Genomic DNA, 144,179 nt, shown 5'->3' on the forward strand with positions numbered 1-144,179 from the left:
GAGCGAGGACTTTACACAAGGAGGGAGGTGTGAAAACATCTGAATCAGCTGAGAGGTGTCTGTAATATAACCCCGAGAGAGGGAGACGACGACAGAAAGAGATGCAGAGAAATATAGAGATGGAGAGGAAAGAGTGATTCACTATTAAAAGGAAAAGGGTAGCTACTGCTAGCACAAAAAGTATAGGAAGATTGAACTAAAATGAAGATGATGTTAATTTGTTTATGTTCTTGAACATGATAATGAAATCTTATCTCAGTGACCTGAGACTGCATTGTCAACCGTGTTCCTAATTCCCAACTGCAATGTGCCTTGTATTTAGCTGGGAACATTCCAAAGGTGTCTGACATCAGTTTTCCCTTCCCTGCAGCTCTCCCAGACTCTCGGGACCATGTCTGAGCCTAGCAACACACATAGGTGGCTCAACCGGGCAAGATACAATTCACAGTTCCTTATGCTGTCAATGCCGGTCTTACAAGTATCCTGCCCCAATTTCTTGACATCATCTGGAATATCGCAGCATGTATGGCCAGCTTTAATAAGATAACTCCAAGATAATTTACAAGCAGCCTTGAATAGCCTTTCTTTATTGATATTAAAGTTAATACTAATGCTTTATTGATGTTGTCATCCTAATAGCAGTATTTATTGCATACTTCAGTTAAATATTCAGTGATGTCTAAAGATCTATTTAATTTTTGGCATATCACTTTTCATATGAAAAATTGGCACAATTGTAACACATAGAAAATGTCACACAACCAACAGAAAGTTAGAGGAATAGCTTGAAAGGAAGGACACTGGGCCTTATTCTGGTTCACTCTCAGAGGCAAATTCTTTCTCAAATGGACAAAACCATGTGCACTGCAGGGGGGGCAGATGTAACATGTGCAGAATTAGATTTGGGTGAGTTATTTTGTTTCTGTGCAGAGAAAATACTGACTGCTTTATTTTTACACTGCAATATAGATCTCACTTTGAAGTCAAACCCCACCCAAATCTAATTCTCTCTGCACAAGTAACATCTGCCCCACCTGCAGTGCACAAGGAATTTGCCTCTGAGAGTGAACCAGAATAAGGGCCATTGAGCACCTTCTAGAAGATAATAGATAGTATCTGATTGGTTGCTCCCATCTTAGTAAATGTTTCCTGAGAGTGATACAGTGATTTTGGCCATATACCTAATATTCCAGGGACTCAGGGTCAAAGTCAATAAGTTCCCAGGAATGCTCATATATAACGTAGCTTGCTCATCTGCTGATACTACTAAGTTTTATTTACAGCTTTATCTATTACAATATGCAATCTGTTATCGAAGATGCAGCTTCTGTATGTTTGTTCTCCTGAAATTCCTTTGTACCTCTATAAAACCCAGGTACTAATTAACAATGAGGCATTTGACACCATCCTGTAGTCGATGGGCAAGCCAGATCTGGCCGTCTATTGAGGTGACCTTCTTTATTTTCCCTATGTTGCAAACATTGAAAACAGATGTCATAAGTTCTCATTTCATGATCCTAGTTGTCACCTCTTCCTGGCCTTAGATGTTTTCTCCGGGCTGATACTGAGGTTCAGTGGCCGTAAAGTAATCTTCCAAAAAGGACTGCAAATATTCAAATGTTGGACGTTCCTCAGGGTCTCCCTTCCAGCATTGTAACAAAAGGTCATAAAGAGAGGGGGGGCAGCTCTGAGGACAAGGCATGCGGTACCCTCTTTCTAGTTGCTCCAGTACTTCTCTATTACTCATTCCTAGGATACAGAAAAAAGATAATAGGAAAATATAATTTTATATATGAAATATAAAACAACAATTTTAATCTCTGCACAGAATAAAATACAGTTCCTGTTAGGTGTCCATCTGTTTGTCCGGGCTAATATTGAGAACCACTGGGTGGATTTTGAGTTGTTTTTCACCTGTTTATAAAGTTTTCACCTAGTGACCCCCTGTATAAACCTCCTTGTTCAAATGCTGACCCTTGCAAAGTCACTTAAGCCCCGTACACATGGGGTGACACCGGCCTCAGTGCTGAGCGCCGAGCTTAAGCACAATCGCTCAGCACATCGCGCAGCACTAGCAATGCACCCCGCGATGCTGTGTCCTGAGCAATTGTGCTGAGCATGGTTTTGCCTATTGTTTATAAGGAAAATCCTGCGATCTAGCAGGAAAATCTCCGGCGGCCGATAGCAACGTGCGGGACTGTGCATCACCATCGCTGCAGGGCATACACATGGGCCTTTATTCAGATCTGATCGCAGTACATATTTGTTTGGAAAATGGGCAAAACCATCTGCACTGCAGGTGAGGCAGTGCAGGTGGTGTGTATGCCCCTTTACTCAGTTTATGTGTACTTATACTCCTTTTGTGTACCCATGTACTCAGAGTGATTGTCAGGGCTTGGGTCTCTGGTGTTCCCAGCTGTGGCAGCAGTGGGCCAGTGGTGGATGCTGGGAACTGGAACATGGGAGGCTTTAAGTATGGACAGTTCCTATGAGTATCACTGGCACTGCGGGCACAGCTAGGTAGGGGAGTTGATGAGACTCTGGTCAGAGGCGCAGAGTCTAACACCACTGATAGTTTTCACCAGGGACCCCTGCAAGGAGGTTTGAACTGCATTCGGTGGGGAGGTCGTGCCCTCTGACCTGAGTTTCCCACAGCTAACTGGCTAGTCACAGGAGATGGACTTAGAGCTTGGAACTTGGAGCTTGGTCTGCGTTGGCCTGGTGAGGCCGGAGAAATGACAGTGGCTTGGGAGCTGGAGGGAGGTCCAAGGCCTTGGAGCCAGAGAGTGTTGATGACCTGGGAGTCGACACGTACTGTAGATGGACTGGGAGCCAGAGGGATGTTGATGACCTGGGAGTTGACATAGACTGTGGACGGCCTGGGAGCTGGAGCTAAGTCAACATCCTGGGAGCCGGAGGATTGTTGACGACCTGGGAGTCAACAGGAGCTTGTTTGATGACCTGGGAGTCGACAAGGCAGTTGACGGCTTGGGAACCAACACAGGAAACTGAAGAGTTGATAGTTTATCAACTATACAGGAAACTGTAGAGTTGATGCCTGTGTCGACTTGGGAGTCGAAGATAGTATTGCCCTCTAAGGGCAGTAGCAAACTCTACTGAGGGATGCTGTAGTGCTCTGTCCTCTTCCCTTGGGAGCTGGAGATGGTAAACAGCAATGAAGGTAACCTGGCAGGTGGAGAAAGCCAGGGAGCTTTAACATCAGCAGGTAACAACAGCAGATTGCACAAGGTAACCACAGGAACTCTGGACTAGGGATGGTCATCGATGATTCAAAATCATCAATGGTTTATGGCCGATGTGAAATACTTTTGCCATACTTTTGCCAGATGGTTTCCCTACATCGCTGTCACAGCAAAACCGTTTTTTTTTTTTTTTTTTAAGTGCCATGACACGGAGCATAGCTTCGCTCCCAACACGCGCGAAGCCCCACCCAAGTGTTTTAATGGGCCCACAGGCCAATTATTCACACATAATAGATGACAATCGATATGTAAAACTATCGATGGTCACCAATTGCATAGTTTTACACTATCGATGGCCATGTGCACTTTTGCCATCGATGGCAACCATCGATGGCAAAGGCACCAATGGCGATCCCTACCCTGGACAGGAACCTGGAGCCTTGGAACGCTGAGGACTGGATACACACAGGGATCAGACAATTTGTTCAAGGCAAGGGCAATAGGCCTGAGACCTCAGCTATATCCCCCCTGCTGGCCTGTGATTGGCTGCAAGCCGCAGCAGCAATTAAGTCCAGGAAGTACCTCTGCACACCTTTGGTCACATGGGTTAGTGCAGGTCAGAGTATCAAAGTCACAGGAAAAGTATTGGACAACAGAGTCATCTGATAGCAGATGTCATGGCAGCTACCATGTGGCGTGGGCACGGCACGGGACCAGAGTGGGACACTGGCTAAAGTTCAGAGTAGTGCCACACAGATCCTGCCAGGGAGATTACCCGGGGACGGCACAGGACAGGGGCCTGCGCCGCAGGATACACCAGCAAGCGGGTAAGGACCGTGGGCGCCTGCACAGATGAACGGCGGTTTCTGACACTGATCTGGCACTCTGTCCTCAGGTGTTGTAATTGGCCCTCATAATCTTGATGACATTACGCATGCTTTGCATGAAATGCCACTTCCTGGTGGCCAGTCTTTTAATTGGTACTGCTGCTTTGGGGCCCAGGAAAAAGACTGGGGAATTGTTCTTTGTACAGTGATTTGTAGAAAGAAAGTAGACCCATTAAACACAACAAAAAGTACAGAGCTCTGTTTTTTTTTTAGGAAAAAAAAAGGTCAATCACAGTCAGGGATAATTAAAAAAACTGCAATTAATAATACACAGTTTTAAAAACATTACATGATGGTATTAATGATGTTAATGTTGTGGGGACTAACAACTTTGATAACAACGCTTTATAAAATAAATAATGATAGCATGAATTAGTGGTTGGTGGAATAGCAGACTCTCTTGTTAGAATAGCACTCAGCTGTAAATGGTGTATTAGTCAGTCCTGATGCTTTTGTGGCCTTAGATTAAGGGATCTGTGAGCTAAAGATGGATATTTCCAAAAAGCACAACACTCACAATGGCATGATTCCATAGATGCAACTCATTTGGTGTGAAATGGATGTCTCTGGAGTGGAGAATGGTAGGTGCTTTTTTAACTTTATTGGTCCCATGCAGGGCCGGATTTGTGCCTAGGCCCGTGAGGCACCGGCCTCAGGGCGGCACCATTTAAGGGCGGCAGGCAGGCTGACATTCTGTTAAATAGCAGCATGGCACAGCGGGTGGGCAGCGGCAAGTGACGAGCGCCGCCGCAGACATGAATTATCATATGTTGGCGGCAGCGCCGCTCGTCACCCGCCACTGCCCACCCACTCTGCCATGCACATTACATCACCGCTTAGTGGCTGGGTCCGACTGTCCCCCTGTGTATCTGGAAATGGCTCAGGCTCACTGCTGCCGGCGCCCGCCCATTGGCTACTCTACACACACACAGTCTATTGGCTGCATATCCAGCAGCTGAGCGGCGCGCAGATCCTCCCTGCACTCAGTCAGTCACAGTGTGAGAGAGACTGACGGAGACACTGCTAATCACTGTACTAATAAGTGCCTCCCTCCGGGTCATCTGTACAGTGAGCAGCCCAGAGTGCTTAAAAAAATATTAAGGGGGGCTAGAGTTAAATTTTAATGAAATATATAAATAACAATGTATATACATATGATTACATTAAAATAGGGGGGGGGAGGACACAAAAATGTTGTGCCTAGGGGTGGCCTGACCCCTAAATTCGCCCCTGGTCCCATGGCCTGGTTCGGGTGGATGACGTTTTTCAACTGTTGGTCCAAAATTAAGGTCCAAATAAAGGTAAAGGAGTGCACATCAACTTAATCCAAAGTCTGCTTCTGCTTCACCTTTGAAATGTGAGTTGCACCTATGGAATCCTGCCATTGTGAGTGGGAATCATTCCATTGTGAGTAGGAATCCTGCCATTGTGAGTGGTGAGACTGTGCCTTTTGGAATATCCATCTTCAGCTCACGTATCCCTTAATCTAAGGCCAGAAAAGGAACTGAACTGACTAATACATCATTTTCAGCTGAGTGCTTTTCAACAAGTGAGGAAACCGTCAAGCTTTACAGGACGGAGAAACGCGTCAGGACAGCATTCTGCATCTTTAATAACATCCACCCGATCCTTCATATCCTTGGCAATTTCACTTACCTGCACGAGATTTCAACTTTATTAAAGGAGACCTGCGGCTATTCCTAAACAGCAATAACCCAGTGACGTCCCACGGCGTCTCCCAGCGCCGGCTCCTTATCCACAGGAGTTACGCTGGTGTGAGCGGGTATGGGACCAACTTACCAGCGCCCCTTCCATCTTGAGACGTCCATCGGCAGCTCCCAGCGCCGGCTCCCTCTCCAACGGAGTCACGCTGGTGTGAGCAGCTACCATCTCCCACTGCGAGTCTGCTCCCGGCACCGGCTCCCTACCATCGGAGCAACACCGGTAGAAGCGGACGTTTCTTAACATCACGTCTCAGCACCACACCAAGCCAGCAGCCGGTAATATATTCCAATCAATTGTTTGCAGGACAGATATTCAATTATATCAGCCAAAGGCACGTTCATCTAAAACTTTGTTGCACTAACTTTGCCACATACCTGTCATTTCAAGGAAACCGATAATTATCGAGTCTGAGTTACCCAGAAGGACACAGTATATATACAAATGATTATTAAGGTGGATGTAGATGCTTCTTTTTTAAATTGATTATAACATTCAATTATCCTTTTTTAAGGTGTATTTAAATTTTGTTTTAATATTTTTATTATCATGTATGCGATTTAATTACTTATGCAAATAAATATAAATAAAAATAGAAAATTAGATCAATACAGTGCGCTCTCTGGTTGTTACCATTTTTTCTAACAAGAGAGTCTTCTATTCCATCAACCGCTAATTCATGCTATCATTATTTATTTTATCAAATTTTGTTATCAAAGTTTTCAGCAAACACAACATTAAGATCAGAAATACCATTATGTATTGTTTTTAAAATTTTGCATTATTAAATGCAATTTTTTAATCATCCCTGAGAGTGATTGACCTTTTTTGTTGTCTTTATTGTCTATTGGGATTGACTTTCCCATTTTTCACAGCTGCTTGAATTAGAGCTCATCTCAGCACCTGATAGGCTCCTAGTGTTACCCGTCAGCAGCGAGATGGTGGGCAGGATAGAAGGCGGCATCCCTTGGTGCCGTCCGCCGGCCTCCATCTGCAATCCCCAGCGAGTGGCAGTGGCGGTAGCAGGGCCTCATCTCCGTCTCCCGCCTCTGTATGCCCTGAGAAATACTTCCGCCCTCACCTCTTCCAGCTTCCAGAAGGGCGGATGACAACTTCCGCCTAGCGGTTGCTGGGTTATCCAGCGAAGCCAGCCAGGCCCAGCAGCTGCACCGTTTGGACACCTGAGCCCTTTTAAGGGATCCAGGCCAGCGCAGCCCTGCTGGTGATAGCGTCCATTTTGGGTCAGTCATCTGCCTCTCTGCTGGTTCCTGTGGTCTTGGTTCTTTCTGCCATCTGCTCCTGGGTCCAGTCGTGCTTCATTTAGGTCTGGCCATTGCCTCATCTCCTGGGTCCACTAGGTGTTCCTTCCTGTTCCAGGTCCTGTACTGTAAGTGCTCCACTTGGAGCCTTGGTTTTCTTTTCATACTTTGGCTGCTTCTGTTTTACAGAGAGTACTTGTTGTCATAACTTGGTTCCCCCTGGGCCTACCAGTAAGGTGGCACAGGTCACGCACACGTCGACCCGTACTGGGTTCATATCTGTATTTGGTACCATCTGTACCATTTTGTGTGGGTGACCTGTGCCTTTGCGTGTTGTTATATTATGTCTGTGTGGTGTTATTACTTTTATGCTTGTGACTAGGTCACCTTTTGTATGCAACGAGGTCACATTTGTTTTGGTTATCTTTTCTGCTCAGGTTGCGGGGTACTGACAGTCAGTTGCGTTAGGCAGGGCCCTGTAGTCCGTTCCTCCTCTTGGCCATCTCCTTTAAGATCTCGGAGCCTTGTACATACACAAGACCTGGTGGCACTGGAGTTGAGGCTGACTTAATCGGCCTTTTGAAACATGGCTATTATAGGTGAAGTCTTAGTTTCCACAGGTGTCTGTCATCCTCTAGGAGGGGACAACAGAGGCATAGTGGGGTGCGCTGTGGCTGTTCTAAACAGTGGTCATAACACCTAGGAGCCACCATTATTTCCAATGATGTGTCATATTGGGCAGGCGCTAGTTGAAGGGACTACAGTGTAGTCCAGTGGTTCCCAAACTGTATGCCGTGGCACCCTGGGGTGCCTTGAAACACATAAAGGGGTGCCATGGTTTGGTGGTCCAGGACCAATTACAGTTATTCATGGTCAGTGTAATACAGGCTTTCCCAACCTCGGTCCTCAAGGCACACCAACAGTGCAGGTTTTAGTGATATCCAGGCTTCAGCACAGATGGTTTAATCAGAATCACTCAGGTACTAATTAAGTCACCTGTGCTCAAGCCTGGATATCTACAAAACCTGCACTGTTGGTGTGCCTTGAGGACCGTGGTTGGGAAAGCCTGGTGTAATAGACAAAACCAATGCTAATGGCTGACATATAAACACAATCTGCCTAATTTAAGATTTATTTCTGCATTATTATTTCTTTTGAGGGGGGTCTAGGGGTGCTGTGAAAAACTTCTGAAACTCAAGGGTGCTGTAATTCAAAAATGTTTAGGAACTACTGGTGTAGTCTATCAGTGAGGACAAGCATCCCATCTGCCTACAATTACACAGTGCTGCTCTCACCAGTGCACACGTGGATTGGCAGAGTTCCACAATTAGTGCTTATTAATGTTTTTGAAAAAAACATGACATTTTTTAGCAGAACCAAAACTGATCAACACCCTCCCCATGAAAACTCCATGTATATGACCAATCCGCCCCTGTGGGAAGAATTGTTTTTATTTATAAAAATTCACTTACAACAGTAAAGATATTGCATATGTCAATATATATTTGATCTATTCATGTGAAATGTAAGTACAGCTGTGCGTTTATACATAATACTATGCTCCCCAGATTCTGTTGCCGAGCAGAATATTTGTACCTGGATACGGAACTCTTCCCTTTGTCACCAGCTCAGACACTAGGATTCCAAATGACCAGACATCAGATTTAATGGTGAATCTTCCATACAAAGCAGCCTCAGGAGCTGTCCACTTGATGGGAAATTTGGCACCTGTTTGGATGCACAGTGATTATGCTAAATATTAATCTTTACAATGAATAGGCTTTACAGGAAATGTGAAGCAGAAAACATTGTCCAAAACAAGCAAAATTAAATTGATACAGCTTTTTTGACAGATGCAAAAAATAGGTGGTGTATGCAATATATTCACCTTGTCTACTATGAGAACGTCAAGAAGCAGTAAGTGGATCACGGAAGGCAAGCAATGTGATGACAGCAAGTGTCAAATTTTATTTTAAGCATTTTTTGCATGCTGATACTGTAGGACTACTTTTACAATGGGATCCATGGCGGTAATATTCCACCCAGATTGCATTTTAAATGCGATCCTTCATAAATGGGCCCATTAGTGTTGTAACAGAGTAGGAATGCACCCTGTGACGGCGCTGCTCCCTGAGTGCACGACACTCTGCCAAAGGGGTCACTAGCACCGGGAACTATGGTACTGCCTGGAGCTTTTCAAGGCACCCCGCTAGCCAGATGCAGGGGCCGTGTGGCAACAATCATTCACACACCCACACAGAAATTAAATCTGTTCTCTTAATGGTTGTCTTGTCATTGTGAATATCTGAAAGAAAGACATTAAAGAAATGGGGAAGGAAGGATGTATGGATAAATGTACAGAGACATTCTTTGTAGCGATGTTGCGGGCAGATTATGCCGAGTCGCTGTCAGGTGTCCAGGGCATAAATAGGAGGCAGAGGATAGTGGGGGCAACCATGAATGGGGAAGTGCCTTTGTACATGAAGCGACCTCAACTGGTATGTTATCTTGGCTCCAGTTGCATCAAATTTGACCAAGCCAGTTTATTGGTTCATTTGTCCCCTTAATAGTCAGAAATGTATTTTGCCCCATAAGATGTGTATATGTGTTGTGACAAGAACACTGGAGTAGTGTTTGAGGGCAGGTATATTTCTCCCAGGTTCTTGTCCTACACCTTTTAGAAACAGGTGTTTTGCCTCACAGAGGGCTAATCAGCAAGCAAGCTGTGAAAAGGTTGCCAGAGTGAGCAGTGTCTGCAGACTGCCTGGGGAGACTGCAGAATCTCTGTGTGAGAAACAAGCTGCCTTATACAAGTGAGCCACCCAGTGTTGACTGGGAAACTTTGTGTTTTGTTTAGAGATAGTTAGGAATATCCTGTGTTTAGTTAGTGCCAGACAGGCAAGGTATTTTCTTTTGTTGTTTATTTTATTTTCTGCTGAATAAAACTGGTTGCGGCCAGTTGCACCACAAAGACTGGACTTGTATGATTTCTCAGCTGCTGCTGGCTGCCTTCTACCCCAGGAAAAGGCATCCAGTTCCCCTACAGTGTTACAGTGTTACAGTGTATATATATATATATATATATATATATATATATATATATATATATATATATATATATATATATATATATATATATATATATATATATATATATATATATATATATATATATATATAGCAGGAGCTGGTGCGGCACTCGGTATCAAATGGATGAAAAAAACTCAAGGAGCCATAAATGTGGACAACGTTTCAGTTGTATTAAACAGTGCAAAGACATATCTTTATAGTAGCATGCAAAACCATGTGAACAGTGCTGGACTTTGCACTGTTTTCATTTATGTAAGACTTGAAAAAAGTTGTTTAATACAACTGAAACGTTGTCCACATTTATGGCTCCTTGAGTTTTTTTCATCCATTTGATACCGAGTGCCGCACCAGCTCCTGCTTCATTTATCCTCATTGTGAAGGCACCGGACACTTACAGCCTATCGTTTGGTGCCTGACTAGCATTTTGTTATATTGGACCAGACACCTTTGGGTGAGGAATCCTGTCCAAGGCACCCATACCCTGTTTTCAGCTTCTTGCTTTACTGTTCCCTGCACTGTCACTTTGCACTGCCACTTTGCACTGCACCCGCACTTTGGATCACTGCAGCACTTTCTTGCACCAAGCACTTTAAAGGAACTTCAGCCATGGCGACGGAACCCGAGGACCTGTTGTCTCTATCCAGCTTCCCAGCCAGTGAGATGTTCTCATACTCAGAAACAGAAACCGATGCTATTGTATGTAATGCTGGCATTAACGACGAAAACGAGGCTTGTGCCCCTGAAGCCCTATTCCGTGATCTCATCCGGCTCAAGAAAAAAGAGACCGATCACCACCTACATCGTTTATCACTCAGTGATTACTATAAAGCGAAAAATATCCCTCGTGGATTTCGTATCCGCAACTGCCCCACCATTGGCAGATATGACCCCAAGTTCTGCCGCCGCTGAGTGGCCATTCTTAACAAATGTTCGTTCGACCTGATTCTGCTGGTGATTGACCATTCCGCCAAAGAACTAGCATCCATACAAGAGAAAATTACCATCTTTGAGGCCACCCACATGCCATCTTTGGTTGCTCACAAGGACCAAAATTGGGTGGAGAAACTACAGAATCAGATCACCCAGTATAAACGTCAACTCATTGCCTTCAAGAGGGAAAAATTACTCAAAATTACTCAAAGTTGAGACCGATTACGAGAGACATACCGTTTACCGATGGGTAACCAATCAACGCGACCCTCAAGACCGCCGCCCCTTCTTCCGCCGCAATCGTAAGCAGCAAGATCAATTCGATACAGGATCTTCACAAGACTTTTGTGTGACATCCCATTTTTTTGGGACGGTCCTGCGGGAATTAGACACTGCATGCGTCTAATGAGGCAGGCAGGGAGGCTGAGGGCATGGCCAGCAGTTCACACAGCACTGGCCATGCCCTCACAGCGACAAAACTGACTCCTTCTTGAGTTCAGTTCCCCTGGGATGTACCCGCTGTGGCTGCGTTCAGGGCCGCCGAGAGCCAGGGGGGGGCGGGTACATTTTACCTGGGCCCGGGCCTGCCAGGGGGGCCCGGGTCCGGTGGACACACACTTTAAAAAAAATATTTATTGGGCTGCGGGTGCGCCGGGATGACATGGACCCGCACGCCCATGTGTCCGGCCACCCGCCCGTCAGCTGCGGCTGCCCCTGCCTGTCCTTCCCTTGCACAGTGCACACAGAGAGACAGACGCTAGAAGTACTAGTTCACCTCTAGCGTCTGACAGGTAGCACAGCTCTACACTTCCTGGTAACGCTGCCAGGCTGTGCTCCCTGTCAGAGACGCTGGAAGTGAAAAATGACTTCTAGCGTCTGGCTCTCTGTGCGCAGGGGAAGGCAGGATAAAGCAGGGGCAGCTGCAGCTGATGGGCGGGTGGCCGGACACACGGGCACATATTAACCCCTTGGCAACGAGCTAGAACCCCTGGCAATGGAAATCCCCCTTGGCAACGAGCATTAACCCCTGGCAAAAAATATTAAACCCTTGGCAACATCCAATAACCCCTTGCAATGCATATTAACCCCTTGGCAATGAGCAAGAACCCCTGGCAATGGACAATAAACCCCCCTTGGCAACGAGCAAGAACCCCTGAAAACGGACATTAACCCCCCTGGGAACAAATATAAACCCGTTGGCAACAAGCAATAACCCCTGGCAATGCATATTAATCCCTTGGCAACGAGCAAGAACCCCTGGCAACGCACATAAACCCCCCCTTGGCAATGAGCAAAGCAATGCACATAAACCCCCCCTTGGCAACGAGCAAGAACCCCTGGCAAAGCACATTAACCCCCCCTTGGCAACGGACATTAACCCCCTCGGCAACAAGCAGGTAATTTATAATTTATTAGAAGCCTTACTGTGGGGGGCAATGTGGTGTGGCATAGTCATTGTGTATCGACTTTTGTGTGACATCCCATTTTTTTGGGACGGTCCTGCGGGAATTAGACACTGCATGCGTCTAATGAGGCAGGCAGGGAGGCTGAGGGCATGACCAGCAGTTCACACAGCACTGGCCATGCCCTCACAGCGACAAAACGGCGCCCAAAAATTTTGCCTCTGGCACGCAAATATATTCCTTTCTCCACTGCCAAAGTTGGGAGGTATGCATTAGGTGTGAGGGGCATTGCAATGTGTGGCATAATGTGTCAGGGGCATTACAGTGTGCAGAATAGTATCATAGGCATTGTGGTGAGCTGCATCATGTTTCAGAGAAATGGCGGTGTGTGGCATAATGTATCGCTCGCTCAGACACTGCCCGGCTGTTCCCGACCCGGCGTGCGGCCTGCGCTGCGTGTATTGATCATAGGTCATGCTGCGCAGGCCGCAGCACTGACCACCAGCGCCAGAACCTGCTTGCCGCCGGGCCTCCCACATCATACCCGACGCCGGAACCTGCTTGCCGCCGGCCCTCCCACATCCTACCCTACGCCGGAACCTGCTCGCCGCCGGGCCTCCCACGTCGCACATGTCTACCCGACGCCTGCCTCTGCACTGCGGCCGCCTGCCCCTCTCCGCAGCTCAGAAAAAGTAAGTCAGTGTGGGGGCACAGGGGGCAATTTTCTTTTAGGGATGCCAATCCCGGGAATGAGCATTTTTCAATCCCAGTGATATTGGTGTACCGGCCCCAAGATTTCTGTTGCCATCCCTTACATAGAAATGATCTTCTAAACCTAATTTGTCTCTGTCCCTGCGTCCCCACCATCTCTGTCCCCACCCTCTGGACCTTCATCACCACCGTCTCTGTCCCTGCATACCGCCATCCCGCTCTATGCACCTTTGTCCCCGCCATCTCTCTCCCTGCATCCCCACCATTCCTCTCACTGTCCCTGAATTTTGCCACAATCTGTGTGGCATAATATGAATTTTGGCACAATCCATGTGGAATAATTTGAATTTTGGGTACTTATGTAGTATCTGGGCGTCCGATTTAGAAATCGGATCGGATCGCATGCGACCAAATCGTATGCGATGCGATGGTCAAGATTTTTCCATAGGATTCAATGTTAAAATGGTCTGAGTCCATTTTAACATAGAATTCAATGGGAAAAAGGGGTCCTTTTCCTTTCCCCACTATCCAAGTGGGCATGGAGTTGGATATAAACCTGTGGCGAGCGTAGCGAGCCACCGAGCCCGAAGCGTGGCGAGCCGACACAGAATACTTTTTAAGAAATATGCGTCCGCTCGCCACGCTTCAGGCTCGGTGGCTCGCTGCGCTCGCCACGCTATATAAAATCAACTCTATGCCCACTTGGATAGTGGGGAAATGAACAAGACCTTCTTAACATTGAATCCTATGCAAAATCGCATCAAATCGCATCGCATCGCATCTGATTGTATGCCTTAAGGTAAGGCATACAATCACAAAATCGGACGCCCAGATACTACATAAGTACCGAATTTTGTGTCATTCCATGTGGCATAATGTGAATTTTAAGACATTCCATGTGAATTTTGGCTCATTCTGTGTAGCATAATGTGTAAGGGGCAAGTATAAGGAGTCTACTATTGTGTTGCATAAAGGGTATATGGTGTGGTACACACCCCTATATCCTTTTAATGGCCACACCTCTTTTCTGTCGCTCGCCACTCCAGGGGGGCCCCGTGACACTGTTGTACCGGGGCCCAGGATTTCTCTTGGCAGCCCTGGCTGCGTTACCTGCCAATTCATGCTGGCAGGCAAATCATTCCCACATCCTCACACAGGGAAAAACATCCCCATTAAACATCAGGTCAATTGTGACACCTCCTACGTGGTATACCAGATCTTATGCCCATGCGGTTTATCCTACATTGGGAAAACCGAATGTAAATTTAAAGATTGGATGGCAGCCCATCGCTCTGCCATCCGTAAAGCTTTAATCTCTGGCTCAAGTGAGCAACCAGTGGCTCGCCACTTTGTTAGCGCAAAACATCCTTTATCGTCATTGCGCTATCGCATTATCGATACCATCCCATGGTCCATCAGAGGTGGCAACCGCTCCCTCAAACTTATACAGTGTGAAGCCAGATGGATTCATGACCTAGATGTGATAGCACCCAAAGGTTTAAATGAAATGATTTCTTATGCATGCTTCCGTTAAACCTTGCCTTCACCCCGTCATTTGACCAGACTAATGCATTGCATTGGCTCCATGTGCTGTATTTTGTGTAATTTTTTGTTACATGTTGTTTCCTTTTTTAGTAACTGTATGTATGCATTTATTGCGTTTTCATTGCATATGCAGCCATGTATCTTACACCTTATTTCCCTTATGCATTGCTCCTGGTCCTGACCATCTGTTGTTGTTTTTCCGTGCCTGACAGTTTCTATGGTGACAGGGTACACAGCATTGACGTGCGTGACGCTGATGCGCCATGACGTCATCTCCAGTGGCGGCTTCCGGATTGACGTAGTGTCCTGCCCGGCGCCGTCCAGCACTGTTCATATGGTTTTGCATGCTACTATAAAAGGTATGTCTTTGCACTGTTTTCATTTATGTAAGACTTGAAAAAAGTAGTTTAATACAACTGAAACGTTGTCCACATTTATGGCTCCTTGAGTTTTTTTCATCCATTTGATACCGAGTGCCGCACCAGCTACTGCTTCATTTATCCTCATTGTGAAGGCACCGGACACTTACAGCCTATCGTTTGGAGTGCCTGACTAGCATTTTGTTATATATATATATATATATATACGATACCGTTTCGGTGTACAGGGCACCTTCATCCTGGACTGCCATGTACACCGAAACGGTATCGTTGACTGTTATGCTGTTTGTCCCCATTTATACAAGGGGAATTGTTTGATGGATACTTCTGGCTGATGTTGCATTAAAAAGCCACAGAAACTTACTTGGCGTTGCTGGCCCACTTCCTTTGTGACTTTGCTGTTTACGGCTTTGCTACAGACATTTGGAGAAGAAAAAAGATAACTCTTTTTTTGGGGGCACTAACTTAGATTGTTATTATTTAACTATCATAACATATACGGGATGATCCAAAACATCAGACAATGATTATCCTGGGATAATCATTGTCTGATGTTTTGGATCATCCCGTATATGTTATGATAGTTAAATAATAACAATCTAAGTTAGTGCCCCCAAAAAAAGAGTTATCTTTTTTCTTCTCCAAATGTATGGTTATCCATAACTCTGGGGAGCACCACCAACTAATATATGGTTTTGTATTTATATTCCTAATTGCACAAAAGTTGGTTCTAAATTATGGTAGCGATTAAAGAGTCAGTGCAAGTCAAAACCTCTTGTTCTTGGCTTTGCTACAGAGAAAGAATTTGTTTATTTATTTTTTGCCTGGCACCCTGCATTATATTTCAATGAGTGCACACAGAAAGCGAGTGCCGACTGTTCGCAACATATATATATATATATATATATACACTTAACATCGGCACTCACCTTTCCTAGTTTTGGGGTGCCCTATGGCTTGTGACCACATTGTTTAAACAGACATTGGATGGGCTCTGCACACACTAAATTAACTGATAATAAATAGTGGAGATTTGGTTCATGAATTGATCAATGCATTTAAGCCTGCAGCCCCCGTCAAGGGACCCCACTGTTCTGCAGGTCCTACCACTATCGCTGAAAATGGCTGCAATACACATAGCTATCACATCAATGTTTGATACCAGGCATGCTATCAGGTCTGAAGCTCACAGCAGACTTAGCTTTTATAGGTGAGCAGCTACCAACACACCTGTCACTAATCATCTAGGGAAATGGCTAACACAAGCTATGGAATCTTAGTTAAAAACAGGGTGCATGAGAGAATGTGACCACAATAAGACTAATTAAAAAATTAAAAAATTAATCTAATAAACAATATATACACTTAACATCGGCACTCACCTTTCCAAAACTAGGAAAGGTGAGTGCCGATGTTAAGTGTATATATTGTTTATTAGATTAATTTTTTAATTTTTTAATTAGTCTTATTGTGGTCACATTCTCTCATGCACCCTGTTTTTAACTAAGATTCCATAGCTTGTGTTAGCCATTTCCCTAGATGATTAGTGACAGGTGTGTTGGTAGCTGCTCACCTATAAAAGCAAAGTCTGCTGTGAGCTTCAGACCTGATAGCATGCCTGGTATCAAACATTGATGTGATAGCTATGTGTATTGCAGCCATTTTCAGCGATAGTGGTAGGACCTGCAGAACAGTGGGGTCCCTTGACGGGGGCTGCAGGCTTAAATGCATTGATCAATTCATGAACCAAATCTCCACTATTTATTATCAGTTAATTTAGTGTGTGCAGAGCCCATCCAATGTCTGTTTAAACAATGTGGTCACAAGCCATAGGGCACCCCAAAACTAGGAAAGGTGAGTGCCGATGTTAAGTGTATATATTGTTTATTAGATTAATTTTTTAATTTTTTAATTAGTCTTATTGTGGTCACATTCTCTCATGCACCCTGTTTTTAACTAAGATTCCATAGCTTGTGTTAGCCATTTCCCTAGATGATTAGTGACAGGTGTGTTGGTAGCTGCTCACCTATAAAAGCTAAGTCTGCTGTGAGCTTCAGACCTGATAGCATGCCTGGTATCAAACATTGATGTGATAGCTATGTGTATTGCAGCCATTTTCAGCGATAGTGGTAGGACCTGCAGAACAGTGGGGTCCCTTGACGGGGGCTGCAGGCTTAAATGCATTGATCAATTCATGAACCAAATCTCCACTATTTATTATCAGTTAATTTAGTGTGTGCAGAGCCCATCCAATGTCTGTTTAAACAATGTGGTCACAAGCCATAGGGCACCCCAAAACTAGGAAAGGTGAGTGCCGATGTTAAGTGTATATATTGTTTATTAGATTAATTTTTTAATTTTTTAATTAGTCTTATTGTGGTCACATTCTCTCATGCACCCTGTTTTTAACTAAGATTCCATAGCTTGTGTTAGCCATTTCCCTAGATGATTAGTGACAGGTGTGTTGGTAGCTGCTCACCTATAAAAGCAAAGTCTGCTGTGAGCTTCAGACCTGATAGCATGCCTGGTATCAAACATTGACGTGATAGCTATGTGTATTGCAGCCATTTTCAGCGATAGTGGTAGGACCTGCAGAACAGTGGGGTCCCTTGACGGGGGCTGCAGGCTTAAATGCATTGATCAATTCATGAACCAAATCTCCACTATTTATTATCAGTTAATTTAGTGTGTGCAGAGCCCATCCAATGTCTGTTTAAACAATGTGGTCACAAGCCATAGGGCACCCCAAAACTAGGAAAGGTGAGTGCCGATGTTAAGTGTATATATTGTTTATTAGATTAATTTTTTAATTTTTTAATTAGTCTTATTGTGGTCACATTCTCTCATGCACCCTGTTTTTAACTAAGATTCCATAGCTTGTGTTAGCCATTTCCCTAGATGATTAGTGACAGGTGTGTTGGTAGCTGCCCACCTATAAAAGCTAAGTCTGCTGTGAGCTTCAGACCTGATAGCATGCCTGGTATCAAACATTGATGTGATGGCTATGTGTATTGCAGCCATTTTCAGCGATAGTGGTAGGACCTGCAGAACAGTGGGGTCCCTTGACGGGGGCTGCAGGCTTAAATGCATTGATCAATTCATGAACCAAATCTCCACTATTTATTATCAGTTAATTTAGTGTGTGCAGAGCCCATCCAATGTCTGTTTAAACAATGTGGTCACAAGCCATAGGGCACCCCAAAACTAGGAAAGGTGAGTGCCGATGTTAAGTGTATATATTGTTTATTAGATTAATTTTTTAATTTTTTAATTAGTCTTATTGTGGTCACATTCTCTCATGCACCCTGTTTTTAACTAAGATTCCATAGCTTGTGTTAGCCATTTCCCTAGATGATTAGTGACAGGTGTGTTGGTAGCTGCTCACCTATAAAAGCAAAGTCTGCTGTGAGCTTCAGACCTGATAGCATGCCTGGTATCAAACATTGATGTGATAGCTATGTGTATTGCAGCCATTTTCAGCGATAGTGGTAGGACCTGCAGAACAGTGGGGTCCCTTGACGGGGGCTGCAGGCTTAAATGCATTGATCAATTCATGAACCAAATCTCCACTATTTATTATCAGTTAATTTAGTGTGTGCAGAGCCCATCCAATGTCTATATATATATATATATATATATATATATATATATATATATATATATATATATATATATATATATAATTTTTGGTTCAGTAAATTATTTTACTCATCTAATAAAATAAAACACTAATGATGTTGTCACATTGGCAAAGGTATACATGTCAGAGCTAAAACAATTAACTTCCACATTCTGTGAAAAACGAGAGCTGCCCTGACAGAAGCTTGCTGCTGGCAGCCTGTAATGAGCTGGGTAACAGTTATCACCACAGAGGGCCAGATTCTCTAAGCTTCAAAAGTGATAAAATGGAGAGTGATAAACAGCCAGCCAATCAGCTCCTACCTGCCATGTCACAGACTGTGTTTGAAAAATGTGAGGTAGGAGCTGATTGCTTGGTTATCACTTTTGAAGCTTAGAGAATCTGGCCCAGAGTGTGCAGTGCAGGAGTGTCAACCACTGGGCAATTACTCGGTTGCTGCAAAAGTGAAAAGGTGTGCGGATCCTGGTGCACTTGATAAAACATAGTAACAGGAGCATTCTTGTTCCAGATCCCACCCTGCCCCTGTATGGCCACACAACCCCCAGCACCCCTGCAGTTTTGCCTCTTAGCCAATGAGGTACAGAGTGCCCTGCATACCTTTAATACATCTGGTGGTTTAAAAACTGGCATATAAAGATATCCGTTTGACAAAACCCTCTTTTAATAAATCCTAAGCCTCCCCTCTTTAGCAATGTCACTAAAGTGGCATATTGTTTTTTTTTATTTATTTATTTAAATTACACAATGTAGGGCTGACATAATTATGGATGTCTGGAAATGATGAGGAAATGGCCATGGCTTGCATTGGGAGATTAAGAAAGAGCATGCCACTTTGCCCAGAGATGGCCCTAGATCTGAAGATCTAATACCCTTTTCACATAGCAACTAATTACCAGGTACAAGCCGGTTTCTTCCCGGCTCGACCCGGTAATTAGTGTGATGTGAAAGGGGTTACCGGGTGCCGCAAATGGGTAGCAACATGGCAATAAAAAACGGAAAGAAAGCAGAGTTCTTACCGGTTCGTTGCCATCGACCCATTTCCCATTCACACTATGGAGGAGGCAGCGCTTGGAGCAGCGCCAGCTCTAAGCGCTGCCTCCTCCCCACCCCCACCACGCCCACCTCATGACGTCAGCGAACCGGCAATATTGCCGGTTTGCTGTTTGCAATGTGAACAGACTGCACATGCAGGGTCGCCCCGGTTAAAAGTGGTTAAAAGTCCTGGTGCAAACCTGCATTTGCGATCTGAAAGCAGTATAAGTCATAAGCTCCTGTCATTTTTCAAACACAGCCCGTAGCATAGCAGTTAAGAGCTGATTGGCTGGTACTTTATTGCTCTTCTTTTTATCTCTTTGAAAGCTTTGATAAATCTCCACATAAGTAACTTCAATGCTTATGTATATGCACAAACTATTAGGTACATAACCTACAATCACACTTGCCTGAAATTGTGAAAAAACTCCCACTTTATTACATACATGTTATAATTAAATGCTACTGTTAATTTACATGGATATTTGAAAATTGCTGAGGGTTGGTCCTATCGCTAGCTACTTTTTTTTAAACAATTACCATGGTATGGAAAACGAAATACATTTACCTTGTCGAGCTGTGTACTCGTTGTCTTCTATGAGGCGAGCAAGTCCAAAGTCTGCAATCTTACAAATCAAATTGTCCCCCACAAGAATATTGGCAGCTCTGAGATCACGGTGGATATAATTCATTCGTTCAATATATGCCATGCCAGTTGCTATCTAAAGGAACCAAATAATAATTGTTGAGGTAAACATAACAGTATGGTGCTATCCTGTTTGTAATGTCACTATTCAAATATGTATGTGAGAAAAAAAAAGGAAAAAAGGTAGAAAGGTAGACGTATAAAATGAGGTTTATTTAAAGGTCAAAATGAGGATAATTTCTAAGCAAGTAACTAAAATTGTGGTATCCTTAATGAGTGCTTAATGCCAGACTCTGGAATGGTCTTTACCCTAATGGTAAAAAGAGGGGGGGCGGGGGTTTGTATACCTCTGTGGGTATTTACTTGGTGTTTTAATTACACCTCTGTGGGGTCCCCCAAGTGGGGTTTCCTGTGGCAAGTGTCACCAGGAGAGTGTTCCCAAACGGGTGTTCCAGATAGTCTGTACTAGACTTCTTTAGCTACCGTAGGCCCTACACCAGAGCCTACGGTCTCTCCTAGTGATTTGTCCCAGGAATGGAGTCTGGGTGATATGGTGGGGATGTCTGTGTTTCTCGCAGGGAGGTGCCTTATGGGCTTCGGGCGATTCCAAGGGAACCCCCTTACAATCTCATAGGTTGGTGACCTATGCCCTCTCTGCTGAACACTGTCCAAAACAAATTGTCAATGTCTCGAAAAACTTTTCAAAATCTCAGTAATGTCTGCTGCTAGCGGCGTCCCGCATCGCAGCCTGTTAGTATGTGTGACTCACGGTTCCTTGGTAGAAGTTCTTAGCGGGGATGCAGCAGTATCCGACAGCGTGTGGCTTACTCTCTGGAACTTCCCCTCCTTCTCCGTGTGGATGCGTGTCACTATGTTCCTCCGGCCGGAGGAACATAGTGACACGCATCCACACGGAGAAGGAGGGGAAGTTCCAGAGAGTAAGCCACACGCTGTCGGATACTGCTGCATCCCCGCTAAGAACTTCTACCAAGGAACCGTGAGTCACACATACTAACAGGCTGCGATGCGGGACGCCGCTAGCAGCAGACATTACTGAGATTTTGAAAAGTTTTTCGAGACATTGACAATTTGTTTTGGACAGTGTTCAGCAGAGAGGGCATAGGTCACCAACCTATGAGATTGTAAGGGGGTTCCCTTGGAATCGCCCGAAGCCCATAAGGCACCTCCCTGCGAGAAACACAGACATCCCCACCATATCACCCAGACTCCATTCCTGGGACAAATCACTAGGAGAGACCGTAGGCTCTGGTGTAGGGCCTACAGTAGCTAAAGAAGTCTAGTACAGACTATCTGGAACACCCGTTTGGGAACACTCTCCTGGTGACACTTGCCACAGGAAACCCCACTTGGGGGACCCCACAGAGGTGTAATTAAAACACCAAGTAAATACCCACAGAGGTATACAAACCCCCGCCCCCCCTCTTTTTACCATTAGGGTAAAGACCATTCCAGAGTCTGGCATTAAGCACTCATTAAGGATACCACAATTTTAGTTACTTGCTAGAAATTATCCTCATTTTGACCTTTAAATAAACCTCATTTTATACGTCTACCTTTCTACCTTTTTTCCTTTTTTTTTCTCACATACATATTTGAATAGTGACATTACAAACAGGATAGCGCTGTCTCAACCCCAATTATCTTTGAATCCAATCAAAAGGGACTGGGATACCCTTCACGAGACCAGCAGCACCTGGACCTAGTTTAGAGCACACACAAGCTGAGCGCAGTTGTGTTAATCTATCCTCTATATAACAGTATGGTGGATAGATGACCTGACATTATAAAGTAACATGGTTAGATAGGCAACAGAGGTGTAGTGGAGGAAACTGCACCTAGTGGAGGGAGAATAGGTAGTAAAGAAGATCACTCATAAAGAAGTTTTCCAAGTGTGAAAGTGACCAAAAGCAAAAGGTATTACGGCCATTAGGTAATCCCATATTAGGTCGACATGCATTGGGTGGACCATTGAAGGTCAACATGGCTTAAATCGAAACAGGAATTGGGTCAACTTGGCTAAGATCGACAGGGTTGGACGATCGACACAAACATTTGGTCGACGTTGGGAAGGTTGATGTTACGATCCGCTTCCAGCGGATCGGTGTTATGTACCATTCACATTTTCTGTGTGTTCTCCCTGGGTTTATCTCAGCCTGTGTGTGTGTGTACTCGCTAGTGGCATCCAGTGGTCAGCCTGGGCCATTGCAGGTTACTTTCAGTACTGTGTGTTCTGGACTCAGGTGTCTTGATTAGGCTCCTAGCCTGCAGTGCACACCTTCAGGCTATGTGTAATCAGCACCACATTGTGCTCTCTATATAAACCCTCTGGTTGTTCAGTCCCATGCCGGTTATAGCTTTTGCACCTCAGGGTCTCAAGTGTTCCTGGTTCCTGCTTACCCACATCTCCTGGTTCCTGTGTCCAGTCATCCTGCATCCTGTCATTGATTCCCAGCTGTGTCCTCCATCCAGTCTCCTGTCCTCCCGGTGTCCGTGTGTCGTCCTTTATCCGTCTCCCGGTCCCTGCAGCTCCTGTTGGTCTTTGTGGGATTCCTTCTCCAGATATTGATATCCCTCGGTTCCAGATAAGTTGGGAAGATTCCCCCTCTTTGTCTCCGTACTAATCATTTGCTTATTGTGTCAGCGTATAGTGTATTGTTACACCTGTCAGCGGTTCTTAGTGTGTCAGCATATCGTGTATTGTTACACCCGTCAGCAGTTCTTAGTGTGTCAGCATATCGTGTATTGTTACACCCGTCAGCAGTTCTTAGTGTGTCAGCATACTGTGTATGGTTACACCTGTTAAGCATTAGCACAGCGGGTTCCTGTTTAGAGTGCTATCCACTGGCACCCCTCTCCGCAGGGCAGGGTGGTCCTCGCCTCTTTGTTTGTAGATAGGTTTCCCCTTGTTCATCACTGGCCTTGGCGTGTGTGTTGTCCTAACATAAGACCAGGTGGCATCGAGGTGGGAGCCTGACTAACGGGCTCCCACGAACGCGGCTATTATTGGTGAAGCCTAGCACCCCGCACACACACGTCAACTCCATCTGGGTACAACGGAGTCAGGTTGGCGAGGCTGCCCTGGTCCTGTCTCTATCTCCTTCCAGCCAGTGTCACGTGGTGTCTCGCCAGACAGCGTGGCACAGGAGATCGCCCTGGTCCTGTCACTATCTCCTTCCAGCCAGTGTCACGTGGTGTCTCGCCAGACAGCGTGGCACAGGAGATCCTAACAGTTGACAGTCACAGGGTCAACATTTTTCCCAAATTTTTTTTTGAGCCAACATGTGAGACAGGTGGTATTTAATGCCCTACCATCCACTAGGGCATGGAGGGAGAATGGAATAGTGTGCCAATCGCAATGAGATACACTCCTGGAAGCTTGGCAAACGCAGCGAGCAGGGCCGGCGCCACCACTAGGCAGGTCTAGGCATTTGCCTAGGGCGCCGGCCACTGGAGGGTGGCAGTTCGCCCCTCGCCCCCCGTGCAAAGGGGGTACCTGCTGCGCCCGCTCTGGGGAGCGGGCAGGGGGGTCCATGCCGGCTTCTGACAGGAGCCTGCAATGTTGTCCTTGCCGCACAGGTACCTGCGGCGCTGTGTATAAAGCTGGCGGTGGTGGGGGGTCCCTGCAGTGAATAAGAAATAACTAGCGCTATCCGCCGGGCTATGCGGCGGCGCGGGAAGTGCTTCTGGGTTTGAAATCACTGGCCGCACGCTGATTGGCTGAGATTCACCCAATCAGCGTGTGGCCAGTGTTTTCAAAACAGAAGCACTTCCCGCGCCGCCGCATAGCCTGGCGGATAGCGCTAGCAACCTCAATTGACCACACACGGATAACCCTGGTCAATTGACCCAGATGCCCCCCCCCCCCCCCCCACTCTTCGGTGACTCACCTCTGCTCCGCACCACACTCCCAATGACTACTTATTGCTGGGTCGCTGTGGGAGCTTCATCTCACAAATGCCAGGTCGCTCACCTGATGGACCCATGTCCAAATCCAGGGTGCTACCCGGCATTTGCAATGTGAAAGGGGTAACAATTTTAACCTGTTGGTTTCAGCTCTGTACAGCAATCAAGGCCTTTATCCTGAACAACAACCATAGTCTTAGCCCATAGGGTAACCCCCCCTCACACACACACACACACACACACACACACACACACACACACACACACACACACACACACACACACACACACACACACACACACAACATCCCCCTCCCCCTGTATGGTTGGGATGTAGACATAGCACCTATGTGATAATGCCCCATTGAAACTCAAATGTGTATAACAGTGCATAATAGGCAAATGCCCCCCCTCCTCTTAGCAAGTGGCTTGAATTATGGCAACATTAACAATTGTATTTAATATGATTATTAAAGCTGTGACCACAGCATCCAGTTTAAGGGAGCTGCTGCACATGCTCAGTGGTAGCAGCGGTACTCTTTACCTAGCACGGCGCCCACGATTTTGATCGTGGGCATCGTAGGTAAAAAAAATCGCGGGCATCGAGCCACCGAGCCCGAAGCGTGGTGAGCGGACGCGGATACCTTCACAGGTAAACGCGTCCCTTCGCGGGCTTCACAGGTATCCTCGTCCCCTCGCGGGGCTCGCTGCGCTCGCCACGCTTCGGGCTCGGTGGCTCGTTGCGCTCGCCACACTATTCTATTCTCAACTCCACGCCGACGTGGATAGTGGGGGTATAAAAAGGTCGTAGGACGCGTACCGCCGCCCCTCGCGAACTCACTGCGCTCGCCACGCTTCGGGTTGACGTTGATCGTGGGGTGGCGTTAACAATTGTGGGGGCCATTTCACACTTCAGGGTGGCTATTTGGCCTCTGTGGGCCATTTAACATTGATTCCTATGGAAAAATCGTGTCAATTGAGGCATTGAACAGTAAAATCGGGTCAATTGAGAAATTTAACATTGGTCCCTATGGGAAATCGCGGGCACCGCGTCGGTCGCGTCGCACCCGATTTTTTAGTGCATTCAATGCCCGCGATGACCGCGATGGGCGTCGTGCTAGGTAAAGAGTACCGTAGCAGCTTTTTCTACCAAGTTTGCTGTGTGTGTGGGATCAGACCAGAGATAGGAGATTGTTAGCTTAGAAAGTACAGTACTGGTTCTATCAGGGGCGTAACTAGATGTTTGGAGGCCCCATTGCAAAAGTTTGTAAGGGCCACTTTGTACCTCCCAATGGTGAAAAATGCATATAGCACATGTTATTTTGTCAGGTAATGTGGGCCTCTCTCAGCTGTGGGCCCCATAGCAGTTGCACTTCCTTCACCTATAATAGTTATGCCCTGAGTTCTATTATGTTTGCATATTTATTTGTTATTTTGTCAGGTAATGTGGGCCTCTCTCAGCTGTGGGCCCCATAGCAGTTGCACTTCCTTCACCTATAATAGTTATGCCCTGAGTTCTATTATGTTTGCATATTTATTTGTTATGGTATGTTTAACCTTTTCCTAAATTATCTTATGTAAACATATGATACTGCCTATACTATAGAAAATATATAGTGTTAAATATTAATACTGTATTCCATACAGTATCCAGTGTATAAAGACATTAATGTCCAGGGTCGTTACTAGGTTATTCTACTGCTCCCCCAGACTCCCACTCTTGCTACAAAGTTCAGCAGAGTGGGAGATCGTGGACTGCATTTGGAAACTCCTGTCTATAAATTCTGTATTTTCCAGTGGTGCATTGCCTGCAGTGAAAACACACCCAAAATGAGCATACAACTGTACATTCAATGGGCAAATAGTGTCTTCACAATGTGCCTTCAGGCAACATGTAATTCCACTTCAATCATGCCTGCTTTTCATGTCATGTGGGTCACATTATTTTCTGTATGTGTATAGTGCCAGCATATTACACAGTGCTAGACAATCAGAGCAAATTTATTTTTATGAGTATCTTCCTAAATGGAATTTGAAATCATATTTTCTTAGCACCAGATCCCACATTGAAACCAATTAAGCAGTAAGTTTGCTATCTTGGCAGGAAAAACAGAGCACCCAGATGAAACCAAGCCCTAATGTTTCAAGACAGTAATGCTAATCACGGTACTTGTGTATTATCACGGCGCCCAAGTTTCTTACGTACAGCACCGCAGGAAAATCGCATCACATGGGCCACTGCAACGGCCGTGCGATGCAACGCAATGCGATGTCCCTATGTATTTTATTCACTGCTCTCTTAGCCCCGGAGAATCGTATCGCATCACATTGCATTGCATCGCACCTGTACAATGCCATTAGGTGTACAATGCCATTAGGTATACAATAATGACATACAATGAAGTTATAGGAACCCCCCCCCCACTATCCACGCCACCCCGAAGTGTAATCCGCGTGCGCTCGCCACGCTTTGGGCTCGGTGGCTCGCTGCGCTCGCCACACTATATAAATTCAACTCCACACCGGCGTGGATAGTGGGGGTATGAAAAGGTCGTAGGACGCGTTCCGCTGCCCCTCGTGGGGCTCGCTGTGCTCGCCACGCTTCGGGGTGGCGTGGATAGTGGGGGGGGGGGGTGCCTAAAACCTCATTGTATGTCATTATTATATACCTAATGGCATTGTACACCCTATACAATATAAATAAAAGAGCACTGAATACATTACATAGGAAAATCGGATTGCATCGCATCTCATCGCATCGGCACTTACAATGGCCCATGCGATGCGATGCGATGCGATTTTCCTAGACAGAATAGCCCACTAAGCAAATAGCTTAGTTCGCGCCGTGATAATACACAAGTACCTTAATCACTGTGCCACTATAACATACCTCCCAACATTGAAGAGAGGCAAAAAGGGCCACTGTGCATGCCCATGATTTTGTGGCCATGCCCCCAGCCCCTCTGGCTGCAGGAATTGTATTGGGCCGGACTGAGGCGGAGCCCCTCTTGACAGGGGATGGAAGGAGCGTTAGGATGACGAGGTGGGGGTGGGGCTTAACAGGGTGGTGGGGTGTTATATATTGAGGGGTCACGTAGCCCTGGTCAGACATTTTGTCTGGGATCGAAAGCTTGAACGATCCTGTGACCTCGCAGACACCTGTCTGGCCTAGCATGGCAAGTATTGATGCAGCGCTGGCCTCCTTGAGAGAGGCGGCCGGTACGCAGGGAGCGGCCTGGTTACAGGAGCAGGTAGCAGGCCTCATACGGGGGGTTGGGAGCAGATGCACACACGTCTGCCCCATCTGGCGCCCGGCCTCGGAGGTCCCGGCCTCCGGAGCGCCTTAGCCCTTCCTTCACCCCCAGAACCCGGCGCCGGTCAAGGAGCCCCATTCGGGACCCTCCAGGCTGTTCCGCGGGACGGACACCTTCCTCCCGGCAGGTTTGGTCTGGGAGGAATCCGTCAGGACGGCGGGGTTCTCAGCGTGGGAGGGGTCGCTTCCCCGTGCAAGAAGAAGCAGCGGGAGTGATGTCGGGTCCCGGCGCGGCGGAGGATGTCGGCCACGGGGAGCGAGCGGCAGCCGGCTGGCTTGGACAGCGCTGAGGAGCCGATACACAGTGCGACACCTGCGGGATCCCTTGCGGGTGTGCGTGCGGCGTCCAGACCTACTGGAGCGGAAGAGGTGCCCGGGTCGTCTGGAGAAATGGGAGCACGTCAGGAAGCAGGAGCTGCGGCTGCTGGGTTCACTGCCCCCAGGCAGCCTGGTGAGTCTACATTTATGTCTTCTGCGCCCCTGTCAGTAAGTCAGGGGGGGGGGGGGCGGGGGTAGGTCAGCAGAGTGATGCTAGTAGGGGAGTTATGGAGTTGGTTACTGGATTTGCAGAGTGGTTTTCTAGGGTACGGCAAGGGGCAGGACAGTCGCCAGGGAGCGCGTGGGTTTCGCCAGGGCACAGTGCCGTGGGCAATGGTAGTGGGGGTACTGCACAGGCTAGTGGGGAAACGGAGGTGGAAACAGTGCGGGTTAGTGACTCTGCTAAGGGCGAGGTATATGTCTGCTTTGAGGGGCCGTTGGGGGCCCACCTGAAGCAGGAGGTAAAAGAGAAGATTTGGAAAGGGGAGTATGTGGACATCTTTTCCTTGCTCCCATTGGAGCGCTTCAATTTAGACAGGCCGCGTAAGGAAGAGAAGAAGGAGGAGGAGGAACGTCGGAGGTATCGGTTGATACCAAGGACGTTTTCCAATTGGCTGCAGGCTTTTGCTATTCTTGCGAGTGTGATTGGGGAGAAAGCGCCAGAGAATTGCTCACCCCTTTTTTGCTATATGGATGCGATTGCGGAGGCGGAGAGGGTTTATGGGGGTCAGGCTTGGCTGCGTTATGATGAGCAGTTTAGGCAACGGAAGGCGGTGCGACCTAATATCAGGTGGGATCATAAGGATATTGGGCTGTGGCTAAAAGTAACAGCGCCTAATCGGTTGGGGCAGCCCTTTCGGGGGGATAGGGGGGGAGCAAGAGAAGGGGTCAACAACACGGCCGTGAAAAAGGGCCTGTGTTTCGCATTCAATGAAGGATCGTGTCGCTTTGGAGCAAAGTGCAAGTTTAAGCATGTGTTCATCCTGCGGGGGTACCCATGGGGCAAGCAAGTGTTTTAGGGGAAAATCGCGGGAGTCCACTTCAAAAGGGGGTGACTCCAATACGCCTGGAAAGGATGCTGGGGTATCTGCATAGATACCCAAACAGACAGGCGGCGGCGCTTTTGGAGGAGGGATTTCGGGATGGGTTTAAAATCCCTTCGGAGGTTGAGGCTACCTGGGCTTTTAGGGGGAATTTGAAATCGGCCAGAGAGCACCCAGAGGTCGTGGGGGAAAAATTAGCAAAAGAGGTGCAGTTGGGGCGAATGTCGGGTCCTTTTTCATCGCCGCCAATGGCGGATTTGGTTGTTTCACCGTTGGGGGTAGTTCCCAAAAAGGAGGTGAATAAGTTTCGCCTCATACATCACTTGTCATTTCCAAAGGGGGCATCGGTCAATGATGGTATTGACCCTGACATTTGTTCAGTGGTTTATACATCATTTGATGCGGCGGTGCAGTGGGTGAAGCGTTTCGGAAAAGGGGCCCTTTTGGCAAAGACTGATATAGAAGCGGCTTTTAGGTTGTTGCCGGTTCACCCGTCGAGTGTTCATTTGTTAGGTTGTTTTTGGGATGGGGGGTACTTTGTTGACCGTTGCCTTCCGATGGGGTGCTCCCTGTCGTGTGCCTATTTTGAGGCGTTCAGTTCTTTTTTGGAATGGGTAGTTAGGGACGTGTCTGGGTGTGGTTCGATTATCCACTATTTGGATGATTTTTTGTGCATTGGCCCAGGGGACGGTAAAGTCTGCACATTGTTGCTGTGCACTGTGGAACGGGTGGCAGCAGATTTTGGGGTGCCTTTGGCTCCTGAGAAAACCGAGGGGCCTGCATCAGTGATTAGCTTTCTGGGAATTACTATTGACACTGTGTTGATGGAGTGTCGCTTACCTGCGGACAAATTAGCGTCGCTGAAGGCGGAGGTTGGGAGGGTGGTGAGATTAAAGAAGATTAAGCTGAAGGAATTACAGTCTTTGTTAGGCAAGTTGAACTTTGCCTGTCGTATTATCCCAATGGGCCGGATTTTCAGTAGACGTTTGGCGGGGGCGACTGCCGGAATTACTTCTCCTCATCATTTCATTAGGTTGGGGAGGGAGTTGCGCGGTGACTTGAAGGTGTGGGCGGAATTTTTGGAGTCATTCAATGGCAGGGCCATGTGGATGTCAGACGCGGTGGTGGCATTTGACATGGATTTGTTTATTGACGCGGCCGGGAGCGTTGGGTACGGGGCTTATTGTCAGGGTCACTGGAGTGCAGGAAAATGGCCGGAGTCATGGGTCCGTCGGGGCTGGGTTCGTAATCTGGCGTTGTTGGAATTGTTTCCCATACTGGTATCGGTTGTGATTTGGGGGCCATTGTTTCAGAACAAGAAAATCTGTTTCCATTGCGATAATATGAGTGTAGTTGAGGCAGTTAATCATTTGTCGGCATCATCTCCTCCTGTGGTTAAGTTATTGCAACGGTTGGTGCTAGAATGTTTGGCCTTGAATGCTTGGGTGGTGGCACGGCATGTTCCGGGGGTTTCTAACTGTATAGCGGATTCTTTGTCTCGTTGGCAGTGGGATCGCTTCAGGGAGCTGGCGCCGGGAGCGGACCAGAGTGGGGTCGATTGCCCGAGTCACCTTTGGGAGCTGCTGGAAGAGTAGTGGATCAGCTCATCAGGGATTCCCTTGCCCCCGGCACGTGGTCGGCGTACTGCCAGGAGTGGCAGCACTGGAATGATTGGTGTAGATTAGTTTGCCTGCCGGAGGGAGAGGATGAGATGAGGGTGTTGCTATACATTGGCCATTGTAAAGAGTTGGGGTGGTCAGTATCAAAAATTGGGCGGTGCATGGCGGGCTTGGCGTTTGGTTTTCGGGCCTGTGCAAAGCCAGATGTCACGAAGAGTTTCCTGGTATCACGGGCGCTGAAGGGATGGAGAAGGGGTCATGCAGTGCTGGATAAGAGGAGGCCGGTTTCTTTCAAACTATTGCAGGAGTTGGGGGACAAGTTGGGGTTGGTCTGCCGGTCGGGTTATGAAATTAAGCTGTTCAAACTGGCCTTTTCTCTAGCATTCTTTGGGGCATTGCGTTTGGGGGAATTGGTGAGTCCGAGTGTTGCGGTACCGGGGGGCCTGAGATATGAGGAGGTTGGTTTATTTTCGGATAGGGTGGAGTTTGTTTTGAGTCGTTCAAAAACAGACCAATTGGGTAGGGGAAAACGGGTGGTTTTGTTTGAGGTACGGGGTTCTTCTATGTGCCTGGTGGAACGCCTTAGAGTTTTTAGAGAGTGTAGGTTTTCCGGGGGGCAGCTGAGGGACCCGTTGTCGGTACACGCGGATGGTTCAGTTTTGTCCCGTTTTCAGTTTGTTAGTGTGTTTAGGAAGGGGCTGCGGGTGCTGGGGTTGCGAGAGGAGGAGTACGCAGGGCACTCTTTTAGGATTGGGGCAGCGACAGAGGCGGCACGCTTGGGTTTTGGGGAGGACTTAATTAAGAAGATTGGGAGGTGGGAGTCGGCTCGGTTCAAATCTTATGTGAGGTTGGAGAAGTGTCTTTTGTGATCTGCTGACCGGGGGTTTTCGTGTTTTTTGTTTCTTTGTTTGTTTAGGGCAGCCTTCGTGCCTCATCTGGATTATGGGACATTCGTATGTTTTTTGGGGCGCCATTCGAGCCGGAATGAGACCGAACGGAAGACGGTTGGGGTTGGACGGACGGGAATTTGAAGTCCGCTGGCTGGGAAGGCGTGGTATGGTGTGGAGCGGGGTGTTGCCGGAGTTTCATCGCTTTGTTCGGCTGGATAGGCCTCCTGATATTTTAGTTTTGCATATAGGGGGTAATGACTTGGGGGCGAGGCCTTTCCGTGAGTTGATTCGCGACATTAAGTTTGATTTATTACACCTTTGGGCGTTATTTCCAGAGGTTATTACGGTTTGGTCTAATATAGTGCCCCGGCAATTTTGGAGGGATGCGCGTTCAGTGGAAAGGATCAATAAAGCTAGGATAAAGGTTAACAGAGCTGTTGGAAAATTTGTGGCTAGGAATGGTGGAGTTATGGTGCGTCATTTGGAGCTGGAGTCTGGTACTGGCGCATTTTGGAGGGGAGATGGGGTCCACCTGAACGCGGTGGGCATGGATTTATGGTCTCTGGCGATACAAGACGGGGTAGAAGTTGCTGTAGCTTTGTGGCGGGGACGCAGGGGGTTAAGGGGTTAACCCCATGCGTTGTGGCGGAGGGGATCCTCGAGGTTGGTGGTCATGGAGGCATGGCTTTGTGGCGGGGAGGGCCCCATGGCGGGGGCTGGACTCCTCGGGGTGAGGCTATATATATATAGATAATGAGCACTGGGTTTATGCATATCGGTGCCCTCGAGCCAGTGTCATCGGCTGGGGGTAAAGCGTGAGGGAGAGTGCTCGGATATGTATACTGGTTTGGAGTTTTGGGCCTCGAGGATCACCTTTGTCAGATAATGTGGGGATTATTGCTGTAAAAACTGTTATTGTTTAATAAAGATGGCTGCTGTGGCCAATTTCATCCAACATGGAGGAGTTGTGTTTTATTTGAAGGAAAGGGGGGTGGGGGAGAATGGTCACAGCGAGTTGACAATACCCTGTCAAGTTTATTAACGGATTACAGGGGGGGGGGGGGGGGGAATTCTAACTGTCCCCGGCCACGGGACACTGACGGCCCCAGGCAGGATGCAGGAAAGTCCCAAAAAAGGGATGTTCCAGTGACATGGGGGACAGTTGGGAGGTATAAAGTTAGATTATAATAGTGGGGAAATGCAGCAAGCCAAGTGAGGGGAAGCAGAACAATTATATGGTGTCCGTGTCGGCAGATTTTGACATGTGTTGACCATTTTAAAGTAGACATTTTGCTTGTGTGGACCTTTTGTCAATGTTGACCTAAAGCCTGTCAACCTTTTTCATGTGTCGACTTATTGCATGTCTACCTAATGATCCACACCCCTATAAATATATTTGGCAAATCTTTGTCATACAACAAGCATATGACGTTTACAGTTTAGAGATGTACGCTCTAAAAAGTTCCTTTCTTTTTCTGTTCGTTTATCCACATAAAAGTTTCCTTTAGAACTGATATATCAGCTCCTGCTAGGTCTTAACAAAAAACATAAGTAGTTTGAGCTAAGTTCCCACTTTAGCCTGGATAACCCCAGGGGCTCCATAATTGAGGTTTACCCAGATGCGGAAGTCCAAGAGTCTGCATCTATGGCAGCCCTGATCGAGTGGCTAGGAACAGCATGAAATGTTTCCTGGCTATGTCCCTGGAACTCTGGAAGTGACAGCCTGGCAGCTGTTACAATGTACAGAGATGCATGCAGCTGACATAATGAATGTCTGTATGTCCATGGCGGCTCCAAGAGAAGCACATGCTCGTCCTCTATACATTTCTGTTGGGAGGTTATTTTTAAAGTGGTAAAAACACAGCTAACAGAATGAAGCTTAGCAGTACCCGGAGCTTGTAAATTATATCTATATAGAAAGCTGATAGAAAGATCTATTGGAAATCAACCTAACCCTTTCCTCATCTTACCACTGTGTAAATTATGCTACTTATGAATTTAAATGTAATAGTTAGATTTTTTGCATTTAAGGTAGATTGAGCCCCTTGGTGTTGGGTGTGGTAATGTAATTGATAGGCGGGTTTGAGTGTTCAAAAAAGTTTTACTTGCTGGTTATTACAGAATAATTGCTGGGTATTACAGAATATTTGATTTATTGCATGTTTATTGCATGTTTCCTACTTATGGTTCCCATATACTTATGATGTCCCATCGCATCCGATCGCATCTTGTGGTGCCCAGTGTGTTTTTTTCCAGCACCCAACGTTGCATGTCATCTGCGATGCCACATCGGGTGCTGGAAGTGGGCTGGCGGCGGGTGGTGGTGGTGAAACGGGGACCAGAGTGCTGGTGGTGGTGGTGGAGCAGGGACCGAAGCGGTGGAGCGTATCGCTTTGAAGGAGTTCTGGTGGTGGCAGAATTTTAAAAATTATTCAAAACACTGGGCGGCCCTCTGATTGGCTGAGAGAGATATGGTTGAAATCGAAGGATCGTAAGTATATTGGCTACATTAGTTATGGTGGCCGATGTGACAGCAACAACTAATTTAAAGGGCTGTGAGAAAGTGAAGTAAATAATTGTGATATAACTGGCTCATGGCGGGAGCGCCATCCTCACAAGCTTACAATCTATTCTCCCTTCTATGGGTTGTGGACCCCCAGAAGGGAGAATAGATCCCAATTGTCGAGCAGTCGTGATTTCGATGACGGGATCCCGACCAGTACCACAAAGGTTTACTAAAACATTGGATACATCGAATTTGAGATTAGCTGACTATAGAGTTATACAGTTATTTGGTCTAGGGGGAGATGTATAAAGCCTTGGAGAGAGATAAACTGGACACATTGCCAAAAGCAACAAATCAGCTTCTGACATTTATTTGGTACATTCTATGAAATGACAAAGGCTAATAGGTTACTTTGGATGTGGTCTACAGTTTATCTCCCCTTGTACAGGAGAGAAACAGAGAGTACATCCTCACTCACCTGTGCTGACATGTCCACTAATTGTGGTAACTTCACGTATCGCCCATCCTTGTCTTTCAGATAATCCAGCAAGCTTCCTGGGAAACATAAAATACAGGTAGAGCACGGGTAAGTTACAAAATTGTCCAATAGGAGAAGATAACTGATCGATAAGATTAGTAACCAGTGTCAGACTGGCCCCCAGGGGTACAGAGAAAATCCTGGGTGGACCCCACTGTCTAAGGGTCCCACCCCTTCCTCAAATATCAGACCCCAGTCAGTGCACTCAAACTATACATTGTTACCTTATTAGAGGGTGAGATACATGGCCTCTAATGGCTATCCAAGCCTCAGTGTGGTCTGGTATTGCCCCATGGTAACTGGCCACACATTAAGCACGGCATTGTATTCCCCTGTTCGGCCCTTCATGCCCCAGTCTGACACTGTCAGTAACCACGCTTATCCAGAGGTCTATTAACTTACCTTGTGTCATAAACTCAGTGACAATATAAATGGGCTCTTCAGACACCACTGCATATAACTGGACCAATTTATCATGGCGAAGCTTCTTCATGATCTGAGCCTCCTCCAAAAATGCTTCTGGGGACATAGTGCCAGGTTTGAGGGTCTTCACTGCAACTTTAGTGGTCCCACTCCATGTACCTTGACATTGTAGAAAGGAAAAAGAATTGCAAAAAAAAAAAGGATTATAACAAAGTTATTCTGAAAACAAGAGAAGAGGATCAGTTAAGAGGTTAATACTAAACAATTATCTCAATGGCCCTGGCATATTTGAATACCTGAGAATGATGGAATAAGAACGGTTTGTATTGTTGGCTATGTGTAGCACTGCAAAGCACTTTATTTACCTCTGTTATGGGGCCTACACACGGGGATATTTCAGGGCAATTTCTAAGCGATCTGACTTAATTTGGCTAGATGGCTTAGGCTTATATTGCTCCATGTGTAGGGGCCATAGTGATAGCGATGTACGGCCTTGCACATTGCTATCACATTGATATCACATGCTGGATAAAGCTAGTTAGATCGCAGGTCAGGGCTTGTGCCCTCACCAGAGAACACTGGGCCCTGCCAGTGCTGTGTGCTGAGCGATCTTGCTGAGCGATTTATCTCAGCAGAATCTCTCTGTGTAGGCCCCATAACATTGTCATTTAATGTATTGTTTAGGTATCTATGCAAAGCAACACATACTCAATAATTAGCAATAATTATCAAACTGTTTTTTTATTCAAGTGTGTATATATGGTACAGTTTTGGCAGATTAAAGCCAGATACACTCTATACAATGATAAGGCTGATAAGCTATTAATTGTATACCCCCTAACTGTCCCAATTTTTGAGAGACAGTTCCGTTTTTTGGGCCAGCAGTGTCCCATGGTGGGTGGGGGGGGGGGGCAGTTAAGAGTCCTCCCTGCTACCCACTGCTGTGATTAGCAGTCTATTCACGGCAAGCAAGGGTACAGGGAGCTTGGCCAGCAGCTCACAGAGCTCTGGCCATGCCCCAAGGCGCCAAAAGGGGACATGGCCTAGAGAGAGTTACCCAGTAAATCCACGACCCCATTCATACAGGCCACACCCACTCATTCGGAGCACGACCGCTTCGTGGCACCTGAAGTCCGCTATGAATTGGCTGACCAGCCCAATAACTGCATAGTGTATGTAGAAGAGTTAAGCTGGAAAAGCATGACTGCAAGTCATCCCGACTGATCATACGTGCAGCACTTATGATCAGTTGAGCAACCTCTCGACCCATGGGACCGTGCACCATCCTGATATACCTCACAATGTGCACACAATCGATTGCACAAACCATTGAAATTGTTAATTTGGACCTGATATTTTTCTAATTTTTCAGCTTTAAAATGTTTGAAGCTGATAAACAACAATGACCAGATCAGAAGGACAATGTACCGTGTACTGCACACTCTATAATGTTCCCAACTTCCCAATCCTGTTGTAGTGACCAAAAGAAAGTACACACTGAGAAATTGCTCAGTGTGTATGGGTTTCCACCAATTGGATTGGTGCCTTTATCAGATCGCTACACTTTATGGGTATTATGTAACCATCTTTATCATTATATGTGTGGGATCAAAATCAGTTTAAATTGTATATTTTCTCTTAAGCTCATAGTATATAACACAAGTTGCCCAATGGTTGCCATAAGATCTTTGTGAATTATTAAGGGTTTGAAAATAGATTCTTACCTTTCCAGACATCTCCGAAGCAGCCCTGTCCCAATTTTTGGTCTAGGGTGATGGACTCTCTCGCTATTTCCCAGGCATCTTTTGCAAGTCCCAAAGTTTGAGGTTTCATGTTGACACAAGACTTCGTTAACAAATGGGTTAGACCATCATTGAATTCTACAAAAAATGACAATGACATTATGTAATAACCAAAGAATGATGCAATATTTTCATATTAGAATTTTATTATTTTTTTAAACAGTTATGGAGAGGATAGTATCCTTATATGAAAACCACATCAATGACTCATAAAGAAGCTACCTAAGATTCAAAAGTAAACTAGGCTCTCCTTTCCGGAATCTTTATCAAGGACCAGAATAACATTTTAATCTGGACCTTGATAAAGAATCCGGGAAGGATTCAAATTGAGTTGGTCAGTCGGGGAGATATCCGAAGAAAGTAGCACCAGCATCCACAGACGGCTTCATTTGGAACCATGGGACCTTGCACCAGTACATGCCCGGGACATTTGCTTGTGCCTATTAAGAACTGCCTGTCAGTTCCATGTTAGCTGGTACTAGTTTAGTTTTTAGGATCCCCACCAGTCTGCTTTGTCTTTACTGTGTGTGTGAATCCCATGGATTTTATATTTGTTATGTGTTATATATATAATTAAACTGTACTTCACCGTGTTATAAACATAATCTATCTTTTGCATGTGTAACTATCGGATGAGCCCATATTGGAAAAATCCAGACACTTTAGCACTGGTTAAGTTGAGTGCATATTATTTTAATCCATTTTCATGTGCCTGCCTTCGGCCTGTCAACTAAAAGTTGTCGACTTTTTGACTGTCGACTGTAGACACAGTTAACCTAATAATCCATAAACCTTTTGCTGCCCGCCTCCCTCACCAATATGGCTGTGTGAAGTTGTGGATGGAGGGGCCAGGCAGAGACCGCATGAAGGTTTTTCTTCATGGCAGGAGTCAGACAAGGAAGCGTGATGTAATGTCGGTGTCACACTTCCTCCTCCTCTCCTCCTGTACATTGGCGCCTCTCTCATGTTTGGGGAGGGGGAAAGTTGGTCCCTTTCCCCCTATCCCTTCACCACTTCCCCAATGTACCATGGAGGAGCCTAAGCAGATATCTTATTATAATTATGACACCTTCAATTCTGTCAGCAGTCCCAACATCCCAATGTTTATATGGGGGCTATGAAGTGGTCAGATTTTGCCCCAGAAACTAATAATACCTAAATATGGTGTTAGCTCATTGTAGCCTATGGGATATACTTCACAAGAATTAGTGGGAACTGGTTTGGAACCCTCCATGCAATGGCCGTGCATGCTTTGGAGTCCAGCTAGAGAAGTGAAGTCACTATTGTGGTCACTTCACATTGAATACAATGCAGGGAACACGTGGCCTGATTCTGGTTCACTGTCTAATGGACAAAACCATGTGCAGATGGGGCTGTTGTAACATGTGCAGAGAGAGAGAGATAGATATTTGGGTGTTGTTTTGTTTCTGTGCAGGGTAAATACTGGCTGCTTTATTTTTACACTGCAATATAGATATCTGTTTGAAGTACAATCCCCACCCAAATCTGATCTCTCATGCAGTGCACATGGTTTTGTCCATTATAGAGAGAATTTGCTTTTGCGAGTGAACCAGAATCAGGCACATGATGTTTACAATTAACTTTTTTGCCATTTAGAGAATGTATGAAGTGTTCGTTAACAATCACATGTCACCTGCAGAGGCGCAACTACCATTGGTGCAGCAGGTGCAGTGCAGAGAGGGGTTGATAATGAATTATCAACACGTGGTCGGGGCGCAGGGTATATGAGATGCCTTGTCAAGCTGCAGTGTGGGTGAGGGGTAGTCAGCCCCTTGTAGATAGCTAAAGGAAGAAGCGGGATCCCAGGATTTAAGACTAATATATTTGATATTTGAATTCCAGGATTAATAGAGACATGCTTATGGGGGGGGGGGGATCTTAGAATGCACACCCGATTTACATGAGGTGCTATCATGCTGGGACTTGTAGTTCTGCAAAGAAAGACATGTGGTGCAGATGCACACTCCATATTATTAAATCAATAATAGAGGCTCTTGGTATATTAATTGGCCAAGAAATATTTGCCCACCAACCAGCTTCACGGTGGCCTCATTTCTGGTGGGTCCCTAATACTAAGAATCTGGGGCGCGGAACCCCAAAAAGGCCAGCATAAGCCAGTCACCCCAGGGCAGCACACAAGTGAAAAACTAAGTCATAAATGTGTGTTAATAAGAAAGAAGCAGGAGCTAGAGGTTAAAAAGTGTAGTGCTAGGAAGTATAATATTAGTGAAAATAAATAGTGCTAAATAAATGTTAGGGTGTGCCACCCAGAAAGCAACTCGGTTACACCAACCCAAGGGGAGCCGCGCCCCAAATCCATCTCCAAGACTAGCAATTAGTGTACATTTTTAGGTCTTACCTTCATTGTGCCCTCAGTTTGCAGTCTGTGGCTACCAGGGACCAAACTGGTGAACTAATGTTCAGATCAGGTGGGCGGGGTGCTACTCTAAGTTGAAGGAGTCCCAACCTTAATAGGGACCCACCAGAAATGAGGCCACCGTGAAGCTGGTTGGTGGGCAAATATTTCTTGGCCAATTAATATACCAAGAGCCTCTATTATTGATTTAATAATATGGAGTGTGCATCTGCACCACATGTCTTTCTTAATAGAGACATGCGCAATTTAATGTTGATGGGCACTTGTCCAGATGACAGGGAGTGCCACACAATTTTCCCGGCCATTCCAGTACAGTAAGCAAGTGTGATTTACACTGGGTACAACAGGAAAGACCCAAGAACATATAGGGCCTGTTTCGCTGATGGATGTTAATGCTGCTGCATTGTTTTTGGAGTCACAGTGGTAATAGTATGAGATGCTAGTTTCAGCCTTCCTCTTGTTTATTAATAGGAGCCATATTATGTACATGATGAGAATACAGCCACGTCCACTGATACTCCAATACCATGATACCATGAAATTCCAAGTATGTTTAAATTGATGGGAGGCTATTGCACCTATCCACTACTCTTTCTGTAAAGTAATTTTCCCCTTTAGCCTTTAGGTTTTTGAGACCCAAGTTCCTGATTTTGCAGGTTTATTGTTAACAAACTGCAGTTCTCACATTCTTGACCATTTCTCTACCTAGATTTCACTCCAGGGGTTTCACTCCAGGCAGGGCCGGCACTACCCACTCAGCAGCTCCTGCAAAGCAGGGAGGCGCCATGCTGAAAAGGCGCTGTCTCCCTCCCTGCTCTGCTAAAGCTGCCTCAGCTCTCACTGTCACTGCCTCCTGTACGCCGCCCGCAGCGCCTGTTTGACAGCAGGCGGCAGAATGGAGAGGCTGAGCAGCTCCCTGCACCGAGCACACACTGTCCTCCTCATGCGACCTGCCCCCTCTTCCTCACAGACACTTGCGCTGAGGCATGTAGCCCTGTCTGTGAATGCCTGGATGACATGTCATGTCCGGATCCACCCACCCATTGCTCCCTGCTCCTGTCAGCTATCAATCAAATGACGAACAGGCAGCAGCGCCACCTCCCCTTCCTTCCCTCTTCTCAGTGTGCTGTGCCACTGCCGCTGCCAGTTCTCAACACTCCGCCCCCTATATCTCCTCCCCTCTTCTTCCATCTCCTCCTTTTCCCCCCTCCTTTCCCCCTCAATCACGAGAGGGGTGTAATGGCGTCCTCCGCATCCTGCCTACGCAGATAGAAGAGGAGTGATTGCAGAAGAGTTAAACAGCAAAAGAACAATGAGTCTTTTATTATACAGGTTTATAATATTAATTTAGACACTTTTAAAATAATGGGCTGGTTTATGTGCCTAAAGGTGGCCATACAGGATGTGCATCCTGCGGGCATCGCACAGTACAAAAAGTATGTGCTGCACATACTTTTTGTACTGCTTTCGGATCGCATCGCACACACATTGCATGCGTGCCGTGCAATGCGATTTAGCCCATAACGTATGCGATTCTCGCAGCATGCATGGGCACCTTTAGTGCCTGCAACATTTTGCGGACACAGCACTGAGATGGTGTATGCATACATGTACATGCACCCGAAATTCTCCATAGGATCGCATGTTGCAGACGTTCCCACAATCGGGCTGCAGCTTGTTGCAATGGCAATGTGAAAGGGCGCAAAATGTATGGTTTGCAGGAGGGCGCCGGACACCCTAGCACCGGCCCTGACTCCAGGGGTGTCTACCCTGTTACATATGTTTGTGTCCTCTGCGAAATGGCATTGTTTCCTTGTGATCCTTGTCCATTTGCAATGTCACCAACAAAGATACTAAAAAGCACTTGCCCTAATACAGATCCCTGGGGTACTCCACTGGTGCCTCCTGTGAATGCACTCCATTTACTACACCTCACTGTTTCCTATCCTACAAGATCTAATCCATACAATCGAAGGAAAGGGTCCTCTGGTTGGATGGCAGAAGAGAGGGAGGGCTCTCCATTCAATTAGGCCTATTTATTTTGGGCTATTAGCCTCAGAGAAGACCAATTAGGGCTTTCAGCTATTTAGTTCTGTTAAAAAGCTGGGTACTTCTTTACTTTCACGGCGCCAGCATGGCGCCGCGCGTCAGAGTCCCCTTGCGGGGCTCGCTTCGCTCGCCCACGCTGCGGGCTCGGTGGCTCGCTACGCTCGCCACGCTAATTAAAATCAACTCCATGCCAACATGGATAGTGGAGGTATGAACTATCCATGTTGGCATGGCGTTAACTTTGTTTATTTTACTTAGTTTGTGGCGAGCGTAACCCGGAAGTAGCGCGGCGCCATGCTGGCGCCGTGAAAGTAAAGAAGTACCAAAAGCTGTAACCCTGATCAATTCAATACTCTCTCACACTGCTTGAGAAGAAGAGACTATGGAGTCTCTAAGAAAGATACCTGCATGGATATCCATTGAGCGGAGCCTGATAACAAAAACTGCTTGTATTGTTTTCTTAGGGAGTTAGGAGATTCCTGTGTATAGTTAGTGCCAGGCATCAAGGAATTAATTTTGTTATTTATTTTCTCTCTCTGCATCATAAAACTATCTGAGGACAGTTGCATCAAAAACACTGACTTGCGTGATGTCTCAGCTGCTGCAAACTGCCATATATCCTACAAGATGGTGCATGTTCCCTTGTCACTGTTAAAGTACGATTACTATAACCACATGCATGATAACTATATCATTGGCGGTATTTTCATGCATATTGTTTAGTATGTATGCATCAATGATACGTGCTCCCATGGTATATCGACCCCTCTGTCATCTGTACATGCGTAAAATCCTGACTATATTGTGAATGACAGCAGATTCTTGGATGTGGCCACTGAAATATATCACTAATGATATTGTTTATTGTGTTTGCACTATATCATTCACCCAGGGAAATTGTTAATAATATCATTGATGGATGATATTGGCCATACCTCCCAACTGTCACGATTTTAGAGGGACAGTCACGATTTTCGGGTCCTGTCCTGCTGTCCCACCCGCGGCAGGCATTGTCCCGCTGCGGGGGGGTGACAGTTGGGAGACCCCCAATCTAGTAGAATAGACGCTGTGCGCATGCGCACAGCGTCTATTCTCGTATGAAAATGAGGTCGCGGCTAATTAGCATAAGCCGAGCCCTCATTTGCATACGCCACGCCCCCTTTTCGGACGCTCGCGAGTGTCCCTATTTCATACGGACAAAAGTTGGGAGGTATGTCTACACAACCTACACATACCTCCCAACTTTTCATGTGAAGAAAGAAAAGGGGGCGTGGCGTATGCAAATGAGGGCGCGGCTTATGCTAATTAGTCGCGACCTCATTTTCATACGAGAATAGACGCTGTGCGCATGTGCACAGCGTCTATTCTACTACATTGGGGGGTCTCCCAACTGCCACCCCCCCGCAGCGGGACAATGCCTGCCGCGGGTGGGACGTCGGGACAGGACCCGAAAATCGGGACTGTCCCGACGGAATCGTGACAGTTGGGAGGTATGGTGTAGTCACTGTTAGTTATGAGTAATCAGGTGTCCATTTTACCAAAATACCATTTTATATTCACAATTGATGCTAAAGAAAAATGTGAATTCTGCATGAGTATAATAGGTTGGTAAGTTATTGGCCAACAACATTACAAGTATTCTGTGTTAGTCACAGTTAATGTGGCACTGTGTAATTGGTGTGTATTGGGAGGGGTTGCACTGGGCAGAGGCTCCCAACTGATTGTGTACAGTAGCCATTACCATAGGAATTCTGTGTATTGAATATTATTTATTTTGTGTTGGTGAATATACAGTTTTTGTATGGTTGTAAACTGTGTAGCTCTTGTCCCCATAAGACTCTGATAATATGCAGGGCCTGTTTTGTCAGGCTATGTACTTTGCCGAATCGGCTTATGATGCGGCTTATATGCACCTTAGCTCCACTCTTTAGTTTATTTCCTTAGTTTTGACCCAACTTGTCAAATAAATATAGGTAAATATGGTAGTCGGTGCCTCATTGTCCATTGCTTATATTTGTGTTGTACGTGTATGTGCTATGTGTACTCGGTTTTGTTTCTGTTACTTGGTTATATTTATTGTCTGTTGTCAAATACTACTTTAAAATTCAATAAAATAAATAAAGAAATTAAGAAGGTTTGCTGAGCTTGGGGTCAACAAATGCCCAGTTTCCAACTCTGTGTTAGGCCCATAATATACACATAATATGTACATGTTGTATGAAATGGAATTTTTTTTATTCTTAGTACAGCAAGAAAACAGTACATTGAGGATCCTGAATCTGTAATGAAATGGAGAAGCGAAATCATTGTGCCCCTGTGGTGTTTTGTTTCTTGAGCATGTCCTTAAATTTATCTGAAGTAACAATAATTTATTGTAGCTACAATGCCTAGTATTGCCACATGATGGCACCATCATCCCATGTTTTATGCTTTACTGTATGTGAGAATAGATAGCCTATTGTAATCTGCAAATGGCAGCAAATTCAGTAGTCTGCCACACCTTCCAGGAGAGCAGACAAGTATGCTCTGATCTACACCCCGCCACGTAAAGTGGGGAAATCTAAAATATGCCAAAGCAAATAATGGAAAAGGTTATTATTAGCATTTATTTATACCTTACCAATGTATTGTGCTGCTATAGCTCTTCCTACTTCACCTCTTATAAAGAATCAGTAGCAATACTACTCTGGTTATCCCTTCCAGACCCACAGCGCATTAGCCTAATACTGATGTGTGACAAATTGCCTCCCAACCAACTCCACTGTGAATGCACGAGGACGCACAAACATTGCAAGCTCTCCCAGGACGAAACTAGAAGGTCGGTAATGGGTGGTCCCAGTTCTAAATCTCAGATTTGCAGTGAGGCCAGGGGTGTGGTCTTACAGGAAGAGATTACCTTATACTCCATACATTGGCCAACACATGAAAATGGGCAGGAGTCACAGGACTTTATCTTTCTGCGCCAAAGGAGCAAGCCCTCCTGCACAAGTGGGCATGGCCAGTAAAAAAAAGGGCATGGCCTAATAGGGAATGCAGTGTTCATTTGACAGGGACAGGGTGATGCCTTGGACAGAGGGTGACAGGAGAGTCGAGATATGGTGATGAGAGATAGTGAAGGAGGGGAGATGCAGTGGGTGACAGGGAGAGGATGACTCCAGGAAGAAGGTGAGAGCAGTGGGGTTACAGGAAGAGGGTGACATCAGGGAGAGGGTGATACCATGGAGAGAGTGACAGCAGTGGAAAATAGGAAAAGGGTAGGGTGACAGCAGTAGGTAACAGGGAGAGGGTAAAACCAGTGAGGAGGAAACAGAAAGAGGGTGACACCATAGAAAGAGTAACAGAAGTGGGTCGACAAGAAGAGAGTGACAGCAATGAGTGACAGTAAAAGGGTAACATCATGGAGAAAGTGATAACAGTGGCAAACAGGGACAGGGTGACACCAGCAAGAAGGTAACAGCAGTGGGTGATGGTGACAGCAGTGGGTGAAAGGGAGAGGGTGACACAATGGAGAAAGTGATAGCAGTGGATAATGGAGAGGGTAACACCATGGAGAGGGTGACAGACGGGAGAGGTTGACAGCATGGGGTGACAGGGAGAGGGTGACAGAAGTGGGTGACTGGGAGAGGGTGACACTATGGAGAGGGTGACTCCATTAGGTGATAGTGAGAGGGTGACAGCAGTGGGTGACATGGAGAGATGCAAGGAGCAATTGAAGTTGGTCGAGCTGTGTGTATGTATAATTGGACAGCATAGCATATAGTCAGCAGTATAGTACACAATACTGTACGCTGTAAAGGCTGGGATCCCTGGGTGAGCGTTGCCCTTGTCCTAACACAGCACCTGCCACCACTTTCGGCAGCCAATCCCAGCCAGTTCCTTCTCAGCTGCAGCGCGCCACTGCAGCCGTGACAAAGAAAATAGCAAACCTACTCCCAGCGGGTCTTTCATCATTTCCTAGCTTTGGTGTTCCACCTTTACAAGGTCTGAAGGAAGGTTTTCAAGTTTGGTGATAGCTGGAAGAGGGGTCGGAGCAGTTAGGTGAGGAGAGGGGAGTGCAGCCTCTCCTCCACATCCGGTTGGGAAACTCAATGTAAAAGGCATTGTAAAAAAAATTGTATTTTGGGCAAATGGGTGGTCTGATGCACCCCCACACCACCCCCCCAGTTTTGTCTATGCACCCCATGTAGAACTGAACCCCCTGTAGCTACTGCAGATTATCACTGTAATAACTGATAAGCCACAAAAGTGTGCTTATTGTTAAATACATCAGAAGAGTTTTGTCTGTTATCTGCTTCTATACTTGGAGAAAGCACTGGTTAAAGTACATTTGGCACTTACCAACACTTCTATTACCTCTCCCAAAGTATTTCTTAGCACAGTGCTTCCTAACTATTGCTATGTACATCAGAAATTCCAAATTGTTATAAGTACTGTATTACAGAAACAAATAAATGGGGACTGTACATAGCCCAGCACATTCCCATGATACCACCATTGAGTATTGCTCTTATTTTGCCACATTTCTTCTATATAAATATTTCTTTCTTTTTGTAATGTATTTACATATACCTTTGTAATGTTGTACCAGCTCTTGTACAGTGTCAAACTGAGCCCGTGTTGTGATGTAATAACCTCCATTGTCAATCTTTCGGACCTTGTAATGTTTGACATGATCACCTTTTACACTATCACAGTCGCGGATAGAAAGGGAGAAACCACCTAGAGTAGGAATGGAAGAGATAACAAAATGTGTGTTACAAGGAAAAACAGAACAAAAATAATCATAATAACTAGGGTTCAGTTATTATGCCAAGTGAGCATCTTCAGATATTACGCCAAGTGGGCTAGCTTCAATATTCGTTATTATGCCAAGTGGGCTATCTTCAGTTATTACACCAAGTGGACTGTCTTCATTTTCATGTTGCACCCAGTGGGCCATATTCAGTTGCCAGATAGGCATTCATAGTTGCTATAATCACCTCTTGAACCAGTAAGAGAGCAGCATCTCCTCTGTTAAAACCACAGTATATGCTGCCCTCTGGGACCTCCAAGGTAATTCACTGACCTGCTGAGCAGACACTGCGAAGCCCAAGTCTCCAGTGGTGAAAATCGATGCTCTGTTAAACTCTGTGCCTCCATCTGGAAGTTAAGCACCTTGGGCTCTGTGGGTCCCTGCACCCGCCTAACAATGACTTCTTTACAGTGAAGATTGAACAAAAGTTTGACTATCAGTGAACTCCTATTGGAAGTCCTACCTGTCAGTCACACACGGTTTCCTCCCTCTGGGACTGCTGCCAGTTCAGACTGATTAGCAGAAAGCCAGCTTACTGTGCGATGCATAGAAGCTGGGTTTTGCGTATGCACATTCAAGTCACTGCTTGTGCTCATGCGCCGGTTCCATGGCTACATTACGCAGATAAGCAGTCATTAGATTTACAATGTCTAGGTCGACAGTGGTCATAAGGTCGACCATTTTAGGTTGACAGTCAAAAGGACAACAGTGTCAAAAGGTCGACTTGGTCAAAAGGTTGACAGTCAAATGGTCAAATGGTCAAAAGGTCGACATTCAAAAAGGTTGACATGAGGTTTTTGTTTAAAGAATATTTTGCTGACGTGTTGACAGGCAGTATTTCATACCCTACAATCCACTACAACATGGAGGGAGAATATAATAGTGTACCGAGCATAGCAAGCCTCTGTGCCCCAAGCATGGCGAGCATAGCGAGTGTCCATACCGACCTGTGTCGACATAGACACCAAAAAGGCATGAAAAACTCATGTTGCCCTTTTCCATGTCTGACCTTCTGACCATGTCAACCTTATGACTGTCGACCTTTTGACCCTGTCGACCAATAGTGGCCAACCTTATGACTATAGACCAAGACATTGTAGATCTAATATACCATAACGCAGGGGTGACCAAAGCGTCGATCGCGATCGACTGGTGGACCGCAGGCCTGTCCCCAGTCGATCGCGATGCCGAGCAGGCAGCTGTCGGGAGGCTGAAGCGCAGGTGTCCTTCCCCATGTCATGTAGGAGGATCCATACTATAATAAATACACTGACACTGGCAGGATCGAGTGCCAAATCATCACAGAACTACTGAATACTATCTATTTTAACCTGTTCATGTTGGTGCTCGTCCTCCCGGTGAGTGTGACTGGTGCTCTCTGCTCTCACAGGCTCTCTGCAGCACGTACGGAGAGATGAAGCCGGCACAGGAGACACACTGCACCGGAGCTGAAGCGCAGGTGTCAGACCCCTGTGTCAGATGCTGCGGCTTGCTGCAAATACAGAGGGACGAGGCACAGGAGACACACTGCACCGGGGACACACAGCCAAAAGGGGTCTGACACACTGCACCGGAGCTGAAGCGCAGGTGTCAGACCCCTGTGTCAGATGCTGCGGCTTGCTGCACATACGGAGAGATGAAGCCGGCACAGGAGACACACTGCACCGGAGCTGAAGCGCAGGTGTCAGACCCCTGTGTCAGATGCTGCGGCTTGCTAAACGTACAGAGGGACGAGGCCGGCACAGGAGACACACTGCACCGGGGACACACAGCCAAAAGGGGTCTGACACCTGCGCTTCAGCTCCGGTGCAGTGTGTCTCCTGTGCCGGCCTCATCTCTCCGTACGTGCTGCAGAGAGCCTGTGAGAGCAGAGAGCACCAGTCACACTCACCGGGAGGACGAGCACCAACATGAACAGGTGAAAATAGATAGTATTCAGTAGTTCTGTGATGATTTGGCACTCGATCCTGCCAGTGTCAGTGTATTTATTATAGTATGGATCCTCCTACATGTGCGGTTTCAGTGCTTCAGCGGCGCTTAGCTCATCACTAACAGGGGAAGGACACCTGCGCCCCAACCCAAAATTGCCTACTCTCCCATAAAAATAAAGTACCTTTTAATAGTGGAGGGGTCAGCTATGTTGGCGACAGGATTAGGATTAAAGGGGTTAACTGTGTCTTTGACAGCACTGGTAGGAGAGGGGTTAACAGTGTCGGGATACAAGAACCAATCAGACGCTGTGGTCTCTCCTGCCCTGTAAAAGCTTTGTTCTGGGGAAATGGGGAGGGGCCATTCAGTTCCACTCTGCACTAAACGGGCTGTGATTGGTTCACAGCCTGCCTGTAAGGGAGGGAGACATTCTATTGGTTGGGCTAGGAAGCAACTGTACCTCCGTCACCCTTACTGCCCGCCATTTGCTGTGAACACTGACACACAGCAGTCGTGTTAAGTGAGCTCTCTGTGCAGTGTAGGAATATATCTAAAATAGTGAGAAAATCTGGGCGTCCTAAGTATTCTGAGCCTGTTCGCTTTCATTATCTGAAAAATCCATCCAGGGATCTGGGTGCGTCCTAAGTATTCTGAGCCTGTTAGCTGGCATTATCTGAAAAATCCATCCAGGGATCTGGGTGCGTCCTAAGTATTCTGGGCCTGTTAGCTGGCGTTATCTGAAAAATCCATCCAGGGATCTGGGTGCGTCCTAAGTATTCTGGGCCTGTTAACTAGCGTTATCTGAAAAATCCATCCAGGGATCTGGGTGCGTCCTAAGTATTCTGGGCCTGTTAGCTGGCGTTATCTGAAAAATCCATCCAGGGATCTGGGTGCGTCCCAATTATTCTCTGCCTGCTAGCTTGCGTTATCTGAAAAATCCATAAAATACTGCCTTCATATGTGCCTAACTAGCTTGGAACCGTCGTTTAGGGAGTTAACACAAGACATGCAGCCTCATGCAACAACTTCACATTGCCAATAATTTTATGTGTAAAACACCCTTTCATTAGAGCCTAAAATGAATGTTTTGTTTGTTTATGTATCGCATTATGATTGTTTACTATGGTAGATCCCAAAAGATTTTTTACATTTACAGTAGATCCCCAAGTCCGAAAGTGTGGGACCCAGCAGCAGCAACTGGGGCTATACCCCTCCGGCGGACCAGGAAGCATGGCAGCAGCATTCCCCACTCAGCATAGGTAGGAGCCACCGCTGGTCCCAACACTGGACAGAGAAACAAGAAGTTGCCCTACTACCTCCTTATGGAGACCCCTCTATCCCAGAGCACAGTGTCAGGTTCTTGTGCACTTGTATTAGACAGCATGGCTGCTACAGTCCATTACTGTGGTTCTCCTTCATTGTCAAGCTGCTTCCTTTCCTTTGGTGACAATTCTGCTGGATCCTCAAGCTATCTCCTTTAGGACCTTTTGTTCTGTGAATACTTTGCAGGATTCTCAAGCTCCCTTTTTCTTGCAGCATTCTCTCTCCAACCATTTCTTATAGAGACATACACTCCAACATGACCCATTCCATTAGGTACAAAATGCCCTGCTTCCGGACTTCTTCCTTAATTTAGGATTGCCTTCACCTTTGCTGGAACACCGTTATCGTCACTGAACTAGTTCAACACAGGTGATTGCAATTATCAATTAAGAAAGAAGTCCAGAAACAGTGCATTTTGTACCTAATGGAACAGGTCATGTTGGAGCCAGGGTGCGTAGAGCTACTGTACCCTGGCTACATATAATACTCACTTCCCTTGGACGCTTCATTTTTTTGTACTTCCTAGTGTTGTTTCCTGTATCTACTAGATTCCCTGTTAGCAGCACCTGAGAAAATCAAGGGAATTTGACACCATCTTAAATTGGAATCATAGGTGCTGATTCTGTGGGTGCTCAAGGGCCCGAGCACCCATGGAAATTGATGAGCACCCACGGGCCCGAGTCCCGCTGCTGGGCCGCCATATTAACTTGCTAATTTGCGGCTACAGCACCCACATCGCCTGACCCGCCCCCTGGGAAACAGTATGCCGGGAAGAGTGTATTCTGTCCGCGGAGTACCTGCACTGTGAGGGCATTTATGTACCTGCACTGTGGGGGCATTTATGTATGTGGAACTCTGTTGTCGTAATTTGAATATTAGAGACAACTGTGCTCCTTAATATAAATTGCTATTATTTTGTGGCCACACCCCTTCCCCATGAAGCCACTCCTCTATATTTTTGGCTTGAGCAACCACCAGAAAAAAACATAAATCGGCACCTATGATTGGAAGACCTGGGATTGTTCCTAGTATGTGACAACATCAAATCCTATTAACACTATTGAATCCTGACATTTCTATTATTGGCGGGACCACAAAGAAAGCACTAGTAACAGCACTTATACACCTTAACAGTTGCTAGGTGTAGATTCTGAAACTATAAATGATGTATACAATCTATAGACATGACTCAGCATAGAGCGCAACACTAGCTACATGCTCACATCACAGCCACAGGACATTTTGTTTATGGGCAAACATCCACTTGTCCAGTATTGCCCATTCAGCCATCATTGAGGAGCCACTGAGATGTGTATGATTCAGAATGGTATATGATGTCTGAGCGATATTGCTAGATACATCCACATTCAGCCTTGCTTGTGACTCAGACTCATGTGCCCTCAATCTGCGGCATCGCATCAGTTTAGCAGCTGGTACCCAACAAGGCACTGCGGCCCACAGGTGGGACAATGTCCAATCAGCGGCCCTGTCCCCCTATAATCAGGACAGTTGTATATACAATGTGAACTATCATTGAACACTAATACACAGCCTGGCTCTCACCATGTGTAGTTTCACTTTCTCTGATTAGGAAGCTTCCTGGCAGGTTTCCTTCACCCATGAGCTGGCGCTCAGCATCCTTCCTGCCAAGTTTACCAAAATACCACCTACAGAATGCAAACCATACATTCCGGTTAGACTTCATACAGGCATGTTAGGGCAATGTCTTAAAAACAAGATATATAAACTGGTGCATATGAGAGCAGGTGGGAATGTCACTGGCATATCACATTCTGATAATCTTTTGGCAAAGTTAAGAAAATGCAAGCAACATACTAATGGTTGCATAAGCACTCTATCCGTGACACCACTTTTCATAAATTCCTCCAAAACGGTTCTACCATTGAGGAGTTGAGGGCAGCCTGGGGATGGAATGATTGGGTATGGGTCATTGAGTGGACCAACTTTAGGTAGACATGCATTGGGTCGACCACTGAAGGTCAACAGGCATTAGAGCGACACCTGAAATAGGTCGACATGGTAAGGTGGACAGGGTCTGAAGGTCGGCACAAGAATTAGGTCAACAATGGGATAGGCAACAGTCAAAAGGTTGACATGGGTTTGTCACTTTTTCCCCCAAATGTCGACACCGTCAATCGACATGGACACCGTCTTGCTGCACTCGCCATGCTTTGGGTATGAGGCCTCGCTACGCTCAGCACACTATTTTATTCTCCCACTACGCTGTAGTGGATGGAAGGGCATGAAATACCACCTGCCGGCACATGTTGCCAAAAAAAAGAAGTGAAAAACTCATGTTGGCCACATCAAGGGGGGGGATGTGTGTTTCTGGGGACATTTATTTCTTATATAGCGCACCATATTCCGTTGCGCTTTGCAATTCTGCATTACACAGCTAGCGATAATATACATCATCCTGCATGTACAGTAGACAGAGGTTGTCACAAATGGGAGCAAGCATTGTCAGTGACATAGGGGGTTATTTTGGTTCACTCTTTCTGACAAATTCCTTCTTATATGGAGAAAACCATGTGCACTGCAGGGGGCAGATGTAAAATGTGCAGAGAGAATTAGATTTTGGTGAGATATTTTGTTTCTGTGCAGGGAAAATACTGGCTACTTTATTTTTACACTGCAATATAGATCTCACTTTGAAGTAAAACCCCACCCAAATCTAACTCTCTGCACAAGTTACATCTGCCCCACCTGCAGTGCACATAGTTTTGTCCCTCTAAGAAGGAATTTGTCAGAAAGAGTGAACCAAAATAACCCCCATAGTGCACAGACACTGGACGACATTCTGATTTAGTAATTTCAACCCATCAGAATCCACAAAATCATTATGGATCTCGTTCAGTGAGCAGGGCCGGTGCTAGGCACCGGAGTGCCCCAGGCGGGGGGTGCCCCGGCGCTCAATCGCTCATCCGGGGGGGCTTGCCGGGTGATGCAGTGTGGATCGCCGCGACACTCCCCAGGGGGGCGGGGGTGATGCAGTCATTTTACTCACTGGCCACCAGTCATTGCCCTCACCCCAGGAGTGTCATCCTGGCCAATGGGTAGATATGACTCTGGCAACAAATCACACTAATTTACACATTACTGGACTTCACACAAATCAGCAAAACAATTATCTCAGTGTTTGCTATCATGTACAGCACACAAATATTTAATTGATATTTGAAATACTTTTGATTTATTTGTATTTTGTTTGTTGTTTACCATGTCAGGCATTAAGTGTCTTCTTGCAGTATAAATAATTGTACTCACTCTTCTGCTTGGATAGAATTCACTGGAGCCACATAGTTACTCGGAACGAATCCTGTGGCCCCAGAGCGCAGCGATCTTGCCTCCCACCAGTCCCCTTCACTGCAAAGGACAAACATTCTGAAAATGGCATATTGACTTACACTCTATATTTATACAGTATATGTAATCTGGGCTTTTTACAAACAGACCTCATATTGCAGGCTCCTAATATCAGACAAGAGTAGTTTTTAAAAACATTATAACAATCTATCCATTCAAATTCATACCTTCTGGTGTAAAATGTGGCCACAAGTACAATGCACAAATATTGTTATAAAAATAAAACCTTTTGGTTCCAGTTACCTAATATACCCACATGTAATAGTAGTTATTTTAAGGAATATTGGGGGTAGGAAAAAGAAAAACATAGATAAAGATACAATGCAAACTCCATATAAAACCGCACTAAGGGGTCCATTCTGGTTCACTCGCAGTGAACCGATATCGGCCCCTGCCCTGATGGTCGGGCTTTGCGCATGCACAAACCCTGACTGCGAACTGCCACTGGGAGTGGGGGTGGGAAGGGGGCTGTGGCAGCGCCCCTACACTGACTTATATTTGCGAAGGAACGAGAAATCATTCAATGGACGGCGGCCATCGAATGATTTCTCCTGCTGCGAGCACATGTGAGGAGATGTGTTTTCATAACTTTTTACATATGGTAATGTGCGTTTTTTTTCTCATAATTAAAAAAATTGCCTGCACTCGTTGAGCTGGTCCTGGTTCCAAAATATGGGGGACAAAAAAGGGTAGGGGTTCCCGTATTTCTGAAACCCGGGTCTTGGACCTGTCTTGGTTCCAAAAATAATGTGGGCAAAAACCTGGGGATCTCTATTTTGGATCCAGCACCGAGCTCCAACAGCCAGAGGTGTCATGCCAAAGCCAGGGAACACTTCTAATGCTGGCCACACATCAGACCAACTGGTTGGTTGGAATAAAAACCTGGAACTGGATAGGAGCAAATGTAATTTGTAATTAAGTCATTTGTTTCCCAAATCTGAAAATGGACAACAACTGTAACTCAGACAATGTACTGTAGTTGGACCGATTTGATTTAAACAATTTCACTGAATGTTTTTGTCCATTCTCCTGAGTTTATGAGCAAATTGCTTATTGGCATTTGCCCCCAACAGCACCAGATTTTCAGTCCAACCAACAAACTAGTTGGATGGTTGGAGGAAAGTTGGTCTGATGTGTGGCCAGCATTATACAAGATCCCCAGGCTGTACCATAAGCACCGTGGCTGGTCAGCCCTGAACAGAGTCCTGAGGGAGTCAGGGGGGTTCCCTGTCCAGGGCTGAAGTCCGGTGCTGTCCCCAGCGTCCCAGGATGGTTGACGCCAGACTGATCTGTGTAAAAAAATAGAAAAATAACATTGCTTCATACGGGTGAACTACAAGACCCAGCATGTGGGGCATTAATATGCCTGCTGGGTCTCGTAGTTTACTTGTAAAAAAAAGAGTGTAAATAACAGCACACACACCCAGACATGTAGAACTATAATAGACACCTCTTTTACACACATACTCAAACAGAAAATTGAATGCCTTCACTATGTGAAGCTGGTCAAGTGTGATACACTGGCTATAGTATATTTTGTCATTAGGAGAATGCTAACATGCAACATGTCGATACTCATCTTGTCGACACTGGTGAAATGCCAATATGATCAGAATGTCTACAAAATGTTTCTGGTGCTAGGGGTGACATACATGGCACAGCAATTCTGGTGGCTTTAGCAGTGCCTTTTGTCATTGTTACTGCTGGAACCAAAAGGCACTGCTGAAGCCACCAGAATTGCTGTGCCATGTATGTCACCTCTAGCACCAGAAACATTTTGTAGACATTCTGATCATATTGGCATTTCACCAGTGTCGACAAGATGAGTATCGACATGTTGCATGTTAGCATTCTCCTATGACAACATATACTATAGCCAGTGTATCACACTTGACCAGCTTCACATAGTGAAGGCATTCAATTTGCTGTTTGAATGACTAAATCTGTCCAATTGTTTACACATCCTGATAGCAATATGCATGACCAGCATTAATGTACCCTTAATTAATTAACCCACTGGGGTAAATAACAGAAATTGTTCTAAAAGGCTTGCAGGTTACGTACGCATTATTTATTATGTGGAGTTTGTCTCCCTTCACAAAACTCAGGTCATCTTCAGTTCGAGCTTCATAGTCATACAGAGCGATGAAGGTGGTTGCTCCTCCTAACCAGAGGGAGACAGAACAGAAAGTAACTCAGTGCACAATACATGGGGAAACCACATACAATTGTACAGGTCTACAACATTGTTCTTTTTTCATTACTAATATGCTACTATCTATGCATTGCCAACAGTAAAGCCAATTAATATCCATGACAGAATTAGGATGGGCTAATTATTAAACTGCTGTTCATTGGATGGAAATGATTATTTACATGACTTTACACTGATTTGCCTGTTTTTTTGCTTCTAATATGATAAACCATGAGAAAACTTCAACTTGTGAAGACAATGTGTTTTCAAACTCTTAAATAGGAAGTAAGATGACATGTGACCACGTGCCATTTTTCAAGACTCTGTTCTTTGTATCATCCACTTGCATGGGTACTTTTTCAGAAGTAAAAACGGACAAACTTCTCTATTGGAGCAACCCTCCCCGATAACTTCCTGTGCTTAGTAATAAAGTTTACACTTGCTTTAGGTTAATTGTGTCACACGCAGCCGCGGCGGTGCGCGGCGGGCTTACTACTCACCCGTTCGCGCCCGCCGTCGGCTAGCGTGTAGTGGTCTCCAGGTCAGCGGCAGCAGGCAGCGGCAGTCTGGTGGGCAGCAGGCAGCGTGGGATGCCAGCAAGTGTAGCGGTATGTGCTGTAGGGGCACCGGGAGGCCGGCGTCGCCATCTTGATTAAGGGCAAATAGCAGATTGGTCCTTGTCTGAGGTTTCCGCCCATACTGACCTGACAGCCAATGGCAGCCGCCCTCTAGGGATATAGGGGATCTGCCTAGGCCTGTTCAGTGTCAGTACAAAGAGTCTCCAGAGGCGTTCACAGCTCCCAGCTGACTCCGGCTCTCTGACTCACCTCTCCTGACTTGGTGCCTTGCTTCAGTGCTCTGTGTTGGTCTCGATTCAGCTTAACCCCATCGCTGCCAGATCTCTCCACAGTCTGGTCTCTGCCTGCATCCCTGAGCTTCCTGGCCTAAGTTCTTCAAGTCGTCTGCTTCCAAGCAACTTCCCATTCTTCTGTCATCATCCATCTTCTTTCAGTCTTCAAGGATCCCTCATTACCATCAAGTACATTCTCTTTCCGGATTTCTCCATTTCCCAAGACCCCAGCCTGCAGTCCGCAGTGCCTGAACTGTCGTTGTTTAAATGAACTTTTTCTTCTTTACAAAGTGCCGTGCCGGCTCAATTCTTATTACTGCTGAACTGCCACTTAACAAGTATTCAAGCGTGTATTATTCTATTTATGAATTCTATTATTAAACCTGCACGATTTAATCCTTCCTCCTCTGGTCCGTCTCCGGTTGCTACACACCACACGACTTCATCCAGCCCTTCAGTCGTGACAGTTTGTACTGACCCGATGGAGTCGGGTGAAGAACAGGCTTCCATGGCGGACGCACTTCACAGCATCATGGCTCGTCTGGAGCAAGTGGAGGCTACCCAACGTCAAGTGGCCCAATTCCTTCAGGTCTTGGCTCCGCCCCAGGCGGCTCCCTCAGTTTCTGTGGCTCCAGCTCCAGAGGTTCCAGTCCCTGTTCCTACACCTGGACCAATAGTTCCTCATTACATGCAATTACCAACCCCCAGCAAATATGATGGTTCTCCGAAAGGATGCCGTGGGTTTCTGAACCAATGCGATGTGCATTTCACCTTACAGTCTTCTCACTTTCCTACTTCCAAGGCAAAGGTGGCTTATATTGTGTCTCTCCTAGCAGGGTCAGCTTTGGACTGGGTGTCCCCTCTCTGGGAACGTGCTGATCCCCTGCTCAATGACTATGAAGCTTTTATTACCTCTTTCCGTCACATCTTCGACGAACCTGGCAGAGTGTCGGCTGCCGCTACTGAGATCCTGAGAATTCGCCAGGGTAGTCGCTCAGTGGGACAATATGCTGTGCAGTTCCAGACTCTGGCTTCGGAACTAAAGTGGAACGAAGAGGCTCTCGTCTCCGCCTTCTGGAATGGGCTGGCAGGTCGTATCAAGGACGAGTTAACTACCCGTGACTCTCCTGCTACTTTGGCTGAACTCATCTCCTTGTGCAACAAAGTAGATCTACGGATGCAGGAGCGTCAACTAGAGAGAAATCGCTCCGACCGTCTCCGCCCTCGTCTCACCACCAACGCTGTTCCTGTTCCTAGACCTGGGTCCTCCACAACCACACCACCAGACGAACCCATGCAGATCAACCGCTCTCGGCTTTCCTCTGAAGAAAAATCCCGTAGACGTCGTGAGAATCTTTGCATGTACTGCGGTTCTTCCGTTCATCTGTTGTCTTCCTGCCCACTGCGCCCGGGAAACGACCGCTCCTAACCTCCCCGAGGGAGGCCAGGTTAGGAGTTCTGCTTTCATCTCCCTCTTCAACTGTGCCCACCATTCCCGTTACTCTTGTGTGCCCTCAGGGAGAAATCAAGGTCCAGGCTCTACTAGATTCCGGAGCAGCCGGGAACTTCCTTTCTTCCTCTTTCATTCTTCAACATTCCTTGACGGTGCAACCTTTGGCCCATCCGTTGGCTCTCACTGCAGTAGATGGGAGTCGCATCAGCAGCGGGCAAATCACCCTTCAAACCGATCCAGTGACAGTTCTCGTCGGTGCCTTACATCAAGAGACTCTAGAATTTTTTGTCCTTCCTCAGTCCTCACACCAGGTAGTCCTGGGCCTACCATGGCTTACTAAGCACAACCCTCATATTGATTGGACCAGTATGGAGATCACAGCCTGGGGTACGAACTGCCTAACTACTTGCATGCCTCGTGTCATTCCACTCCATCAAACTAATCCTCAAGAAGTAGGAGGTTCCAGTCTTTCGTCTTCACCAGCTCCACCCTTGTCGTTACCCACACCATATCTTTCTTTTTCTGACGTCTTCAGCAAAGGAGGTGCCGATACCCTGCCGCCTCATCGTTCCTGGGACTGTCCGATAGAGTTGATACCTGGGAGGTTCCCACCACGGGGTCGCATCTACCCCTTGTCTTTGCCAGAGACCAAAGTCATGTCTGACTACATTCGAGAGAACTTGGATAAGGGGTTCATTCGCCCGTCCACTTCGCCAGCCGGAGCGGGGTTTTTCTTTGTGAAAAAAAAGGATGGAACCCTCCGCCCGTGTATCGACTACAGGGGCCTGAACGATATCACGATCAAGAACCGCTATCCTTTGCCTCTGATCACTGAATTATTCGACAAAATCCGAGGGGCTTCCATATTTACTAAACTAGATTTAAGAGGGGCGTACAACTTGATCCGTATACGATCTGGAGATGAGTGGAAGACGGCGTTCAACACCCGAGACGGCCACTATGAATACCTGGTGATGCCCTTTGGTCTTTGCAACGCTCCAGCCGTCTTCCAACAATTTGTAAATGACATATTTCGAGATTTATTGTATCATTCCATTGTGGTGTACCTCGATGACATTCTCATCTTCTCATCGAACCTCCATCTCCATCGGCAAACAGTAGCTGAGGTCTTGCGGCGCCTTCGCCAAAATAAATTATTCTGCAAGCTAGACAAGTGCGTCTTTGAGGTTACCTCCATTCCATTCCTTGGCCACATCCTCTCCAGCACTGGGATAGAGATGGATCCAGAGAAAGTAAGAGCCATCTTAGACTGGACAGCGCCCACCACGCTCAAAGGCATCCAGAGGTTCCTGGGCTTTTCAAATTACTATCGTCGTTTCATCCGGAACTTCTCTACCCTTGCTGCACCTCTTACTGCTCTAACCCGTAAGGGTTCTGATCCAAGTCAGTGGTCACCTGAAGCCTCTCAAGCCTTCCAACAACTAAAGGATGCTTTTGTCTCCGCCCCAATCCTTCTCCAGCCAAACCTCGACAAACCCTTTATTCTTGAGGTGGACGCATCCTCAGAGGGGGTAGGGGCAATCTTGTCGCAGAGAGGGGAGGACCAGGTGCTTCATCCCTGTGCCTTCTTTTCCAAGAAGTTTCTTCCAGCGGAGAAGAATTACCCCATTGGAGAGCAGGAGTTACTGGCAGTCAAATCAGCGTTGGAGGAGTGGCGGTACCTCCTGGAGGGGGCACGACATAAAATTACGGTGTACTCCGACCATAAGAACCTCTCATTCCTCAAGCAGGCCCAATGTCTTACAGCTCGTCAAGCCCGCTGGGCCATGTTCTTCGAACGCTTCGATTTTCAAATCAAATTCAGACCCGGGACGATGAATGCCAAGGCCGATGCCCTTTCACGCTCTTTTGAAACTTCCGCTGATCTTGAGACTCCTCCTCGACCCATCCTCGATCCTCTGGTCTTTGCTCAAGTAACAGTCCAGCCTTCACCTCCACCAGGCAAGACCTTCGTTCCTCTCAATCTCCGGAAGAGAGTGCTGTCCTGGGCACACGCTTCCCGTTTCGCAGGGCATACCGGGGCACAGAAGACCTTAATGTTCCTGTTGCGGTCATACTGGTGGCCTACCATCCGTCGCGATGTAAACTCCTTTGTCGCTTCCTGTGTAAAGTGCGCTCAGCATAAGTCCTCCAGAACGTCTCCTGTCGGTCCTCTTCTACCTCTAGCCATACCAACAGAACCATGGTCCCACCTATCTATGGACTTTATCGGCGAACTTCCTCCCTCCAAAGGGCATACAGTAATTTGGGTGGTGGTCGACCGCTTTTCAAAGATGGTGCACTTCTTCCCATTGAAAGGTCTTCCATCTGCTCCAGTGTTGGCTCAGCTCTTCATTTCCACCATCTTCAAACTCCACGGGTTGCCCAAAGAGATTATTTCTGACCGTGGCGTGCAGTTCGTCGCAAAGTTTTGGAGGGCCCTCTGTTCTGCTGTTCAAGTCAAGCTCAAGTTCTCCACTGCTTTCCACCCACAAACCAACGGGCAGACAGAACGAGTCAACCAAGACTTGGAGGCTTTCATTCGTTTGTTCGTCTCTTCCTCTCAAGACGACTGGGTAGACCTTCTGCCTTGGGCGGAATTTGCGCACAACAATTCTTATCATTCTTCCTCTGGCACCACTCCCTTTTTCACTGTCTTTGGCAAGCATCCCCGATCTCCGGAGTTCTCAGATCTATCATTGTCCGAAGTCCCTGCAGCTGCTTCTTCCCTACAACGGTTTGCAAAGATCTGGTCAGACGTCCATACAGCTCTCCTCAAAGCATCCGCTCGATATAAAAGGATGGCGGACAGGAAAAGAAGAGCGGCTCCTAAGTTGAAGGTCGGAGATCGAGTATGGCTGTCTACCCGCCATATACGCCTTCGGTTACCGTCCATGAAGCTGGCTCCTCGGTTCATCGGGCCGTACCCGATCACTCAGGTGATTAATCCGGTGGCCTACAGACTACAGCTCCCTCCTTCCTTAAAAATATCAAATTCGTTCCATGTGTCTCTTCTGAAACCTTTGCGTTTGAACTTATATCAGAAGAAGGTGCCTAAACCGCCCAAGATTGGCTCGGAAAGAGAAACAGAGTTCGAGGTGAGGCGCATTATCGACTCACGTTGCCGCAATACCCATCTTCAGTATCTGGTAGAGTGGCTTGGATTCGGTCCTGAAGAGAATTCCTGGGTTGATGCTGCAGATCTTCATGCTCCTCGTCTGGTGAGACAGTTCTTTCAAAGAAATCCACACAAGGTGCGTAGGTGCCCTGGGGTCACCCAGAAAGGGGGGGGTACTGTCACACGCAGCCGCGGCGGTGCGCGGCGGGCTTACTACTCACCCGTTCGCGCCCGCCGTCGGCTAGCGTGTAGTGGTCTCCAGGTCAGCGGCAGCAGGCAGCGGCAGTCTGGTGGGCAGCAGGCAGCGTGGGACGCCAGCAAGTGTAGCGGTATGTGCTGTAGGGGCACCGGGAGGCCGGCGTCGCCATCTTGATTAAGGGCAAATAGCAGATTGGTCCTTGTCTGAGGTTTCCGCCCATACTGACCTGACAGCCAATGGCAGCCGCCCTCTAGGGATATAGGGGATCTGCCTAGGCCTGTTCAGTGTCAGTACAAAGAGTCTCCAGAGGCGTTCACAGCTCCCAGCTGACTCCGGCTCTCTGACTCACCTCTCCTGACTTGGTGCCTTGCTTCAGTGCTCTGTGTTGGTCTCGATTCAGCTTAACCCCATCGCTGCCAGATCTCTCCACAGTCTGGTCTCTGCCTGCATCCCTGAGCTTCCTGGCCTAAGTTCTTCAAGTCGTCTGCTTCCAAGCAACTTCCCATTCTTCTGTCATCATCCATCTTCTTTCAGTCTTCAAGGATCCCTCATTACCATCAAGTACATTCTCTTTCCGGATTTCTCCATTTCCCAAGACCCCAGCCTGCAGTCCGCAGTGCCTGAACTGTCGTTGTTTAAATGAACTTTTTCTTCTTTACAAAGTGCCGTGCCGGCTCAATTCTTATTACTGCTGAACTGCCACTTAACAAGTATTCAAGCGTGTATTATTCTATTTATGAATTCTATTATTAAACCTGCACGATTTAATCCTTCCTCCTCTGGTCCGTCTCCGGTTGCTACACACCACACGACTTCATCCAGCCCTTCAGTCGTGACAAATTGTTGTCATTCTTATTATTCAGAAAGATACAGGAGTTTTGCTGTGCATTTTGTAGCGATGCACAAACACCACAGACAATGGCTACAAGTAGGCACAGTTGAACATTGCTGTTGCCTTTATCTCATACTTGAATACCATGATTAGTTTTGCATGTGTTCTATCTAATAACTAATAACATTTATAGCCATACTGTAATTACTGCCAACCATGTCCAAGAATTCACGCTCTATCAATTTATAATACTGTACATATTCAATAGATGACTAAATGCATGAACTAAATGCAAGAACGTACCCATGCGGACCTGCCTAATATAACGGGCTTCCATGGTTTACTCAAGTGCTCCATTATTTTTGCATACTTATCTAATGAGCCGTAAAAGTTGTTAGGTTGGAGAGTGGGAAGGTGGCAAAATATAATTTCGTATTGGTTCTCTTCAACAAATGCTTTGTCACCCCAGCAGGAACAGCTGAATTTACCTGACACGCATCTACCTAATGACAGATCAATGGAACCAATCTGTATCCATCTCTATATAACTAAACCATTAGGCACAAATATATATATTTAGACACTGACACATTTTATTATTTTTGCTGTTTACAACCATATTCATATATTACTGTAACTTGAATATGTTTAAAGTGCAGAATATCAGCTTTAATATTAGGGTATTCAAATCCAAATTAAAGGAAGGGTTTAGGAATTACAATTGTTTAATATGTAGCCCCCACTTTTCCAAGGGTCCAAAAGTAATTCAACATTTTACTCAAAATGTGTTTAATGAACAGGTCTTGTTATTTATTTGTCTATCAATTAAGAAGGCAACATATGTTATTATTATTATTATTATTATTATTATTATTATTATTTATTATCAGTTCCTTATATAGCGCACACATATTCCGCAGCTCTTCACAGAAAGAATATTTGAACAGTCACATCAGTCCCTGCCCCAGTGGAGCTTACAATCTATATTGCTTACCATATGTACATGCGCACACAGACATTCTAGGGTTAATTAACCTACCAGTATATTTTTGGATTGTGGGAGGAAACCAGAGTACCCAGAGTAAACCCACGCAAGTATTGGAAGAATATACAAACTCCACACTGTTAGGGCCATGGTGGGTATCGAACCCATGATCGCAGTGCTGTGAGGCAGTAATGCTAACCATTACACCATCCGTACTGCCCCTTAAGATGGTTCCAAGTGGTTCCAAGTGGTTCCAAGTGTGGCATTTGAAAGCTGTTACTGTGAACCCACAACATGTGTTTAAACAAGCTCTCAATGCAATAGCAAATTCAGAAGGTTCACCACAAGGTACAAACCATTCATTTGCCTCAAGAATAGAAATGCTAGATTAGACTTTGTAAAAACAAAAAAAGCACTTAGAAAAGCCATCCCAGTTCTGGAACAGCATTTTGTGGACAGATGAAACTGAAATCAACCTGTACCCGAATGATGGGGAAAAAGTATGGGGGCCTAGGCAAAATATGGTTTGGTGCCCCCCCACAGTCCTTTCTTTTTTTAATTAATAAATACACTAAAGGATTTATTTGTCATGGTAGATGGGGAATAGACAGGACAGGACTTCTGTTACAAAAAACAATAAAACATTTTGGCTTCCATAGAAAGAATAAATAAAACACAAGGGCCCCTGATAGGAATAAAAAAACGTTATCTCCATTGTGGTGGCATACAGAGCCAAAATTAGATAATTGAGTGAGTCAGTATCCAAATATGTATGAACATAACCATTTGCGAATTTAGTGGTCAAACAGAGTCTACACACAACGTTATGTCACTGCTCCTTCATGCTGGAGACAAAAAAAAAATGTCTCCAGGCCACCAACGCAATCACAAATTTATCCCTTACCACCACAAATTACTGCCCATTGTCCCGCTTACCCCCATACCAGTTTCATTTAAAAAATAAATCGCAATGAAAAAAAAGAATGACCTGGCCTCATCTGGCCACCAGCAGCCTAGAAGGGCTATGTTACAGCATAGACAAATACTATGGGGAATGCAGATAATAGTGTATTTCTATACAATTACAAATATTAGGGGCCCAGAGCCGGCCCTAGCCTAAATGACACCCTAGGTAAGATTTTGGCTTGTGCCCCCTAGCACCGCCACTAGTTCCTCCTCTGACCCTGCTCCCCTTTCCCAGCACCATCAACCCTCATCATAGCAGTCATCATTTTGGTGCTCCTACCCGCAATATTTTAAATAGAAACAGTGCACACATTTGGTGCGCAGCCCAAACAGGGGTGTGTTCTTGCTGGGAAGGGGCCTGGTCCCCCAATAGTACCCCCAATTCAAATTATGCCACACAGTAGTGCAACTTTATTCACATTATATCATGCGATGGTGTCCCTTATTCACGTTACATCACACAGTAGTACTACTTTACCTTATATACATACTCCTCACATTATTCACATTATACCCTTAGAAAAAAATCCTGAGAAAATATTGTATTTTAAGCACCTCCATGGCCACACTGCAACCCTACAGCACAAAACTGTGTGTGCTGGCAGTGGAGAAGAGCTGCAGCTGCTGCTGTCACTTAAGCGGAGGGGGCCCGGGGCCCCCACTGGACCCTTCCATCAGACTTTGGCATGGGTAATTTGTACACCCTACCCCTTTCTATCCACACCCCTGATAATACCACACAGTAATGCCCCTTACACATGACACACATTATTGATGTCCTTATAAACATAATGCCCCTTACACATATGCCAACCTTTATTAATGCCCTTCATACACATAATGACACACATAATGCCCCTTACACATATGCCAACCTTTATTAATGCCCTTCATACACATAGGGCCTTAATCTAGTTCACTCTTTTTGACAAAATCCTTCTTAGATGGACAAAACCATGTGCACTGCAGGGGGGCAGATGTAAAATGTGCAGAGAGAATTAGATTTGGGTGAGTAAGTAATACCCCACCCAAATCTAATTCTCTCTGCACAAGTAACATCTGCCCCACCTGCAGTGCACATGATTTTGTCCATCTAAGAAGAATTTTGTCATAAAGAGTGAACTAGAATAAGGCCCATAATGACACACATGATGCCCCTTACACATTTGTTGCACATTATTAATGCCCTTATACACATGACACACATAATGCCCATTACACATATGTTGCACATTACTAATGCCCTTATACACATGATACACATAATGCCTGTTACACATATGTCGCACATTATTAATGCATTTTGTACATGACACACATAATGCTCCTTACACATATGCTGAACACTATTGCACAAACAACCCACCCGTAGACAGCACTCGCACAGCCGCTAACACTGTGACATCTGCTTGGATACAGATGTTTCCTCATACATCTTGCATTTTTTGCAGAAAATTCATCGTATTTGCATTGTTATGTGACCAGGACACACAAGGCGCTTCCGTTGATTAAAATGATATGCGGCATGCCTATATTCTGTGTGCGACTGTGGCTGTACCTGCATACAGAATGCTATGTTACAGTGATTTCCATGAATACACTATTTCATATGCAGAGACAGCCTCACTCACACACAGAATATAGGCATGCTGCATATAATTTTAATCAGCAGAAGCTACTGGTGCCCCTAGGCACTCCAAACGCCATAGGTATTTGCCTAGTTTGCCTATGCAAAGGCTCTGTAGGGGCCCATTTAATAATTAATAGGTTGTTAAGTAAAGTGATAACATCAGCAATCTCTGTATGTTGCAGATCTATTGCACATGTGTTGTTATTAGTAGTAGTAGTACGTTTATTTATAAGGCGCCGCAAAGTGTCCGCAGCGCCGTACATAGCAAACGAGAAACAAATTACAAAGTAACGTACAGGGTGTGTTGAAAAATACAGTATGAATAGGGGTATAGCTGGTAGAACTAAAATCAGAATCAGTTCAGAAGAAGGTGTCAAAATTGTCGAGGAGACTGAAGATGAAGTAGAGGAAGGGAAGAACAGGACAGGAGCACAGGTGAGGTAAAGAGGTAGGGTGAGTACGTGAGGAAGGAGGACCCTACTCATAAGAGTTAACATACTAAAAATAGGTGGGTGAACGAACGAAAAACAATAGGATAAGTAGGAACGGAGGGGAACGGAGGCAGGATAGGATGTTGATTACCAGGGAGCAAGGGCTTAGGGTGGTCACCTCTGGGCCAGTTGGCCCTCTCCTCCTACTCTGCTGTGGACAAAAGCCTGCAGGCATAAGTCGGGAGGCAGTGCAGCCAAGTGCCGGAGCTGCAGGCATGCAAGGTTTCTGTCAGCAGTGACAATAGGCATTACGGCGTGTGGTATAATATGTAATGGGCATCACGGTGTGTGGCCTAAAGTGAAATAAGAAATTATAGTGTGCAAAATAATGTGTAGGGGCATTATGGTGTGCGGTATAATGTGTAATTGGGCATTACAGTGTATGGTATAATATGTAATGGGCATTATGTTGTGTGGCATTATGTGTAATAGGCATTACAGTGTGTGGCATAATTTGATGTGTTGCATAATGTGTAAGGGGCATTACTATAAGAAGGAAAAATTACAAGGGGGATGCCAAAAGATACCCTTGCTTCGGGCACCATGTCACCTAACTACATCTCTGCCGGGGAGAGATATGAAAGATCCCTCTCCCGGTAAAGTAGTCCATATGTAGCCCACATGAGTGTACTTTTTTTTTTCTACCTTTCGATAACCTATTTCACATGTTACATCTGCCCCTCCCCCTTGCAGTGCATGTAGGGCCTTAATCTAGTTCACTCTTTCTGACAAAATCCTTCTTAGATGGACAAAACCATGTGAACTGCAGGGGGCAGATGTAACATGTGCAGAGATATTAGATTTGGTGAGTTATTTTGTTTCTGTGCAGGGTAAATAATGACTGCTTTTTTTTTTACACTGCAATATAGATTTTACTTTGAATTAAAACCCCACACAAATCTAATTCTCTCTGCACAAGTAACATCTGCCCCACCTGCAGTGCATATGGTTTTGTCCATCTAAGAAGGATTTTGTCAGAAAGAGTAATCTAGAATAAGGCCCATGGTTTTGACCATTTAAGAAGGAATTTGCCTCTGTGAGTGAACCAGAATAGGATCCATACACTGGGTGCTGGCACCTGTGCAATCTGTACAGCAGGTGATGGGACCAGCGCATACACAAAAATGCTGGCTTGTATCGACAACACCGATTGCAGCCTGTAATACTTTATTAGACTGTGCAATAAGGCAGGGAGCGCTCTCTGCTTACTGTAGTCCAGGCTGGCAGTCCGGGAGGGAGGGATCACCTCACAATGGGACTACTGTAGTGTCTGTCACTTACAGGTAGGACTTCCAATATGAAGTTACTGCCAGTCACAGTGAAGCCAGTGCAGTCATGGACTCAGAGGCAGAACTCTGGGAGGCAATGGAGTCATCTGCCGCCAGGCTCCTGCTCCCAAAGGGGCACCTGTCCCTGGAAGTTTAAATCAGTTATTTAAAAGCCAACTATATCGCTTCTGTGGCTGAGTTCTGAAATATATATACATGTTCTATCTATCTATCTATCTATCTATCTATCTATCTATCTATCTATCTATCTATCTATCTATCTATCTATCTATCTATCTATCTATCGATAGATCTATCTATATGCTGAACAGAATATATATATTTTATATAAGGTTATATAGGGTTGTGTGCATAGGCGAATCTAGAATTATGGTAATGGGTGGTCCCGGATCTACACATAACAGAAGGGGAACCTTTGCACGGCGTAGCCATGCTGCAAAATGGGGGCGTGGCCTCATGATAAATAGGTGTGGCATCACAAAAAGGGGTGTGGTATTACACTTTAGACCATACACAGTAATGCATAACACATTTTAGCAAACTCCGTAATACCCATTACACATAAAGCCACACTCTGTAATGCCAATCACACATAAGGCCACACACCATAATGCCCATTACACATTGTGCCACACATCATGATGCCCATTACATACTATATAACAAACCGTATTGCCCATTACATATTTGACACATAAGTGCTGCTTACCTACGTGCTCATTGCTAGGGGGTTCTTGCTTGATGGCACCATAGTACTAATTACACATGATGCCGCACACCATAGTACCCATTACACATGATGCCGCACACCATAGTACCCATTACACATGATGCCCCACACCATAGTACCCATTACACATGATGCCGCGCACCATAGTACCCATTACACATGATGCTGCACACATAATGCCCCTTACACATGATGCTGCACACATAATGCCCCTTACACATGATGCTGCACACCGTAATGCCCCTTACACATTAAGCCACACATTATGCATAATGCCCCCACATACCGCCACTTGTAGCGTCCCTTAAGCAATGCCCCCAAAAGTGCCACTTACTGTAAATTTTTATATGAGCCTTCGCTGCTGCTGCAGGGAGAGATGGAGAGTGGTGCAGCTGCATCTATGGGGAGAGGAGCAGAGCGCAGAGCAGAGCACGCTTCCACTCCCCTCCTGGTGTCCCCTCTAGCCGAGTGGACATTTGAAATATTGTGCATGCTGTTGTGCGTGACGTCGGGGGAGCACGCCGGGCGCCGGCACCACATGATTAAAGGGGGGGGCGGGCTGAGGTGAAAGCGGGGAGAAGAATTGGAGTGGAAGCTGCAGGGGAGACAGTCATTGACAGCTGTATTCAGAGCACTGCAGGTCACGGCTGTTTGAAATAATACCCCTTTCCAGGGCCGGCGCCACCACTAGGCAAATCTAAGCATTTGCCTAGGGCACCGGCCACTGGAGGGCGGTATTTCATCCCCCCTTGCCGCCCGGGTACCTGTCCTGCGGCGCTGTGCGTAAATAAAGCTGGCGGCGGCGGCAGCGGGGGGTCCCTGCAGTCAATAAGAAATAACAAGCGCTATCCGCCGGTCTATGCGGAAGCGCTTCTGTTTTGGAAACACTGGCCGCACGCTGATTGGCTAAGATTCAGCCAATCAGCGTGCGCCGTGCGGCCAGTGTTTCCAAAACAGAAGCGCTTCCGCATAGCCCAGCGGATAGCGCTCGTTATTTCTTATTGACTGCAGGGACCCCCCGCTGCCAGCTTTATATATGCACAGCGCCGCAGGACAGGTACCCAGGCGGCAGACACCGGGGCGCCCCCACCCCGACTTGCCTGGGGCGCTCCGGTGCCTTGCACCGGCCCTGCCCCTTTCACAACAGAAAATGCAGAGATTTACCCGGGAATATGGTCCCAGGATCATGCAGGGACATTCCCAGGCTGACCCCTTATACACCAGCCTAGTCCCTGCATTTTCTGGTGTGAGGGGGAGAGACAACCACTCCCCTCTCCCTACCCCCCCTTTAACCAATCAGCTATATCTTCGGAACCAACTGACCCATTTACATGAGACCAGTATCATATTGAAGAACTTTTGAGTTGGCTTCGAATGATTTTAGTCCCGTGAAACTGGGTTGTTTGGTTCCAGAGAAATCTGCCCTCAAAGAACATAAACAGTCATGAAATTACATTTAAGAAATGAATAAAACGGTTTAACCTAAATATCCCTGGAACCAATTAACTCATATGGATCCAGCCTGGTATCAGATTGAAGGCCCAGCGATTTGGGTTCGACTGAGATCAGCCTCGAGCTTCAGTGATGCCGAAGGGGGATCTGGCAGCCGTTGAACTGGGTGGGGGTCAGAATTAGCGGGTCCCATGTTATCCTATAGGGAAAACGTTCCAAGTTTGCCTGGCCGTATCTCCGGTTCCCAGGGGGCTAGAGACACAGGGCTGGGCTCGTTGGAAAGTCCTATCCCTCAGCTACAAAATGGGCGGTCCTATGCACCCCCGGACCACACCCTAGATTCGCCTATGTAGTGGTGTGTGTACGTGTGTGTGTGTGGGGGGGGGGGGGGGGGGGGGGGGGGGGGCACCAATATATATCTTGGCTCCGGGCAACTGGAATGAACTTATGCCACTGCATGGACTGCAACTGAATTCACTGACAGTGAGCTTGGTGCTAGATTTTATGTATATTGCTCTTTTTTAGCCTCTGCCACCTGTGATGAGTAGTTATTCTACGTATACACTCACTACCCTTTCTGTGGAGTAAGGTTTCCTCAAGTTTTCCATTATCTATCATATATCGGTCATCCAACCACTTTTAATGAAAATTGATTCACTAACTACATTGTATAGCACCTACAGCTTTACTATTGGCATAGACAGAAAATAAATATCCATTCCTCCAGTCATCTAGTAAATGGAATGTTGTTTCATTATTTGTTTTGTAAGGCAAGATTAAAACGTGATGGCAACACAAAGTTACATTTTCTGCATTTTGCATTGTTATCTTTATACAACATTAACACTATCATCTCCTTACTGATTATGGGCCAGATGCACTAAGCTTCAAAGTGATAAACAGCCAGCCAATCAGCTCCTACTTGCCATGTCACATACTGTGTTTAAAAAATGTCAGACATGAGCTGATTGGCTGGTTGTTTATCACTCTCCAGTTTATCACTTTTGAAGCTTAGTGCATATGGCCCCTTGTGAGGATATCATATGGTTTCCAGCAGGCACACCTTTACCTATAGATCCAGTGACCCCCATGCCTCTCTGTACTCCACCTATAAAAGGTCCTCCTACTACACATATGGAATTGCTGGCAGAAATGCTGACGTCTTGCTTCCATCTTGTTTTGGTAGGTTCAGGGAAATAGTGGTGACTGGAAACAGCATCCACATTTACGTCCTCTGCTTTTTCTTCCGTATTCTTTTTGCATTGTGCACAGCCCATCACCTGCATGGAGAGTGAAAGCATCAGTGCCCGTACAGCATTACTTGTGTAGCACTCCGTATACAACTGGTTCTCCATTGTAATTGTCTTACTTTGTCATTGTTATAATTATAATTGCCTTATTTTGTTATGTTTTCATTTTTACATCTGCACTTACTAAAGGTCTGCAGGATAGATCACTGCAAAGACTGTTAATGAGGCCACCCAGGTATGGCAACTTCACACAATTCATAGCAAAATTAACTCAAACATTATAAAGCAGTATCACCATGATTAAACACAGAAATACAAATGTATCACCTTTGTGGGGAATACTGTACCTACCTTATCTACCTTAAGGTGCCCACAGACGCATCGATCCCGGCGTACGTTCTGTGCTTAACTAGCACACATAGCATCGCATCGTATGCCTTGTGCATGCGATGTGCATGCGATGCGATGCTATGCGATAAAAAGCTAGTACAAAAAGTGTGCAGCACATACTTTTTGTACTGTGCGATGAGGTGCCGCGGGAGCGCGCAGCCCATCGCATAGCATCGCACCGCCGGGATCGGTGCGTGTGTGGGCACCATTACATCCCATTTATACAGCCACTGAGCCCTTTCTTTTTTCTGCAGACCTCTCATCGGTCCCTTATCCCCTCTACTGTTACTGTTATAGATTTATTGTTACCATCTTTACAGTGGTCAGGGAACTCGGTCCTGATTACCCCACGCAGTGCATGTTTTGCTGGTAACCCAGCAGGTGCACAGGTGTAATAATTACTCACAGACACATTTTATAAGGTCCGCAGGTGGAGTTAATTATTTCACTTGCGATTCTGTGAGGAGACCTGCAAAACATGCACTGTGTGGGGTAATGAGGACCAAGTTCCCTGACCACTGATCTATTATCACTGTGGCACTACTATAATACTCAGGTAAGTATCACATTAGGTTTCTGTTTATTGGTGAGGGGATACCGTCACTGGGTCACCAGCATGTTGGTCGACAGTCATTAGGTCAACACCATTAGGTTGACATGCATTTAGGTCGTCATGAGTGTAGATCGACATGCAGGAAGGTCGACGTGAGGCTAGGTTGACATGGGTTAGGCCGACAGGGTCATTAGGTCGACAGGGTCATTAGGTTGACATGGGTTAGGTCGACAGTCAAAAAGGTCGACATGGAGTTGTTCACATTTTTTTTGAGCTGACGTGCTGAAAGGCAGTATTTCATGCCCTACCATCCACTAGAGCGTAGTGGGAGAATAAAATAGAAGCATGGCGAGCGCACCGAGCCATGTGAGGGGACACCGTGTTACGTTTCAGTGTCCATGTCAACTGTGTCAACATTTGAGCCAAAAAAATGTGGAAAACTCCATGTCGACCTTTTGACTGTCAACCTAGCCCATGTCGACCTAATGGCCCTGTCGACCTAGACTCACGTTGACCTTCCTGCATGTCGACCTAGACTCATGTCGACCTAAATGCTTGTGGACCTAAGGGTGTCAACCTAATGACTTTTGACTAATGTGCTGGTGACCTAATGATCCATACCCTTGGTAAGTATAGTATAGGAGTTGATTTTATATAGTGTGGCCAGCGCAGTGAACCACCGAGCCCAAAGTGTGGCGAGCGGCCGCGGAATACATGTAAAGTAATCCGCATCTCCTCGCGACGCTCGCTGCGCTCGCCAAGCAACTTCACGCCGACGTGGATAGTGGGGGGACGTGGAATACATGTAAAGTAATCCGCATCTCCTCGCGACGCTCGCAGCGTTCGCCACGCAACTCCACACCGACGTGGATAGTGGGGGTATGAAAAGGTTGGAGGACATTTTAATGATAGTCATCGCATCGCATCGCATACAAAAAGCACAAAATCGTGTCGGGTACGATGTATGTAATTTATTGACTGGCAGAGAGCAGTGAATAAATTACTATGGAAAATCGTATCGTGTCGTGTTTTACCGTGCAATGTGTGCGAAGCGATGCGATGCAATTTCCCTACGCTGAATAGCACACTAAGCTATTTATGTAGTGGGCGCCAGCTAGGAAACAAGTACTGTAGATTCTGACCACATCTGGCCAATAAGTCGAATGATTGTGTGCATTTTTAAGGGACCATTCGACACGATGCGCAGGCCCGCTGTTGAATATTTCATCGACAGATAGTATGTGGTGCATAATATGGTTTGCGATCGATTGAACGCAATCCACGGCGGGTGGTGGTGGGGGTGCGGGCAGAGGGGGGCTTCCAGTGGTGTGGCATTTGGGGAGTGGGGGCTGGAGGGACCGCTGGTGTAGTGCTAGAAGTAATGCTAGCGGGCACTGGGGGTCAGCGGTGGCGGCAGAATTGTTTAAAACACTCTCTCAGCCAATCAGCTCTCTCAGCCAATCAGAGGGCCGCCCAGTGTTTTAATTTTTTTTTCAAATTCTGTCTACGCACTGACCTCCACCGCCCGCTAGTGCTACTTCTACTGCTACACTACTCCACGGCCCTCTGCCCGCCCTCTTCCAGCTTCCAATGTGCCATTGCAAGATGGCATGCGACAAGACATTGGGTGCTGAAAGGGGGAAAGTTTTGCACCATGAGATGCGATCGGATTCGATGGACAAAGCACTTCAATGTCGCATAGAATCCGATTGCATAAGTATATGGGTAGCATAACGGTCTGGCTAATATATACATTTTGCACAGTTAGGCTGACTGTAATCCAAGAACAGATTTTTCCTTTCCTGGCATCTCTGCATCCTCTTTCTGATGTGCTGTAGCAACAATGAACTTTAAGCAAAAGTATTCTCTTTCTGTCAGGCTCTTGCAGAAGTTAGTGCCCAATGATGATGCCCTGAAGCTGATCAACGATAGCTGTTAATTAATATTTACGTAAATAAGCTGTGTATCTCTAACTAAACTGTCTGCTTGACAAGTGGAGCTGTACATTGCAGTCTATTCCTTTACAATATTTAAGCAGTTTAACTTTTTCTTGCTTCTAGCGCATTGTACAATAAGAGGCTGGTGTCTACATACCCTCCAACATGAGCATGACCCATTCCATTAGGTACAAAATGCTCTGCTTCTGGACTTCTTCCTTAATTTAGGATTGCCTTCACCTTTGCTGGAACACTGTTATCATCAATGAACTAATTCAACACAGGTGACTGCAATTATCAATGAAGAAAGAAGTCCAGAAACAGTGCATTCTGTACCTAATGGAATGGGTCATGTTGGAGGGTATGCTGTCTATCGTTAAAAGCACTCTTCCCTCTGACTATACCCCTGAATGTGCTTTTGTAAGGTGTTAGAGCTACCCATTGGCTATCTAATTGTGATGCTAATTTTAATTGTTGTTAATTGCTGCTATTAGTGCTTGGACCTCCTTATGTGATGCATCCAGTACCACCCTTTGTGGGTAGGAGCTGCTTGCTGTGTAGCCTCTGGTGCTGCTTTTGGGTATGGTATAATACCCCGACAGTCGGGATTCTGACAGTCAGTACTCCGACGTCGGAATCACGACTGCACAGCGTGGGGAGCGCAATGAAGCCCCTTGCGGGCTCGCTGCGCTCGCCACGCTGCGGGCACGGTGGCGAGCTGCGCTCACCACCTATTTTATTCTCCCTCTATGAGGGTCGTGGACCCCCACGAGGGAGCAGTCGGGATTCCGACGTCGGAGTACTGACTGTCGGAATCCCGACTGTCGGGGAGCCGTCCGGCACCCGCTGCTTTTATTACTGAGGGGCTGTACATAACTCATACTTGCCTACCTGACCCTCTCCATGCGGGAGAAAATGTTCTGTTTCTGGACTTCCTTGGTAATGTATGATTGCCATCACCTACACCTTGACAAAGGGGCTAGACCCCGAAACGTTGGTTTTTGGTCACAGAATACACGTTTTTGAAATTCCCGCTGAGTGACGCTGACTATTATTTCTATACCTACCTATCGTATCTGGATGGCACCAGTGGTTGCTGCATAGATGTGAGGAGTGCCGGACCGCCCCACAACCCGATATATACAGTGGCGGAACTCCCGGAGGCAATGAAGTCATCTGCCGCCGGGCGCCAGCCTTAAAGGGGGCACTGGCTCCATTGCCTCACGATGTTCCTCTCATTAGGTCTGCATTTTGAGGTGGTTGGCTGAATGCTGCGGCAGGGCGGGCCCCGTGCCGTTACTTATGCAGCAGCGGCTCCCAGGTACTTTACTGCTGCGGCTGCTGCCCGAGCCCCGCCCCCGCCTCTCCTCCGTGTTATTGCTGTGGTTTCTTCAGCGGGCACCTGAGCCGCCCCGCCCCCCCGCCCAGCCCCGCCTCCGTGTTATTGCTATGGCGGCTGCCCGAGCCCCCCCAGCCTCCCCTCCGTGTTAATGCTGGTGCTGCTGCAGCGTCCGCCTGAGCGCCCCCGCCTTTCCTCTGTGTCACCTTGCTGGCTCTGCGGAATTTACATGACATCCGCACCTGGCCTGAGCAAGTGAGGAGGAAGGAAGACAAGTCTGTAAGAAGGACCATTGGCTACAGCGGCAGTGAAGAGGAGGAGCTGGATGGGAGACGCTGTGGCTGCATGAGTGACCATCGGGGTCAGAGGTTGGTCTTTTGGGGACACACACATGTTTTATATATACAGTATATACATATATATATATATATATATATATATATATGTATATATATATAGCAAACAAGTGGGTCGGAGGAGCGCTCAGTTCTCTGCTTTACAGGAAGAAATTCTGAGTTTTAGTCTCTAGAATTAGCCCCTGCAATCCACGGGGTTATGCACTAGACCTGTTGTTCTGGCCGCAGCTTCTCAAACAGAGGGAATCCCGGGAACCCACGGGATTAGAATTGATCTGGGTGAAGAGATGAAAAGAAGCGCTTCATAGTGCAAATATTGCTTTTTTTATTCAAAGACATTCTGTCACTTTTAAAAATCAATAAAATGTACACTGCGTACCCTGCTTTTCAGCAGCGTGGGCTTATTACCACGTGATTTTAATCAATATCAGTGTTACCACGATCACAGTCAGGCACTCCACAGGTCAAGTATGGGGACGGCTGCCGCTTGTGGCGTCTGGCTGGTAGCCAAGGCTTGCTGGCGCACTCTCCTCCTTCCTGCTTTCCTGGTCTGTGTCGGGCACAAAGGGTTTGCGTCTGGTAGGACCCGCCCAGACGCGTTTCGTCGATGACTTCGTCAGTGGGCTGTCGCCCATACTTGACCTGTGGAGTGCCTGACTGTGATCGTGGTAACACTGATATTGATTAAAATCACGTGGTAATAAGCCCACGCTGCTGAAAAGCAGGGTACGCAGTGTACATTTTATTGATTTTTAAAAGTGACAGAATGTCTTTGAATAAAAAAGCAATATTTGCACTATGAAGCACTTCTTTTCATCTCTTCACCCAGATATATATATATATATATATATATACACATACTGTATGTGTATATATATATATATATATATTATATATATGCAGTGTACAGTGGCGTAACTCCTGGAGCCAATGGAGGCATTGGCCACCAGGTGTTAACCATTAGAGGCATAGAGAAGCCGCCACTTGGCCGCAGAGTATGCATTGCTGAAATAGGGAGACACACAAATGACTAGCTTCTGGGACACTTCTGTTACAACTGCAGCTGCGGCAGAAGTTACACAATCCATCTATAAGCGCTATTTATTTAACTTCTGTAGTGAGACGTAGCGCACCTGCCGCTGCTGCAGTTGTTCCGGAAGAGTCCCACTTGTGTGTCTCCTAATAAACTGCAGCTTTGCTTGTCTTGTCTTTGCCGGGCATTCACGTGTGCTGCGCCTGGCTCTCCTCAGTGCCAATGCTGGATCCCACTGTGGGATCCATGGGGTTTCTCGGCATTTCTCCCTGCCAAGGCTGGATCCCCACCACACACTACCTCTTGAACCCTGTGCCCATTAAAGTAAGTACTGTAGCCTATCTTTTCTCACTCTCCCCCACCCGCACCCCTGCTGTCACTCTCCCCGTCCATGTGCCAGCTGTCACTCTCCAGGCTTGCATCCCTGCTGTCACTCTTTCCGTCCATGTCCCTCCGAGTCCTGTCACTTTCCCTTTCCCTCTGTGACTCTCCCTGTCCCACTGTCAGTATTACACACACACACACACACACACACACACACACATGCATGATGTATGTAGTATCTGGGCGTCACCAATGCTGTGTGTGGGGGTGGGAGGGGGGGGCACTACCATCTATGTCGCCTCCGGGCACCTAGTTTGAACTTACGCCACTATATATATATATATATATATATATATATATATATATATATACATAATCAGTGCTGTGTGAGCACTGGTTGCACCACTGGCCCATGAGCCACTTCAGCAGTGATGGCAGCAGGAGATCCGGCACTACCTGTACTGATAAGACCTGCCACTGCCTGAGCTTCTGAACAGGATACCCAATGCTGCCAGTGTACAAGAGGCACGCCACTACCGAGGCTGGTGAGAATGAGACATACCACTGCCAGAGGTACACAGCATCACTTATACTGGGGGGGGGGGGGGAGGGGGGGATTAGAAGGGACAAAGTGATGAATGTCACAACCCTTTCAGACCCCTGCTCTCCATCATCCAATCATACCAGCCACAGGTGGCCGATATTGTATGTACACACTAAATGATATTGGCTGCCGATATACAGATGTAGCACCTTTCAGCCAGCGCAGGCTGGTGGATGGTGGACTGGCTGATGGGGACACGTGAGCGTTTTACTCGCTCGCACGTCCCTGTTTGCAAGGCGGCGGGAGCAGCTTTCCTGCCCGTCTCACCTTCTGGCAAAATGTGTCTACAAGCTCCCAGCCGCTGACGCTGCTCAGGCGGACCCCGCCACCATCACCAGTTGTCCAGACCCCCCATTTGGACATGCTTGTCTTATTATTCTATTTTATTTAATACATCTCTCTTTATCCTGCATGCACCTCACAATGAGGGCTGTATCAGGTTAGGTAACTGGCTTTATTGTAGCTAGGAAACTTTCTCCTTCTTTCCTCTTTGGATTGACATTGTATGGTATGTGGCTTGGCCATGACATCCATCACACTAAGGCAATTTCCATAGCATTGGTCCTCAAAAATCTGGATTTTGTTATGGGAAGCCACCGTAGGTGTACTGACAATCTGTAGTCATATGTCCCTATATTTTATCTTTTCAAATAAGGAACTTCTACTTGTAGTTCCTAATTAATAGGGAAGAAATAGTGTTCTTATTTAACACCAGGGCTGAAACTGAGACCTAAAAAGTTCTCTCTTTTTTTTTTTACTGAGTTATATAATGTGTAATGAATAGTTTAAAGATAACATAAATCTTAGCTTGTGGCTCTACTGCCACAGTATTATATAATCTATTACTTCAGGCATTCCCAACCACGGTCCTCAAGGCACACCAACAGTGCAGGTTTTAGTGATATCCAGGCTTCAGCACAGACTGATTAATCAGAATCACTCAGGTACTAATTAAGCTACCTGTGCTCAAGCCTGGATATCACTAAAACCTGTACTGTTGGTGTGCCTTGAGGACCGTGGTTGGGAATGCCTGTATTATTTACATACATGTTCACCATGGTGCATTGTAGCAAAACAGATTTGTGATCATTTATAATGACAAAATGCGATGGGTCTTAAGGAGATGACATGTGTTATGCTTTTGGGTGTGAACCCACAGCCATCACCGCTGTTTAGGATGGCCACGGTGAGTTATACTCCATCTCTGTTGGTTCGCCCCAAGGAATGATCAGTACCTGCGTATGCTTGGCTTCTCCTATAATCGCCACATTTGAAGGGGCGAATTAAGTCCGCCCCAACTCCAGTGCAACCAGGATTTATGGTGGACAAGGTACTGATGATTCCTTAGGGAATACCAAAAGGTAATACTGGCTAACAGGGCCTAGCTGGGGAAGACACTAGCTAACAGCTCCTGAGCCAATACCGGGGACAAAACAGAAGTAAGTTGGTGACCACGTCTCAGACCAATCGCAACCTAATCGCAAGCATACAAGTAATACATCACACAGATAAAATGTAATCACACACAAAAGCACCGCAAACCCACACAAAATGTTACTGATGGTACAAACATATAGAACTGAATCCGATACGGGTCAATGTACGCCGAAGCACGACTTGTGCCACCTTCCCGTTGAACCCAGGAGAAACCAGAAAGGTACCAAAGCAATAAGACACAGAAATGGGCAAAGCACGATAAGTAATCCAAAGGCTCCAGCTGTAGAACTTACAGTACCATAACCGAACCGGGAAGGACACACCTGGACCCAGGAGATAAGACACTGGGCAGACACAAAAGGAGCACGGCAGGAACCAGCACCATAAGAACCTGGACCAGGACCACAGGAACCAGGAGCAAGCAAGGCAGGTGACTGACCCCAAATGGACACTAACAGAACCAGGATAGATAAAGGTGGGCCGCAGGAGTCCTCTGGATCAAATAACTAGTAATCCAGGAACACAGGATAACAGAGTAAACTGACCGGTGACCTACAGGAAACTATCACAGGTGGGGCAGTGCTCAGAAGAATGCCTTAAAAGGGCTCAGGTGATCAATCACCTGGGAAAGATGCAGCCCAGCTGCCCAGTACTAATGCACAGACTCACCACCGGAGGCCACCAGATAGTCCATTGCCAGAAACAGACTGGAAAGACCACAGATCTGACATAAAACTAATGAGCCACAACAATGGCTCATGACACATTTTACCCAGTGGAGAATTTCTCATTAGGCAAGTGAGGCACCTGCCTAGGAGTGGCACTTGTTAGATGGCGGTACTGGGATGCTTGTTTTATTATTGTCAGACTAAAATTAACCATTCATTATTGTTTATTAATATGGTGCCACAAGGGTCCTGTAGCACCTAACAAAGTACTTTACAAAATTAGCAAAACAATGATTTACAGTACAACACAATGTTAGACAAGTACATGGTATATAAACATTGGTACAACAAGGGACAGGACATTTAAATAGTCATCAGGATTGCAGAAATCAAGTTGTTAGTAGTTTTAGAAAGCACCACGGCCAAAATCTTGCATAACACAGCCAAAAAAATTGACATTACGGGGGACATTTACCAAAATGGATTCGTAGAAAAAAGGTGTATTCGTAGGGAGAAATACACCTTTTTTTTACGAATTTGTATTTTCGGGATTTACAATCCCAAAAATACAACAATTCGTAGTCCTAAAGATGGAACATTCGTATTTGTATTTACAAATACGAATGTCCTACACCATCGATAGGATACGACAGAAATCACCATTCAAAAGAATGGTGGTTCCTGATTTACTAAGCAGCCGTACTGACAATACGGCTGCTAAGTGGTGTAAAACACCCACGCAAATTTGACAGGAAAATAGAACACCATTTCCCTGTCATATTTGCTTTAAGCCTGCACGGATCAGTCAGATCCGTGCAGGCTTCAGTGTAAAAAAATAGAAAAAATAAATAAAAAATAAAACCGGCGTGGGGTCCCCCCCACAGCCGAAACCAGCACCAGGCTGAAGGAGCCGGGGCCAGTAATTAAAAATCAGGGAACCCGACAAATAGGGGTTCCCCGATTTTTAACAACCAGCCCCAGGCTCCAGGTCCGGGGCTGGTTCCCAAAATACGGGGGACAAAATGACTAGGGGTCCCCCGTATTTCAAGAACCAGCCCCAGGCACAACCAGCCAGCAGGGTAATGTCACAGCCGGGGGACACTTATGATATAAGGTCCAGCGGCCAAAACATTAACCCCCTGACCGGTCAGCCTGGCCAGGGGCCCTGGGGGAGTGGGGACCCCCCCAATGAAGGGGTGTCCCCCCTCCAGAACTTACCTGACCAGGCTGAAGCCTGGTACTGTCCCCGATGCCCCTGGGCGGTGGGCATCGGGCTGATTATGGTGTAAAAAAAAAGATGAAACTATTGTTTTTTACTGTGGCACTACAAGTGCCAGCAAGCCTCCCCAGCAAGCTGGGACTTGGAGAACCACAAGGGCCCGCTGGCACTTGTAGTTCCACAGTTAAAAAAATAGTACACAAAACACACTGACACACATTTTAAATAAAACTTTAATACATACAAAGCCCACACATACTAATACTTACCTATCTTCTTCCCGTAGGTAGCCCTGGTCCTGATGTCCTGTGTCGTCTTCGGGATCCATGTCGACGTCCTTCTTCATGTCGACGTCGCTGTCGGCGATGGCGTCCCCGTCCGGATCCGACGAAATCCATGTGGAAGCTGTGGAAGGAAACCATACTCACCTGTCCCAGCGCGACGTAGTCCAGGTAAGTGTCTTGGCAAAAAAACAAACCGAACACCCGAAACCAGCCGGACAGAGAGCCGCACGGTGTTTGTGTACATTGTGCGGCTCCGCCTCCCGAATGCCGCTATTGGCCGCCTTGCGGCCTAGCAGCCAATCAGGAGCCGCTAGGCCGCAAGGCGGCCAATAGCGGCATTCGGGAGGCGGAGCCGCACGATGTACACAAACACCGTGCGGCTCCCTCTGTCGGTCTGGTTTCGGGTGTTCGGTTTGTTTTTTTGCCAAGACACTTACCTGGACTACGTCGCCCTGGGACAGGTGAGTATGGTTTCCTTCCACAGCTTCCACATGGATTTCGTCGGATCCGGACGGGGACGCCATCGCCGAGTTTTATTTAAAATGTGTGTCAGTGTGTTTTGTGTACTATTTTTTTAACTGTGGAACTACAAGTGCCAGTGGGCCCTTTAATGCCCAGCAGGCTGGGACTTGTGGTTCTCCAAGTCCCAGCTTGCTGGCACTTGTAGTGCCACAGTAAAAAACAATAGTTTTTTTTTTACACCATAATCAGCCCGATGCCCACCGCCCAGGGGCATCGGGGACAGTACCAGGCTTCAGCCTGGTCAGGTAAGTCCTGGAGGGGGGGGACCCCTTCATTGGGGGGGTCCCCACTCCCCCAGGGCCCCTGGCCAGGCTGACCGGTCAGGGGGTTAATGTTTTGGCCGGGGGACCTTATATCATAAGTGTCCCCCGGCTGTGACATTACCCTGCTGGCTGGTTGTGCCTGGGGCTGGTTCTTGAAATACGGGGGACCCTAGTCATTTTGTCCCCTGTATTTTGGGAACCAGCCCCGGACCTGGAGCCTGGGGCTGCTTGTTAAAAATCGGGGAACCCCTATTTGTCGGGTTCCCTGATTTTTAATTACCGGCCCCGGCTCCTTCAGCGTGGTGCTGGTTACAGCTGTGGGGGGGACCCCACACCGTTTTTTTTTTAAAATGTATTTATTTTTCTATTTTTTTTTTACACATTGCAGCCTGCACGGATCTGACTGATCCGTGCAGACTGCTAGAAAAATTCGTATTAGCGGCCGTATATATGGGCAGCTAATACGAATCATTACACCATCGGAGGGTTACAAAGCAGTCGTATCTGACTGCTTTGTAATTTCCCCTCCGGAACACGACTTTGCATACGACTCAAACAGTCGTATGCAGCCATAGGGGAAATACCAATACGGAAAACTAGGTTTTTCATATTGGTAAATTTCCCCCTACATTTCTACTCTTTTGTAACATATGGCATCTTGGAGGTGATTCTGGTTGGTTTGCAAAAGCAAACTCCCTCTTTATTATATTTTTATTTTTATTGTACTTTCACCTTACCATGCAATTGACAAAGAGAGAACAAACTCCCTCTTTAATGGACAAAACCATGTGCAGTGCAGGTGGGGCTGATCTAACATGTACAGAGAGAGTTACATTTGGGTGGGGTGCGTTCAAACTGAAATCTAGACAGTAAAAAAAAATTGCACCCAATCGCATATGTCACATGCGATTTTGCCTGGAAATTGCACATGTAATAGGGTGTGATTTTAGTAATCACTTGCGATTTTTGTGGATTTTTTAGTAACAGGAATATGCGTTTTGTTTTTCTTAATAATTGTGTGATTTTTAAGAGCCAGTCCCGGTTTCCCAAATATGGGGGTAAAATTAACTGGGGTCCCCCCATATTTACGAAATCAGCTTCAGGCTCTTGGATTGGTATTGGTTCCAACAGTACGGGGGTGGGGGTGGGGGGGGGGGTGAGGGTATGTGTGTGCGTCAATAAAAATACGGTCCCTTGTGTTTTGAAACCAGCACCAGGCTCCAACAGCAAGCAGTATAATGCCATAGCTAGGGGATACTTTTTATACAAGGTCCCCCAGCTTTAACAATATCACCCTGGCTGGTCAGCCCTGGATGGGGTCCCTGGGGAAATAGAGACCCCCCAATAAAGCCCCCCACCCCCATGCTTAACCTATCCAGGGCTGAAGCCTGGGGCTGTCCCCAGTGTACCTGGATGGTGGGTGCCAGGCTGGTATTTTTGGTAAAAATAGGATCCCCCATTCACACATACATACAATAACCTTCCATCTTACCCCCGCAGGTCTTATCTCCTCTCCAGCAGGATCCAGGTGGTTAAAAAAAAAAACAACGATCCCCAACCCTGAACTTGAGCCACTTGTGTATATAGTCACAGGCAACTCTTCACCACTATTAAGGAAAATCAGAGTGACATCAGTCACTGGAACTTCCCTTACCCATTCAGGACTGACCTTCAGGGGAGTTCCAAACCTGATTGGATGTAGCTGTCTCCATGGATATGGCTACATCCAATCAGGACTGAGCAAAGCCCTGCTTGGTTGAGGGGAGTTCCCACAGTAGCGTGGAAGAGCCACCTTTGAGTATACACACAGGTGTCTCCTCAAGTTTGGGGGTTCAGGCAGTGGCGTAACTATAGCACAGCAGCCCCCGCGGTCGCGGGGGGCGCTTTGCATATGGGGGCACCAGGGGGGCTGCGGTGCTATAGTAATCCCCCCGGCCCCATCCCCCCGCATGCTTACCTGTCCGCGTGTCCCGGCTCCCCTCCTGGCTTCAATCGATGCTATGGAGACGGACCACGATAAAATGGCCGCCCCCATAAAGCAGACTGTTCTCTGAAACTGTCTGCGGTATGGGGGTGGCCATTTTATCGTGGTCCGTCTGCATAGAATTTATTGAAGCCAGGAGGGGAGCCGGGACGCGCGGACAGGTAAGCATGCGGCGGAGGGGGGTGGGGGAGAGGGGAGGGGGGCGGACGGACGGGCGGGGAGGAGGGGCGCCCCCCCATTAACGGCGGGGGGGCGCCCCAAACAAAGCTACGCCGCTGGGTTCAGGATTATCTTTTTCAACCCCATTGGATCCTACTGGAGAACAGGACAGACCTGCGGAGGAGCCGGGGGAAGTTGAGTATATGTATGTTTGTGTGCGTGAATGGGTGTATGCATCTATATTAATAAAACTGTACTTTACAAGGTATCAGTGTCTATTTATTTTAACCCCTTCCCGACATATGACGTACATGTACGTCATATGTCGGTTGCGGGGGAATCAAGCCAGCTCACGGAGTGAGCTGGCTTGAAAGAGAGCAGGTAATGGCTGTATATTACAGCCAGGTACCTGCTCTCACGGCCACGAGCGGCGAGTTCGCCGATCGTGGCCGTTTAACCCTTTAAGCACCGCGGGCAAAGCGCCCGCAGTGCTTTAATAGCTGATCGGAGGGGGGGGCGCCCCCCTCCGGCGCCGATAGGGGCCCCCCGCGGCGAGATCGGAGGGTGCCGATCGGTTGCCATGGCAGCCAGGGGTCTAATGTAGACCCCTGTGCTGGCCATGTCAGCATTCCTATTACATCCTGCCTGAGGCAGGATGTAATAGGAAGTGCTGAAAATCACTATGTTCAGCCATAGAGCTCTATGGCTGAACCTAGTACAGGCGATCGCGCCCCCTAGTGGTCAAGTACACTAGGGGGCCTTGTAGTAAAAGTAAAAAAAAAAAAAAAAAAAAAAAAGTTTCAAAATAAAAAAAAAAATAAAAAAATATTAAAAGTTCAAATCACCCCCCTTTCCCCATTTCACAAATAAAAATAAATAAAAAATAAAAAAAATAAACATATTTGGTATCGCCGCGTTCCTAAAAGTCCGATCTATTAAAATATAACATTAGTTATCCCGCACGGTTAAAGGCGTAAACGGGAAAAAATTCCCAACGCCAAAACTACGTTTTTTGGTCGCATCGCCTACCCAAAAAAATTTAAACAAAAGAGATCAGAAAGTCGCACATATCCCATAATGGTATTAATTAAAAAGTACACTTCAGCCCGCAAAAAATGAGCCCTCACCCAGGTCCGTAGGTGGAAAAATAAAAAAGTTATAAGCCGCAGAACATGGCGACGCGACGCAAATTAGAAAAACCGTAAAATTTTCTATTTTTTTTTTAAGTGGTAAAACGTAACGAAAACTATATAAGTTTGGTATCACCGGAATCGTAACGACCCATAGAATAAAGATAACCCATCATTTTAAACGAACTATGAACTCCAAAAAAAACGTAACCAGCGCAAAATTGTGGAATTGTGTTTTTTTTCCTTTTTACCCCACATTGAATTATTTCCTGATTCCCCAGAATATTATACGGCATAGTAAATGGTACCATTAAAAAGTACAACTTGTCCCGCAAAAAAAAAGCCCTCATGTGTCTATATAGCCGGAAAATTAAAAAAGTTACGCTTATTTGAACGCGAGGAGGAAAAAAAAAAAAAGTTAAGAAAAAACGCCCCGTCGGGAAGGGGTTAATATTTAAAATGCTGTGGGACTACAAGTCCCAGTGGGCCCTTTAATGCCCTGCATGCTGGGACTTGTGGTTGTCCAAGTCCTTGAATGTGGGGGAGGCTTGCTGGGACTTGTAGTTCAACAATACAACCCAAGGTTATTTGTTAAATCTATTTTATTTTTTTTTACACACAAAAAAAAATAATCCAGGCACCCACACAAATCGCACACTTCTACATGTGGGATTTTCGGTAAACATGTCATTTTGGATGTTTTTCAACAAAAAATTGCATATTTTTAAAAAGCGCACCTATTACATCTCACCCCATAATGTGAGACATAAAGGTATTCTAGTATTATTTCTATATCCATCTCCTCTTGGTTTCTAGCATCATTTTCATTTTATGACAAACAGTAGGTTAGTTTGATTAAACTAACATACTGGTTTCTATCTATGTTTTGTGCATGGAGTGTATTGCTTTATTTTGGAAGAAAGACATTAACTTAACTTTTGTTTTAGAATGAGATAGCAGTGGCAAACGCCGTTTTTTTAGAGGGGGTTTTCCAAATGTAATCTAAAATCTCCCACTCTGCAGGGCATTGGAGTAAGTATGCGAGTCTGGGGGAGCAGTGACAGCCCCAAAAATTGGTCTTTTTATACACTGGATACTGTATGGAATACAGTAATGATTATTAACAGTACAGATGGTCTATAGTATAGGCACTTTCAAACATTTAAATAAGACAAGTGGTCGGGAAAAGGTTAAACATATAATAAATAAACAGAGCCGGCCCTAGCCTAAATGACGCCCTAGGCAAGATTTTGGCTGGTGCCCCCTAGCACCACCACTAGTTCCGCCTCTGACCCTGCTCCCCTTTCCCAGCACCATCAACCCTCATCATAGCAGTCATCATTTTGGTGCTCCTACCCGCAATATTTTAAATAGAAACAGTGCACACATTCGGTGCGCAGCCCAAACAGGGGTGTGTTCTTGCTGGGAAGGGGCATTGCCACACAATAGTACCCCCAATTCAAATTATGCCACACAGTAGTGCCACTTTAGTCACATTATATCATGCGATGGTGTCCCTTATTCACGTTACATCACACAGTAGTACCACTTTACCTTATGTACATTACTCCTCACATTATTCACATTATACCCTTAGAAAAAAATCCTCATAAAATATTGTATTTTAAGCACCTCCATGGCCACACTGCAACCCAGCACAAAGCAGTGTGTGCTGGGCAGAGGAGAAGAGCTGCAGCTGCTGCTGTCACTTAAGGGGAGGGGGCCCGGGGCCCCCACTGGGCCCTTCCATCAGACTTTGGCCTGGGTAATTTTTACCCCCTACCCCTTTCTCTCGGCACCCCTGATAATACCACACAGTAATGCCCCTTACACATGACACACATTATTAATGTCCTTATAACCATAATGCCCCTTACACATTATGCCAACCTTTATTAATGCCCTTCATACACATAATGACACACATAATGCCCCTTACACATATGTTGCACATTATTAATGCCCTTATACACATGACACACATAATGCCTGTTACACATATGTCGCACATTATTAATGCATTTATACATGACACACATAATGCCCCTTATACATATGCCGAACACTATTGCACAACCAACCCACCCGCAGACAGCACTCGCACAGCCGCTAACACTGTGACCTCTGCCTCTGCTTGGATATCGATGTTTCCTCATACATCTTGCCTCAATAGGCCATGCAGCTCCTGGCCAGTTCTGCTAACGTTGGGTGCCTTTTTTGCTGAAAATTCGTCTTATTTGCATTGTTATGACCAGCACACACAAGGAGCTTCCAATGATTAAAATGATATGCGGTATGCCTATATTTTGTGTGCGACTGTGGCTGTACCTGCATACGGAATGCTATGTTACAGTGATTTCCATGAATACACTATTTCATATGCAGATACAGCCTCACTCACACAGAATATAGGGATGCTGCATATCATTTTAATCAGCAGAAGCTGCTGATGTCCCTAGGCATTCCAAATGCCCTAGGCAATTGCCTAGTTTGCCTATGCCTAGGGCTGCCGAGAGGGGGGAGGGTACTAAGTACCCGGGCCCAGGCTTGCTGGAGGGGCCCAGTGGGGGCCCTGGTATGACTCCCCCACTTCCCCTTCCATCTCTCCTGGGAAGCAGCAGCACACACACACAGCACATGCTGTAGGTATGTGCTGCTGCTTCTGGGGGGGGGGGGGGGGGGCAACATTAACACTACCCCCTCGACTTTTAAGTGTGTTTTCACCCCCCCCCCTAAACATTTTGGGGCATGAACTAATCATGGCCAAGCCCCCCCATTAGGCCACACCCCAAAAATGTTACCGGGGCCCCGGCATACCTCTCGGCTGCCCTGCCTATGCCTAAGGCCGGCCCTGTAAATAAATACACAAACATAACAGAAACAGTACTGCACTTTCTAAGCTTATAATCTCCCACTTCATGGTGAGACTCCCATCTCTTCCTCATGCCAGCTGCTCTCTGGTCCATTGCGACGTTTGAAGGCTCAGATACACACATACAGTAAATGTGGTAGAGGAAGCTGGTACACTAGGCATGTGCAGCAGCTCTGCTCTGTCCCTTACTCTGCATGGTGTGGTGGCAGCTCTATTGATCATTTCATATGCCAGTGCTATTGTTGTCATAATATAAGGCACTTGCCAAGAGGAAGGGGGATTGCCTATGGATAGAAGGGTTCTCATAATAAGATTTTCATTAAAGCCTCAGAGGGGTTGATTTATCAACATTTGCATCTGTGGATGTTGAAGTGATGTGATTATATTGGCCCGATCCACAATGTGATCATTCATTATATCACATGGATGTATCAATGATTGCATGTACATACAGAGTTTGCAAGAAAGCTCTGTCCCTGCAAAGGCGCAGACATTACCGCTGCTATCACGACAACACCCCCACCCACTGCACTGTGATAAATCCCCTGATGCTTATAATCACCTACCGGTACTGTGAGACCATGGCCATTAGATCCTCTGCTGCTGCGTGACCCCCGGTGCTGTAAAGTGAGTTGCCACTTCGCAGCTTTCCTTTACTGCACGGGGATCACTCGGCACTGCAGGAAGACTTGATGACCAGCAACCCTCACTGGAGCACTGATCACTGGTCCTTGGGATTAGGCGAGTATAATTTTTATAGCTGATCATACTGGGCGGGTCCCTGCAAGCAGGCAATTCTCAGTGATTACGCTGTCTCCGTAAAGCATAATTCACTGCTGTAATTAAACATTTTTTTTAAGCAAATTCAGGCAGATCGCATTTCCCGTTATAAGTATGATAAATGCAGACTGGATACTAAATAAATGCAGAAGAAAGGGTTTGGAGCAGTTTGGAGCAGTTCCAAAAAAAACACACCCTTTTTCACATTATTTTAGTTAAAAAAAAGTTAAAAATCTGCCTAAAGTTTCCTTATACTATAGTAGATTGGGTTCTATTTCTTGTATTCAATTGCAAGGTCAAGCATGTTTTCACATAAGGTTTCACATGGTTTCTTCAATTCTGTTTCTGGAAGTTTGTATAGATTTAATAAATGAAGGCTTGCGTCACCCATATAAATGTGGGGAGCTAATCCAAATGCAGTTTTTCTTAATATTCATTGGTTCCAATTTCTTCCATTTCGGTCAGCACAGATTTTGTTTCTTAAGACATTTTTTTTTTGTGGAAATTTTAAATAAACTTCTCAAGCTCGTGCTCTAACCTTTCCTTCACTTTAATATACTGCTTGTAATATACTTCAGCGCAGCATATGAAAAGGGCAAACCACAGTGATATATATATATATATATATCAACTGTCCTGCTGAAATGTAGCTACATTATTGACAGTGTTAGGGTAAAGTTTAGGTGGCTACAGGGCATGTAGCATCCAAAATAGAACCAATACCTTGGAAAATAGGTCTTAATTCAGGTTGGATGATCACATAAAAAATTCAACCAGTATTATGCGCAATGGTGCTGTCCTGCGTGTGCGCAGTTCTGTTTTTAACTTATTTTCATTCAAACCTTTATACAAATACTTGTAATATAACTTTTAAACATTATTCTCTGTGTGTGTGTGTGTGTGTGTATGTGTACATTCTGCCAGCTTTCCCTGTAGTAGCTAGAGGTCTGAGAAAGAGACCTTAATCGCTGGTACCAATCCAGGATGTATTGAATGTCATCTTTAAAATTGGTCCAGATAATGGATCCACAGGATAGCTAAAATAGATTTGCTTTAAACCTTTATGGTCCTTTTATACAACTTTTAGTATTTTTTTTTCACCGATAAGTAAATATCAGAAAATAAAATCAGTTCTTGATTGAAATTTACCCAAAACCTGATTGAGATTTAGGAATAGGAGAACTTCTGTCTTCAAATAATTTTTTTTCTTAGTCTTACCTAAAAAATCATGAGCTCTAAGATGTGTTAAAAGATTTTAACTGTTCCCCTGATGAAGTCTGTCTAGACGAAACGTGTTGGGATGTTTCCAGACTGCAATAACATCTGTGACTATACATTGATCTTGGAAGAATATCCTCCTTTGCTTCACTGAAACCTTTATGGAACTTGTGGATTTATGTTATAGGCGCTATACCACTATTGGGGAGTATATATATATACTTTATTAGGTACTTGTGTACTATCACGGCGCCCATCGCATCGCAGACCATAAGGCATGCGATGGTATGCGATGCGATGCGACGAGATTTCCCCCGATGTCATACAATGTTAAAATTGTATAGCATTGTATATGGCATACAATGCCATACAATGCGATTCGATGCGATTTTGAATTGTATAAGCACCCTAATGGGGACTTACAATGTTAAAGGCACCCCCACGCCACCCCCACTATGAACGTGAACCCGAAGCGTGGCGAGCGCAGCGCGCCCACGAGGGGAGGCGGTACATGTCCTCCGACCTTTTCATACCCCCACTATCCACGTCGGCGTGGAGTTGATTTTATATAGTGTGGCGAGCGCAGCGAGCCACCGAGCCCGAAGCGTGGCGAGCGTAGTGAGCCCCGTGAGGGGACGCGGAATACATGTAAAGTAATACGCATCCCCTCGCGGGGCTCGCTGCCCTCGCCACGCTTCAGGCTCGGTGGCTCGCTGCGGTCACCACACTATATAAAATCAACTCCATGCCGACGTGGATAGTGGGGGTATGAAAAGGTCGGAGGACACGTACCACCACCCCTAGCGTGCTCGCTGCGCTCGCCACGCTTTGGGTTGGCGTTCATACTGGGGGTGGCGTGGGGGTGCATTTAACATTGTAAGCACCCATTAGGGTGCTTATACAATTTAAAATTGTAAAGGGGGCTTAAATCGCATCGCATCGGGTGTATGGCATGCAATGCGATGCGATTAAAAATCGTGCGACTTAATATCGGGGGCGCCGTGATAATACACAAGTACCCTTTTTTATTAAATAAAGCTAGTAACATGTCCCCATTTTTGTAAATTTGGGGGCATACACAGTGCATGCAGGATAAATATATTTAGATCGCCAGTGTTCTCACCAGGGAACACTTGTCCGCACGGATCGCTCAGCTCACATCACTGGTGCATTGCATGTGTGCCAAGGATGTGGGCTGAGCACTCTGTGCTACATCGTTTCTCACATCGCTTCTCACGGTGCGGAAGTCTTCCCCTGTGTATGCCCCATTAGAGGAATCCCAATAATTGACAGTGCAAGAGGACTGCTGTGGTTTTGCCTATGGTCAAGATGGCAGCCCTCCTTCCACCGTGTGCCTCCCTGGCCAAACTTTAGTTACACCACTGGTATGACCTGCCACACACAGATGCATGGATGTCTGACATACAGTAGAGGATTCTTGCATTAGCATAAGCGGTACTTTTGTACTTTCACGGCGCCACTAGAAATCGCGGGCATCGCGGCCATTGAATGCACTAAAAATTGGGTGCGACGCGATGCCCGCGATGCCCGCGATTTCCCATAGGGACCAATGTTAAATTTCTCAATTGACCCGATTTTACTGTTCAATGCCTCAATTGACACGATTTTTCTATAGGAAACAATGTTAAATGGCCCACAGAGGCCAAATAGCCACCCTGAAGTGTGAAATGGCCCCCACAATTGTTAACGCCACCCCACGATCAACGTGAACCCGAAGCGTGGCGAGCGCAGCGAGCCCGCGAGGGGCGGCGGTACGCGTCCTCCGACCTTTTCATACCCCCACTATCCACGTCGGCGTGGAGTTGAGAATAGAATAGTGTGGCGAGCGCAGCGAGCCACCGAGCCCGAAGCGTGGCGAGCGCAGCGAGCCCCGCAAGGGGACGCGGATACCTTCACAGGTAAACGCGTCCCTTCGCGGGCTTCACAGGTATCCTCATTCCCTCGCGGGGCTCGCTGCGCTCGCCACGCTTCGGGCTCGGTGGCTCGCTGCGCTCGCCACACTATTCTATTCTCAACTCCACGCCGACGTGGATAGTGGGGGTATGAAAAGGTCGTAGGACGCGTACCGCCGCCCCTCGCGGGCTCGCTGCGCTCGCCACGCTTCGGGTTCACGTTAATCGTGGGGTGGCGTTAACAATTGTGGGGGCCATTTCACACTTCAGGGTGTCTATTTGGCCTCTGTGGGCCATTTAACATTGATTCCTATGGAAAATTCGTGTCAATTGAGGCATTGAACAGAAAAATCGTGTCAATTGAGAAATTTAACATTGGTCCCTATGGGAAATCGCGGGCATCGCGTCGCACCCGATTTTTTAGTGCATTCAATGCCCGTGATGACCGCGATATCCTATCTGTCCTAATCTAGTGGCGCCGTGAAAGTAAAGAAGTACCGCATAAGCTTATGTTTGTTATTAATCGATATAGATTATCTCAGGTATAAATTAAATACTTCCTCCTTTATATTTGCTCATAACAGCATAATGGGATTCAACATCCCAGTGGTCAGAAAGCTGGCGTTCAGTGTACCAACACTGGCATGCTGCTGACTGCCGTCAAAACACCAGTACTGGAACTACAAAAGGATCAGGTTGCCGACAACAGAATAATAACAGTCGGCATCCTGATCACTTAGTATGCGGGTAGGATAGGGTCAGGTCGAGGAAGGGGGGTAGGTTTAGTCACTAGTGGGAGGACTTAGGGATAGGCTGCGGGGGAGGGGGGGAAGATGTATAGGCTGCTAGAAGGGAAGGTTAGGATTGGGGGGGCATGAGAAAGGTAAGTATACTTAACATAGAAACATAGAATTTGACGGCAGATAAGAACCACTTGGCCCATCTAGTCTGCCCCTTATTTAAACATGTTAACTCAAACCATATTTGATCCTTATTTCTTTGTAAGGATATCAATATGCGTATCCCAAGCATGTATAAATTGTACTACTATAGAAACATAGAACCCCTGTCTGGATTCCCTCTATTCGGGTTGCCTCCATCTGTATTCTGACCACTGACATCCTCACACAAAACAACTGGACTCTGATAAAGAGTGAGTACTATAATCACTCCATGCCCTGAAAGGTGCATCGCTATAGATTTGCGGGAGTCTGGTATTTACACTACCCCATACCGATATGTATAGAGAGGGAAAAGGGGTGGGGGAATGGGGATCGCACCAGTTTGTTGTGTACTCTTTGTGATCTATTTCATAATTATTGTGGTTTTTATTAATCTAAATCCTTTAGGACTACTGGCTGATGGAGTTGATAATCTCCAACAAGTCACCAAAACCCTTGGTGTATGTCCCTTTGGGTTTTATTGGTGACAGTCCGTGGTGCACCCCGAGTTTTAAAAAGGTCATATGTCACTATTAAGTTCAAGGGAGAACAAGAAAAAAAAGAAAACTCTGTTTGGGGGCACGCTTATGTCCTAAAGGGATGTCTGTGCTATGACTATTATTAATACATAACTTTTATTGATAGTTTATTAAAATTATTGACCACCTTCTATTCATTACTTCACACATTGCGAAATATTTCAACACATTCAACAATCCACAGCTTATTTATCCTAAAAAAATGACCATCATATATGCAGCCACTTATCATCCAAAACATCGGATAGTTGTGTGGTTAAATCATCGGTCATTGGTTTCTCCTTTTACCGTCTCTGTGCATGTAATTATTCTCAATTCGCACTTTAATATTCGAGAGTAGGGAAAATGTAGTGTCAGCCCTATATGGGGCTACGTCACTTCTGCTTTTCACCCCTCATGTTTGTAAACAGAGGAAGGGGATTGAGAGAGTGGGTTGCCCCAGGGTTGTGACTGAGAGATAGATTAGATAGCTGACTGTCGTGCCAACAAGGTTTCTCCTGGTGTCCCTGTTACCATAAAGGCATTGCAGGGTGCTTCCCAGATGAACCACGGTCAGCCTTCCAGTTTGCTACGAGATAATGAGAGAGATGGCTAGATCATTAGTGCAGAAGATGTTTGTAAGTGGTCAGCCCTAATGGAGATACACCACTTCTGCTTTTCTCCATCTTATTATGAAATAGCGGAGAGAGAATGAGAGAGTGGAGTCTTCCTGGGTTGTGACCGAAAGTAGATTATGTAGTTGATTACAGTGCTGACAATTTTAATGTAGGTGACCCGGATACTATGTAAGCATTGCAGGATATATCCCTGAATTGTTGGCAGCTCTCATATCAACTGTGAAGCAAAATAGTGTAGCAAAAAAAGGTGGAGGGAAGGGAGAGAGTACAATTGTATCCTCACTATTAATTTTACCCTCTGCAACACCAAACAATAGCATGTACTCTTTAAGGATCTTCTCTAGCCACTTCCTTCTCTCCTATTGACAAAATATCTCTATACTCTCAGTAACAATGTTGCTAATTCTCATGGTATTTGGAAAATCTTTTCCAACCTTTAGCTCTTTCTATTTTTCCCTTACCAATATTATTAGTGCTTTATAAATTTTACACAATATAAGACACGGATAATATTATGTATCCCTAATGGTTAACACAACACACGCTGGCTCTTGAAAAAATCTGTGGCCCTTCTAGGGATCAAAAGCCACGTGTCATGCGTTGTGTATCTCCATTAGGGCTGACCACTTACAAACATCGGTACTTATGTATTATCTGGGCTCCCATGTTAAATGCACCCCATTTTTTCATACCCCCACTATGAACGTGAACCCTAAGCGCGGCGAGCGCAGCGAGCCCGCGAGGGGCGGCGGTACGTGTCCTCCGACCTTTTCATACTCCACTATCCACGTCGGCGTGGAGTTGATTTTATATAGTGTGGCGAGCGCAGTGAGCCACCGAGCCCGAAGCGTGGCGAGCGTAGTGAGCCCCGTGAGGGTATGCAGAATACATGTAAAGTAATACGCGTGCCCTCGCGGGGCTCGCTGCTCTCGCCACGCTTCAGGCTCGGTGGCTCGCTGCGTTCACCACACTATAAAAAATCAACTCCATGCCGACGTGGATAGTGGGGGTATGAAAAGGTCGGAGGACGCGTACCGCCACCCCTAGCGGGCTCGCTGCGCTCGCCACGCTTTGGGTTGGCGTTCATACTAGGGGTGGCGTGGGGGTGCATTTAACATTGTAAGCACCCATTTGGGTGCTTATACAATTTAAAATTGTAAAGGGGGCTTAAATCGCATCGCATCGGGTATATGGCATGCAATGCGATGCGATTAAAAATCGTGCAACTTAATATCGGGGGCACCGTGATAATACACAAGTACCCTTTTTTATTAAATAAAGCTAGTAACATGTCCCCATTTTTGTAAATTTGGGGGCATACGTAGTGCATGCAGGATAAATATATTTAGATCGCCAGTGTTCTCACCAGGGAACACTTGTCCGCACGGATCGCTCAGCTCACATCACTGGTGCATTGCATGTGTGCCAAGGATGTGGGCTGAGCACTCTGTGCTACATCGTTTCTCACATCGCTTCTCACGGTGCGGAAGTCTTCCCCTGTGTATGCCCCATTAGAGGAATCCCAATGATTGACAGTGCAAGAGGACTGCTGTGGTTTTGCCTATGGTCAAGATGGCAGCCCTCCTTCCACCGTGTGCCTCCCTGGCCAAACTTTAGTTACACCACTGGTATGACCTGCCACACACAGATGCATGGATGTCTGACATACAGTAGAGGATTCTTGCATTAGCATAAGCTTATGTTTGTTATTAATCGATATAGATTATCTCAGGTATAAATTAAATACTTTCTCCTTTATATTTGCTCATAACAGCATAATGGGATTCAACATCCCAGTGGTCAGAAAGCTGGCGTTCAGTGTACCAACACTGGCATGCTGCTGACTGGCGTCAAAACACCAGCACTGGAACTACAAAAGGATCAGGTTGCCGACAACAGAATAATAACAGTCGGCATCCTGATCACTAAGTATGCGGGTAGGATAGGGTCAGGTTGAGGAAGGGGGGTAGGTTTAGTCACTAGTGGGAGGACTTAGGGATAGGCTGGGGGGGGGGGGGGGAGGGGGAGATGTATAGGCTGCTAGAAGGGAAGGTTAGGATTGGGGGGGGGGGGGGGCATGAGAAAGGTAAGTATACTTAACATAGAAACATAGAATTTGATGGCAGATAAGAACCACTTGGCCCATCTAGTCTGCCCCTTATTTAAACATGTTAACTCAAACCATATTTGATCCTTATTTCTTTGTTAGGATATCAATATGCCTATCCCAAGCATGTTTAAATTGTACTACTATAGAAACATAGAACCCCTGTCTGGATTCCCTCTATTCGGGAGCATGACTTCATATCACACCACTGTTTTGCTTCACATTATGGATGTGTCCACTGCTTCCTAGGCTGCTGTGCCATTAACAGCCTCTCTGTTCGCAGAACAGAGGTAAAATCTCATGCCAACCTTTCCTCCCCAGGTGACACTGTGACCTTTGGGTGCAACAAAGGGAAAGTACCTGAAAAACATGACTGGTGGGACCAAAATAGGAATGGTTGAGAGGTATGAACTAGCCTGTGATTGACAAGGGGTCAGAGGAGGTAAGATACATTCTAACTTAGGTTGAGTATACACAAATGTTCACACAACTGTAAGCAGATGTAAATCAGGACACTATCACCTCCCTCAAGGATGAAAAAAGGAAAAAGGACAGTAGGATAGAGAAGTGTGGATCAGGAGAAAAGAACAGGAACCCTGCACTGTATAAATACAGAAGGAATAGATTAGATATTGTTGATGCAGTGACAATAAGCGGCTGTAGTCAGGTCACTTTCTTTGCTTATGCCTTAGTCATTGTGGGGGCATAGGTGCCAATTTATGTTTTTGCTGGTGGGTGCTCAAGCCAAAAATATAGAGGAGTGGCTTCATGGGGAAGGGGTGTGGCCACAAAATAATTCCAATTTATATTACGGAACACAGTTGTCTCCAAAATTCAAATTACGGCAACAGAGTTCCACATACATAAATGTCCCCACAGTGCAGGTACATAAATGCCTCCACAGTGCAGGTACATAAATGCCTCCACAGTGCAGGTACATAAATGCCCCCACAGTGCAGGTACTCCGCGGACAGAATACACTATTCCCGGCATACTGTTTCCCAGGGGGGCGGGTCCGGCAATTAATTAATATAGTTAATATAGTGGCCCAGCAGCAGGACTCTGGCCCGTGGGTGCTCATCAATTTCCGTGGGTGCTCGGGCCCTTGAGCACCCACATAATCGGCACCTAGGATTGGGGGCATTGCATAAATCTCAACCAGGTAACCCAAATTTCTTTCCAACAATACCAAGTTCCACTAATGTTTGTCAATCACTTTGTAAGACCAACCTATTAAGCTCTTGGTCCAGACCTTTGGTGAAATGGTTTATTGCTAGAGCCATGCTGCCTAATAAGCTAATGGTAGAGGCCATTCTTTAAGAAATTTAGGCAAATCAGACACCTGCAACCTAAATGTTTTCTCTCTTTCAAAGCATTAATAATGAATTATTTCTTGGCTGGTGGCCTTGACTCCAGTGCAAGCCAAAATCCCTTGCTTGTAGTTTTGGTGGTGCTTGCATCAATGCTGTGCTTGTGTGCCAGAAATACCTGGGGGCTGCCAAGCAGATCCCAGAGTACAGGGCAAGCCCCCAATGTGATGAGAGTATGTCCCCAAAATGTCATGCATCAGAGGCTGTGCACAAGGATAGTGCAATGTGTTGGAACAGCAATTACATAGTTACATAGTAGGTAAGGCTGAAAAAAGACTTGCGTCCATCTAGTTCAACCTACCATTGCTGATTTGGTAGGTTCTGGTATTTTACAGACAAATTATATTTCTTATTTGTACCCATGGATGTTTTTCTCCAGTAAATGTTTGTCCAACTTTGCCTTGAACGCATTTAATGAGCCATCCGTTACCACCTCTCTGGGAAGAGAGTTCCAGAGTTTGGCTGTTCTGACCGTAAAGAAATTCTTTCTACTAGCTGAATGAAATCTTTTTTCTTCTAATCTATACTCATGCCCTCGTGTCCTAGATTCCTTTCTAGTAGAAAAGAGAGTGTGTGACAGTTCCTTATATTGGCCCTTGATATACTTGTACATGTTGAGCATGTCCCCCCTTAAACGTCTCTTTTCTAATGTAAATAGTCCCAAATTGCTTAATCTCTCCCCGTAGCTTAAATTCTCCATTCCCCTAATAAGCTTTGTTGCTCGCCTTTGGACTTTTTCTAATTCTATGATGTCCTTTTTATAGTGTGGGGCCCAGAACTGTACTCCGTACTCGAGGTGAGGTCTCACCAATGCTTTATATAGTGGCATAATTACCCTTGAGTCCCTAGTTTCCATTCCCCTCTTAATACATGCCAGAATTTTGTTGGCCTTTTTTGTAGCTACATTACAATGGGCACTCCATCCCAGTTTGCTGTCTATTTGGACTCCTAGATCCTTTTCAAGTATGGAATTACCCAGTTCCTCTCCGCTAAGGTTGTAACTTGCACACTGGTTGTGTCTCCCAAGGTGCATAACCTTACATTTATCTACATTAAACCTCATCTTCCATTTTTTTGCCCACTCATCTAGAATTGCAAGATCATTTTGAAGCATGGTGACATCTTCTGATGATTTGATGACTTTGCTAAGTTTTGTATCGTCCGCAAAGATGGATACATTGCTGAGTAACCCTATCCCAATATCGTTAATAAAAATGTTAAACAAAATGGGCCCCAAAACCGAACCCTGGGGCACTCCACTTAGTACCGGTATCATATCTGATACGGCACCATTCACAACCACTCTTTGTTCTCTATTACACAGCCAATTCCCTACCCATCTGCAGATATTTTCACCCAATCCTAGGTTCTCCATTTTATTAATCAACCTCTTGTGTGGGACAGTATCAAATGCTTTAGCGAAATCTAGGAAAATCACATCTACAGCATTTCCATTATCGAGGTTTTTGCTAACCTCTTCATAGAACCCTAGTAGATTAGTTTGGCATGAACGATTTTTCACGAACCCATGTTGGTTAGTACTGAGTAGACGGTGATGATCTAAATATTCCTGGATACCATCCCTTAAAAATCCTTCAAATAGTTTACCCACTATTGATGTTAATCTAACGGGTCTGTAATTAGCGGGATCTTCCTTTTTTCCTTTTTTGAATATTGGCACTACCTCTGCTATTCTCCAATCTTTTGGTACTATACCCGACGATAGTGACTTGCTAAAGATATAATGTAGGGGGGTAGCTAGTTCATACCCTCGGATGAATCCCATCTGGCCCCTGTGATTTATTTGTTTTGAGTTTGCTTAGCCTCAGTATTATTTCCTTCGGCGTGAAATCCACAATGAGATCTGGCTTATTTGTCCCGTTTGTGGTAAATGTTCGTTCCACAGTCTGCTCTCCCTTAGTAAATACTGATGAGAAGAACTCATTTAACAGTTTTGCTTTTCCCTGGTCCTCAGTAACACTTTTTCCACTAGTATCAGTTAGTGGGCCTATGTTTTCCTTAATTAAACGTTTACTATTTATGTATTATTATTAGTATAACATTGTCAGTACAACAATACTAATTATGAAACAACTAAAGTCTGATTCCTTTCTTTGTTTGTAGGGGAAGGAAGAGGGTGGGTGAGTGTGAGAAGTGGAGGCTTACACTCTGTATATTCAGCAACAGACTAAGCTCAATCACCTTTTAATAAATATACTATGTGCAAAATTACAAATATTAAGCAAATACTATATGATAATGCCACCATCAGCAGGTTACAGCCAGTACTAATGTGGGACTCAGAGGGGGGCCTGCAGTAGGGAAGCCAATCCCGGGGCATTTTTTAAATCCGGGATTCGGGATATAAAAATGCTCAATCCCGGGATTCCCGGGATTGGTTTTCCTAATAAAAAAACTGCCCCACAATTACTGCCCCAGTCAGTAATTACAATGTAATTACTTACATTTGATGGTTGCCTGGTGCCTGGTTGCCACGGGTCGTCCATGCTGCTGGCATGCTGGCTTCGCGCTGGCTGGGTGAGCGGGTGGGCGCGCTGGCTGGCTGGGCGCTTGGGCTGGGCATGCTGGCTGGGCGCTTGGGCTGGGCGAGCGGGCGGCTGGGCATGCTGGCTGGGCGGGCAGGCGGCTGGGCACGCTGGCTGGGCGGGCAGGCGGCTGGGCACGCTGGCAGGGCGGGCACGCTGGCTGGATGGGAGGGCGCGCTGGCTGGGCGGGTGGCGCGGCATTACAATGCCGGGCGCGACCTCTGCCTGCGCAGCGTGACCTCATCTCACGCTGAGAGGTCACGCTGCACACAGTGCTGCCGGGAGAAGTCGGGCAGCGTTTGAGCGATGCTCAGACGCTGCCCGGCATTAGACTGCGCGCAAGCGCAGTCTAATCCCGAAATCCCGGGATTGGAAACTCCAATCCCGGGATTGAAATCCCGGCGTTTTGGGGGCCAAATCCCGGGATCCCGCCGATCCCGGGATTGGCCACCCTAGCCTGCAGGCTGTGGATACTCTAATTCTCTACTCTATTTAATAGGAAGGTCGACAGTCCAAAGGTCGACATGAGTTTTTCACTTTTGTTTGAGCCAACATCTGCCGACAGGCGGTATTTCATGCCCCACCATCCACTACAGCGTGTGTCGACCTAAGCCATGTCAACCTTCAGTGGTCGACCCAATGCTTGTCAACCTAATATGGGTTGACCCAATGACCTATACCCCTTTGACCCAATGACCCATACCCCTTTCATTGGAAACTAACATGAACGAAATAAACCTTTTTTTCTTTTGAAAAAGCGGTGATTAGGGTTTTCATTGGGGAATATTTCACAAATAATATTTGTGGGTGTTTTCGGAGGATAGCCACAGCCTTATGTATCACCCAAATGTACAGTACCATGGAAAGGACTGCAGCAGATCATCTATATATATATATATATATGTCTAGTGTCTGTAACACTGTCATCTGCTGGCAGAGAGTGAAACTACATCTCTTTCTCACACATGCGCTAAAACAGAGGGTAGCAGAATAGTTTGGGAAGCTTTTGCTTCGAGAGGGCTTACTAGTATCTCCATATATGCCATGGTCCCTCCATTTCTGAAAGAAACATAGCATACCTCCCAACTTTCTGGCTCATTGAAGTGGGATACATGCATGCCTGTATACCATTTCAAAGGGGGTGTGGCTAGCCAAAAAAGAGGCGAGGCCTATACTCGCATCTCGATGTGTGGGCATGGCCCAGAGGCTCTGTGAGCCTCTAACTATGCCCCCAGACCCTCTGGCTCTGCAGCTGACAGGGGGGACCCCCCCGCTGAGGGACACCGCTGGCCCTGGGCGGGACGCAGAATGTCCCCGTAAACATACCTGCAGTGAACATGGCTTTGTTGATTTGCAAACTAAAGGTCCGATTCAGGGTGGCTCAAGCTTGAAGATCGCAACTTACCGAATGCCTGAGAAGCCACCTGTCCAAACATCTGCCCCCCCCCCCCCCCCCCCCACTGCCACCAATTCCCTTCAATAAAAGGCGAGGGGATGTGTAACGAAAACACATCCCCTCACATGCCTCTGCTGCAGGAGAAATCAGTCAATGATCACCGACCATCGAATGATTTCTCTTGCCTCCGCAAATTCAGTGGAAAGCAAATAAGCTGTGACATCAGCCACTGGCCACCAACAGGCATCGGCCTGCCAGCATCCCCATGGGAACGCACAGCATTTTATGGGCTTCACCATAGGCGATCCCCGTCCCTGCCGTTGTCCACACCTGCCCCGGTCCTTGCGAATGGCTCGGCAACTGTGCAAGCTGCTGAAACCATTCACAAAGAGGAGCTGCACATGCGCATGATAGACCATATGCATGCGCAGTCCTCAAAACATCGGCACAGGGCGGAACTCACTAAATAGCAAGTAAGCTATAATCACCCCCTAAACGTGCCCTACAATCAGGTCTGAATTAGGCCCAGTAATACAGGGGTACTGGGGAAACCCCTGGTGGGCCCCACCCCCTGCTCTAGACATCAGGGCCAAATGTAATAGGGTGAGAGTTTCAGAAAGTGAGAGATTTTGGGAGAGTTTTCCCCTTTTTTTAAAGCAGCAATCAATTACACTGTAAAACCAGGTTGATTTTGCAGTGTAATTGATTGCTGCTTTAAAAAACATGGGAAAACTATCCCAAAATCTCTCACTTTCTGAAACTCTCACCCTATTAAATTTGGACCCAGGATCCAGACTGTGCATTTAAATCATACATTATACATGTTATCATATACTCACAGGCCTATAGTGTATTTTTTACAGTGCATTGGCGTTAATAATCTGGTACATTATCATGCATGCACTAGCAGTATTTACAACATATATATTTATCAAGAGGCCCAGCCCATGCCCTCCCTAATTATTCGGCTGGCCACAACCCCTAATCAAGGGCCCCAACCACTGCATTTTCCCAGTGAGCCCTTCATACCCAGTCCAACACTGGTACATGGTATGGCAGCACGGATGGTTAGCATTACTGTCTCACAAATTCCGCAACCTCGCGACGCCATCTTCACTCCAATCTCGGAGAAGGGTAGGGAAGGGTGTTCTGCTGCATACCTCCCAACTGTCACGATTTTAGAGGGACAGTCCCGATTTTCGGGTCCTGTCCCTCTGTCCCACCCGCGGCAGGCATTGTCCCGCTGCGGGGGGTGGCAGTTGGGAGACCCCCCAATCTAATAGAATAGACGCTGTGCGCATGCGCACAGCGTCTATTCTCGTATGAAAATGAGGTCGCGGCTAATTAGCATAAGCCGCGACCTCATTTGCATATGCCCCGCCCCCTTTTCGGGCGCTCGCGCGGCTTCGCCGCGCGAGTGTCCCTATTTCTGAAGCACAGAAGTTGGGAGGTATGCTGCTGCTGTGTGTGGTCTCTGCTGGGGCCCGTGCTGCTGTGTACTGTGTCTCTGCTCAGTGATTAAGACATCACCATTGCAAGGATGACTGGTGCTGTGTTCTGTCTCTCCTTTGTGCTGGGGCCTGCCTCTGCTGAGTCTGCTCCTGTATAGTCAGTCACAGTGTGATAGTCCACTGGTGCTGCTAGTGCCACTGCCTGCCCTGCACTGCCTAGTGTCTGCTGCAGTCTGCTCTCTGCTGTTGCCACTGGCTAGTGCCTACCAGTACCTATTGCAGTATATTATTCCAGTGTGCTGTTGCCCCTGGCTATCAGTACCTATCACAGTATATATTTTTAGTTTGCTGTTGCCACTGGCAGTGGCTACCAGTATTTTATTTATTGCAGTATATAATTCTAGTCTGCTGTTGCCACTGGCTACCAGTATTTATCGCAGTATATAATTCCAGTCTGCTGTTGCCGCTGGCTACCAGTATTATTTATCACAGTATATAAATCCAGTCTGCTGTTTCCACTGGCTACCAGTATTTATCACAGTATATAATTCCAGTCTGCTGTTGCCGCTGGCTACCAGTATTATTTATCACAGTATATAAAAATCCAGTCTGCTGTTTCCACTGGCTACCAGTATTTATCGCAGTATATAATTCCAGTCTGCTGTTGCCGCTGGCTACCAGTATTATTTATCACAGTATATAAAAATCCAGTCTGCTGTTTCCACTGGCTACCAGTATTTATCGCAGTATATAATTCCAGTCTGTTGCCACTGGCTACCAGTATTTATTGCAGTATATAATTCCAATCTGCTGTTTCCACTGGCTACCAGTACTATCAGTCCAGGGGTGCCCACATGTGTGCTGTATCCATCCAGGGGTGTCCACATGTGTGCTGTATTTGTCCAGGGGTGCCCCCATGTGTCCTGTATCAGTCCTGGGGTGCCCGCATGTGTGCCGTATAATTCCAGGGGTGCCCCATGTGTCCCATATCAGACCAGGGGAGCTGCCCTTTTTTTTAATGAAAATTAAATTAAGGTGTTTTTTTTTTTTTACTGCATGGGCTGTTAAATGCGCTGTAGTCCAGGGGTGAGCCAAGAGTGCTGTATAATTCATGGGGTGTTGCTAAGTAAGGTGTGCTGCTCTTTTTTATAATTAAAAGAATACACATTTTTATTTTTACTGCAGGAATTTGTCTGCCGTATAATTCCATGCCTGCCGCCATGTGTGCCGTAACAGTCCAGGGGTGCGTGCCGCCATCTGTGCCGTATAATTCCATGTGTGCTGTATCAGGTCAGGGGTGCCACCATCTGTGCCGTATAATTCCTGGGGTAAGCTAAGTCTGCCGTATAATTCATGGGGTGCTGCCAAGTGTGCTGTATTAGTCCAGGGGTGATGCTAAGCGTGCCATATCAGTCCAGGGGTGATGCTAGGTGTGCCGTATCAGACGAGGGGGGATGCTAAGTGTGCCATATCAGTCCAGGGGTGATGCTAAATGTGCCGTATCAGTCCAGGAGTGATGCTACCTGTGCCATATCAGTCTAGGGGTGATGCTAGGTGTGCCGTATCAGACTAGGGGGGATGCTAAGTGTGCCATATCAGTCCAGGGGTGATGCTAAATGTGCCGTATCAGTCCAGGGGTGATGCTACCTGTGCCATATCAGTCCAGGGGTAATTCTAGGTGTGCAGTATCAGCCTAGAGGGTATGCTAAGTGTGCCATATCAGTCTAGTGTTTGTGCCGCACACTTGTGTGGCTTATCATAGTTATCCAGCTACCTCGGTGCAACCTTTTGCCCTAAAAACAATATTGTAAGGTGTGAGCTGTTCAGAATAGACTGTAAATGAGTGTAAATGATCGTTATTGAGGTTAATATAGCGTAGGAGCAAAAAAAATAAAAAATTCTGCGATTTTAGCAGTTTTTATGCTTTTTTAACAAAAAAATCAGAACCCAAAACCCAAGAAATCCAAACACAAAACACTTAGGAGGTGTTTTGGCAAAACCCATTAGAACCCAAAACCTCAAGGTAATCAGAACCCAAAACCCAAAACCCGAAAAGTGGCCGGTGCACATCCCTAGTATAACAACATTAATGAGTAAAAATCATGAACAAAAAAAGATCATAAAACAGTCAATCTGCCTTTGGAAGCAGCGAAAGTGCGTGAAGGATGCGCTAATCAGCAGCCAAAGTCTTACACCACATGAACTCCTGCAAGTATGATTGCAAATGGTGACGTGCTGTGCCTCTGTGACGCTTGTTGCGCCATTTGCATGAGCCCCAAAGGCGCTCAGTGTTCTGTGTGTGTACACCTGTGTCCGGGTCCACAACGTTGTACCTGTGGTAACTCTTGCATGTTGATATCCAGCCTGTTCTAACTCCTCTGTACTGTAGGCCCGCCAGCAATCGGAATAAATTGTTGTGCCCGGCTCGATGTAATCATTTATGGCCACCATCAGAGTGGTGGCATCCCGTTTTGGTACCACAGTAACGAAGCACTGACCACTTTCACATGAAATGCCTCCAAAGATCCATTGCTGAGGCAAAGGACGTCCGACATTACTCTTTTGCTTCACGAATAAACTATAATCCACCTCAACAATCTGCCCAGGACCACTGATACGCCGCTGGGGCTGCGCCATAAGGTCCATGGTGCAGGCCTCCCGCATCCATTGATTGTAGAGGACCGCAGTTTTATTTGATAATTGCAGCTGCCGCTCACAATAATCAATTGATGTGAGCTCCTCTGCCCAGGAATATATAAATCGGTACTTGTGTAGTTTCACGGTGCCAGCATGGCGCCATGCGTCTGAGTCCCCTTGCGGGGCTCGCTTCGCTCGCTACGCTCGCCACGCTATCTAAAATCAACTCCATGCCAACATGGATAGTGGGGGTATGAACTATCCATGTTGGCATGGAGTTAAGTTAGTTTATTTTAGATAGTTTGCCGAGCGTAGAAACCGGAAGTAGCACGCTGGCGCCGTGAAACTACACAAGTACCTATAAATAGCCATGCTGGCGCCGTGAAACTACACAAGTACCTATAAATCTAATGAAGGTGAGGAAGGATAAGCGTCAGCACGGAAACCAATGCGCCGCTCTTAGGCTCACCATCTGACGGCATGCTTTGATATGGTACCACCACATGCACTCTTTCACTGTCAAGTGCATAGGGTGCCCGTTAGTACAACTCAGCGGCAGCAGATTATGCTGTTGAAAGAAAAGGACAGCCTCCTCCTCTGTCATATTTGTGGCAGGTACAGCCATTTCGGACACTTCTCCTGCAGCTCTGAGGGATACAGCCATTCCTGTCAGTAATTCACCTCAGAATGATTCTGACAGGGAGCAGGAATACTACCTCTGACTGACTACGCAATTTACGTTACCTACGCTAATCCTGAATCCACAGTTACGTTAAATGCGTAACAGACACCAATATAGAAGTACCATAGTAGCTACTGAAGTCGCATAGCATCGCACGCATTGCATGGCACTATAACGTGACATGCGATGCGATTTCAGTGCGGTAACGTACGTATGCTAATTGGGTGCTGTGATAATACACAAGTACCGGATCACCCAAATGTACCTTGGAGAAATGTCCTTCCATTCCCATAGAGGGCTATGGGGGCTGTTAGGCTGTCAGATTAGCCAAGCTTTACTTGTGCCATATTAACATGTCCCTTAGACAGTTACATACACATGAAGGTGAAACACACAGTGCTGCATACTTACTGAGCTTACAGGAAATGGTCACTTCCTGTGGACACATCTTATTGTAACGTTTCCCACAATATGGTTCTCAAAATATTACCTGGGTAGGTTCTTCTGTATTTATATAGCTGTACCTGCTTTATGCCTTAGTGATACATGTAACACATTGTGCACACATCACAGTGGTGTGTTGTATATTTACAGTCAAACTCTAAAGGTATAGCCCACTACTGCTAATAATAATAGGCCTTGGCGTTCCATGGCCACAATATCATACCTCCCAACTTCCTCAGTGCCTGTAGCGGGGGTGTCAGTGTCTATTCTGCAGCCTATGAGGCTGGGGAGATAGTACCAGGAGGGACTCCCAACTGACCCCCTGCCACCACGGGACACTACCGGCCGTGGGAGGGATGCGGGAACATCCCAAAAAAAAGCATCAGATGGCATCCAATGAAGGAATTCAAGGGTTGCTCCTTTGGATGCACACAGCCACCAGCGCTGACTTTACTGTTATGTTGTTCCATCATTTGACAGGTTGGTAAGTATTAAATAAAATAGTAGTGGACATCTCGATCTTTCCATATTGATGGCAGATACCAAGGGAAGTTTGTATTTCTACTACATGTATGCTGTAGATCATACGCAACATAAGATCAACCCTGCATCAGCCACCAAGTGCACTTTGTAAATCATCTTCATGAAATACAATTTTCATATGTACAAGCAGTCACAGTGCTAAGCATTGATCAGGATTGATCTAAGTTTCATGTAGGCCAGCATATGGTGAGCAGTAAGAACTAAAGGTGTGTACACATGGTGTATGGCTTATGCCATATCTCTAGCTGCTATTGCAAATATCCTTTTGTTTGTTCTATTAATCAGTTACCACATACGTATATATTGCCAATATTGGAGTGAAAAGTGTATCCTTGTTTTATATATTGGGCAGTACGGATGGTGTAGTGGTTAGCATTACTGCCTCACAGCACTGAGGTCATGGGTTCATTACCCACCATGGCTCTAACCTAACTGTGCGGAGTTTGTATATTCTCCCGGTACTTGCGTGGGTTTCCTCCGGGTACTCCGGTTTCCTCCCACAATCCAAAAATATACTGGTAGGTTACTTAACCCTAGAATATCTGTGTGTGCATGTACATGTGGTAGGGAATATAGATTGTAAGCTCCACTGGGGCAGGGACTGAAGTGAATGCTCAAATATTCTCTATAAAGCACTGCGGAATCTATGTGCGCTATATAAGAAACCGATAATAAATAAATAAATAATATTATATATATTTTATACATTGTTTCTTATTTGTGGTCTGTTACTTATTATTGGGCACATTTATCAAGGATCACATCGGCGGGATGCATCATCCCACACGCACAGGGACAGGGCTCCCTGCAATGTGCTGAGTCCGGTGGCAGGGGGTCTGAGCATGCGTGGATAGCGCTGACCCCCCCGCCGGTGATACATCGGGCAGCTTCGCATCCCACATAGTAAGATGAGATGAGATCTAGTACAAAATGTGCAGCACATACTTTTTTTATACTAGAGCTCATCCATACCTCCCAACTTGTGTCCGGATGAAATAGGGACACTCGCGCGGCGAAGCCGTGCGAGCGTCCGAAAAGGGGGCGGGGCGTATGCAAATGAGGGCGCGCTTATGCTAATTAGCCGCGACCTCATTTTCATACGAGAATAGACACTGTGCGCATGCGCACAGCGTCTATTCTACTAGATTGGGGGGTCTCCCAACTGCCACCCCCCCGCAGCGGGACAATGCCTGCCGCGGGTGGGACAGCGGGACAGGACCCGAAAATCGGGACTGTCCCTCTAAAATCGAGACAGTTGGGAGGTATGGCTCATCTCATCGCAAAACCGAGATGCAATGAGATGCAATATTGTATACAATATTGTATACAATAATTGTAACATTTATGGGCACCTTTAGGTGTCAATAAATAATGTAATAGTAAGAATACATTTTAATACATTATAACAAGTGTTAATTTACTATGTACTGTAATACCCCTTTCCCACTGCAGCTCTGTTTAGCCTTTTTAAATGGGTAGAGCTGCAGTGGGAATGCTCCAGTTTGCTTTACCCGTTTAACAAATACCGGTATTTGTTAAACGGGTAAAAAGCAGTGTTTTACCCGTTTAAAAGCCGTTTTTTTTTGGCAGTGGGAAAGGGGTATTCATTCTACCCTTTAAAAAAAAACAGCACCAGGCTGAAAATGCAAATAGTTTATTCTATTTTTATTCTATTTTTTTACACCATTTAATCAGCCCGGAGACCACCGCTCCACGGTCACCGGGGACAGCACCAGGCTTCAGCCTGGCCAGGTAAGTCCTGGAGGAGGGACCCATTTATTGGGGGGTCCCCACTTTCCCAGGACCCCTGGCCAGGCTGACCGATCACAGGGCTGAATGCTTTGGCCAGGGGGACTTGTATAATAAGTCTCCCCCCGGCTGTAGCATTACCCTGCTGGCTGGTTGGGCCTGGGGCTGATTCTTAAAATACGGGGGACCTCTTGTCATTTTGTCCCCTGTATTTTGGGAACCAGCCCCGGCCCTGGAGCTGGTTTTAAAAAATCAGCGGAGTACCTTTTTGCCGGGTTTCCTGATTTTTTAATACCAGCCCTGGCTCTTACCCCACACCGTTTTTTAAACCCCCCCCCCCCCCCCCCCATCTTTAGTATGGTTTAAACAGGTTTTTAGATGGGTAATTGTGAATATGACAAAAACGTTTCAAAGCTGCAGTGGGAATGGGTCTTTATGGCTCTTAACCGTTTAACCCCTTCCCGACATTTGACGTACATGTACGTCATGGTCGGGAAGTACTTCCCGACATTTGACGTACATGTACGTCATGACTTCTAACTGTCACTGCGTCTAGAGACGCAGTGACAGTTAGGTGATGTCTGCTGTCCCTGACAGCAGACATCCCCCCTCGCCGCCCAGGGGGGGCAGGGGTGCCCCCCCCGGTCGGCGATCGCTGTGATTGGCTGTTCAAATCTGAACAGCCATTCACAGCGTTTCCTGTGTTACCGGCGGCTAAGCCGCTCGGTAACACAGGGATCGGTGGTGATCAGTGCTGTCAAGTACAGCACAGATCACCACCGATGTGCAGCCCCCCCTCGAACCCGCCGGGCACTCACCCGGCAGCAGCTCCCCCGGCTCCCCCGGAGCGTCTGGAGCGCACGCAGCGCTGCCCTCCTCCCCCCTCCCCCCCGCAGCAGCAGCAGCAGCAGCATCAAGCTGCAGAAAAAGTAAAAAATCAAATATATGCACTGAAAAAATATATTTATATATATATATATATATATATATATATATATATATACACACACATATATATATATATATATATGTGTGTGTGTATATATGTATATATATATATATATATATATATACACACATATATATATATATATATATGTGTGTGTGTGTGTGTGTGTGTGTGTGTATATACCGCACCGATTACCACCGATCGCCAGCCCCCCCCCCCTCCCACCCGGCAGCCCCCCTCCCTCCCACCCACCCGGCTGCCGCAGCGCCAGCACCCCTCCCACCCCCCCGCCAGCCGCAGCGCCAGCCCCCCTTCCAAAGCTGGTGACTAAAATGGGGTCACTTGTGGGGGGGTTCCACTGTATTGGTGCTTCGGGGGTCTTGCTAATGCGACATAGCACCCACCATTCATTCCACCACCAAAAATCACTCCTTCCCTTCTGAGTCCTGCCATGCACCCAACTGGTATTTTTTGGTCACACGTGAGGCATTGCCGTACTCGGGAGAAATTGGGGCACAGATTTTGGGGTGCTTTGTCTCCTTCATTCCTTGTGAAAATAAAAAATTTTGAGCCAGAACTGCATTTTTCTGTAAAAAATTACATTTTTTTACACAAAAATGCAGATCTGGCTCAAAATTTTTCATTTTCACAAGGAATGAAGGAGACAAAGCACCCCAAAATCTGTGCCCCAATTTCTCCCGAGTACGGCAATGCCTCATGTGTGACCAAAAAATACCAGTTGGGTGCATGGCAGGACTCAGAAGGGAAGGAGTGATTTTTGGATTTTGCAGCACAGATTCTGGTTGAATGACCCCCGAAACACCCATACAGTGGAACCCCCCCACAAGTGACCCCATTTTGCAAACTACACCCTTCAGGGAATTCATCAAGGGGTATAGTGTACATTTCAAACCCCCCGGGGTTTCACCAATTTTGATACAACTGAGCTGTGAAAATGAAAAATTAATTTTTTTCATTTTCACTGCCCAGTTGTACCACAATTGGTGAAACCCCTGGGGGTTTGAAATGTACACTATACCCCTAGATGAATTCCCTGAAGGGTGTAGTTTGCAAAATGGGGTCACTTGTGGGGGGGTACCTAACTTTTAGCATCTTATGGTGCCTAGAAACCTACATTGTGCCTAAAAAATAATCTCATAAAAAGGAGGCTCCAAAATCAAGTAGGTGCTCCTTCTATTATGAAGCCTGTGGTTTGGTCACCGTGCACACTAGGGCCACATATAGGATATTTATGAAAACCAAAGAATTGGGGGAATCAATTTTTAGTCACATTTCTCTAGTAAAATCTACTGTGTTCCTTAGAAAAATGTATTAAAATTGCAAATCTGCAAAAAAAATGAAATTTTGAAATTTCACCTACACTTTCTTTTAATTCCTGTGAAACACCTAAAGGGTTAACAAACTTCCAAAATGCTGTTTTGAATACTGTGAGGGGTGCAGTTTTTGAAATGGCATCATTTATGGGGGTGTCTCACATACAAGTCACTCAAAGTCACATCATAACTGACCTGGTCCCTAAAAAAATCAGAGTTTGAAATTTTCTTGAAAATTTGAGAATTTGCTATTCATATTTGAAGCCTCCTAGTGTCCCAAAAAATGAAAAGGAGGTTGAAATAATGATTGCAACATAAAGTAGACATATGGTCTTTGTTAGTTATTAACTATTTTGAGTGGTATGTTTATTTGTCTCACAAGCAGAAAATGTGACATTTTGCAAATTGCAAAATTTTCCATTTTTTCACGACATTTTGGTATTTTTCACAAAAAAACACAGACTGTATCGACCCAAATTTACCACTAACTTGAAGTACAATGTGTCACGAGAAAACAATCTCAAAATCACTGGGATAAGTAAAAGCAAAAAAAAGTTATCCCCACTTAAGTGAAACATGTCAGATTTGAAAAAAATGGCTCTGTCAGGAACGCAAAAACTGGCTCTGTCAGGAAGGGGTTAAAGACCCGTTTAAAAATAACGGGTCATTACCTGTATAGGCAGTGGGATAGCAGCATTACGGTTATTTCACATGCTTCGGCTCCTGCCAGGAAGCCGTGCCGCACACAGCAGTTTACAATGGTGGGGATGGCCACAGCCCAGCAGCCGTCCCTTTCAGTGGTGGGATCCGGCTGCAACCAGGCGGCCGGGCCGTGGCCGTCCCGTGTGAATGGACACATTTGTGTCCTTTATTAACTATGGTGTGCAGCACTGCGTTTCGACGCCCGGCAGGAGCCGGAGCGTGTGAAATAGCCCTTAGGGTTTATTATAATCAAGAAAACAGCAGCATCTGTTAAACCATGGCCTAACCCAGGGGTAGCCAACTCCAGTCCTCGAGAGCTACCAACAGTTAACATTTTCCATGTCTCCTCACAGAATCATTTAGCTCCACCTGTGGATCTTTTGAAATGTGTCAGTCAGTAATGAGTGCACCTGTGTACCTGTGAGGTGAGCTGGAAAACATGAACTGTGTAGCTCTCGAGGACTGGAGTAGGCTACCCCTGGCCTAACCCAAACTTACCTACCTGTCCAACTCCATGAGGGAGAGTTTCACTCTCAGCTTGCAGTGGAGTTAACTACTCTATCCCCACTGAGGTTACCTTCTTGCTGGAAATGATCAATTCCTTAGAGATTATCCACTTGCGTGGTTCGCCTTATTCCGTAGATACGGATTAATTGTTTCTTCTAAAGGGTACTGATTTACCCCAGGGAATCTGTTCCCACTACCGTTTATTGATCTTAACACATTGTTCGATATAAGGAATACCTTTTATGCTATATACCTTACATATGGCATTGCCCCTGATGAAGTCGTGTTGACGAAATGCATTGGAATTTTTAAATAAAGAATTACCTCTTGAATGAAGTCTACGTTGTATTGTTGAACATCCGAATTTCACTTCAGAAGATGAATGATTGTGATATCATGCCTATTGTACATATGTGCTAGGTGGTACTATTAGAGCGCACTCCGGACAACCCCCTTTTCTATATCTACTCTGTGTTTCTCACTAACAGGAGAGACATTCTGGAGTTGCGGCTTGCTGTTTGATTAGCACAATACCTAAACCATACCCTGTGTTTTATATATATATCTATATATAGATATATATCTATATATATATAGATATATATCTATATATATATATATATATATATAGATATATATATATATATAGATATATATAAATATCTATATATATATATATCCAAAAAGTCCATTTTTTGGTCCGAAACACTGTTGACACGCAGTAAAAAGTTTTTTTACATTCTGCGGGGGGATAGACGGAGAGGCTGCGGTGGGCAGCGGCGCTGCGGGCAGCGGGGAATAGAGCGGAGAGGCTGCGGCGACTGCAGGAGCCTGGAGGCTTTTCTAGACACGGGATTCTGGAAGAATCCGGGAAACTGGAAAAGCCTCCGGTAGGGTTGCCACCCAAAATAGGAGATTCACGGAAATCCGGGAGAGGTGGACACCCTAGTAGGAACTGAGATCACACAATCAGATCCAGTGTTCCATTGGAGATGTGTCCTAGGCCCTTATACAGATCTGATCACAGTACATATTTGTTCTCAAAATGGGCAAAACCATGTGCACTGCAGGTGGGGCAGATGTAACATGTGCAGAGAGAGTTAAATTTGGGTGAAGTGTGTTGAAACTAAAATCTAAATTGCAGTGCAAAAATAATGCAGCCGGTATTTACCCTGCACAGAAACAAAATAGCTCACACAAATCTTACTCTCTCTATATATGTTACATCTGCCCCACCTGCAGTGCACATGGTTTTGCCCATTTTGAGAACAAATTTGTACTGCGATCAGATCTGAATAAGGGTCCTAATGTGTAGCTCTGTCATATCCGCACTCAGCTGGTTCTCCCAGCATGCATCCAGCTCTGTCCATGCTGCCTCAGTGCTAAACATTGGATGATGTTAATGATCTGTCATTCAGAGCCAATCATTATTGTCCACATCGTTAAGAATATAATGCTTCTTCTGTGTTAGATTATATTAATGTTACCACTGATAGTGTCACCACCCGGAAAAGGAAGCGGTCATCTATTAGAATGAACTTAGGTCTACAGTCATTAGGTTGACCCCACTAGGTGAGACTGGCAGGAAGGTCGACCTGACTTAAGGTCGACATGGGCCAAGGTCGACATGACTTAAGGTCGAATTTGCATAAAGGTCGACATGAGGAAGGTCGACTGGTCATAAGGTCGACATGAGATTTTTCACTGTTTTTTGAGCCGACATGTGACGACAGGCAGTATTTCATGCCCTACCATCCACTAGGGCATGGAGGAGGTTATTAAAGCTGTGGCGAGCGAAGCGAGCCACCATGCCCGATGCATTGCGAGCGAAGCGAGCGATGCGAGGGTCCGATTCTCATTGCCAACTGTGTCCATGTCGACTGTGTCGACACTCGGATAAAAAAAACAGTGAAAAACCCATGTCGACCTTATGACCAGTCGACCATCCTCATGTCGACCTTTATGCAAATTCGACCTTAAGTCATGTCGACCTTGGCCCATATCGACCTTAAATCAGGTCGACCTTCCAGCCAGTCGACCTAATGGGGTCGACCTAATGACTGTAGACCTAAGTTCATTCTGACAGATGTACCGATTCCCTGGAAAAAGCTTACTGTATATCCAAATGAGAAGCCATGGATGACTAAGGAGGTTCGGCTTCTGCTAAGGGCCCGTAACACTGTCTTTAGGAAAGGGGATGCCTATTGTATAGCCAGGGTGAATCTGAAGAAAGGCATTATCGGGGATAAACATTGCTATAAGCTAAAGAAAGAGGAGCATTTGTTAAGATCTGACCCTTGACGTTTATGGCAAGGCATCCGGGTTATCAGTAACTATAAGGGAGATAAAACTAGCTCAGCACTTTCTATGGATGTCTCTTCTCTAAATGAGCTGAACCATTTCTATGCACGGTTCGATAGAGACAATATTGAAGGGTGTCTAGGCTGCCTTCCTCAGGCCAACCTCTTTTATTAAGATCTTCAGAGGTCCTAGCTGGACTAAGCCAAATCAATGCAAATAAGTCAGCTGGACCAGATGGCATACCGGGACGGGTACTGAAGGCAAGTGCTGAGCAATTGTCGGGGGTATTTATGGACATTTTTAAGCTGTCTCTATCTGCGTCGACTGTTCCTGCATGCTTTAAAAGTACTACTATTATTCCAGTGCCAAAAAATTCCAGGCCGATGAATTTGAATGATTATCGTCCTGTGGCTCTCACACCGATAGTCATGAAATGTTTTGAACGGTTGGTGTTAGTACAACTGAAGGCTGGTCTTTCACCAACTTTGGATCCATTTCAGTTTGCTTATTGCAGCGATAGAAGCATTGATGAAGCAGTCTCTTTGCTGATGCATTCTGTATTATCACATCTAGATAAAAATAATAAGTATTTCTGACTGTTGTTTGTCGACTTTAGTTCGGCGTTCAATATGGTGATACCAGCTAGACTAGTTTCTAAACTCCTGGACCTGGGGATTGATAGTTCCATGTGTAACTGGATAGGGGACTTTTTAAGTGATAGGCCACAAGTGGTTAGAGCAGGGACAGACAGTTCAGGCTCAGTTACGTTGAATACAGGGGTACCGCAAGGTTGTGTATTAAGTCTTTTCCTTTACTCTATTTTTACATGCGACTGTAAGCCGGTTCACAATTCCAATATCATTATTAAATTTGCAGACGATACAACATTAATAGGCCTCATTGATAATAATGCCGAGACGGCATATAGAGAAGAGATTCAGCACTTGGCTGAGTGGTGTAGTGCCAACAATCTCTTTCTTAATGCCAGTAAGACGAAAGAGATTTTCGTGGATTTTCGAAAAAATCTAAGATTGTTATGTCGGTACAGATTAGTGGGACAAATGTTGACCGTGTCCCTAGTTTTATATTTCTGGGTACTCATATTTCTGAGGACCTAGCATGGTCAACTAATATTAAGTGTCTTGTAAAAAAGGCCCTTTTTTTCCCGTAGGATACTGAAAAGACAACATTTGCCACTACGCATATTGTTAAACTTTTATCGCTGTGCAGTGGAAAGTATTCTGACTAGTTGTATCTCCGTCTGATATGTAGATTGTACCGCTGCGGAACTGAAGTCAATGCAGAGGGTAATTATCTGGCCCAACGGATAATGGGTACTACTCTCCCTGCTGATGATGATATCCAGAGAAAGTGCTGTCTGCGTAGGGTGCATAATATCTTAAAAGAAAGGACCCATCTGGCAAATGGATTGTTTGTGCTATTAGCTTCAGGTAGACGTTTTAGTTGTATGAGGAGGAGCAGGACCTGCAGGATGAGGAACAGTGTTTTCCCTAGGGCTATTTTAGAGTTATATACTAATTTGGGTCATGGGGGGATGGTTAATAGGACCTAGGTTTTATTGTTGTTAATTGTAATGCGGACCATTCAGATTTTATTGTTTGTATGTTTGGATGGATGCAAAACTAGAATTTTGTCACCCTAATTTTAGGGTGATGACAATAAAGTTGAATGTAATCTAATCTAAAAGAATGACCTCTAATTTGTATGCAGCTTTAGGCTACAATTTTCTTGAAAATACAGCTAAATGTGATTAATTTCTGTTGGAATTTATGGAGAGTATTTCATTTCAAGATGGTATAGCAATTTGATACTTCAGCTTATTAATACTTCTTGAATAAAAAACATGTTATGTCTACTGTATATGTTTTACTTATCTATATAAAAGTGAAGAGAAAGCAGACATTCTTCTAATGCTGCTTTCAGACTGCAAAACTGGCTTTGACCCTGTATTTGAAAACGTTTCCAAAAACGGGTCTGCCAGGTCAAACCCCTTTCACAACGCATCTCTTAAACGGTATATTACCGTTTAAGTGCGTTTTTTTCGACACTGGCAGACCCGTTTTTGGAAACTTTCCAAATACAGGGTCAAAGCCAGTCTTCAGCGCCCCCCCCCCCCCCTGCGGGTTAACACCCCCCCCCCGTTAACCCCTCCCCCCGCGGGTTAACACCCCCCCTAGGACTAACAACACCCCCAGTATGGACGGCTGGCTGCGCTTATAAAAAAAAAAGGGACTTTCGGAAAATGGCTGCCCCATAGGAAAACCAGTTTAAAAAAACTGTCTTTCGTATGGGGGCAGCCATTTTCCGAAAGTCACTTTTCTTAGAAGAAAAGTGACTTTCGGAAAATAGCTGCCCCCATACGAAAGACAGTTTTTTTAAACGGGTTTTCCTATGGGGCAGCCATTTTCCGAAAGTCCCTTTTTTTTCATAAGCGCATCCGTCCATACAGTACTGCGGCTGCCGGGATCTGCAACCTCAGGAGGTACCGGCTTCACGGAGAGGGTTCTTAAACACAATGCGGGAGGGGGGGGGGCGGCGGCGGGGGGCTCCAGTGCAATGAATATTTAATAAAGTCATTAAATATTCACTGCGATGAATTTAGGACCCCATTAATGGGGGGCGCCCCCCGCCGCACCCCCCGCCCGCAGCCTTACCTGTCTTGCTGGTCCCGTCCCGGCTCCCTTGCTGGCTTCATTCTTCTGCTAGTGAGACGGACCAACACAAAATGTCCGCCCCCATACAGCAGACAGTTTCAGAGAACTGTCTGCTATATGGGGCGGACATTTTATTGTGGTCCGTCTCACTAGCAGAAGAATGAAGCCAGCAAGGGAGCCGGGACGGGACCAGTGAAGTCAGGTAAGGCTGCGGGCGGCGGATTGGCGGGCGCCCACACATGCACAGCGCCCCACCGCGGCCGCGGGGGCTGCGGTGCTATAGTTACGCCTCTGGTGTGCTGTCTCAATGTAGAGTCCTGGGGGGTACAGCGGCACTCAGAAATAATCCACACGTAGGCAAAGTTACCTATATATATATATATATATATATATATATATATATATATATATTATGTGTTGCCTCCTGGCAACAAGCAATTTCACCCCCCTTGGCAACGAGCAAGCATTTTTTATGACATCCACAAGGAAAGGCAGTGCTGACCCAAGTTCAGTATAAATGGTGCAGACCCAGGTCCGACCCAGGTCGAAGGTAAATGGGGTATAAAGCAGGGGCAGACCCTGGAAACTCCAGCGTTCAAAGTCCAGGGTCGGATCAGGGTTTTTGGTGTAAAAGGGGTATTAATGAGCCAGGGACAGCATTGAGGCTGACTGCACCTCCCTCTCCCTGCTCCTATTTCCTGCACAGGGCACTCGGAGATGAGAGACACTATAGAGGTGTCTCTGATTTGTGAGCGCTGGAGAAAACCTTCAATGGTCGCCGACAATCGAATGATTTCTCCCTGGCTTTGAATGGATGATTATGCAAATTAGCGGTGCGGTTGTCACTGTGGGCGGTGTCTAGAATAAGGTCCACTAATCTGCTAGTTGGGCACTGGAAGGGATCCTAGATCAGGTGCTGTTGCCAGTGTTTACATGCTGCTACAACAATTCACACCCTTCAAAGGGATTCGGACTGAACCCTATGGGGGAAATTTACTAAAGGAAATTTGTAAAAAAAATAGGTGTATTTGTATCCAGAAATACACTTATTTTTGACATTTACTATCCCGAAAATACGGCAATTCGTATTCGTATTGATGTGCTATCAATACGAATTGCCGCATTTTTGGGGATAGTAAATGTCAAAAATAAGTGTATTTCTGGTTACAAATACACCTATTTTTTTTTACAAATTTCCTTTAGTAAATTTCCCCCTATATGTCAGTTTAGGGAAATATACAGTAAACAGATTCTCTGTTTAAATTCAAAAACTTACTTTTATTCTTAAGCAAATCTACCACCAGTTTCCTAAAAGCAAAACTTTTCATCAGAGCAAATTTTATAGCCGATGCTATGTAACTGCTTGTCTTTCTGGCATAGGAGCCTGTTCTCCTGTTAATTACTTCCAGGTTCCCAACATTCTTCCACTTACAGTATCCTCTCCATCTTCAGTCATGTAAGCTGTCTGCCACTCATTTCCAAACATGAAAATATTTAATTGCACATGCCGTACTTTACAGATAAAATATCCTGCACAGAATACATTTATATACCTTACCTTCTAATGTGATCAGGTTATCATCCAATACTTCTTCTTAGGTCTGGCCCTTGTAGCGTTCTTACAGTATCTCTTACTTATACACTTTTACCTCAGTTTTTTACTCTCCCACCTTCGTGCTGATCTATAGTACCTTTCAATTTGCTCTCTCTCTCTGTCTCTGTCTCAAGTGATTCACAGCAATACTAATCTGTCCGTCAAGCTTCCCCTTTCTCTGGTTCCTCTTTGCAGCAGTAAAGCCGTCCCCTTACTGTATTTTACAGTATGCTGATAGACACTGTAAAAATTAAATATTTAACAGATAGTGCTCTCCAAGTCATTGTTAAAGGAAGTTAAATGCGTAAAGGAACCTACGCTTGTTTATGATGTAATCATTTATACATATAATACGCTGCAGTTTGGGTGTATACATTTTGGTAATTTTGTTATGTGGTAACAGTTTGCAAAGAACTGTGGATCTATTTCCGTGATCTGTGATTACACACACGGATTCTGAGGTGTGGAGGGCACTCCATTTCATCCTTGTTATTTATGTCCTTTATTTATGTAAAGGGCCAGTGGCCTAAATTTGGCCCAGTTGCACGGAAGGAAGATAAATAGTGTGGAGACCTGCAAAACTTGCACTGAGGACCGAGGTTGAGTACCACTGTTCTAGAGGAACAGGCCAAGGGTTCTAATAGTATTAAGGCCCCCATACACTATGTGATTTTGGGACAATTTCATCCGATTTCGGCACTTTGGGCCGATAACCGAGTGAAATCGGCCCAAAATCGCAGGTGTGTGATATCTGATCTGATCAGATGCGCGGTTCCGTGCGCATCAGACCGGATCAGGGAGGTCGGACGGTCAGCACATAAGATCACGTCCGACCTCCCTGTATGCATATGCCTGCCCGCCTGACAGGCATATGCATGCAGAGTAACCAGGGCCAGCGCCGGCGAGTGCTGACTTGGCCTGGCGGTGTGATGATCACAGATTGATATAATTCAGCAGCGCTGCGGGATGGGACATGCAGTGGGGGGTATAAGATTTTTAAAATACCAGGTGTTGACAGGTATTTTAAAAATCTAATACCCGCCAATGCCCGTCCCGCAGCGCTGCTGATATCTGTGATCATCACACCGCCCGGCCAGGTCAGCAGCACTCACCGGCGCCGCCAGCTAAGTGCTCAGGGACCCGCTGCCCGCCCCACTGCTCCCCCTGATGACGACCACCACCGGCCTCCTGCGATTTATCACATGTAAAATTTGGCTCATCAAGTGCCAAATTGTATGTGAGCCTCCCGGGTGGCTCACAGGAGAATTGGGTCCGACTTGTCCTATGGACAAGACGGCTTAATGTATGGGGGCATTTACACTTAATAAAAAGTATGACATCTAAGATCCTGATAGGAGGGGAGTCAGCTACAGAATAATTATTGACAACTTTCAATTAACTGATTTAAACTCACAGGAGACTCCATTGCCTCCCAGAGGGTTGAGATTGCTTTGTCTGTGAATCAACCTCAGGAGCTAGATTATTAATAAAATTAGTATGGTTGTGGCAGAGTGGGTATCTCCCACATGTTGAGGAAAGGGTTAATCACCTGCAGCTCAGGGAGGAACCAAACCCTTTCCGTAATTATTATTAAACAGCTAAGGTTTAAAATCCAGGCCAGATGAGTTAGTAGTGGGTAATGTGTGGGAGAGACTGCACCTTTAGCAGCGATCTCTGGAGGAATATGTACACTGACTGTTGTATGATCATTCAACCTGACCCCACACCCCATTGGATTCACATATAAGGGATACCACTCATTTTTTGCAAAAAATTTGCACTATCAAATGGAAAGATAGTTATTTTTTCATTACATGTGATGTCGAGGCACTTTACTCGAACATCGATCACGAATTAGGGATTAAAGCTGTAGCACATTATTTGTCTAACGACTCAGAAATATCCGATGAATTGGGAGAATTTATTTTACAATCCATTAAATTTATATTGACACACAATTATTTTATTTTTGATTTCAAATTTTATTTACAGTCACTTGGCACGGCCATGGGGACCAGGTTCGCCCCAAGTTTCGCAAACCTCTTCATGGGGCGCTTTGAGGAGCAACACGTGTGGGGGTGCGATCTTGGGGAGAACCTGGTCCTCTATGGGAGATTCATAGATGATTTGATTTTTATTTGGGACGGGGATATTGATTCAGTAATTAATTTCACAGCTAGTTTAAATAATAACACATGGGGTTTAAAATTCACTAGTGATTTCCAAAAGGGGGGAATAAACTTCCTGGATATTGCTCTCACCGTCAACAATGGTAATATAATAACGGAAACTTATATCAAAAGTGTCGATCAGAACAGGTACCTTGATTACCATAGTAACCATTATAATAAATGGAAAAATAATATTCCAAAGAGCCAACTCATGAGAATAAAGCGCAATTGCTCCACACAAGGGGCTTTTGAAAAACAAAGTGAAATGATATGCCAGTCATTTCTGGAACAAGGCTATCCAGCTAAATTGGTGGAGGAATCAAGGTCCACAGTCAGTTTGATGGAGAGGGAGGTTTTACTTAAAGATAAACCTAATAAAAAGAATGAGAAAAAGGATAAAGTAACAAAAACCTCATTTGTAACACAATATAATATAAAGGCTATGGAGATAAAAAAGATTATAAAGAAAAACATGCTGTTATTAGAATCAGATGAGGTTCTAAAGAAAGAAACGGATATCAGTGATGTGGTAGTGTTCAGAAAAGCATGAAATTTAAAAGAAAAATTAGCTCCTAGCTTTTATAGTGATAAAAAAGATAAAAAAGGAAGGTAATCAAGGGAGACTTACTTGGCTTCCAGAGAAGCCGGATGGCTTCCATGTCTGTGGGATGGATGCATGTGTATCATGCAAACATACAACAAGAAAAACTATAAAATTCACATCATTTGTTTCAGGGGAGGTGTTCCCTATAAAAAGTTTTATAAACTGTAAAACGAAGTACGTTATATATGTGCTCACTTGTGGATGCGGTCTACAGTACGTGGGCCGCACAATTAGGAATACACATATAAGATTTATGGAACATAAAAGGAACATTGAAAAAATGAATAGAACAAACAGTTTATATAAACATATAACTATTTGCCAGCAGGGTAAGATGGGAGGAATAAAAATGTTAGCAGTAGAACAGATAAAAAATACACCTAGGGGAGGGGATAGATACACTTTATTATGTAGGCGGGAGGCTTACTGGATATTTTGCTTAAGAACGCTAACACCTTCTGGGCTGAATGACACAATAGAGCTAAATAATGTATAATAATAGGGGGGAGGGTGTTAAGGGAGTGATTAGGGGGGGTCATGTCATGTATGGGGTATGGGAGAGGGGATTGGTCCAGTATTGGTGAGGGTTAATAACCGAAGGGGATGAGGGAGGATGGGGAGGTGGGAGAATGATTATTAATTTAATTGGGTTTATATTTATGAATTATAATTTTTAATTAAGTGTATGTATTAATTTGATATGCAAATTTATAATTATGTACATATTATAATGATCTTTCTATATATGGATTTTCCATAAGATTAATAAAATATAGGAAGAAAGTTTTTTTTTTTTTATATGTGTATATTCATGTGTGTAAATTGTATGTATATATGAATTATGTAGAACAGAGGCATATGAGGCTTTGGCGATTTAGGTAAAATGAGGCATGGTATTAAATGTGAGGCGATTATATATGGAGGCTATTATATGAACTGTAAAAATATTGGTAATAAGGCTTTATAAAATGAAATAAAATAAAGAATTTATTACAAGTCCGGATTATGAATCCAAAATGGCGGCCAGCTACATCTGATTGGAAGCTGAAAATGAGGCATGGCTCTGAGTAATATCCAAGAATGCATGAAAGCTAAGATGGACGCTAGTGATTGCTTATAGGTGAACCAAAACGAGGTTTGGAGCACAATCAAAGATGGCCGCCGCAAGCTTATAAAAAGGCTGAGCGAAAGAGAGGCTTGGAGCAAACCCGGAAGTAAAACCCGGAAGCGCAATCGCGGCAAAACCCCGCGAATATCTGGCTATAAATGAGTGGCAGTGGAGTATGGAGGCTTATCTGAGGAAGCCGCTGACACACCAGAGGCGGAGAAACGAGTATGTAAGCCTCTTATCTATCACCAAGGACCGCTGTTAACTACAAACCTATGGCCATTGGGCTGACAGAGACTGTGACTGTTATGTGGATATAAGCAACATCTAAACCTGGGAGTGTGGAGTCCAGTTGGATACAAGGAAAAGGGGGCACTTATACCCCACAAAGAGAAGACTGCCAAAAACACACCAGGGAAAAATATCTCCAAAAACCTATGGTCACAGATGAGATTGATTCTCTGAAATGCGGGACTGGTAACTATATCCATTGCCTCATATATATCTGAAAAGCCTAAATTACCAAAGCCTCATTAGTTAATAATACAGCCTCATAATGATTCTAGTTATATGTTATATGTAGTTTGTCCTGTCTGTCTATTTTATTAAGAAGTGCACTTCAATTAATTGTTTTTTATGCTATATGGAAAATAAATTTGTATTTTGAATAAATATTAATTGTGTTTATTGCTCTGGGTGTAGCTGCGCCTCCTATAAACAGAAGTTGGTGGTTTCACCAATCTTCTACCCCCAAAAAAATGTTGAGGAAAGGGTTAATCACCTGCAGCTCAGGGAGGAACCAAACCCTTTCCTTAATTATTATTAAACAGCTAAGGTTTAAAATCCAGGCCAGATGAGTTAGTAGTGGGCAATGTGTGGGAGAGACTGCACCTTTAGCAGCGATCTCTGGAGGAATATGTACACTGACTGTTGTATGATCATTCAACCTGACCCCACACCCCTTTGCTTTAAAAGGCCCAAGCGCGGGATCCAAGAGCCATATGTGATCTAACCAGAACACATACCCAGGATCCTGGGATTTGTATCCGGCCGTGGTATCTGCTTCCCTTGACGGTAATTGCTGTTCCTTATTTGTGCCAGTCCTTGTGTGTTAGCGGTACTTGCAGTTATATCTATTGTAGTAATGTTTCTATTCCATGTATAAGCTGTACTGTACTAGTCTATAGTATATATATATATATATATATATGTATTGTGTGTTACTCTGTACCCCCCCTCCCTCCTTGCGTTCACTATGGACATCAATAATATAATGCACGGGGTCAGATCCGTGATCTCCATTTGACCAAAGTCTGCGAGTATTATTTCATTATAATCAACACTAGCGTTTCAGACGCATTATCAGCTGTAAGCGTAATCAGTGTGTGATACGATAGATGGAATTGGTGAGCTGATCGTGTACTTAAGGTGATAAAGTGATATTCATTGCACAAACACTCAAAGAGAGTCTCAGTCGCATACGCTTCTGCATAGCACGTTTTACTTAGCTGTGCAGCTGCATTGATCACACAGTATACAGGGTAAAAGCTTATTTCTTGTACTGCAGAGAACTGGTTAATCTTGTAAGGAAATCTGTACCTGGAGTCAGCAGTGTTTATGCATATGCTAAAGTGGTTTACAACCAGTTCCCATTGTCTGTGAATGAAAGAGCTTATACACACTGAACTAACCATTGCTGAAATCACAGTGGCAACCAGCCGTTGCTAGGGGTAACGGATTGCAAATTTTAAATGGTAACGCATACAGTATAATTATTTTCCTATCTACTGGGTTATTAAATTATCGTTTTTAATACTGACTAAAACCCGTGGAAACAAACAAACCGACAGTGGTACATATTATAATAAGTGGTCAGAAACACCAGGCAGTTGAGTGGATGAATATGGGAGCAATCCTCCACTAAACTCCCAGGAATGCAACAATGCAAGAAGATGTTATGCAAATAAGTAATTCCACACACCCACACTTATAACTACAGAGACACAGCAGGATGCAAACACAGCATGTAATGGCTAATGGCATAAATGGAACAATGCATGAAGATTTTATTAATAAACAATATATAACCTGTGTGAAGCTGGATGGCAAAACCCCTAATAAGAGAGGACATATACTCCACACAACTAAACTCTAACAGGAATCAGCTGAAATACTGAAGTTGGAAAAACCAGCACTTATCTCTGTCAGACAGGGTCTGTGTTCATACAGGGTTTCTCAGACTGCAGCAATGGTTCACAGGCACAGGCAGGACTTCACAGGACACCCGGCAGGAGTGCTTGCTGGAATTCCCAGGACTATGACAGGACTCTGACAAGACTTTAACCAGACTCGGACAAGGCTTAAACAAAACTACAAACTCTGACAAAACTTAAACAGAACTGCACTAAGAACGATAACCGCCAGGGTCTGCATGCTGGAAGCATAGCTAAATAACCTAGCATTCAGTCACACCCAAAGATTAGGGTATGCATGAACACCAGGCAAGGTGGATCAGAAAAACCCGGAGCACTGATCCAGTGAACAAATACAAAACCCACACAGAACATATAAACTGCAGAGTTACACCTACCCACTGGAGGCAGATCGTAACAGAACTGCTACCTTCAAGTAAGCTGAACTGTTATATTTGAACTGTATGCTTTGTAAAAAGCTATTACAGTGGCTATGCTTGTCAGCTGGAAAAAAAGCTTACTTGTTTGTAATACCTCCCATTGGTCATCTGAAACTTACCCACTACAATGGTCTTTTTTTTTTAATTGAGTCTTTATTTTCATTTTTTCAATATACATATATAAAAAAGAACAATACATATACAAAGTCAATATACAGAGAGCAAGTATCAGAATGTGATTTACATATAACATATAGCAGCGTACACACTGGAGACATATACAATGTTTTAAATCCTTATATCAAGAAAGTGCACGAGTATTATTGCTAGATTCACTAGCCCGCGAGGGGAGAATACCCATGTAACCCTTTTTGACACGTGCACTTGTACTGGATCTTGGGGGAGGAGAGAGAGCGCAGGGGAGATCGGGGGTGTATATGTAAAAGAAAGGGGGGATACTGGGACCCGTTGATTTGATAGCTTTGCACTGGAGGGAGGGGTGTTAAGGCATTTGCCCTATCATCCCGGTTGTTAGACCTGGCTGACCGGTTAATTGATAGTGCTAATTATATTCTTAGTTGTGGGTAGATAAGAGTGTGAGTTTAGAAGTTGTTGTAGTAGAGAACATATATAAAAAGAAAGAAAAGTGAGTGAATCAGTAAGAGAAGGCTAAATGTAGCCGTGATAGTGTATGTCAATGCGAAGATGCATAGAGTGGTGAGTACTAGAATACAAATTATTCAAGAGAAGAAACTCTGTGTATCATATTTTACTTCCATTATTCAGTGAGATAGAGCGTGTAGTAGGCAGGAAACGCCCACCCTTACAGGGGCCCACAAGTGTGGCCCAGGAGATCATCCGAGCGTGACTCAGAGGAGTTGTCGGTATCTAGTGAGTAACAATCTACTTCTTTTGCCTACCCTTTAATGTGCATGAATGAGACAGTGGTAGAGCTATACGTGAACTAAGTGCAGTATGGGATCGAGTACAAAGCACATAATAATATAGTGAATGGAACTGTAAGTGACTTGTAAACAGTAAATAGCAAAAGGCTACCCTTTAAACTGGTAATATACGGAACGATACCAAGGATACCAAATTGATCAAAATAAAGTGCTGCGTCCTTTGGATGCGAAAAAGAATTTCTCGTGTTCATATATAGTGTTCACTAAGTTTAGCCATTCAATGAAAACCGGTCCATTTTTTGCCATCCAGTAGCGTGCTATGACTACCTTAGCAATTGCGGTGAGGTACATTAGGAGGAGACTCAGTTCTCTAGATATGTCCCCCTCTTGCCATAACCCCATTACCAAATTGATGTCGGTAAGGTTAGCCTGTGCTACCCCCAGACCCTTGATAACCTGGCAGACCCTATTCAGAAGTGGTCAACTCTATTACAAGACCTCATTAAGGCCCTTATTCTGATCGGTGCGGATATTCCCGCATTCTTACGGAGCGGTCCGCACGCCACGGTGTTTTGCCGCATGCGGCCATCGTCCGTAGAAACGCCCACGTGTCCTCCGCATTCGGACGGACTCACTCTTTAAGAACAGGGCGTGTTTACGGACGACATACAAACCATGCGTGTGCGGGAGAAACACTCCGATTCTGCACGGTATTACAGAGTATTACAGAGTATGCTCGGGAATACCGCATCCGAACGGGAGCCAAGCGGTGCTACCGCACGTAAGCGGAGTATTTACGCCAAACAACCCACTATTATGTATCTTCTGCAATACATCACATGACCCACTTATTCAATTACCTATCCTCATAAAAAACTTCTTATTTGGAATTGGAATCAATTAGATGCCAATATATCCTTACAAGCATGCCTAACACATGCATTGCACACATTAACCCTTACAGCAATTGAAGTGCAATGGTTTCAATTAAAGCACTGACAAGCGTCCTATTAGTGAGTAATGAGTAAAGGAGTCGATTCTATTGGGTTCAGGTGTTAATGCTTGTAGTCATTAGGCGTACGTTCGCCTACCGCATGAACGAGTGGTGTCCGCAAAGCAATAGTACACTTGTGGACACCGCACATTTCTTCCCTTTTTGATCGCGTGCATTCGGAGTGGTATCCGAATGTACGCCCCCCAACATAAGTGTACTCCCCCGTGTCCGCCCATGTTTCCGCCCCGTTTTGCCCACTTTGAAACTACGCCCATGTGTCATTCCGCATGACGCCCATAATACGCCCATATTTCCCGACTGATTGCGGGGAACAGTTTTGGACGGGATTTGGCCGAACAGGTACGGAGTCAAGGCGTGGCACATGCGCGTTGCGTTCTCCACGCATGCGCAGACGCCGTAAAGACGCGATCCGAAAGTATGCGGTAAAGTCCGCGTCAATCAGAATAAGGGCCTAAGTGCCAAAATGTGGCTCCATTTTCTCCGCACTTTGGACATACGTCAGTCTCGGAGCCTCTTATCTTTCTTAACCTGACCGGGGTCATATACGTTCGATGAAGAATGTTAAACTGGATTTGTTGGACCCGTATAGAATTTGTTGCCTTTTTCGGGATTGCTAAGGCTGCCTGCCAGTTACTCTCTTTAATATCTGGGATGTCTACCACCCATTTCTGCATGAGCTGCGTAAGCCCATCGTCGGTAGCGGCAGCAGATAGATATTTATATATTTTCGAGACGCCCCTTCCGCGGGGTAAGTTTTCTCAGGAGGACCTTGATAGGGGTCTCTATTAGCCACCCATCCTTATCCCTTCCATAACTAGTTATAGCGCTCCTAAGCTGTAAAAATCTATGGAACATTGACCTAGGCTCTTGCCTGTAGTTGGACAAAGGATTTAACTCTCTTATCATGGAATAATTGACCCATCGAGCAGATTCCATATTGTGACCAGAGCCTCCCACCTTGTTGTCTAGTGATCTCCGGGGCTATAGGCAAGAGGAGAAAAGACGATTCTGGATCCACACCCAGGGAATTCTCCATATTACATACCACTTTCCATACTCTCACAGCTTGAGAGACAATAAAGGGGTAATTTCTGTGTAGGGACCTGGATAGCAATATTTGCAACGGAGTAATGTTAGAGTCTATGCACCTTATTAACCTAGTTAATTCCAGAGACTGCTCTTCCGGCTTGACCCATGGCCTTAGGTGTATTAATTGGGCTGCATAGTAATACCTTTTAAAATTTGGGAGGGCCAAAGCCCCATTATCGCGATCTCTACAGAGAGTGGAAATTTTGACTCTCGGCGCTTGCCGCCTCAAATAAACGAAGAGATTATACTGTCCAAGTTTCTGAAATACTCATCCTTGATATATATTGGAGAGTGTTGAAGTAGGTACAGTATTTTAGGTAGGATTACCATTTTAATCAGGTTCACCCGACCCTGTACCGATAAGGGAAGTTTGGCCCAACACTTAAACTTAACCCTTGCCTCCTGAATCGCTGGAGTGATGTTATCCTTTAGAAAATCTTTTGTTTTCGCTGACACCCTAACCCCTAGATATTTAAAACCTGAGGCCTTCATCAATGGTACGCTGGGTCCACTAATACAACGGCTATCCTCTCCTACCGCGATCAAGTGCAACTTGCTCCAGTTCACAGTGAGCCCCGACAGTTCTCCGAATTGGCTCAGTTGCTCGACTACTATAGGGAGATCTCTATTTTTGTCAGCCGTGCCAACCAAAAGATCATCGGCGTAAAGGGATACAAGATTGTATCTCATGTCTCTCCCCATGTCCTCACAATGCAGCTTAGATCTTAATAAGCAAGCAAGGGGTTCGATTGCTACCGCAAAGATCAGCGGGGAGAGAGGACAGCCCTGCCGGGTGCCTCTAAACAAGGGAAATGACTGGGATGTGTATCCATTAATGGAAACTCTTGCCCTGGGGTTCTTATACATCAGCCTCAACCATTTGACAAAGCCTGGACCAAAGCCGAATGCTTTAAGGGCACCCCATAAGTAGCCTTGTTCGCATCGAATGAGGAAACTGCGGCATTCAACCCTCTCGCATTCATGTGTTGTATATAGGAAAAGACCCTTCCTACGTTGATCGAAGTGGATTTCCCACGCATAAACCCTGATTGATCAGGGTGTACAATATCTTGAATCACAGTGCTTAATCGATTTGCCAATACCGTAGCGATTATCTTAGCATCGGTAGGCATGAGCGAAATAGGCCTATACGAGTCCACACTGGTCGGGTCTTTACCCTTTTTTTAAATGAACACTATAGATGATTCAACCATAGAAGGGGGCAGGTCATCCTCCAACGTCATGGCATTACAGAGTGCTACAACCCGGGGAACCAGAGCTTTGTCAAATTTTTGAAACATCTCTCCAGGCAAGCCATCCAACCCAGGGGCCTTACCCAAGGGCAGGGATTTAATTACGCTTTCCACTTCTTCACTGGTGATTGGTGCGTCTAGGAGACTCTGGGCATCTTGAGTTAATAGGGGGAGATGCAGCTCTGCGAAGAATGCCCGCAGGTCCTCATCACTTGCTTTCTGAGCTGACTGATAGACTTTGCCAAAATGGATAACAAATTCATCCACTATGTCTGGGGTAGATGACAAAATTTCACCTTGTTCAGTTCTGATACTAGCAATAACACTGGACGGTCTATCCATTCTAAGCAGGAAGGCCATTAATTTACCCACTTTATCTGAGCCAGCGTACCATTGATGAGAGCCCACGAGGAGTCTGCGATAGTTTACTTCCTGAAGATATTCTAGCCACTCCGTCTGCATCCTTTGCCAACCTGCCCTATCTGACTCTAGATTGCTAGCTTGATAAACTCTTTCCAAATCTAGTGTTTGCGCCTCAAGGTCGTGCGCTTTCTTACGGTGCAGCCCCTTCAAGTACGAAATCCTCTTAATAAACACATCCCGCAGATAGGCCTTGAAGGCGTCCCATATATAAACTTTTGAGGTCGATCCTTCATTGTACTCAAAAAAGGACAACATTTCAGCCTCAATCTCTTCCTGATCGATCTGGGAGAGCCAATAAGGCTGAAGCTTCCAATACCTAAAGCCCATAGGCTCCGCCAGATCAAGCTGCATGAGCAAAGGAGAATGGTCCGAGATCCCGCGGGCCTTATATTCAATGAGGGTGATCTTATTTAATAGTGTATCAGATACGAAGAAAATGCACAGTGAGTTGCTGAATAGCACGAGAATTGGAGGGTTTTTGGGTGTCGCATTCTCCATGGGTCTTTCCACCCAATCCCGTCGATAAACTCTGCAAATCTATTTCCAACCTTGCTGACTGCTTTATGGGATTTTGCCCATCTATCCAATTGAGGTGAGATGATATTATTAAAGTCTCCCAGACAAATCAGCTGATTGGCGGGGAAAGAGGTGGTAAAGTCAACTGCAGCCCTCAGCACATCATATGAAAAGGGGGGAGGGATATATACAGCAAGTAGACTTATGCCGACATGATTGATGCTTGAGTCTATAAAAATATATCTACCCCCAGGGTCGATCTTTACTGTGCGGTTTTCAAATATCACCGATTTCCTCACTAGGATGGAAACCCCTCTGGATGAGGATGAACAGGGAGCATGAAATGCCGATCCCACCCAAGGATGTTTTAATGAGGACAATTTGTCCACGCACAAGTAGGTTTCTTGAAGGCAAATGATGTCGGCTTCTTGAGATTTACAGTAGTTTAATACCAACGATCTCTTCACCTTGTCATTAAGACCTCTAACATTCCAAGTTAAAAATTTAACCATCCCCACGTTTCCTTATCATTGTTCCCCACAATTTAACCTTACAATTCCTCCTCCCACACTTCCTCCCCTCACTCTCTTCTCCATATGCACACGCTGTTTTATCACAAAACACAGACAAAGAAAAGACATTACAGATACAAATACCCCACCCTGTACAACCTGAGACCCCTGGCGTACCTGAAACGCTACTTCCCCCTCAACAATCTTGCCCTAAACTTTTATCGCTAGGGGAAATTAGTTAATGGCCACCATTGGCGTGGCCGGCTCTCCCCTATCTTATAAATGGAGGACATACTCCTTGCAATTTTACCCGCTGCCCCCCCCGTACCCATGCATAAGAAAAGAAAGGAAAAAAACACATCATTCAGCAAGCAATGAATTATAGCACGCTTATTGTTACATAGCTATATTGATTAGCGAGCGGTTTCCTACCGAGGTAGGATCCGTAGCATCTACTGGATTGAAAAAAAATTTAGTTGTTCCATTTACTTCAATTCTCAATTTAGAGGGATAGAGCATGGAATATTTTAGATCGAGTTCTCTAAGCCTTGCTTTTACATCTCTAAATTTTGCTCTCTCCCACTGGATATCAACTGGAAAGTCCGGAAAGGCAGATATTTTCTTGCCCATGTACCCAAAGTCCGCCTTGTTCCTGGCTGAGCGAAGAATACAGTCCCGATCTTTGTAATTCAAAATTTTAGCTATTAATGTGCGCGGAGGGCCCCCTGGCGGTGCTGGCACACGATGGGCTCTTTCGATCGCAAATTGCGCGGAGAATACCTCTCCCAAATTCCTGCACCAGACAGGCCTCAAGGAATTTTTCCGGGTTACTGCCTTCCACTCTTTCTTCAAAACCAATAAATCTAACATTATTGCGACGAAGCCTCCCCTCAATGTCCGTCATTTTGAGTCGCATATCTGACATTTGGCCAGACATAGCTTTAACTTGATTTTGGAGAGGGGCTATAACATCCTCTAGCGAAGAGACCCGATTTTCCACTTCCGTGACTCTTTCCCTAATTACTTGGGCATCGTGCCGCAACAGTGAAATATCGGCTTGAACTTTATTGATCTGCTCCAACAGATGTGTTTCACACTTATTGACTGCGTCTAGCACCTGCTGTAGTGTAACATCCGTATGTCGTGGGTCAGTAGACCCCTTAGAAGGGGTAGTCTGTGGGGTATTGGGCTGAGAGTTGTTTGCTGCCTGAGTTTGTGAGCATGCGTATTTCTCCAGGCGAGCAGCAGCCGCGGTCTGGCTCGTCTTGCCCATTTTTTTTTTTATTATTCTTTTTTTTTAAGCACACTAATCGCCTGTGGGTGCCCCTGGACACTGTTTTATATTGGTAGGGATTCAAGTTACCACCTGCCCATCCGAAACAGAAAGAGCTCTTCAATTATGACAGAACAGACCCCTGGATGGGCACCACTGGAGCGCCAACAGGCACGGGGTAAGAGTCAGAAAGTACAGCTAAACAAGTGCTACGCCTGATCGGCAGGCGAGATCAAATTTTCTGCCCTTCAGCCCAGATTATGCGAGATTGAGCCCACTGATCCAATTTAGTAACATACAGTCAGACTAGGCACAGTGCTCAATCCACAGGTTGACAATAAGAGAAGAAAGTAACTTAATCCAGATGAGTGAGGGCAGAGAATCTGGCAGAGTCAACCTGCTGTGGGTGCTGTAGCTGGCAAGGGCACTGAGACGTCGGCTTTTAGGGCAGTAAATGCAGCTGCCGCTGAACCACCACTACTTATATGTAGATGCTCCAAACAGGGATTCAGCAAGAGATGCCGCCGATCTTCAGCAGCTTTCACACTGCCGTGCTCGCTGGCGTCTGCTGGCGTCCCTCAACAATGGAGTTCCCGGCAGGAGGTCAGGCAGGGGTTGTAGGGGAGCCGAGCGCGTCACTGCTCGGACGGGTAGCTCCTGCCGGCGTCCCACCAGGCTGCGAGGATTCCGGCGGGGAATTCAAAGGGAGATGCCGCCGATCTTCAGCAGCTTACGTACCGCTGCGCTCTGCTGGCTGCGCTTCGGCAGCGGGACTCCCACCGGAAGGTCAGGCAGGGGTCACGGGAAAGCCGAGCGCGTCACTGCGAGTAGCTCCTGCCGGCGTCATGCCAGCATGCGAGGATTCCGGCGGCAGAGCAAGGCTGGAGTCTCGTGCAGGAGTAGCCTCTGCCAGCGTCAGGCGGGGGGTCACAGAGAAGGGACGGAGAGTTTACACTCAAACCACGCCGGGCAGCCAAATGTGCAGCGAGTCAGTCGCCCTCCACAGCAGCCGAGAATGAGACCCAGGTGCCGGTAGGGAATTAAGCCACAGTGCTGGATCAACTTGCCGGATTACGAATGCATGAGTGGTACGGAGAAGGGACAGAGTCTAGCGGAGAGCCGGCATCGACCTCCCTCACTCAGACGTCGCCGTGACCACGCCCCCCATTTCCCACTACAATGGTCTTTAATAGAGTTATTCCACATCCATGATAGTGAGGTGGAGTCCAGAGCCCGAAGGCATGGATATGTGAACTGAACTTTTGGGAAGGTGGACGTCACTGGACCGGATTTCAACCGTGTATAGGCAGGAGTTGGCTGACTGGATTTGTCTAGAACCGAGGAATTGCTACAAGCAGAAGGTACAAAAATGCAGTAACAGGATTCTTCCAATGGTGAAGATCGATAATTATTGCATATACTTGGGAGCAGGGGCGTAACTAGGACCTTGTGAGCCGCATAGCAAAATCCTGATAAGGGCCCACCCGTCCCCTCTTTGTGTCACTACAATGCCCCTTAAGGGGACAGAAGAGTGATAGAAAAAGAGGGTGATAAAGAGTGATAGACAAAGAGACTGTTTCCTGGAAAAGAAGGGAATGCAAGAAAGAGAGGGTGTCATGGGTGCGAGCAGCGTGGCAGGCTGTAATCTGCAGGGGGGGGTGGGTGAAGGGGATCGCAGACACACGCAAATTGGAGCAGGGGGCAGGCTGTCACCTGCAGTGTGGGTGGGGTGGATAGGCAGAGACACACACAGATTGGAGGTGGAAGCAGGCTGTCACCTGCATGGGGGGTGGGAGGGGATCGCAGACACACACAAATTGGAGCAGAGGGGCAGGCACACACAGGAGAGCACTGGAGGCAGTCACCTCGGGTGGATGTCAGACACACCTAGAAGGGAGCAAAGAGACCGGCTGACACATGCCTGGGCAGGGGGATCACAGGCAGCCTGGTGGTGTGGATGAGGGAAAGTAGCAGCACCTACTCCCACCCCCATATGGTTACCTGTCTGGATGTGGGAGCCATCCTGACAGCCTTGCACTGGGAGGGAGTGTGCCATCAGTGGCTATCCATCAATCGCCCTGTGCTGACTGCTGGGGAGGAGCACTGCCTAACTAACCCTCCGACATCCCCAGGTATCTTACAGTACAGGATGAAGGAACCGTCGGGCACCCGCTGGTAAAACAATCTCAGCGAGTGCCCAGCAATTTTTAAGTCAGCTACAGCACCCTCTGTTATGGTGTTCGCTGCAGCCAGCAGCTCGGCCCTATCCTGCCTCCCTTTTTAGTCTTCCAGGAACTGTAAATGCCGAACAGACACCTCGCTCAGCGCTGCATCGCAGTGCACCACCTCATCGCAGTGCACCACCTCATCGCAGTGCACCACCTCCTTAAGAATACCTTTTTAGTCTTCCAGGAACTGTAAATGCCGAACAGACACCTCGCTCAGCGCTGCATCGCAGTGCACCACCTCATCGCAGTGCACCACCTCATCGCAGTGCACCACCTCCTTAAGAATAAAAATAAAAACATTTAGAAGGGTGCAAGGGATTGTCTGCTGATACCTCGAGCCCCCCAGTGGCTAGGCCCCATAGCAATTGCACCCCCTGCAACCTCCATAGTTACGCCACTGCTGGGGAGCACTGTGATTAAGTATAAAAGCTCAGGATAGGATCACTAACACAGGCACACAGGAGATGACAGCTATTCAATGTTGAGAGCACCGATGGTCAGTGATATCGATGACCTTCTCTGAATGGTGGTGCTTGTGTACGAACGAAGCCAATGTTAAGCAGTGAATGTAGAGACGATAAATGATCTGATGGTGATTTGATGTTCATCCGTTGGTATCAGAGAGGAATCTGGAAACTTAGTATAGAGTGCAAGAGAAGCTAGAAAGCTTTCAGGAACTTTAGGATATCATCTGGGAGCAATGGAGAATTGATATTGAATCGATGGTGACCCGATGATAGATCGATGATGACTTGGGAGCCCACTCAGGATAGCTTGAAGGCTGTAGAGGAATTCTGTAGTCAGCTGGAACCTATGGAGATCGATGTTGAATCAATAGTGACCCCATAGTGGGTTGATGGTGGCTTGGGTACACAGAGGAGACTAGCTGTGAAGCTAGCAGGAGACTCAAGAGGTCTGCTGGAACCGATGGAGCAAAAGCAGAATAAACTTTAAGGAGTCAGGCTGTGCTGCGAATGATAAAGCACTGGAGATAAAGTATCACAGGAGCAGATCCAAAATATACTACTGTAGACACCACTATAGCAATAAGGTGCTGTTGATTGGCTGGAGCCAAATGATGATTTTGAAAAAGCTGTATCATTACAGCAAAACGCATCGGCTGGAAAGGAGCTTTATCACATTCCAATATATATTATAAATTGCTACATGTGCATCATTCAGCTGATATAGAACTCCAATGAAATCATACACCCTGGGCGACTATGCCCAGCGTGTATGGACAGCGATGATGTCAATCACCGCTGCGGGTAAAGCAGCTCAATGCATACACACTGAGTGGCTTTCCCCCTGCCCGGCGCCGACGGAGGGCGGAGGATGGCGTTGCATAGAGCAGAGATATGGGAAGGGGTCCTCAAAGCCACTCATCTAAGTGGCTTACCCGGCGATCATCTCCTGGGCATACACACTGGGCGGCTTTGAGTTGAAAGCTGCTCAAACAGGCTGTTTTGAGTGGCTTTCAGCTCAAAGTTGCCCAGTGTGTATGGGCCTTTTTGTGCAAAAGAGGCAGTATTTAAAACATCAACAGTAACCACCAAGGTTAAATGGTTTTGTAGATGTAGGATAATCAACAATCCTCCTACCTCCATGTTAGTCTGTTGTTACCTAGTTTGTTCTATCATTGTCAACAATTGTAAAGCACAACGGAATCTGTTGCGCTATATAAGAAACCGTAAATAAATATATATATTTATCAGGAGGTCCTACCCATTGCTCTCTCAGCCAATCAGAGAACGGACGGTCATTTGACAGGTATTTTAAAAATCTAATAGCCGCCATTGCGCGTCCCGTCCCCGCTGCTGCTATTTGTTATCTCATGCCCGGCCAGGTCAGCCAGCAGCACTTGCCGCACCCGGCACCCGGCACCACGTCCCCTCCCGACTCCCGCAGCGCTGCTGATATATATGAACATCACCGCCCGGCCAGGTCAGCACTCCCCGGCGCTCAGGGACCCGCTGCCCGCCCCACTGCTCCCGCTGATGAGAGCACCTCCACCCCCTGCTCCTCACCGCCTGCCCCCTGTGCCCCGACATGTGATAAATTGCAAGCGATTTATCACATGTCAAATTTGGCTCATCAAGTGCCAAATTGTGTGTGAGCCTCCCGGGGAGCTCCCGGGCGGCTCACAGGAGAATTGGGTCCGACTTGTCTTAAGGACAAGTCAGCCTAATGTATGGGGGCCTTTAGACATGCTTGATATCATTCTAGGTATTTTACCTACCTCTGGGTAACTGATATTTTTCTGTGAGTTAAAGATTAAACTGCGTAGCCATTCCTTTTTACCCCTAAACAACTTGTTACTATGTAAATTACACTTATCCTCTGTTTTTCTTAAAGCTTTATCTGACATTCAGAGAAAATAGACACTGCCATATCTTCAAGGCTTACTTGGTGGTATTCGTAAACATTGCTGATTCTCGAAATAAAAGGTGACATCACTTCTATTCATTGCAGACAGATAGCAATGGGGTCAAAGTTTCAACTGCAAAAAGCTAATAAGTTGAAAAACAGACAAACGTACCTGTCCTTCTTTACTTGTTGATTTATCACCATCTGCATCCTCAGATTCAGATGTACTGTTACCATATCAGCCCAATTCACAATGTGATCATTTATTACATTTATTTATTAACAGTTTCTTATATAGCGCATACATATTCCACAGCGCTTTACAGAGTAAATGCAAGTTTACATAGCAAGGATGTAATGATCGCATGCAGGGTAGGGCATGCAAAAAAGCTCTGTCCCTGCAATGAACATTTGCAGCCATATTGGGGTATTTTTAATGAAAAATACTCCATCCATGCACTAGCCATATGCTGCCACTATCAGCGATGCTGGCCCCCCTCCAGACATGCGCTGCCGGCACCCCCCTCCAATCAAGCTTTCATTCTCCCCATCACTGCTCATACTCACCTACAGTGGTATTCGGTGATCAGATCTCCTAGTGAGCTGACGGTCATTAGGGCTTCCTGCTTCTGTGACCTCTGGTGCTGAAAACTGAACTGCCAATGGGGTCACAGGAGCAGCGCAGAGCCCTGATGACTGGCAACCTTCAATGGAGTACCGATCACAGGTTCCTAGGTAGGGGAGTATAATTTTTTCTTTGTGCGCTGTGCATGTGGGGGCGCCGGGGGCTGCGGTGCTATAGTTAAGTTCTCTGAAACTGTCTGCTGTATGGGGGCGGCCATTTTGTGGTGGTCCTCAGCAGAAGAACGGAGCCGCCGGGACCAGCGCGATAGGTAAGGCTGTGGGGGATGGGGGGGGGGGGTTTTCATGGGCGGCGGGGTGGCAGGGCAGGGGGGTACGGGTGCTTGGTGGGGCGGCGGCGGGGGGGGCGCCCCTTCCCCTAACGGAGGGGGGGCGCCCAAAACGGAGCTACGCCACTGGTCATCGGTGTATGTTGCAGATGGCAGGCACCGTCAGCGTGATTGCCGCTTGTGCGCTATTCAGCTGATTTCTCTTCACTGGGTATTTAAGGTGAGCTAGTTTATGTATTATTCGTTCTTGTGTACTAGCACGGCGCCCACGATATTAGGTCGCACGACATATAATCGCATCACATGCCGTCGCATGGCATACACCCGATGCACTGCGATGCGATTTTAAATTGTATAAGCCCCCTATACGGTGTTTAATTGTACAAGCACCCTAATGGGGGCTTACAATGTTAAATGCACCCCCAAGCCACCAAAACTATGAACGCCAACCTGAAGCGTGGCGAGCGCAGCGAGCCCGCGAGGGGTGGCGGTACGCGTCCTACGACCTTTTCATACCCCCACTATCCACGTTGGCGTGGAGTTGATTTTATATAGTGTGGCGAGCGTAGCAAGGGGACGCGTATTACTTTACATGTATTCCGCATCCACTCGCCACACTTCGGGCTCGGTGGCTCGCTGCGCTCGCCACACTATAAAAAATCAACTCCACGCCGACGTGGATAGTGGGGGTATGAAAAGGCCGTAGGACGCGTACCGCCGCCCCTCGCGGGCTCGCTGTGCTTGCCACGCTTCGGGTTGGTGTTGATAGTGGGGGTGCCATTGGGGGTGCTTTTAACATAGTAAGCACCCAACATGTTTAATTAACTTATAGGGGCCACTGCAGAGCCGGCCCTAGCCTAAATGACACCCTAGGCAAGATTTTGTCTGGTGCCCCCTAGCACCGCCACTAGTTCCGCCTCTGACCCTGCTCCCCTTTCCCAGCACCATCAACCCTCATCATAGCAGTCATCATTTTGGTGCTCCTACCCGCAATATTTTAAATAGAAACAGTGCACACATTCGGTGCGCAGCCCAAACAGGGGTGTGTTCTTGCTGGGAAGGGGCATGGCCACACAATTTTACCCCAAATTCAAATTATGCCACACAGCAGTACAACTTTATTCACATTATATCATGTGATGGTGTCCCTTATTCACGTTACATTACACAGTAGTACCACTTTACCTTATGTACATTACTCCTCACATTATACCATTAGAAAATTTTGTATTTTAAGCAGCTCCATGGCCACATTGCAACCAAGCACAAAGCAGTGTGTGCTGGGCAGAGGAGAAGAGTTGCAGCTTCTGCTGTCACTTAAGGGGAGGGGGGCCGGGGCCCTTACTGGGCCCTTCCATCAGACTTTGGCCTGGGTAATTTGTACCCCCTACCCCTTTCTCTTGGAAACCCTGATAATACCACACAGTAATGCCCCTTACACATGACACACATTATTAATGTCCTTATAACCATAATGCCCCTTACACATTAAGCCAACCTTTATTAATGCCATTCATACACATAATGACACACATAATGCCCATTACACATATGTTGCACATTATTAATGCCCTTATACACATGACACACATAATGCCTGTTACACATATGTCGTCCATTATTAATGCATTTATACATGACACACATAATGCCCCTTACACATATGGCAAACACTATTGCACAACCAACCCACCTGCAGACAGCACTCACACAGCCGCTAGCACTGTGACCTCTGCCTCTGCTTGGATACAGATGTTTCCGCATACATCTTAAGCCATGCAGCTCCTGGCCAGTTCTGCTAATGTTGGGTGCCTTTTTTGCTGAAAATTCGTCTTATTTGCATTGTTATGACCAGGACACACAAGGAGCTTCCAATGATTAAAATGATATGCGGCATGCCTATATTCTGTGTGCGACTGTGGCTGTACCTGCATACGGAATGCTATGTTACAGTGATTTCCATGAATACACTATTTCATATGCAGATACAGCCTCACTCACACACAGAATATAGGCATGCTGCATATCATTTTAATCAGCAGAAGCTGCTGATGCCCCTAGGCATTCCAAATGCCCTAGGCAATTGCCTAGTTTGCCTATGCCTAAGGCCGGCTCTGGGCCACTGTTAACATGGGAAAACCCTTTAGGGTGCTTATACAATTTTAAATTGCATACCATTGTATATGCGATAGAACGGCATACAATGCCATACAATTCGATGGTATACAATTTAAAATTGTATAACATCGGCTGCCATCGCGCAACATCGCATACCATCGCATGCCTTATGGTCTGCGATGCGATGGGCGCCGTGCTAGTACACAAGTACCATATTATTTGTACCTGATGACAATATGGAAATGATATTGAAACGTTGTCTTCAATAAAAGCATATTTTTCGCAACTGACTACTGGCTTTGGAATGCTGCACGTTCCAGTGTGTTACATAATCCCTTTGGTGCGGGCACTCATACAGGATTGTTGAAGGAGGATGTGCCGGGCCGGTTCGTTCTATATATTGAGGTAATGCTAGTTGCTTTTCCAGTACCCTCTGCCAAGGCACGCCCACGTTTTTAGACGGTTATCCTGTGAAGTGGATTGTGGATTGGGTGTGAAAATACACGAACACCCTGATTTATCCTGCTCACAGCAAGTTTTGCTGTCCACATACTACAACGGAAGAGGAGAGATCCTCTGATAATCCTGTTAGCGGCTTTCACAGGACAATATTTCCATTGGAGAAACATTTAGTTTTACTGACAATGAAGCCAAAAATATCCTCTATAACAGTGATCTGGAGGGGTTGGCTGAAGCAATGCCACTGGAAGATCTATCTCATGATCTCCTCAAAATGAGGAAACGTGAAACCGATTATTTTGATCACGGACTGTCACGGACAGCGGGCAAAAAAGATACCTCGTGGATTACACAGAGTCGGCCCTAGGCATAGGCAAACTAGGCAAATGCCTAGGGTATTTGGAATGCCTAGGGGCACCAGCAGCTTCTGCTGATTAAAATGATATGCAGCATGCCTATATTCTGTGTGTGAGTGAGGCTGTATCTGCATATGAAATAGTGTATTCATGGAAATCACTGTAACATAGCATTCCGTATGCAGGTACAGCCACATTCGCACACAGAATATAGGTATGTCGCATATCATTTTAATCATCGGAAGCTCCTTATGTGTCCTAGTCACATAACAATGCAAATAATACAAATTTTCAGCAAAAAAGGCACCCACGTTAGCAGAACTGGCCAGGAGCTGCATGGCCTATTGAGGCAAGATGTGAGAAAGAAATGACGATATCTCTAGTCCTGCGCTCCCTATGGCTGCCAAAAAAAGCTGTAAATAAGGAGATTCCCAACTCCTTTAGACAAATAGATACACAAGAAAAAGGTATACAACTTTCAACGGCGCCTGGGTAGGATGAAGTATTGCAACAAAAAAAAGTAGTGCAGAGGTGATAAGTGATGCAAAAATACTTCCTTTAAGACAAATTAAGTTTCATCAGGTCCTCATATTCCATTCAGATTCCCCACAGGGTGGACCAATTCAATATATGTGGATAAAAAAGGCTTATAATGGTGAAGCCAGTTTTTTATTACATATACAGACACACAATGCAATTTAAAACAAGGTCTTCCAGACAACAGGGTGCAAAAGGTACTAATTACCAAAAGGTGTATCAGAACTGGTGGTTAGTCAGTTCAAAGGCATAAGATCAATCAATATTCACCAGTCCGGTGCCCGGGTAACAGGTCTGGGAACAATTGAAGATAAGTCCTTAAGTCCTCCTGAGCTGGAAGTCCAGAAAAATGCCACCAATCTCCACCAACGCGTTTCGACCCTAAAGAGCGTGGGTCTTTTTCAAGGCTGTGTGGGTGGCATGCCATACATCCAATATTTATACTAGGTCCTGCAGGTGTAGCAATCAGCGGTGACGAGCGCTCACTTCCTTCCTCCACTCGCACCGCTGATTACTTCCGTGTTCAAACTACCGTCCCATTTCTCAACTTCCATGCACCTCCAAACTGCTTGAAAGACTTGCCTACACTCGCCTCACACACTTTCTTAACTCGCACAACTTAATGGACAAGCATCAGTCAGGCTTTTGTGCCTAACACTCCACAGAGACAGCACTGACTAAAGTTGTGAATTATCTGGTCACTGCTAAGTCCAAAGGCCACTATTCACTACTAATTCTTCTAGATCTCTCTGCTGCTTTTGACACAGGTGACCATACACTTCTCATACAAACACTACAATCCATAGGTCTTAAAGACACAGCCCTCTCTGGGTTCTCATCCTACCTATCTAACCACTCCTTTAGTGTTCGTTTCTCTGATTCTACCTCCTCTTCGCTACCTCTTTCAGTTGGAGTACCTCAGGGTTCAGTTTTAGGTCCTCTGCTTTTCTCAATCTATACCTTCTCTCTTGGCAAACTAATCAGCTCCTTTGGATTTCAGTATCATCTGTATGCGGATGATACTCAGCTCTACCTATCTTCCCCAGACCTGTCTTCATCTGTATTGAGCCGTATCCTGGATGTCATCTCGCCACCTCAACCTTAATTATATTTCCGCCAATAAATAGTAGTTGTAGATGACAATCACTCCTACCTCTCAAGCTTGCTGCCTAGGTGTTGTCCTTGACTCAGAACTTTCCTTTGTACCCCACATTCAATCTGTCTCAAAATTATGCCACATGTACCTAAAAGACATATTTAAAATTTGCCCTTACCTTACACAAGACACTGCAAAAACTCTAATCCATGCTCTCATCATCTCACGCATTGATTATTGCAATAGTCTCCTTATTGGCCTTCCCCAATACAGACTCTCACCACTACATTCCATTATGAATGCAGCTGCGAGGCTAATCTTCCTAGCCAGACGTTCATCGTCTGCAAAGATACTCTGTCAGTCACTTCACTGGTTACCTGTATTCCACCGTATTGAATACAAAATTATTTTACTTACACACAAAGCCATAAACCAAACTACACCAACATACATATCTTCTCTTATCTCAAAATATCATCCAACACGACCTCTACGCTCCTCCCAAGATCTGCGTCTCTCATCCACACTCGCTCCCATTCCTGACTTTCTTCATTAATAATGTGTGTCATGTGTAAGGGGCATTACTGTGTGGTATTATCAGGCGTGCCGAGAGAAAGGGGTAGGGGGTACAAATTACCCAGGCCAGAGTCTGATTGAAGGGCCCAGTGGGGGCCCCGGGCCTCCTCCCTTTAAGTGACAGCAGCAGCTGCAGCTCTCTTTTTCTGCCCAGCGCACACTGCTTTGTGCTGGCTTGCAGTGTGGCCATGGAGGTGCTTAAGATACAATATTTTCTCAGATTTTTTTCTAAGGGTATAATGTGAATAATGTAAGGAGTAATTTATATAAGTGGTACTACTGTGTGATGTAACGTGAATAAGGGACACCATCACATGATATAATGTGAATAAAGTTGCACTACTGTGTGCCATAATTTGAATTAAGGGTACTATTGTGTGGCCATGACCCTTACCAGCAAGAACACACCCCTGTTTGGGCTGCGCACCGAATATGTGCACTTTTTCTATTTAAAATATTGTGGGTAGGAGCACTAAAATGATGACTGCTATGATGAGGGTTGATGGTGCTGGGAAAGGGGAGCAGGGTCAGAGGCGGAACTGGTGGTGGTGCTAAGGGGCCCCAGCCAAAATCTTGCCTAGGGCGTCATTTAGGCTAAGACCGGCTCTGGCATTACAAGTAAAGAATTCACCAACGATTATGAAACATGACCCTTCATTTTGCAGAAAATGGGGCGATTGCCAACAAATGTGCCCTTAATTGGATGCTTCTTATTATTGAACATAAAACCAACCAACCAAAGAAGTAAGCTTTGGTCTCTGTAGGCCTCAATGAATTCTTTCATGAATTCCACGTTCTTCTCCGCCATTCTCGAATTGTCTGTTCAAAAATAAAACATAATGGACATTACTTTCATGATGCACACAATACATCAATACAGCATTTGTCAAAACTGTGGTTGAGTACTCACCAAAGAAAAAAGTGAAAGGAACGAATGTATATTCTGGTGCTTTAACGTCCACGTATTTCTCCAGAATGACGATTCTTTTGTGTTGCACGCATAGAATACCTATCGCACGCGTGCAGAGATAACTGTGTGATTGGTTAATAGCGCTTGAATGTCCCGCCCATGCACGTGTACAGTGGCACAAACAACTACAAGGAGCCATGTACTGCTCTCTGACCACTTAAAAAAGGGGTACGCGTCAGCCGGCAGGGTGACTATATGGACAGATATGGCAAAGTGACTGGGTAGTCCAGTCGCTTTCTGCATCTTTATAGCAGCCGGCAGGGTGACTAGGGACAGATATGGCAAAGTGACTGGGTAGTCCAGTCGCTTTCTGCATCTTTATAGCAGCCGGCAGGGTGACTAGGGACAGATATGGCAAAGTGACTGGGTAGTCCAGTCGCTTTCCGCATCTTTATAGCAACCGGCAGGGTGACTAGGGACAGAAACGGCAAAGTGACTGGGTAGTCCAGTCGCTTTCCGCATCTTTATAGCAGCCGGCAGGGTGAATATGGACAGATACGGCAAAGTGACTGGGTAGTCCAGTCGCTTTCCGCATCTTTATAGCAGTTTGCGGTATATGTCTATATGCCCATAAATTCACCTCCCCCATAAACAGGTGAGGGGGGGGGGGGGAGGTGAGTGCTTCTTGTGCTGTACCATAAACATGGGAAGGTGAATGCTTCTTGTGTTGTACCATAAACATCGGGGCGGGAGGTGAGAGCTTCTTGTGCTGTACCATAAACATGGGGGCGGGAGGTGAGAGCTTCTTGTGCTGTACCATAAACATGGGGGGAGGTGAACACTTCTTGTGCAGTAGGAGAGATAATGCAGCCATGGAACGCCCACATGGGCGGTCCAGCTTTGGCAGTAT

At 46.0% G+C, this 144,179-nt stretch overlaps 1 protein-coding gene across 1 annotated transcript; it reads right to left on the reverse strand.

Annotated features, from left to right (window-relative positions):
* Window positions 1-494: 494 nt before the first annotated feature.
* Window positions 495-118,381, reverse strand: FGR (FGR proto-oncogene, Src family tyrosine kinase). The gene is made up of 12 exons (XM_083173326.1): window positions 118,175-118,381; window positions 69,961-70,171; window positions 54,767-54,866; window positions 52,604-52,702; window positions 50,879-50,982; window positions 45,841-45,990; window positions 36,747-36,902; window positions 35,002-35,181; window positions 34,540-34,616; window positions 20,371-20,524; window positions 8,668-8,799; window positions 495-1,749 (listed from the first exon to the last, which is right to left on the reverse strand). Exons 2-12 carry the CDS (start codon window positions 70,166-70,168, stop codon window positions 1,541-1,543), a joined length of 1,569 nt encoding a protein of 522 aa, XP_083029452.1. The 5' UTR covers window positions 70,169-70,171; window positions 118,175-118,381; the 3' UTR covers window positions 495-1,540.
* Between the last annotated feature and the right edge of the window lie 25,798 nt (window positions 118,382-144,179).

The sequence above is a fragment of the Crinia signifera genome, chromosome 2 (genome assembly GCF_055691185.1).
Source record: "Crinia signifera chromosome 2, ASM5569118v1, whole genome shotgun sequence".
Taxonomy (NCBI): Eukaryota; Metazoa; Chordata; class Amphibia; order Anura; family Myobatrachidae; genus Crinia; species Crinia signifera.

Coding starts and splice junctions, on each gene's coding strand:
- FGR (XM_083173326.1), bottom strand. CDS start 70,168: ATGGGCTGTGCACAATGCAAAAAGAATACGGAAGAAAAAGCAGAGGAC. Junction 36,903..45,840: donor GCTGGTACAACATTACAAAG/GTATATGTAAAT, acceptor CATTTTTTGTAG/AATTCAATGATGGTCTAACC. Junction 20,525..34,539: donor TAGTGGACATGTCAGCACAG/GTGAGTGAGGAT, acceptor TGGTTCCTTTAG/ATAGCAACTGGCATGGCATA.